The sequence below is a fragment of the Pleuronectes platessa genome, chromosome 18 (assembly GCF_947347685.1).
Source record: "Pleuronectes platessa chromosome 18, fPlePla1.1, whole genome shotgun sequence".
NCBI lineage: Eukaryota > Metazoa > Chordata > Actinopteri > Pleuronectiformes > Pleuronectidae > Pleuronectes > Pleuronectes platessa.
In genome coordinates, this window is record NC_070643.1 from 11,438,992 (window position 1) to 11,583,170 (window position 144,179).

A 144,179-nucleotide genomic window follows, 5' to 3' on the forward strand; every position below is an offset into this window, starting at 1 on the left:
CTTACTCATCAGTTGTGGGTCCGGACCACCAGGAGGTCCACCCTATCTCCCGTCGCATTGAGTGGAAGTGTGCAGACACTTGATTAACTTACTCTGAGTCCATGGCACACGCAGGGCTGAGGTGATTAGTGTTTATCTGACATGAGGACGCTGTGTTGTCCACCCAGTATGTGGTTAGAAAACACAAAGCCCACTTAAAAAAGTCATTAAGACCCAATCAGGAGATGTTCAGAGCCTACATACCTTTACCAGAGCTGAGGGATGTTGGTAATCACAGTCTCCAGAGGACGTTTTCAATTTGTCAGTTAAATGTCATAGTAAAAGGTTGAAAGAGTGTCGAACAGCAAATACGACTTTTCTGAGCAAATCTGAATACATTTCTTTTGAATCAGCTCATTGTTGCTGGTAATGAAGACATTTCTCCACCGAAACAGAAACCGATGAAAATATGATGCTTTTATTGACCTCCTACATCCTGTCGTTCCTCACCTGTCCTCTAGTGGCCTCTAGTTGCTGATTCTTCAACACTATGTTTAAATGGAAACCATTTGAAGATGCCCTAGTAGGAAGAGCACAGGTGTAAATGAAACAGAATTTTAATTTAAATGTCATATTATATAATATTGCACTTTTCATGACTGATGACTGACAATTCACATTCACATTCATATGCTGCACTATCTCCCCCCCCCCCCCCCTCAGTGCACTGCTGGCACATTGGAACGTTGGGGTTCAGTATCTTGAACCAAGGACACTTTGGAATGCGGAGTGGTGGAGCTGGGGATCAAACCACCAGGCCAAAGAGATGGACAAATTCAGAGGATCTACTTCAGTTTCGTGGTCCTCATGTTGTTTATGCTGACTCACTGTCGTGGATTTCACAACGTCTGCTGTGAAACAGGTCTATCGATGTTACTCGAATAAATTTGGTGACATCATTTAATTCCCTGCCCGGCTCCACCCACCCTCAGCCGCACAGGATGTCCAATTGGCCCAAATAACAATGTGCAGAGTCTTAAACGGGGACAATTTTGTTTCTGTGGCCTCAAAACCCAAACAGCGTCTGCAACAATGGAGCAATTGCACACCTTCCATCCACCACAGCCGTGAACTCTGTGTGGAACAATATTGCAATTTCACAAGGAGAAAAATGGTGCAGCTGAACATAATAGATTTCCAAAAAAAAAACTGAACAGAGAGAACAGTTTAGTAATATAAATTTTAGCAGACAGCTCCATATTTGGGCAAAGAACAGAATTGTATTTTAACCAGCTGCTGACTCTCTGTACTCTGTACTTCTAGAACACACAGTTACATCCCTGGGCTCTTAACTTTACCAGCAAACTGTATGACCTGAACAGATAAAGGATGTTTAAAGTACAACCTGTATGCACAAATTATTCAATTAAGATAATTCTGGTAACAACTTTATGGTAGTAGAATTAGAACAATTATCATGCAATCATGCCTTTTCCCGCCCACATACTGGATAAATATGGGTTGTAGCTTCCTGTAATTTATTTCCTGATGCTCCTTTTATAAAATATATTTCTGCTGCCAGTTCCTTGAAATGAACCGTTGACAGCACCTGAATAAAACCGCGGGGCTTCACAATGTGTTGTCACCACACACGCTGCATCCTGCAGAAATGATTGCCTGCCGAGAATTTTCTTTTACATCAGGCAGCTCGGTTACAGCAGCCAACAGTGAGGAATCCCGGCCTTGTCGGACGCCGGGCGCTGACCTGGTTACAACCTGTTAAGTGAAGATAAGGAGCTGGTAAATTACCTTCCAAGTATAGAGCAGTACAAAAGGCTGGAGGAGGCACAGTCACACATAAATATACAGGGAGGAAAATTAAGCTGCTGCGCTCTATTGAAAACACAATTAAACCTTTATTTCCAAGCAATTACCACGCTGCAATTTATAGAAGTGATTTATGTGTATTTAGCTGGAAGAAGAGCATTTTCATATTGATTCACTAGAAAACCTCAGGTCTGCAGAAGCTCACGTGCATGGTGCTTTTGTTTCTGCTTTTGACATCAAAGTGAAGATTTGTGCCCATTTGAATGACAATCCGCTGAGAGCATCTCAGAGACGAGGCCACGAGATTAGATGCCGCAATTTTGGCATCAACATACAGACGAGGCCTCTTACTGAACTGTTCAACTCTCTCTCACGCGGCATCTGTCACTGCCTCGTTTTCCGAATGTCTCAATCCACCTCGCTATGACTCATCTGACCAGGACCTCACCTCGACTTTGCCATCCATCCCATCTATATTTACACACAAAGCTCTCCTGGGCCGTTTGTTGTGTCCCTGAGCCTGCCGATCTATAGCTGGCACGATTCAACGTTTTCGAGGCAGGAGAACGTCGGGGTTGTATTGAAGTCAAGAGCGGAGAACAGACTGAATTCAGAGCCTGTGTTCACAGTTCAGCATCTGAAGAGAGAAGGAAGAAAAAGAAAGGTTCCCTTATGTTTGCTGCGAGTCAGGAAGCCTGGACTGTCTGTGGGGGGGACGAATGGACCTGCATTGACGGTTGATGCTAAGCTCCATTATAACCTTTCAGTCCTTGTCAACATTCTGCGATTGATAATCAGAGAAATGCTTATCCTCTACAAAGTTTCACTCTAGAGAAACTGGACAGAAAATGTGGGACCTATGACTATGATTGGCCATCTATAAAAATCTAGTGTTTGAAGAGATGTTACATGATGAGAGAGTTCTTCTTCCAGAACAACAACTGGTCCACTGGGAAATATGTGTTGTATCTAAGGCTCTTATCAGACCTTACATGAAGTTGGTTGAATTATCGTTAAGCCTAAAAGTCCATTACAGGAAGTAGCGATGCTAGCAGACGTAGTCATGTTAACACATACCCTGCACGCGTGTCTGAGTGGATGTGAATGCGGCTCCGACGAGGATATCAGTGAACTTTTAGGCTAAAAACATGGTGTGAATTAAGCGGTTTCGAGTAGAATTTGAATGTTGGGGCTTACGGACACTTGGATGACACCACACGAGCAGAATGGAGGCATTTTATTTTTTATTTTTACATTGAAGGATGAATCACCAGTTACTTCAATTCTGTTAGATTTGGCTGCAAAGCTGTTTATCCCCTGAAAATCCAAAAGTGTTTTGTGGACTCAAACACTTCACCTTCCCCTCCATCGGCATAGTGAGTAGATAATGAGTAAATTATCATTTTTGGGTGAATTATCTCTTTAAGTTTGGTTCATGGCCCATCCACTCATCTACTTAGCCAGAGGAAACAGGACTTTTGGCCTATACTGCGGCCAGCCACCAGGTGGCGGTCAAGACTCTTTGGCTTCACTTTTAGGGAGCAGTGATGTCGCCCATCTGCCTCAGACACATTATCTGAGTGAATTTATGCTGCTGGAGAAAATCTCAAAATCCTCCATTCAGATCAAGACGGTTTTAATTAGAGGGAGGTCTGTTTGCAACAATCTCATATGGCTACACTTCACTCGATGTGGTCACTTGATGACGAGTGTGCAGCATCAGAAATTCAAAATCTGAACACTATTATCCCTGGTATGCTCACAGGAAGCTTCAACATGCCAACAATACCCCAGATTCTCCATTTGCTGTGATTGTTTGTGATTAAAAAAATAGTCAGGAGACTTTTTATTTAAACAAAAGAAAGTAAGAAAAATGCCATCTGTGAGCTGCCATCTGAAATACTACCATCCAGACAGAAGAAATATGAAGTTTAACCAGGTTGACTGTGATTGCCTTCATCCACAAGGACAACCAAAGTAAAGAGACAGAGACTTTTCTGCAGCAGCAGTGTCAGTTTGTGTCGTTTCCTCCCCTGACGGCAGCGATGACTCAACGTTTGGGGCCGTGCGAGCGACGCTGGGTAGACGTCATTTGCATGGTGTCATCTGAGGAATTAACTACGCTGTGAAGAGCTGACCCTAACACTAATTAGGATGTGTCTGTCGAAATAAAAGGCTTTTCGTGTGTGTGTGTGTGGAAACTCTTTCCACAAATGTATTCATCAGCAGAGGCATGCTCAGGAAGGTCATGTCTAATGTATTCCTGACTGCAGTGTGGTGATGTGATTCTTACAGTGACACAACAATACGTGACAATCACTAATTACATTAATCTCAGTTATTTGCATTGACATTAAAGATAAAAACGCCTGGACGTGGATGTTCACTCATGCAGATACAGATGTTCATGCTGTGCTTTGAACTAGGTGGCACTCAAGATCAAAGACAGTATATAAAGATGGACGACAGTACGGCTCTCCAGAAGTGAAGCCATCTTGATCGCCACCTGCTGGCTGGCCGGAATATAACGTACAAATCATGATTGACAGCTGGTGGGACTGTGATTCTTACAACTGCAACTCCGTGCTCTAATCGCTACAATACAGACGTTTGGCTCCAAATGCACAAGATGGCAGCAGTACCATCCAGGATATTTTGGCAAAGGAGTTTGCCTTCCTGTGTTTTCTTTCCCAAAGCGTCGCGGTCAAGGTGACAAATGCATCAACATCTCATGCACTCTCTCACCTCTCTGTCCGGCCAAATTAGAGCAATAAACCACATGTCACAATTCCATAACAGCTGATCTGAGACAATTAAAATGCCATTTAAAGCCGGGACTGAATGACGATTGACTTCTTTCAAACAGAAAACTAAAGCCAGGTGTTCGTGCTAGTTAGATTTCGACCGGTGGAAAAGGGGCTTTACTCTTGCCCTGCATTAATTTTGTTTGTATTTGTGCATGTCTCCTGAAAACGTATGGATATGTATATGGACGAAACCGCAAAACGGCTCAGTGCCACAGGAAACTCTAATTTAACTTTTTGAGGAAAGACTTTGCGCGTCGGTAAAAAACTACACCGAACAACATGCTGCTGGGCAAACCGCCTCTTGTGGCTCTTTGTTAGGAGGTAATTCATTACAACCTCCTTCACCGTTAAATAATCTGCTGCTGACAGAGATTCTCACCTCTGCGCTGCTCTCTAGTGGATGCATTGCCTAACAACCACGGAAATGTAAAGGACGCATGGAGGAATTTGGGCGGTGATGGAGACACAGATTGAATCGGAAGTTTCTCTTTTTGTTCGTGATCTGTGTCATGAATAGGATTCATGATCAATAATGCTGGATTGGTGACGATATTGACGTGACTGATTTTACAGAGCTGGGATCTTCCCAAGCAAAGTTTCAAAGTGTAATTCAAAGAGAAATTAAACTCTGTGATGGTACAAACAGTTGTGTTGTGATAATGACACAAATTAGAGACGCAAATCCTCCTCTGCTTTTAGGTTTCAAATTTCCATTGAGCTGAGGTATGACAAATTTCAGAAAATCACGGTTGGTATTTTTTCAGATACTGCGGCATTAATAGCTGTGCTGGTTTCTATAATCAGATTACAGAAAGAAAGTGGGTCGTGATGTTACAGAACGATAGAAGCAGCCGAGGATCTGACTGCTCCTCCCACACTTAGTCTTATTTTTTTTATTTTTTTTTAAGATTCCCCATGTCTTTGGAGGCTGAAGTTGAAACTGCGCAACTTTTTGTGTAACTTCAGAAAACAAATGTCACTGCTCTCAATTTATATGAACACCGCTCCTCGGATAATAGGGTACAGCTCAGATATGATATGCTGTGTGAAGCAGAATAGAAAATCAAGGTTTGATTGAGGGCTATAGTTAACAGCAGAGCGCCAGTGTTTAGGGTTTTTTCAGTGTCTAGACTAAGTGAGGCGTGCATGTGTACTGATTAATGCATCTATACACCAGTGAATATGTCAGGCACTCGGTTCCTTGCATACAAAATGAGCTGTCGTCCTTGCTTCTAACCACTCCTTGTGTGCTGCTATGAAGGAATCCACACAACAGCAGCTTTAAAGTTCCCGTGTTTTGTATTTTCCCTTAATGGTAGACGACAGTGTGAGGAGTTCATTATATATGATGTTTATTGCTCGTGATATTTTTTGGCAAAATGATCGCGATCTATATTGTCACCTTGAGGATTACAGTGGACAAACTTCTCATTACCGAGATGAATGCACATCTAGGAGTTCAGTGCGAAACCCACAGATAAGACAGGCCTGAGCACTCGAGCCCTGGAGTGTAGGGATCCCGTTGTTCCGTTATGCTGAGGCGGGCATTTTGCTGGCACTGTGTGGGTCCACTTATCCCCCTAGAAGTACGTGGGGTCATTGAAAATCAATACAAACATATTCTGAGTGATCACATTTGTCCTATGCTGAACCATTTCCATCCTGATGGGAGTGGACTCTTCTAGCTTGACGATGCCTCTATCCACAGGGCGAACGGGTCACTGAATTTATTGATGAGGAAGAAAATGAGGTGCTACATCCTTCACAGTCTCCAGATCTCAACCAAGTCAAACACTTTTTGGGCCAACTTAGACTCGGTGGTCCAAAATATTTCCCTGACTTGGCATTTTGTTACGTCTATAAATGTTTGCTGAAGGCGTTTCCGAAAGTAAAATGTTTGCCTCAATCAAGGAGATAAAAGATCATGTTGACCTGATGGCCGTTATTCACATTAGACCAGGGAGAACAGTAATCTATCACAAACTAACCAAGATAAGATATAGGCTATATCAATACAATAAGATAAGATAAGAAATGATAAGTAACGATGCTAAATTATACAATATGATGTGGTACGATACGATACGGAATGGACGGTACAAAATGATGCGATAATATGATAAGATGCAAACAACTCTATTATATACCATGCAGTGAATATAGATACATATTACTGTCTTCATCCGTCTATGTGAGGTTCTTTTCTTTCACTACCATGGACATAGTGCAGAACCTCACAGTGAGATCTGTGGCTGTGTGTCAACAAGCAGGCCGTTGCTGCGGGCCACAGAGAACTGGTGGAACAACACAATAAACAGGCTGTAGCTCAGCCCATTCAAACAGTCACCGTGCTTTTCACTGTGTCAAATTTGATAACAAGCCTCATTATGTTTCACCATATGGTTCCTTCAATGTCATGCACATCTGCCACTGCAGTGATTCAACAGGAATTCACTGTTCATACATTGCCCTTATCCCCTCCTGCCTGGACCTGAACACACTGAGCGGGGCCATCTTCAGTCACAATAAGTATTCTGCTGGCACAACATTACAGCCCGTATGCCATTACACCAAATCCCCTTGGGTGGGATTACCGGCAGGCAATTCATAGCAGTACTCAGCAAACTATGAATTACTTGTCAAAGCTCGTCATGCAGAGTACCAGGGCCATAAGAGGGGGGGCTGGAAGTGAGCCCTGGTGATACTCAATTATAGCAGGACAAAGGCGTGCGGTGCGGTGACATGCTGAGGAGAGGAGGAGCTCTGGTGACACGAGAGACACAGCAGTGCGTAAAATTGTAATTCTGTTCTTGGTGCGTTGGTAAGCCCTCCAAATGGAATTCACATCAGGGCGAGCTTTGTCTGGATTTCTCATATGCGGAGACCCGAGAAAAAAAAACGAGGTGAAAAAACTTCCTATTTATGACAGTTAATAGAAGCTGCGGCTCGTGGTCACAGCGGAATGGTTTAGCGGCGAATGGGCACGTCTGTGTGGTCACTTCCCTTCCAACTGTCGCCGCCACTTTGCAATTAAAAGTTGGAGGCCTCCCGTGTGAAAATGACGCCAGAGCAAAACCAGCTTGCACATTAATGCTCTTGTCTAACCGCATCAGAATGAAAGAGGCCAACTTGGCTGCAGGAATAAAACCAGATGACGGAAATGTTTTCTCAATGTGATCAAAGTGAACAGGCTCAATCTGCTCCCGGCTGGCTTCCTGACTCACTCTGCTAAACTGTGTCTCCACAAACTTTCCTCCTTCAAGTGGATACAGAGGAAAAGCTAATTAGTGCACACCAGTGTTATTATTCATGAGTTTTTTTTTTATCCTGATTATCTGTGTGGGCGCGAGCAGGCTCCACTTCACCATGACCTTGATGAATGGATGGAGTCTTTCTCCTTTTTTATTAAAAAACAAAACCTTTACACCTACTTCATCCCCAACCCTGTTTTCTTGGATGAATCTCAACAAATGCAACAACCCTATTTTATTAGATTGGCTCGGCAATTAGTTTTTATATTTCAGCTTGATTCTTTTGGTGGGATATGATGATGATGATGATGATGATGATGATGATGATGATGATGATGATGATGATGTGATAGAATGTGTAAATGTGATCTGTAAAGATTTTTGTGTAAAAAAAACATGATCAAAATCAATTTTTGAGCGAGAATAAACACAACATGTGTAGAAAAACACATCTTATTGGGATTAAAGAGCAACTCATCTTGCTGTGGTTGGTCTTATACCAGCTGTGGAGATGAAAATCACCCAGATTGTGTAGTTTGAAATGCAGCATTTTAAGGGTGTGCTCTTTCATTTTCTGTATTCTGTCATTCTGAGACATAAACTCAGACATGCATGATGCTGCGGACAGAGCAGACCTCCTGTCCGATTGTTCATACTGACGTAAACCCCACTGTAGCTGTGAATCACAGTTTAGAGTTTCATACTTTGTGTTGTGGCTCCAACTGAAATAATTGAAGGCTGTAAGAGAAACAAACTTCAACACAGGATAGAGCAAGAGCACAAATAGGACACATCCAGAGTGAAAATAGATACTGAAACGCTCTATTCAGTATATTCAGTCATTAAACCAACAACTGTCTTCTTCCTGAATAATAAATCAAAGAGGTGAGGTGAACGGCTGTAAAACTAGGTTCTCCAATCAAAAATGAAATGTGAAGACAAATGTGCTTTGAGGCTTCAGGAAAAAAGAAGAGCAGCAAATATATACAGAACGTCTGAGACCAGGTGAATACTTTGTTATCTCCACCACTGAAGTTATGTTTATTATTCATGTTTGTCTGTTTCTTTTTAAGAAAGATAACAAAGAAACTACCGGACGGATTTCTAGGAAAGTTGGTGGAAGGATGTGGTCAAAAAAGATCACCTTAGGTTTTGTTGCGGCTCCAGATCTTTAATTACATTTTTAACATTGACATTTTTGGATCCAATCTGGATCCAAAATCCAGAATCTGGTGGTGTCATTGCGGTGTCTGCTTTCTCATCTGATGCATCATCACTAATAGGCCTAAAAACCTGTAAATACCAATGTGTAGCTGAGAAGCATAGAGAAGCCTTGGCTACAAGGCTTGTACTATAAGCTATACTGAGTACTTTACGTTGTCATTCATTCCTGTACATAGATTTTAGTTTTAAAGCAACGATCTTATGATGTATAAACTTATTCGGTCAGTTCCTCTCTCAGCACAAAAATAGTTCCTGTACATGACTCGTGTTATGTCTGAAGGTTCACAGGGACTGATGGTGTTTCCAAAAACAGCTTGAGATATGCAAACATCCTGAGGCAAATGTTTGTTCCGGCCAAGGAAATGACTGCTGAGGGCCATGCTCCACATCAGACCACTGCACTGGCTGCTTAACAAAAGATTAAGATCAGAGCATGTTCACCATTCTAACAATCTAACCAACCTAAATCTGAAACTATAATGTAACATGATGTAACAGAAGGACTTGTAACTGATGTAGCTTTGTAAATTGTTGCATTAAAATATATATAAATAATGGATATTTTAAAATAGATACAACAAGCTCATTTGGAATTAGTATATTGATTTATATATATTTATTTCATACAGTAAATTGGAGTTAAGGTATTTTGTAACTTGGGTCCAGCAAACTCAATGGCCAGAGGCAACTTGTGACCTGTATTTATTCCAAGTAGATTCGCCATGCAGTGACTTTTCAATGGTGAAGTAAATATAGAAAGAAATAGTAAATAATCACATGGCCCTGTGATTGGCTGGTGACCCCTCCAGAATCTAGTCATTAATCTTATGATATTCTTGCTGGTGTAAAACCAAAAACATTTAAACAGTTTTTCTTTTTTCAAAAACTCTTCCAAAGTAGTTTCACTAAGTTCCTTTTCACCTCTTCACCTGGGCAGCCGGCCTCAGACTGACTGATGCAAAGTCCAAGGGGATTTCAGAAGCATTTCCATAATGCAAGATAATAGCCAGCAGTTGCAGACTCAATGACACAGAGTTACATCATGCCTTGAGGTAAACAGCCACACTGGGCTTGATCGAATCTCAATGCATCAGTGCGGCCAATGGAGATAAGGATGTATTCAGCAGAGCGTCTCTCTGTCGGTCACCTGGGGACCACACACACTCTGCCAGATGTCTCCGGCAGCTGAAACTACAGGGGTCAGTTCTGCTAGTTGTCAATAGTGTCAATATTTTGTGAACAAAGATTGTCGATTGATTTAGTGATGATTAGATGTAGAGCTAAGTAGATTATTTCCTCCTCAATTCATTTACTCAGTTGATTAATCAGTTTTCTTGGTTGCAAGTAAAGCTTTCACAGAGTTTCACGTGTGTAACAAATGAATAAAAGCAGACAAGGCAGATCAAATCAAAATAATAAAAGGACTAGAGAAAATTTAAAACCATAAATATAAATACGATTAGACAATAGAATAAAAAGCTGATGTCAACCATTTCCAAAAGCTTCCATGAAGAGAAATGTCTCAAGAGGGAATTAAAAAGCAGCTATTACTAAAAACGGCAGTAAACCTACATCATAAGTTCCCTGAACACAAAGCAAAAACCCAAAGATTCCTGTTCATTATCATTTTAGACAAAAAAGTTCCCATTTGGGAAGCGTAAATAGATATTCTGAAAGAGCTTTAGATTAATTTTCTGGTCATGCAAATGTATTATCTAATGAATCGTTTCCGCCCCGATAAAGACAATGAAGACAATACAAGCCGCAACTTTATGGCTGTTTTCCTTTATGGTTTCTTCCTGTACAGTGAGAAACAGCAGCAGTGTAAGGACACAGCTCACGTAGCTTTCCTGGTTCTCCCGGCCGAAGCTCACACAGCTCACTGATAACATATTGCTGTGCATCAAGTGTAAATACAAAAGAGAGGGTCGGATATAAGAGCTGTGTGTGTGTCTGTGTGTGTGTGAGATTGTATGTATATATCAGAGGGAGACAGAAAATGATAAAAAGCAAAGCCCAGGAGTCAGGTTACCTTCCCTTCAAGGGTCAGATAAGAAAGCAGCAATCTAATTTGCAGTCAGGAGCACTTTGAATGACATCCATTGATTAAAATGTCTTCTGTGAGAGAGGACAAATACAGTCTTGTATACATCATAATCAGACCGAAAACAAAGCCACTCAAGCCTGGGCTCCCTGCGGGGTTGACGCTGCTGTGGTGAATCAATATCTCAATTCAATTGTAAACAGTGCTGGGTTTCCACGGGGAAGTTGTCAGGGGAGTCGGCGGCGTGAGTGTTGACCCGTGAATCAAAGCTCGATTGCAGCAAGGGAAAGAGAGAGAGGACGATCATACCTTCATGATTTTAATGTGGACTCTAGCTGCATTTCAATGGGATTTGAGCCGGGGGGGGGGGGGGGGGGGGGTGATCAGGCTGCAGACCCAGACTCACCCGCAGACAGACAGACACACAGATGAGAGCAGTGGATAATAACACGGATACAGCGGGGGTGACAACTTATTCTAGTGTGAGTAATAGTCTTGTTCATTAGGAGTGACGGGGGGGATCCCCAGACGGAATTCAACTAAATGGAAAAGCTGTGAAGCTGAAATGTGAGCTCTTACACAGATGAGTTTTAGAAAGGTGTATATCTACCTTCTACACGCACGCTGGCACACGCACACACACACACACACACACACACACACACACACACACACACACACACACACACACACACACACACACACACACAGCCACACACACACAGAGTCTCCACGTTGGTTTTCGATTTCAGTTATGTTTCATTTGTTTGAATGAGTATAGCCATTACTCCAAAAGCAATAAGGCAGCACACAACAGAATAATGCAAGTTGACATCATATAAACTATGCCATGATTTTGAATAAAAAAGTCTTTAAAATGAATGAGGGAACTGAAAAATCATACTATATGGGCATACTATAGCTGCTCTTGAAATAATGTACATAGCGGGTGAGGAGTGCCGTCTTCTCCCTGACGTGTTGGCAGATGTCCCTCTGTCTTTCTGAGACAGCTTCTCCTTAAGCCTCTGTTTTCATTTGGAGAGATTATGTAATCCTGTGTTCATGATGCCGCTCTTATTACACAGATCCCTGCAGAAGTATTGGGGTCCTGGTGGTCACGAGCCTTCCAGATTTCAGGAAAAGTCAGGAAATCCCACTCTCATGGCCATATTGATCAAGAGTTAGGGAAGCTTCTCTCAGCTTAGAGCCATGTGGTGCCAGCGCATCCACCCACATGCTCATTTGCTCCAATATTACAGTGCCTTGCATAAGTATTCACCCCCTTTGGACTTTTCTACATTTTGTCATGGTATAACCACAGATTCAAATTTATTTCATCGTGAGTTTATGTAATGGACCAACACAAAATAGTGCATCATTTGGAAGTGGGGGGAAATATTACATGGATTTCACAATTATTTACAAATAAAAATCTGAAAAGTGTTGAGTGCATATGTACTCACCCCCTTTACTGTGAAACCCCTAACAAAGATCTGGTGCGACCAATTGCATTCACAAGTCACATTTGCAAGTCACATAATTAGTAAATAGGGTCCACCTGTCTGCAATTTAATCTCAGTATAAATACACCTGTTCTGTGACGGACTCAGAGTTTGTTGGAGATCATTACTGAACAAACAGCATCATGAAGACCAAGGAGCTCACCAAACAGGTCATGGATAAAGTTGTGGAGAAATATGAAGCAGGGTTAGGTTATAAAAAAATATCCAGAGCTTTGAACATCTCTCTGAGCACCATAAAATCCATCATAAGAAAATGGAAAGAATATGGCACAACCGCAAACCTACCAAGAGGAGGCCATCCACCCAAACTGAAGAGTCGGACAAGGAGAAAATGAATCAGAGAAGCAACCAGGAGGCCCATGGTTACTCTGGAGGAGTTGCAGAGATCCACAGCTGAGGTGGGAGAATCTGTCCACAGGACAACTATTAGTCGTCTACTCCACAAATCTGGCCTTTATGGAAGAGTGGCAAGAAGAAAGCCATTGTTGAAAGGGATCCATAAAAAATCCCGTTTGGAGTTTGCCAGAAGCCATGTGGGAGGCACAGCAAACATGTGGAAGAAGGTGCTCTGGTCAGATGAGACCAAAATTGAACTTTTTGGCCTCAATGCAAAACGCTATGTGTGGCGAAAACCCAACACTGCCCATCACCCTGAGCACACCATCCCAACAGTGAAACATGGTGGTGGTAGCATCATGCTGTGGGGATGCTTCTCTTCAGCAGGTACAGGGAAACTGGTCAGAATAGAGGGAAAGATGGATGGAGCCAAATACAGGGAAATCCTTGAAGAAAATCTGATGCAGTCTGCAAAAGACTTGAGACTGGGGCGGAGGTTCATCTTCCAGCAGGACAATGACCCTAAACATACAGCCAGAGCTACAAAGGAATGGTTTGGATTAAAGAATGTTAATGTCTTAAAATGGCCCAGTCAAAGCCCAGACCTCAATCCAATAGAGAATCTATGGCAAGACTTGAAGATTGCGGTTCACAGACGGTCTCCATCCAATCTGACTGAGCTTCATCTTTTTTGCCAAGAAGAATGGACAAACCTTTCCATCTCTAGATGTGCAAAGCTGGTAGAGACATACCCCAAAAGACTTGCAGCTGTAATTGCAGCGAAAGGGGGTTCTACCAAGTATTGACACAGGGGGGTGAATACTTATGCACCCAACAGATGTCAACTTTTTTGTTCTCATTATTGTTTGTGTCACAATAAAATTTATTTTGCACCTCCAAAGTACTATGCATGTTTTGTTGATCAAACGGGAAAAAGTTTATTTAAGTCTATTTGAATTCCAAGTAGTAACAGTACATAATGGGAAAAAGTCCAAGGGGGGGTGAATACTTATGCAAGGCACTGTATATGGATGGTTGTCTATGGGACGCAAAAGTGGTCAATATTAAATTAGTAAATAAATAATAATCAATTAAACATATCAGACATTTTAATTTATAAGCTTTTCGATTTAAAATATATATTTAAACACTAATAAACTATAAAATAATTGAATATGTTATTTAAAGAAGTAACTCACCATGAAACGTTATGTATTAAGCTTCATTTATTTGGGAGTAGCTTTTTCAAAAGTTTCTTTTTCCGGCTAGCTTGAGATATCTTTTGATCAAAGCCACCTTTAAGTCGTGCTTGATTAAATTAACACTATCAGGAGTTATAGTACATTAATTAATGACCCATTTAATGTAATACATGCTAAATTATACAGCAAATTTTCGAATTTATTGTGCCAAATTTAGCTAAATTGCTAGCATGTGGTGAACCCTTACTCGTTGTTTCTTATACTATTATTTAATTCATATATGTCAGTCATTTATTTAATATTGAGCACTTTTCGGCTCCATATATTTCGGTGCAGCCGTGTAATTCTCTCATCTCGTCTGTTCTCTGTCTTCCACCTCCTCCAAACATCACAGTTCAATTCTCCTCCAAGTCTCATTACAACTCATTTGATGACAAATAAAGGATTTACATCCACTCCGTAAAAGCATCAGCAACATCCATTCAGATTCCAAATCCTGACATAATAATTTACACAGGGAGAATTTGCGAGCATGGCTTAAGGGCCTGCGGAGTTCTCTTAAGTGCGGTTCAAAGCCGAGTTAAGTGTGGGAATCAGAATCCTTTCTCCAGAGACTAATAGTGAGAAACACAATAACATCCTTTTGATCTCTCCTCCAGCATATTTTCCTCTACACTTCTCCCTCTCCTTCATATGACTCATTCATCTCTCCATTCTCTGGAGAAAATATGCTAATCAGAGCAAGCAGGATATTGTTCAGCATCAGCAGTATACAGCGCGAGGTGCAATGCAGGGGTATAGGGCGGCAAATCTTATTGTCACCCTCATTATGGCGATGGTATGAACACTTTCCTGACTGGGGAGTATCTGTTTTATCCTGATCCATAAAAGATGAGTTGTTGGCTGATTTCTTTCAGGACCTCGATGAGCAAAGCCGCCAACAAAGAGGCTTACATTCTCTTTTCCTGCCGTTTCCTTTCACGGTGATAAAAATCAACGATGATGAAGAGTAATCGCTTTTAACCCTAATTTCCATGTGTAAGATACAGTTTTATATTCAACAGTTTAATACCACGCTCATGTCTCTACAATGAGAGGCTGCTGGTTAGCGTTAATCGTTCATGTTTCCTGACTGATGGTGTGGAGTAGCTTTTTAAGTGTTCAATTCATTCTCATTCAGTTTTAATTGCAGAGCGTCAAATCACAACATACATCATCTCAAGGCACTTTACATAGAACGGTGGAGACCTTACATAACACATAATTGTCCTTTCAGAAAATAACTGTATCGCCAGACCTATAGTTTAAAAATATAAGGGGTCTTTAACACACAGTATTGTGAGGGTTATATACATGACTCCTATATGGGCTTACATTCAAATGAGTGTGAGTGCGTGGGTTCATGTGTGTGTGTGTGTGTGTGTGTGCACTGATCAATGCATCAGGGATGTTCTGGACCCACAGAGGTTCAGTTAGGGATTAAGGCCAGTTTCTAACCGCTCCACTCTCAGGACCCATTGGATAAATCCAATCCTCTCAGATCCACAAAGGGCGGCTGAGATGCGCACACAGTTCAATCAATACCCTCTGTTTCTTTGACACTCGTGTCAAGGTCACGCCCGCAGCCAAGCCTTTGGGAAACATGAGCAGATAAATAGATGAGCACTGGGGCCATTGAAATGCATTATGGTAGCCAGGAGCTCAAAGTTGAATTTATTTATAAGATATTGGATGGGAATAAATTAACGTCATGAAAGTCGTTTTAATCTCTTATATCATATTAGATGTCGCTTGCAATATCGGCGCAAGTCTGAGGGAAAGATGATGTATGAGGGGATAAGGGAAGCTAATCACTGCTAAATAGCACCTCCAGTGATTTTGGGGATATTGAGAACCTCCTCTCCGTCCTCTCCGGCACAGATGGATGCGTCGCTGAGCCCCGTTATTAAACCCACAGGAGAGGCCTATTTGTCTCCAGTTTATGGTGCTCACATTTCAAAATGTTCAAAGGAAACAATCCGTCTGTGCCTGAGAGGGACATCATAACAATTTTCTCCTCATAATATGCTTCTTGTATTCAACAAACATATTATACCGAAGGGAGATTAACCCTTGGCTGTTTGTCGCTTTGGGACCTGCTGCAGTTTTAAAGATGTGTTGGAGATACAGGGACGAATCAGTTGTTTACGTCTTAATTACACTAGTTTTGTCTTGGTAGTTATATTTTCTTATATGTAAATTATGCATTGAACCAGTGACCATTTAAAATAAAAAATAATTCTGTGTTTGTTTGTTTTTTTGAGTTGATGCAAGAAACTGCAATGATTGAGGAAGATTTTTGAATTCATAGTTTGGAGTATTGTTTTTGTTGAGAAATCAACAATAATTTGCTTCATAAGTTGAAAATTATAGCTCTGACTCTAATTTGTGTATGCTCTATTTAATAAAAAGGTTTTATTAGTTGTTGAATAATACAAATAACTGTAGGAAGAGAGGATCTTTTCACGAATAAAACTTGTGTGACACATTCATTGCAAAGGGCCGTGCAGTATTTACTGATAATGATGAACTTAAACAGCCTCTTTAAGCCTAAGATAAATGTCAGTGGAGAATATGAGTCACAGTCAATAGAGACGGATGCTGATGGGTTTTCTGAAGAGTATAATTTATCTTTATTAGAGGCTTCGTCACTTCACTGTGTTCATTTCTACTGTGATCTCCAGCAATTACAGTTATACAATCCCCCAAACACACACACACACCTACACACAGGCCCCATACACACCTGGCATTAACATGTGGTTTTTGTGATATTAATCTGATCACGTGTCCACATTCTTTTAGCAGGTTATTTAAAGAACCTCCTACTCCACTGATGTCATCTGAGCCGCCGCAGTTTCACTAAGAATCAAATCTTTTCTTTCTCTACTCTTTGATTTGTTTGAAACCAACCAGCACAATATCATCACTGATCTCAACATGATGATACATTATAGCCTTAAATTGGGAAAAGGTTTACACATTGACTTCCATTCACTGTACACATCTGAACAAAACCTTACCCCTAACTTTAACTATGGCCACTTAATGCCTATGTTATACAATACCCCCCCCCCCCCCCCCCACACAAACACACACACACTGATAAACTGCATAAAAACACACATGCAACATGCCACTCAGATACACTTTCAAATCATGGACTTTTTATTCACTATTTACCAATTAATAACATTTGTACAAATCAAACATCTCCTCCACAATGTGAAGTGGAAATAAAAACAAAAACGTTTAACCAGTGATTCACTCAATTTGCAATTTTTTTTTTCAATCGCGATTTTCTTCCCTCAGATACGGGTTGTCCTCCTCGGCCACCGTATGCTATCGTGGCGTTTCCCTGCTGAGTGAAGTGTCAGTGAACCTGAGACCTGTTATCTGTCAGTTCCACGGAATCGAACCAGGCTCATCACACACACAGAAACACACAGCGGACCGTGTTTCCTGTAGCGGTTCAGGATGAGACGCGCCAATCTGGGTGAGAAACAAACCTTCACGTTCCTGTTTCTTAAGCTAACCCTTAGCTTGTTTGCTAACGCTAGCCGGTGTTGTGATGCGATGTTATTAGCGGGGTGTCGGTGGACTGACGTGGGATCAGTGATGCTGTGTTAACCGTGGTTGTGTCCCGTGCAGGTGAAACAGGCCCCGGGGGGTATGTGGCCAGCGGGTACAGTGTTCACGAGGAGGAGAACGAGCACCTGCAGGAGGGACTAAGAGCCAAAGTCACCGCGTTGAAGAGTGTGAGTTTCACCTGATGACGCGAATCAGCTGCTGGGGACACGAGTGTGTGTGTGTGACATTAATGTTGTGATACTGGTTTCCACAGCTGACTATCGACATCGGAACGGAAGTCAAATACCAGAATAAAATGCTGGAGGAGATGGTGAGTTCCGCTTCAATACTGAAACTAAATATCAACAGTAAATATGCATATGCAGATACTTGTATTAAAAACCAGTCCTACACAGTGCAATAATACTTCCTCAAAAGTACAGATATATGATATTGTGTAATTTATTTCATGTGACATATGTAGTGTCCCAAATGCCCACTATGCAAATATCTCCTTACCAACGCTGTTATTAAATGTAGTCGAGTTCAGAAAGTACATTACTTCTATCTGGAATGAAGTATAGTACATATAGTAAGTAAGTTACGTGACTTAAAAGTAAAATATGTTATGTTTTGTATTTTATAACTATACTCATTTAGAACACATCCTCTCTTGCAAAGAAATGTGCTGCATTTCAAATACTAAGAAAGTGAATCTATTAGAATTTTGTGTAGTTTAATCTATATTTTCACTGGCTGAGTCACGTATTTAGGGTGTAAAAAGTACTAAAATACCAAATAACTACTTAACAAAGCTGCTATTAAATGTAATAATCCAGAAAGTAAATTGCTTCTATCTGAAATGTGGTATAATTAATGAAATTACTCAATGTGTGCTTTTATACAAACTGAATATTTTTTAGGTTTGTATTAGATTTCCTTTTTTATATTTGGGGGGGTGGGTTCTGTGTAAGCCATCGCTGGTTTTGTCTGAACCCCATACATATTTTTAACACTTCCTAATATGTATTTATGTTGTATGAAATAAACTAAACTAAATTAAAGTTAACCAAATATAGTAAATTCAATTGGTTACATTCCGCCGTTGTAAGATATGAATCGAAAGTGGACTGTATTTATTAAGAACTTTTCTAGTCACCTTTACTCACACAGACTGTAGGAGCCAGGTTTTGACCTACTGGTTAGTGGCCGCTCTGTCTCCTGAGCTGCCTGTTACATAACAATTATCATTATCATGATCATTTTCTGGACTTGGGACTTTTACGTATCTCTTTCCCACACTAGGACTCAGACTTTGACTCGACCGGTGGCCTGCTCGGTGCCACCATTGGCAGAGTGAAGCAGCTGTCCAGAGGCAGTCAGACCAAGCTGCTGTGCTACATGCTGCTCTTCTGCTTCTTCGTCTTCTTCGTCCTGTACTGGTTCATCAAGCTGAGGTGATCGGAGGAACCTCCTAGAGTTGGCCCTTTGTAACTTCACATCTCCCTCCTCCCACAGTCGCTGCTGCGTCTCAAAACTAGACCAGCATGATTCTGAGGATGATGATGACAGGCAGGGGTTTCAAAATAAAGTGTTCAGCTTTACAGGGGGCCAGTGTCTGTGAGCATTTCATACCAAGACCCCAAAATAGAGTCAAGAAAGGACAGATGCTATCTGATGTCTTAAACAGTAAAACTAGTTTAGGAAGTTGAAACGGTCTGAGGTGATAACTGATCACATGTGTCACGTACACCCTAAGTGGATGATACCAGTATTTGTATGTCCTAACAGCCCAATATACCTAAAGTGAGAAGATGAGAATACATGAAACCTAATATAACTGGAGAAGATACTGAGTCAGACACCTTACAGCAACAGATCTGTGGATTAGTTTTTCCACCACAGCCTTTGCTTGGTGACTAATAATAACTATTGTTCATGAAAGTGCTAACATTGTAGAATGTTAAAGGAAATAAACTGGTGTATTTTTGATTCAAGAATGAACGGAAACACCAAGATTTGTCAAACAGTAAGCAACCATGTCCTTCATTACTGTTCTAATTGTTGTAAAAATGTTTTTTTTAATGTAAATAAAGACGTTTTATGCAATGTATTGACCATTGTACGCTATTTAAACATATAGAGAAAAATACAATGAAAAGAAGAAACTGAACTTGGACGGATATCTTTGTCACAGACTGCCAGAATCCTTTCTGGTCATTTATCTACACAGCCACTTTATACACACAACTTAGCTCATCTATCTAAAAATAAATTTAGTCGTAGAATTAAATATTAATCAATCTTTACCATAGCACACTACAAATGCCTTAATAAACTTCATTATTCTGTGTTTGAGCACGAGTTTCATTCAGACCAGTTTTGTTAGAACAAAGGCAAACCGAGTTGAAGAGAATCAGAACTGCACTTAGGTGATCTGTAAGTCCGTTTCAACAATTAGCTCATTATGAGCAGAGCTGCGGCATCAGTCTCAGTGTCAGCTGTTGATGACATCACTTCCTGGGAAGCGTGTCCATGTATTTGCATATGATTCCCAGCATGACCTCATCAGCCCCTCCACCAATCGACATTAACCGGGAATCCCTGTGGAAAGGACAAAGTTAATACAGTCGAGGGTTGGTGCAACAGTATGTTTTGCTGCTACATTATTTGCCCCGCCACTAGGTGTCCCACTAGAGTAAAGTACCGGCTCAGACAATCTACATCAAACGCTGTTTCTTGATTAGACATTGAATAAACAAGGTCAGAGGCTTCCTGTAGCGAAGTGTTGGCCTTTGTTTATTCAGAGTGTAATCACGTAAACTTCACTGCACGACTTCGAGAATTTAATTGATTATTTGATCGCATGCTGTGTTTCCGTGGCAACCATCAATTAGTCTGATTTCAGCTTTATTGTGAAGGAATTCAAAGGTCTGTATTTATCTATTTAAAAAGTGCTTTTCAAGTCTTGATGACTGCTCACAGGGCTTCACAGGAACAGGTTATTGCCATTCACCTATACATTCATACAGTCTATGAGCAGCACTTTTGGTATGAGGGGCAATTTGCAGTTAAGTATCTTGCCTAAGGGCACTTTGGCATGCAGATTGGAAAGACCGGGATCGCACCGCAGACCTTCTGGTTAGAGGACGACTGCCCCCTCAGCCACAGCCGCCCCTGAATTAGCCTTTGACATCATTTAAAATACATTGACCGAAAACTTAATTGAGATTTTGCCAGCTGGGGAGACTGCTGTTGCCATAGAAACATCACCATGTTCACAACAAAGAGCACACCGTTGGCAGCCCAATAGAAAACCGGTTGGATCCGAACCTTCATTAGCGGTTTATCATTTGTTTGTTTGGAACGATGTCAACAAAGTGCAAAATAATGAAACTGAACATCGCAGTACAATGTGTTATAAACCTTTGTAAACAAACTTTTACAGATATATTGTTCGTCTCATCGGTCTCACCTGTAAAATCTGCTGACCATCACTTCACTGGTGAAACCCATCCCTCCCCAGAACTGGAGACAGCTGTCCCCCAGTTCTCTGGCCAGACGACCCCCCTTCAATTTGGCCATGGACGCCAACTTGGTGACATCATTACCTTTGATGTACAATGCTGCGAAAAGATGTATACGAAAGGAAAAGAGAAGTAAGAATGTATGGAGGAGCACATCAACGATGAAGAGTCATTGGTGTTTTTCCAACTTCGATATTTTACCCGTACAACTGATCAATGCTTCGATTAAAGAAGAGGAACTTGTGTGAACTTTGTGATTTCTCCTGTTCGGTATGTGAGGAGTTTATTTGTGTGTTTGATATGAAACCTACCTGTTTACAAACACATGCAAAAGCTTTGATTTCTTACTGGCATCAGATGCATGAATTTATATGAAGCTGCTCCACACTGAAGTGATTATAAACCAGTCTAATACAAGGATAACTGTTGACCTTTATTCAGAATTTGAAAAGCTGCGCACAGTCTGTCTGATGTAGCTGTAATGGAAAACTAATGACTTTTACATACAGAGCATTTTCTAACAGAAAGAATGTGACCAATTTTGTTCTAAGGGAATAAAATACACAGCATTTAACTGAAGTAATAAGTAGATAATGACATTTCATGGAAAAACATAAAAGCGATGGTAGGATAGATCTGAAAATATCGCTTGGAATCTCATTTCGATTGAATAGTAGGAAATAGTCGAATAGAAAGTAATCTGAATCACTGACTGAAACTCTTCCTTGTGTTGCTGTGTCAGTCAAGTAGTAACCAGTTGTGATGCTAACACCACCAGTGATTGTGCTTTCTACAGCCAGATAATCACAGACATGTCTCACTACCTAACACTGAGCTGTCCTCCTGCCCGGTGCCCTCTTGTCTTTAAAAACAGACCTGCTGGACATATCAGCCACTCAGGGCTAGTTTGGCAGTCACATCATCGTTGTAGAGTTCAGACGATGTCAGACTTTGCTACAGACGCCTTGGTCTTATCTGTGGTAACGTGTTCCCAGAGGACACGTGTCTGCAATCACTGGCTGGGATTTTCCTAAAATACTACACATGCAAATCAAGCTGGGTTGTTCCCTATTCAGACTTTTATGAGTATTTTAATGATGTGTTATCTCTTTTAAGAAAATCACCTCAATATGGAAAACAGGGGATGTTCCAGATATATATTTGGAAAATAAAGTTTTTTTTAACCCACCGACTGTTCTCATTACGTTACTCAATCGTCTCCATGCTCTGAACCAAACCTGGTAGATGCTCAGAGGGAACAGAGCCGCCCAGATGCAGCAAACACGTACGTTAATCGTTCTTTTGTTGTTATGCCTTCCCTCTTATCAGGTGACCCTACCTGTAGCGCAGTGGAGGAGGGAGCGGAGGAGCTCAACCTCCGTCTGCAGCTCAGCCAACCTGAAGTGAACCACCTGGTTGTGGAGGACGGGCTGCTTGAAGATCTTCCTCTGCTTCGTGTACTTGATGGTGTCCTGAATGACGTTGTCCATCATTGTCAGGACTAGAGATGTAGAGATCGGAGAGACAGAGAGAAAGAGGGGATGGCAGGTTTTACTGGATGCCAACAGCTGTGAATATTTGTTCTTTATGTCTCTTATTTTTACGCCTCCGCACCATCTGTTCGTCCAATTGTTGCGAGCAGGATATCTCATGAACGCTTTTAGGGAATTTCTGGGACTCATGGATCAACAGGTTCGATTTTGGTGGTCAAAGGTCAGTGACCTCTGAAAGCACAGTTTTTGCATGTCCTTGTTTTTGCCTTATCTCTCCAGCGCCGTCAAATAATCCTTTTCACATTTGACACAAACATTCAAATGAACTTGGATTTCATTTTGGATCAAAGGTCAAGGTCACAGTGGCTTCAAAATACTCCTGTGATATCTCAGGACTGCTTGAGATAATTACTTCAACTTTTGATCAGTTGTCACTTGGAGTCAAAGAAAAAGTGATTATGTTTCACTGGTCGGAGGGCCAAAGGTCACAGTGACATAATATGAATTTGGAAAAGTATTTAGAAGTATGTACACAGAAACTGCACTGGCATACGCCTGCAGTGCAGTAATTCTAGTTTTATTATGATGAATAAAACCAGACAGACTAACACATCAGTGTCAGTGATATCACATACTTTCACCTCGGCTTTATTTCGACATTTTCATTATGTCTGCCAAAGAAAATATTGGCTCATCCCCGAATCCGATTATTAAAGGCAAACAGCTTTTTTAAAAGAGACTAATGGCTTAAAATATGTGACTTGAACTTACTGGAAACTAACATCAAAACAGGAGTCAGAGCACAAACTGTTCATTTTCATTTTCAATCCGGAGGAGGCAGATGAGATTCGGCGGAAGACCGATGAGTAAAATGAGTGAAAGATAAAGTGAGAAATTAAAGTAAACTGGGAATGATGACGTCAGATGACAGGATGTGCCTGGGAGATTTGGATCAACAAAGTAAAGCTCACTCACTATTGGCCACTGCCCACAGCCGCTCTTCCTGGAACTGAAGCATCTGGTAAGTGAAGCCCATGCCTTCCTCACCGATGATGTTCTTGCAGGGCACACGGACGTCATCGAAGAAAACCTCTGCTGTGTCCGATGACCACATACCCAGTTTCTCAATCTTGCGGGCAATGTGCACTCCTACGGTGGGAAAAAAAGGAAAAGAAAATAATCATAATAATCATGTGCACTAACTGAAACAAATGCTATTTAAAGAATGGATGTGCAAACATTGTCGAGAGGCCGAACATTCTGAAAGGTTCCGTCCCTGCCAGGCTGCCTGCTTATTGTAAAAAATGACCAAAGCCTTTTTCTGACATGAACGCCAAAGAAATCGGGTCCAGACATTATTTTCACGTGTGAACAACACAGCAGGAGATTGTCAGGGGCCGACACGTTCACAACAACAGGAACACGTCTGGAACATCGAGGCGAGGGGTGGCGTCTGGGTAGAGCTGCAGGACATGACGAATGCATTAAGCTGCAGAAATTACTTGTTTTTGTAGCAGCACATCAACACCAGCGCCAACCTTCATCACCGATAGGTCTCGGATTTTGTTGTCTTTTCATGTTGATATCTTTGTTGGCATATTCTCTGTGTATTGAACCTCTTTTTCATCCTAAGATATTTGTGTTATTTTCGTTGCTTTCACTTTGGCGTGTATGTTGTGTTTGAAACATCATCAACACGTCGTCTCTGGACGTTTTCCTTCTCACGTGGAGTCACTCTGACATTTTACCGACATTTTACTAGGGGACTTGAAGGACAAGTTCTAATAAATATCTGGAGCAACAGACTGGGACGTTGGCTCTCACATGCAGCTCCTCTGGACTCCTACCTGGCAGGTTCATGGGCAAACAGATGAGAGACTTGTTCTTGTGTGGGGGCCCGTCACTAGTGTTGGCAAGGAGGCACATCCAGTCCGCCTGGGTGCCGTTGGTGGTCCACATCTTTCCGCCGTTGATCACATATTCATCCCCTTTCCTCACCGCATTGGTCTTAATACCTGAATCAGTGGGTGTGTGAATGTACGGAGAGAGATAGAGGGGGAAGATGAGTGTGAGGACAGAAGGTGAAATGAAAGGTTTCAATGCATGAATGGATTCAAGAGTGTCAAACATAATTCATACCATTTCAGATAAAAGGAGGAAAGATTTGGTGAAATCTAACAACAGTGAGCTTTCAGCATGTTGTCCTCTACTCAGAGATCATCAGTGACAATCTGAGAACAGAACGATGTAATTTCTGGCTCTTCAATCATTTTGCATCATTACTGAATTTAAATAGGTCCCTCAGGGGCTAAAAAAAGAGGAAATTATAATAATAAATGAAAGGAAGATGATGACGGCGAGACGTACTTGAGACATCAGAGCCAGCTCCAACTTCACTAACTCCGAGGCAGGCCACTATGTCCCCCGTGATGGAGGGAAGGAGGAACTCTTTCTTTAGCTCAGCTGAACCAAACCTGCAGAAACACACATGTACAAAGACGTGAACAAACTCTCTGACACGAAGCAGAACTCAAGAGCATCTCCTCTCTCATACGAAGTGAAGTTGTGTAAAAGTCTTTAAATGTTCAGTGTAACTGTAGCAAACAGAACAGCAGGATTTGTGCTCTAAAACAACACTGCCATGTTTCAGGCATTCACAGCTCCAGTGGGACAGAGGATCCTGAAGCCCCATGGTATCCCCCTTTTTGTTTTTGCTGCTCTCTGTGTTTAAACCTTTTCCGGGCGAGTTTAGATCCTCTAATTAAGCTCCAGAGACCCAAAATGTCTGTTTCACAGAATTGTGCCATGTGCCACTGGCAGCTGCTTCCCAGCATGGGGACATCGCACAACAAGCCAAGGCCCTACCCGGGTCAGACAAACAATTACCAAATATATTAACACGCCTACTCTCTGGGGAGGCACTTTGATAAAGGGCTGTGCAACAGGCTGTATTTTTGAACATATAACTGTTAACATATGTGACACAGTTACAGAGGCGTGAACGATAAAGATTTTCACATTAAATTCTACTCGACACATGAAGCCAATTTTTGGTTCAGAGACTGAATAATCAAATGCATGTAATGGACATTAGAGGTAACGGGACCTCCTTACTGATCCCATAAAACAAATTGACTGTTCTATCGGGGGGAAAATGTTCAGGGCTTATCACAGTTATATCTATGCTGTTTAAATGATGTTAGTCATTCGGGAAAACAACAACTGTAATTGAGTGTGTGAGATTATTCTGCATTTGTGCACCAGTTCCATTCAGGATTCTCTGAGACCACTCAGTGATATCACAGCTGAGCACCTTATTTTTTTGTCGTATTTTTTGAAATTTCAGGAAAGACATTTGTCACATGAAAGCAAATAGAAGCCGAGAAAAATATGGGTGTGAAAACTGGACCCTAGGGTTTCCAAAGTTGCATTTGAGACCATAATCAATGGAATGTATGACCCTAATGTCAAGTATGATAAATATGAACAAATATCAGAACCAAATAATCTCGAAAACAACAGGTAGAGACAGTAGTAACACGATATCCAGGATAAACAGGGTGTCAGTTGTTAACATGGGTGTCAATACAAGCAATGCTTTTTTTCTCATTTCAAAATGAGAAACAGGCATGTAGGAAGAAAGGGTTTGAAAAGCCACAAGCGGCTCCAGAGCTGGTGTGAAAAAGCAGAGACATCGCTGCCTGAATCACTGATGAGGGGTGACTCATGCTAAGGAAAGGCAGCGGTGGAGGGAGACGAGTTACACACACACAACATGTGCAACTACCTGAGGACATAGCAGCCAAGCCAAACTATTAAAGAGTTGACGTGAGAGGGTGAAATAAAAAAACGCTGGAATCCAGTTATGCAACACTACTGTGTGTCTCTGGGACTGTACCTGGCCAACGCAGGAGTAGTCATGTCAGTTTGAACGCCGATGGCCATGGGGATGCCTCCACAGTGGATGTTGCCCAGCTCCTCTGCCACTGCGACACTGTAGCTGAAGTCCAGACCCATGCCTCCATATTCTGCACATGGACAAAAAATACACTGGTACCGCTGACAGTTCACTGTACAATTGCAGGCAGAGATTATTTTCCCATTTGCAATTCAGTTGAAAGAAGAAGAAACGTTGCCTTGAGTTTTCATCGGTTGGCTAATAAAAGCAGCCGATATGCACCAATATAATCTTTTATTTTACAGAATATAAATATTTATATAAGTTTATTTCATTCATCGACCAAACAAAACTGTTCAATTGCAAAGTTTGAATGAAAAGGAGGAGAAAGAAGAAGAATCTTCTATAATCTGCCCGTCTTTCACAAGACATTGATTAACAAAGCAAAAAATAAACAATGCAGAAAAGATGTGCATTTGTGTTTACATTTTATATGAACAAATGATGTTCCTTTTCCTTCTTATTTTCTGGGTATTTAGCCTTTATTTGATAGGACTCAATTAGGTGTGTGAGGAGAGGAGAGAGGGAAGACACGCAGTGAAGCACCTGGTCTGAACTGAACCTGCAGCTGCTAAGGACTCAAGCCTAACCCTAAATACATCCCATAGTCCTACCGCTACCGTCCCTGCATGTCTCCCCTTCATCTGCAGCGATTTAACTACAATACAATCAGTGCCTTCTGCACACATACACACACAGACACAATGCACACTGTTATTCGTACATGACTTTCTGAAGTGATCTGTTGGCACCGTATCATGCACTCTAATTGATGACGGGATGTTATCATTAATTGCTGTAGCTGTAATTATGTGTAAAAAGCCACTGCTGGGAGATGAGCAGTGCGAACAGCGGATGAGGTCCCCCGTCATCTCAGTGTCATCTCACATCTTCTGCTTTGTGTATGAAACCTGATTCTGATCTCTTTAACAAGCCCATTTACTGAATAAGTCAAAAATGGACGTCTATGTCTTTCATTATGACAGTGGAAACATTTGCTCAGACCCCAGGTCGTTAATGGAGTGGAGCAGTGCATTATAAACCATGTTTAAAACAGCGATTTGTGGCACTTATCTTGATAAAGAGCCATCTCTACACCTTTCCTTTGCCTTTGATCATCAAATGCAGCATCCATCGTGAATTAAATAGCCTGGGCTTATACTCATACATTCTTTTCTTTTCTGCCAGACACTCTAACAGCTAATGTTCCCACTTACATACTGCATTTCACTGGTAAACATCCAAGCATCCAAAACCTGTCAAAATAAATCATTATGAAAACGAAGGATCTCTGCGCAGCACAATTAGATTGGACCACAGCATCTCATGCTGGTGACAGCTATTCATGTAGGACAAAATCTTTTGATGGTAAAGTCCCGACAGCCGAAAGTCAAATCTGAGCATCTGTGAAATGCTCTGTGCTCAGTTTTTGGGTGATGGATACAAAATGCTGACTGACAGTGAATAATTATTAGCAAATGGATGACATTGAGGCTTGTTACGCTAAGAAAGTGATTTAATATCACCTGTCAGGCTAGTTATCGCGTAAAGAATAGCAAAGTGAAGCAGACTGTCTACAGAACGGGATTTGTAAAAAGCAAGCGAAAGAAATGGGGACAGAGAAAAAAGGGGCGATACAGTGGGATAAGCAAACAAGGGAGTGGGGAGAGAGAAAATAAGAGGAAACAGGTGTAGCTTTGCGGTGATAAGTCTCTGAGCGGCGGAAACCCCGCTGAGGTTAATGTGGATGAAGGGAAGCGGTGAGGTTTATCCCACTTTAAACATAACAGCAGGCCGCCTGGTTGAACAAGCAAGCAAGGAGAAAAGCTAACTCAATTCTGTCACATATGTTGATCCCCTACACACATCGTGAGTTTGTGCTGAGCAGCAGATGCTCCTCGACACATTTGTGGTCAGGTGGAGGATAGAGAGGGAGAGACGCTGCCTCTTTCATGTGATTTTCTATCTCTTCATAAATAAAAAAATAAAATAATTTCACAGAAATTTTATTATTTTACTTTATTTACTATTATTATTTGCTGTTTTTCTCAATAAATTTGCAATGCAATAACAATTCAGTAAATTGCTTTTATTTAAAAGGTAGATTTGAATTGAAATTACTACAACAGGAAATTATTTATAGTTATAATTTAAGAAGAATCATTCAATACATTTTTGGTATTGAATGTTAAACTTAATTTAGTTCTATGTTAAAATACAAATATTACACATTCTCAAGCTGACTGTGTGTATTTGTATTTGCATCTGTATTTAAAAAAAGATGTAGAGCAACTATATACATATATACATTTTCTTTTTACTGTAGTCTGACAGTCGGTTTTTGCCAACCTTTACTAGCAGATTTTTTTGGGGGGGTTCTTTTTACAGTGTAAAATGGAGATGTTCTCAATTCGCAATAACAAACGATGCTTTTGATCAGATGAAGACTGTTCACGGTGTTGCTCAAGAAGAAGAGAAAACTGTGTTGGCTGTCAGGGTTTTATCTGTCTGGCAGGAGACGAGGTCATTGCCATGGTGTGAACAGCGGATACCTGCGGATGTCAGCACAGAGGAAAACCGGCAGGGAGCCAGGGGTCATCCCTGTCTTCTCCCTCAACATGGCTGCCTGGGGAAAACTTCCTGTTCTCGTGTTTTGAAAGGTTATAATGTCTTTCCTTGTTCATGGGAAAGGGAAGAAAGTAGCTGTCCAGTTTTCGCCTCTCCGGACTAAATGGACACACTGTCCCGCTCCTCGAGTTGTCGACAGAAAGATATTTCCTTTTTCAAATATGTGGCAATAAATTTAGAGCACTGCACTTCATCATCTACTGCCAGAGCTCTGTTGTTTTCCTCCCTCATTTAATGGCATCATTGCCTATAAGGGAGCTCTAATTGGGAATTATGTGTTATGGCCATTTTGAAATGTTAACTGACGGCTATGATAACAGACAGCTTCTATTAGGCAACATCTTTACAACTCATTTTATAATTGAAACAACAGAGTGAGATAACGTTTGTGTAGAATGGAGCATCTAAAGGCAGATAACATTCAAACAGAATATCAAGACAACGCCACTTAATTAGCTAGATGAGTAGATAAATACTTTATTGATCCAGAGAGAAATTGAATTATGGATCAGTTCTAAAACAAGTGGATTTGCATTATCAATAAATTACAACCTCTCACCACAATTGCAGGTGTTTTGTTTTTATTACATACATAAGTGTTTTAAGGGCTCAGTCATTTGCTCAAGGCCTTTACTACGAGTTTTTTCAATTTTTATTGTATTTGACTCGAGTACCTTTCTGATCAAGCGCAGCCACCCACCTGATCCGTCATCTCTCCATTGAACAGGCTCTTTAATCCCTATTCCCTATTCACCCAGGGCCTCTAAATCAATTAATAACACAGTGCTGAGGTCGTCTGAGAGTATACCTCATTAGTCAGCACTGCGGTAATGGGACAAGTCTGAAGTAGCTACACTATTAACTGAAGAATTATGGTGCCCGCTTTGGTCATTCATAATATTGTAGAGAATATTATATCATATTACAGCAAAAATGACCAGAGAGAGCCCAAATCCAGAACATGATAACTGAGCAACTGCTTTTTATCTTATGACCACACAATGTTCACATATTAGCAGATTTTTATGAGAAGATTTTACATTTTATTGCCAGACTTGAATGTGTAATGTAAAACTTTTTTCTTCAATGTCTTAAAACAACCAGACCTTTTACATACTTTGTTGACTTGTGTACTTACATTATCAAACATGTTTCAGACAATGTTCAAACCCAGAGAAATCCCGGATCTTATTAAACGTCTCGTTTTGGTCATCTTTCAATAGAATCAAATCCAGTGACTAGAATCAGGTCAATTTAAACTGATAGTAGTCGAGTATAACTGTCCCTCTGTTGTCATTTTCTAGATATTATTTAATAAATGTAAATCTAAAGCATGTTCCTGGTGCTGTTGATCAAGCACCTGATAGTACAATGTGTTTTCACACGGTCTTCTGCTGGGCTGCTGCTGCTCCTCTCTAATCCTGGCGACTAATGCTTGAGGCTTGTTGAACTCAGCACATTTTAATTCCCTAGCTCTTCGTCTTCTGTGACCTACCACCCCTGTGGTGGAGTCTTCTTCACAGGACTCGCCGTGCAACGTTACTGTGAACAGATTTGTTCATTTCAGTATCAGTTGTCGGATAATCCACAACATCCGTTTTTACTACAGTGATACTATCAACGTGAGACAAAGATAATAGTAAAAGCAGGAGAACTCGCTGAGATTATTAAAGCGATTACTCTGAAATCAAATATGACAAACACTCCCTCATACATCTCTTCACATATTCAAAATAAGTTCAACTTCACAACCACAAATATGTGGTCCTCCTCTACTGTACAGCACTCATCCCACTCCCTCCTCCGGCCCAAACGCATCCCAGCTGGGTAAACATCTGGAAATGGTCTATACTGTAGCAGACAGCTGTTGTGGGGAGATGCTGTGACACCGGCACCCATCATCACAGTGGGAACATTTCAGAAACCAGACCAACTGTAATGTATGGCTGTCAAACGGAGCCAAAATGTGCGGAACATGAATTCAGCTGTGAAAAAAGACCTGCCAAGTGCTCAGTGGAGCGGAGGTGGTCAAGTCTGTGCTCACGCTGACGGATCCCTCCGTTTCTAATCTATTGAAGTGTGTTTGGATTCACCCACTCTGTTTCAGGGAAATTTAAATTGTAACTCTGAGTAACTTCTATGCATGTGTAGTCACTGGTAAAAAATGTTCCATCATTAAAACCATTAAAAAGACCTTTCAGACATATGACTGGTCATGTATTAGTCTTCATTTCTGTGTTAGTTATCTACTCGAATTCCCAGGAAAACAAATAGGCTTAAGTCTGTGCCAGAGATTGCCCTTTTAAACTTACACTGTAAAAGGAAAGTGTTAACCAACTTTAATGTCTTCAGTTGGGAACACACACATGAATTTAGTAAAAAAGTTACATATACACAATTGGTAACTGTACTTTAAAAAACTTGTTTCATTTCCATGTTGCCAAATGAAGCAATTTCTTTTTATATTTGGCAAAAGAAAATACTCAGGTATACTGTCAAAATACTTTCAGGATATATACAACTCATACACCATTGAGACACTAACGTGGGATGGACAAATATTCAGCAAGCACAGGCAAGGAATTGGCGTGTAGCTATTTTTAATGCTCTTTAATAAATTAATCAAATGTTATTTGAATAGCCTGTATTCAAGAATCACAATTTTCCTCAGAAGGCTTGATCTGTACAAGATGCAATATCCTCCGTCCATATCCCTCGACTACAGGGATGAAGACAATAAATAACTATATCACTATATTATTTCAGTATCAATTTGTGAACTCTAAAGCCTTCTGTGAGACACAACAGGCTAAAGAGTTTCTTCAGTTTATTTGGACTGGTCCTTATCATTTGCAGGAAGGTTCATTATCTCCTTAGATCCTTTCAAGCATTTCTCAAAGTACAAAAATGCTTCTGGGTCTTTAAATCAAACAGATTTTTTCTTATCTCTGTGCTTGCGATAAAGCTCCCAATCTCACAAGATTAATTTATGAGTTATCTCCAATAAAAACACAAAAATGTCATCTTAAATTTCACCTCAGAGTCAAAGGGGTACGAGGCTATCCCAGCATGCACTGCCAGTCAATTACAGATCTAACAAAGATACAGGTGGTCAAACAAACCCAGACTTTCACTGCTGTGGGCAATTAGATGGCAAACTCAGTTTCCCATCCACCAGGGAAATTAAACTTTACCTTGGAGGTTATCACTATTGAGCAGCTGCATTACTCTAATGTTTGCCTATGAGAGTGAATGTGCTACATTTGTAAAGACAAACATCTGAAACTCTTACCGACTGGCTTGTTGACTCCCAGGAAGCCGGCACTACCTAAGATCTTGAAGATTTTGTGGGCTGGAAACTTGCCCTCCGCTTCCCACTGATCTACATGGGGGTTGATCTCCTGGTCGATAATCTAAGGCACAAACACAACAGGGGAAACGTATATATTTAAGCATGTTTATGTGTAACAGTGTTTATTCAATTTAACATTTATATTTTAAACCTTAACATGATCCTGACAACAAACACAAGCCCTGTTATTCCATCTCCTGTCGCCCATAGGACCAAAACTATGTAAATGAAGAGTTAAAAAAAAACCACACATGTATACAATGATTGGTTTTCCAGCTACGTTGCATTCATCTTAACTTAAGTCTATGTAATCTATCCGTAGCAGACAGCAAGATATGGTATAACATATCAATGAATAGAAAGCAGGCTGGGAAACCGCATTAAATGGTGAATGTGTAACAATGACAATGATGCATGGATACAGTGATGCAATGCATGGGATGCCATTTCCTGTATGTACATGTTATCAGTCTCCTACTGATAACCACGGCTTGGCTGGTGACACGTAATACGACAACTGCAGGCTCATAAGACAATGAAGAACAGCTTTAATTTCACTCCAGGTCGATTTGGTGCAGTAAAAAAATGCAAGAAAAACTAAATAACAGAATTGTAGGACTGATACTGATGCTTTTGTGCTGGCACAGCTGGCAGCCGATGCTCTGCTGATCGTTGGCGTCCTTGCATTCGACCATTCATACGCCAGTTTTTAAATGACTCAGAGTTGATCCCCACCATTCTCTCCTTGGCAGGGTAGGAAACCCAACAAGTGAAAGTAAAGCTCGGTGCTGAAACCCAAAGTAATGACATTCCTTCTGGGTCAGCAGCCATTGCATCTGTTCCGCCACAAACCCTGAGAAACACAACTGTCTGAAAAATGAGGGAATAATAAGAAAGCAACACATTTGCAGCTTTGGTACAATTTACATCATGAGAGCTGAATGAAGTTAAAGCAAGGGTTGGAAAAGCTCAAAAGAGAAGGCTACAGTTAAAAAATACACAAACGATACATCCCAGCCCCTCTCGTCCAAGCTATGCCCCCAAAAAACACAAACGTACACTGACAACTGATAGAAGCCAACTTCCCTGATTCACTACAGAGTGTATCTCTACGACAGGAGACTCGGGACATACGCAGCTAGGGTATGGGCAAGGGAGGTCTTGAAGTGACAGACAGGTACGCCAGCGAACCAATCATTTCATTTGGACCAAATTTATCACACTTTTGAGAAGTTCACAGCCCCCCCCAGCTTTTTTCAGACCCCTTTCCTTATTGATAGTTATCGGGACGTGAAGAGGATTTCGACAACAAAAAGTTGTTTCCGAAACAATTTACCAGCCTTACGTGACAAAACATTTAACTGGCCGATATTTAACAAAAGCATCATATTCATTTCACAGAATAAAATAATGCATTGAATTTACAAGGAAGGATTCAAGCGATCATGTAACTGAATTTTACATAATCTTCTTCGAAGGTAATAGGTACTTTTATTTTGTCAGCTTCACCGGTGTATACAACTAGGGGCCAGGTTTTACAAGTCGTGACCGAGAAGTCGACAGGAAGAGAAGAGTGGATTACCACCTGTCTTTGAAATGAGTGTGTGAATGAACGGACATTTAGTGCAATGACTCAATCTGAGCACAATGAAGGGGTCCGCAGCTGGAGAAGCACTTATGACTGACCAATCTATTGAGGCTCTCATACTGGGATACTTTTTGCTGGGAACTCAAGCTGCTTCACAAGGAGCAGAGCTGTGAGAGCTGGGGTGACGGCTACAGTTAGTGTGAGATTAGTTTTGACAGTGTTTCTTATCTTTTTACAATTCTACCTGGCACAGCAAGCAACAGGATGTTTTAAAGCCGAGTGCGTCAACAAAAGTTCCCACAAAACAGTTCTAAGTGCCGTCCCTGGCATTTAAACGATTTAAAAATAAAACGTACGTGCTGTGACTTCCCTTGTCTGTTTCTTGCTGAGTGCTTTTCAAATTAAAATGTCCTCAAACAAATGGCTTTGCACTTGTCGGCAAAAATATTAAAACAACTATTACTTGTGCAATATTGAAGTTACTCATTCAAATGTGTCATTCTTAATGGGCTATGGCTTCAACAAACCCATGCTGGTCGGCTCCACAACAGCGTCTCCTTGCTCAGTGCAATGGGCTCTTAATGGAGGGTGAAGCCGATGAAAAGCAACGATTAAAACAGATTAGGCATTTAGTTGAAACATGGAACATCAAATTTAAGCCAATAAAAGGAGTTAAATGAGCCACGTGCAATAAAGTGGATCATGAAAAATTAACCACAATTGATCATTCTCTTCATCCAGTTTAGCTTTACACCTCAGCTAGAGTGAAAGTGCAACCGTCAGCTGGACTAGATTAAAAAAAACAAAGAGCTGAAGAAGATATCTCAATTGTTTTTTCCAGGGTTGCAACACGCTATGCAAACTCATCTATTTCTTCCAAAACACACAAAGCCAGAGCGGCCAGCCATTTGACCAGCCAAGGAAAACATGGTGCCTGAGGAACCATCTGAACACAAGGCAGACAGAAAACATGGACATGCCTTCAACAGACATACAGGCTGCACATCTGGGCCTGAATCTGTGGAAATAAAACTTTAAACACAACAACTTGCACATTACACAGGTCCTTCTCTGTTTCCCTTTATCCCCGAAATAAAGTAGACTTTGTTCAAAGTTCAAATCCGGACGACCGGAAGGGAGGGGAGATGAGCTGCTGCAACGGAAACATAAAAGGTCAATCAGGGAGTAATCCTACATCTCTTCACAAAGGTTACTTTGGACCATCTGTGTTGCATACCAGAACATTTCACATCCCCAGCCTGCCATGTAGTAAGACAGGGTCAAGGACATTGGGTTATCAGGCCTTTCAATGAGAGGAGATTCTGACCTCATCCCCTGGCACCCAGGATTACTCCACATGAAGAAAGACACTGGGCTGCACAAAAAAAACGACTTGCAAAGAGCTGGTCAACAGTAAAGAAAAACAAATGTCTACCGTGCAAGTGGTAAATGAGGTGTCACTTTATTACGACAAAGTGATGTTGGGTGCTTCTCTGACTTATACTTTGGCAGAAACTAAATCTTAGCAGTAGTAGCAACACCAAGATTGAACTCATTCTGAGTACTGTGATGTTTTGGTCTGAACCCGTTCAAGGCCGAGGGAGAACTAACCGAGCCTGACCCGACAGGCACTCTGTTGTTTTGTGTCACTCTGTCCCTAACACGCATGGTTACTGCTTGTTTTCCCCAGTTACAGACATGTGCAGTCTGAACGATTAAATACATAGCCCAGCCAACATGACACACTCCGACCCAAACTTTAATATCGTTTTAGATTTATGTCCACACTCCAATTCCGAAGGACTTCTTAGAAGTAGAATTGTTACTATCTGGAATAAGAACCATTTTAGTATAGTAATTAAATATTACAAGCATTAATTTAGTCTGGTGGCCGAATGGGTTTAATTAAAGTCCAAACAAATTCCATAGGATGGAAACATAAAGGCATATACAAGCCACTTATTTATGTAAGGATGATGTTTAACTTTTAAAACCATAAAATGATATATTAAAAAAAATCAAATGTGTGTGTGTGTGTGTGTGTCTTTTCTTAAAAAAAACCCTTCTAAATAATGGTTGAATATTTCCCAGCAATTGTCAAATAGTATTTTTGCTCGAAATGCCCGTCCCTAACATCCTAGATGTGCCTGGCGACAAAGGTTTTGTTGTATGAAGGGAAATCCCGGTTTGAAACCAAGGGAGGCTGCACATGAATAGACTCTTCCTAGAAACGCTAAGGAAATCACTTTTGGCTCTTTGTCCTTATTAAGGACAGCAGATGACCTTGTACACACACACACACACACCAACTTTGGACAGTTTGATGGGGATGCTCTGGAAGCCTGACTAATTTCTTGGCATGGAAATGCTTTGAATCAGTCTGTAAATGAGCTCATGAATATATATACCCCTCTATGTGAGACACACAACTAGACTGACAAGAGACAACTACAGGATTTCCTATAACCCCCTCTGTATACATCTATAAACACACTACCCTCGAGTGAATTCTTTGAATAAACCCTACTGCCTCAAGTTCCCTTTCCTGCACTACCTACATATTGTTCTGCATTTCCTTTTCACATTTCCATCCCTCCCAATATTCCCAGTGCTGCTTTATTTTCAGCTTTTCTCATATCCTCGGAAGGTTTAGTCACACAACAAGGTTTCCTCCTTTTACCGCAACATTTCCACTAGCTGAGTTAAATTAGTCGCCTGTTGTGTTTTTTGCAGCCTCTGTCTCTGATAACTGTCTGGTAAAATACATCCAATGAGTCAGGCTGATTACGAATACCCCCTTAGATTATTTTTTTTGACCCCCCTAATTTCCATCTACTGATATTTAGTTCCCAAAAAAAAGCTTTTGCTTTGCATTACAGAAATAATTAACGGAATATGTTGATGCAAAGTAAACATATTTTGGTAAAAGGAGTAACACTTACAATGTTGGATTCAGCATTTGGATGAGAAAATACATTTCAATATGAAGCTGAGTATCAACAGGCAAATCCACAGCATCTTCTCACAGTCAACAAATGTTCCCTGAAGCGACATAAAACTGATGAGTCAACATTCACCTCAGAGATACATCCTACTAACAGAGCAACAAATTATGTAGTTTTTTATAGCATCGAGTTCCAACTGAAAATTCCAGTTAAAATGTTTTTTTTGCAGAACTGACATAAACTTAAGTTTGTTGACCCGTCGATGTTTATATTATTTTAGAGTTGTGAGTCCAGAGTGCATCGATTTTCAAAGACAAGCCAAAATGTTGTGTGCATCCAGATCTGTGTCAGCCGCTCCATGATTCCCGGCATGTACCACAAGATGTTAACAATCGGAACTCCAGCTTTCCCAGCAAGAAAGAGCAGCAATGCTGGGTCGACATTAAAGGAGGAATGTTGGAGTGAAGGATGGATAATAAACACATTAAAAGCTTGTACAACAAAGCAGGGTTTGTGGTTAGGTAGTAGCTTCAGGATCTATCGTAATAAAAACTATTATTTCCTATGATCATCATTATAAACTAAAAGACACTCAGAGAGCACCCATGTCCACCAAGTACAAACAGTCTTTTGTAATTTGCATCTGCACCAAATTGCACAAACTCATATATATATATCAGTATATAGTAAAGTATATATAGATGCCTGACTTTTTCCATCCAGATCCATGAGTTATTGTCCTAGAAAACTCGGACATTTTGAAAAACATCCTCTCAAACAATGTTAAAAAAAAATCCTGGACCGTCCTTTAGTTTCAGCATAATCCTGCTGACTAACAAACAAACAAACATAAGATCCTCTGCAGCGGCAATGGGCATTTCAGTCTGATAGACCTGATCACACTATACCTACTTATCTCCTCCTCCTCTCTCTGCTTTGGCAAAACAACTTTAGTTTGTTCATTATCAAACAAGAAAAGCCAATCAAATTCATTGACTGTAAATAACCTGACAATGCAACTACTTCTTAATTACGTCATGTTTCTTTATTTCTTTATATATTATTTTATATTTGTCACACTTAAGTATTGCATGTTACTTATTACTTGCTGACAAAGGATCATCTTAACTCATCTTACTCGTTAGCCTTGAAGCTACAAAGTCCCCCCCTCCAGATCACCTTAAAAACTCCATATATTATAGACTCATTCTAGAATAAACAAACATTATGATGATAAATTAAATGTTGTCTTTAAAACTACAGCCCAGTTAGAGCAGATGTGAAGTAGAAATGGTTTGATAGTTAGAGGTGAACCTCTGTTTGTTATGATGACCTCTCACCCACTTTTCATTCCTGGCCCTCACGGCCCTGTCCCTGTCACTTCCGGTGTAATAAACACAAGTCCTCAGCTAACAAGCACTGACACTGACACATGACAGTCATAAGCGGCTAGCACGTGAGCTAACCCCGCTTTGTTTTGGTTGTAACGCCACTGCGTGCTACACGTTTAGCATCTCGTACCTTCCTGAGGGACTCCCTCAGTGCAAAGTGCTCCTGTGTGTAGAGGACGTGGTCCCCCGCGGTCTCTGCTCCGCTGCCGCTGCCGGGTCTGGACGACGTGTTCTCGGACAAGCGCCTGACTCCAACACGGGAGCTGAACTTGTAGAAGTAGCGGCTGTCAACGCACAGATTCAAGCGCAGGGCTGCTCCGCACAGCGCCATGTCTGTTTACTGTGTGGGCGCATGCGCAGACCGCGGCTCTCACTGGGTAAGAGGGGGAGAGGTGCTGGATTTATCCCGGTTGGTCCCGGGATAAAACCTTAAGGGGATAGATCACCCCAAAAATGAAAATGAACTCATTATCTTCTCACCACCATGCGGATGGAGGGGGGTTGAAGTGTTTGAGTCCACACGACAGTTTTGGAATCTCAGGGGTAAAGAGTGTTGCAGCCAAATCCAAAACAATTGAAGCACCTGGGCCATTTACACCATGTTTATATCCTAATTCATGAGCAGAACATGACAAACACTCGATAAACAGCTAAATATTTTACAAATCTGAAGTTAATACATTTTGTGTAATGTCTCCAAACTGTGCCAACACAACACATTAACACAATATTGCAAAAATAAAATAAGGCTAAGTAAATTGATTAAAAATAAGAAAGAAACATTCCGGCAAGACACAAATATTGTCGTGTGAGATTCTGTATGTTTTTACCCTTCAAATCCTATGAAATATTTAGAAATGAAATTATCCTCTTTAAAAAGTCTTATGATTATGTCTATGAGTAACTGTGTTTTAGAAATGTAATATACACATAAATAAATGGGAAGAGATAGGTGTCTGGACCTACAGGAGGAACATATCAACAAATCTGAAACTTCACCAACAATTATCAAACTTTTTGATATTTACATAAAGGTCTGTGGTTTATAACGATACCACTCTTATAAAGATTAATGCAACGACGTTCCAGATACTTCGAATGTATGCAAACTGAGTCATGTAAATATCCTGTCATGAAAAAACCTTTGTGCAGTGAGTGAAGGAGACGGGTTGAGTTCATAACAAGCACTTTTAATGACAGTTGCTTCTGTCTATGAAACAACACATGGGCCAGTTATAGATATAGACACCACATGAAAGAGAAGCATTACATGTATATTACCAATTATACTTCGTTTACACTGCATGTTTTCAAAGGATAAAATGACAAGGCTACAAATCTGGAATAGTTTCTTTGTTTTTCATCCTCGTCTTGTCAGCCTGCAAATCTTTTTTTGGTTGACGGGAGGGATAATGTCCCCGGGTGCTAATCTGAGCGATGAAAAGCTCCTCAGGTCCGGTCTAGCAGACGACACAGCCGCCTTTCTCCTTGAAGGGGTTCTTGTCCTCTGAAATGCCTTTGACAAGAGTGTCCTCCTCCTCTCCAGCCTGAATGTAGTCCTTCACCTCCTCACAGCATTTTGACGTCTGAGGAAAGAAGACAAAGATGTATTATGCAGAAGTTTCAGTTTTAAATGCTGCCCCCGATAAAACAAATCTGTATAATTACATTCATGCAGGTTGACAGCATAAATTGCTTGTCAAGGATAAATATCTTAAAAAACTATTTAATTTGCTTCTATCCTTAAACGTATGGCCTGTAACTCCAGTGTGTTCAACTTACCAACCACCTCTCAAGTTTCACTTCAAGCTTAAGTTGGGTGACTTCCATTACAGCCTTGTCCTTGTCCGTCAGTTCGTCCATGTTAATGACCGGCATTTTCTGTCAAAGAAGGAAACATTCAGCATTGTGAGGCAAAAAATATTCACTCCCATGTCCGATTTTTACCCCATGATGAATAACAAGAAAAGAATGAAAATGTACTCACGGATGCTTAGAGGGAGCAGTCCTTCACCCCCACAATCCTGCTGAAGAATCACTCCCCTCTCACTCAATCCTGGTTATAAAGTAATCTGCATAAAGTATCCTAATCCGTTTAATCTGATTAAAACTATGCTCCTACAGTATAACCTAGACAGTTTCTCAAGAAGGAGGGGGAGAATTACACCGGTGTCTGTTCGTTGTATTTGAATTAAAACAAAAAAATGAATTCCCTATTTTGCAGGTGAAATATGGATTTCTGCTATTGCAACTCTGTTTTCTTTTTTATATGCAGATAGGGGTTAAAAGGAAGGTACCATGTGATAAGACAGCTAATCTGTATTTAGCCTCCACCTGTCAAAGTGATGACACATGACTGACCTAAAGGTGACTGCAGTTTTCCAACCGCACAAAGACAAGTTTAAATGTACAATAGGAAGGGACTGGGCTCCCCCTTTAGATGCCTGAGGAAAAGATGGAACGGATCAAAAGCATTATATTTAAAAACCAAGGAAGGAGCCATGTTTTTGTTTTACATTAAGTTTAATTTGTTTCGTTTAGCTGTGAAGAAGGGCAAACCTGGGCAACACATCAGTGTTCCCTTGAAAAAATGCTGGAGGCGGCTTCAGTCATTAGGAAACACAGGTTTGGAGGTGACAGTGCTTGGAATAAAAATGTGTGTGTCTGTGTGTGTATTTGTACAGATGTCAATCTGAGGACCATTTTGAACCTTGAACTGACGGAGTGGGGACAGTTTGGGAAAGTGAGGACATTTTGGAAGTTCCTCACTTTCTGGGTCACATTCAATGAGCTGTTGTGGCTAAGACTTGCTTTTAGGGTTAATGACAGAATTCGATTTAGGTGAGTGTTGAGGTAAGTATTAGGTTTAGGCACGGTTGGGATAGGGGATTAGAGAACATATTATCCCAATAAGTGTCCTACAAGGCTCTCTCTGTGTGTGTGTGTGTGTGTGTGTGTGTGTGTGTGTGTGTGTGTGTGTGTGTGTGTGTGTGTGTGTGTATACGTGTGAGTGGGGATCCAGTAAGACTAGTATGTGGTGGGAACTTGGCAGGAAGATGTCGACAAGATCTGGTTTCACAAGAGGATCTGTCACGTGTAGACACATGTTAAACTAACAGGGATGCTGTAGAGTTACTAGGTCACAGAAGCCTTAAAACATCATCATCATCATCATAAGTGACTCTCGGATTCTTGTCATTTCACCTCTGTGAAATAGACTGAGTCACATTTTCACTTTACGCAAATCTTACAATAACTCTCCCTGTGTGATGTCACTCATGGATTCATCACCTCTCTGCTTCTGCTCCTCAGTGGATATGGAAATGACTCATTACATCCCCCGCCCCCTTAAATTCCGCTGGGAACCAGCACCAAACTGATAAAAGTGGACGCGTTCGGCAAAGCGGAAAAAGACGAGCGAGAGTCGCAGCCGGAGCAGAAGTGGCACTATGGAGTTTGGCACATTAGCGCTGTTTACACTTGTTTCCTCCTTCTACAACGTGTTGGCGCTGTCGCCCACAGGTAAGGGATCACTCTCTCGTTTTCTCGCGTTGTTTTAAAGAACCACTAAACTGTTTATCTTCAACTAACCTCGCGTAAAAGACTTGTTTGCACAAGTTTACGCACAATTTGAGAGTTTGACGGAGGCTTTACGCGCAGCTTTACGTGCAGCAGCCCACTTAACCACGTCGTGTTTCTATGGCGGATTTCGTGTTTCATTAACGGTGGTAAATGCTTTCAGACGTGTGTCTCCTTCAGGTGGACGAGGGACCCTGCAGGGCAAATATTGAGAGCTACTTCTACAACACCATCACGCAAAAGTGCGAGATTTTCTACTATGGGGGGTGCCAGGGGAATGCCAACAACTTCAGGAGTTACGAGCAGTGCCAGAAGACATGTTTCAGAATCCCAAGTATGTTCTCTAAGTGAGGAGCACACACTGTATTTGGCTGACGGGGACCTTGACCTCCCCGGAAAGCTTTTGAATGTGTGAACTGGGTGATTTTGTGTTTTAGATCTGATAAAAAATGGGAAAATCTGATCCATCCAATCATATTCATAAATCCAGTCATTCTTCCTCCTCAGAGATTCCACAGATCTGCAGGTTTCCTAAAGAAGAGGGACCCTGCCGTGCCCTCCTCCGCCACTACTTCTTCAACATGACCACCATGCAGTGCGAGACCTTTTATTATGGGGGCTGTCACGGGAACTCGAACCGCTTCAAGGACCATACCAGTTGCATGGAGTACTGCAGCCCACGGAAAAGTTAGTACAACAACAATTGTGCTGCCACTGACATAATATACAGGGGCTCTCTCTAAAAACAAGCATTTCCGGTGTGATTTAATGGTGTGACTGGGAAACAACTATGTATTCCTATGAAAATAATACTTCATCGGGCCTTTTGTGTTAATGTACAACACATAAAGATATTTAAGTCATAATGGAATTAATGAATAATCTGATGAAAGGAGCTAAGAATCAAACACTTTCTGTTGTTGTTTCTGGTTGTTGGTGTCATTGTGTGCTTTGTGTTTTTTTTTTACTCCAGCTGTTCCTGTGCTCTGCCTGGACCCAATGGACAAAGGGAAGTGTTCGGCCTCCATGACCCGGTACTACTACAACGGCGCCACCAAGAAGTGCGAGGAGTTCACCTACTCAGGCTGTGGAGGCACCAGCAATAACTTTGTCTCGAGGCAGAGCTGCAAAGACGTGTGTGTTAAAGGTGCGTCAGCATGAGCATGGGATTGCGTGTGTGTGGCAATAAAAAGTCTGTAACTGAAGATGAGAGTTTGAGGATAATTACCAAACTCCTTAATTCTGTAATTACAATATATGGATCTTAATAACTACTTGCTGGTTTAAATCTGGAGAAGATTCAGAAAGTCAGAGGGGAATTTGGTTAGCGACTAAATAAAACTCAGCTGATTTCATTTGAGGCTTTCAAAGTTGTTTGGCTTGTGAAGAAACCATTAGCATACACTCAGACGTTTATACTCTACAGCCAATCATTAAAGTATGACTGAGAGGAAACCAAAGAAAATCTGTCTGTAGGAAGTTCTGTCTGCTTATTGATGAGGAGTAAAGAAAGCCAACAAGCAGAAGAATCAGAGGCCATCATACTAATCAGCTGTCCAACGCTTTTTTTCATGTTGCAGGAGGGAAGAAGCACAAAGGCCTAAGAATAATCCGACGCAGGAGAAAGAATAGAAATAATCAAATCGTTTACGCAGGCGTAGGCGTCTGACTCTCGACCTCACAGACGCTCACACGGACGAGCCTGTGACGGAAAGAACCAAGTATTAAACTGACTGTTTGTGCCAAAAGAAAAAACGACCAGGTCACATTTGTTGTGACCGGAAGAGTCTTAAATACATCCTGGTTGTATTTGTAGGATTTGTTTCAAATGTGTTTTTACTGTATATTGTTGATGACGTTTATTACTACTGCACTCGTGTTTTTATACTGTATGTATTTAATATATGTTTTCTATAAGTAATACATTATGACTGACATTTTCTGATGTGACAAACTGTGTTGTGAGCACATTTTTTATGAAATATACAGAATTTTATAAACTTATTGAGCCATTTGTTGCTGCTGTTTATCAGTAAATAACTGTGTCGTGTGTTATTTCAGCATTGAACTAACTCAAGATGTGTTGACTGCAACTAATTCAATTGAATGTCTGCAAACTCTTATCATCTTCAACAGAGTCTGCTGACACATTCAATTCCTACTGGAGCCCAAATACATTCTATATCATGATAAAAAAAACTAAAACACTGACTTTAAATTGCTGTACTGGGAAATACTGGAGCCATACTTCCCCTCTGTGTCTGGGTCACGCCATGCAAGTGAATAGTTTAATAATGAGAAACCACACCCATGACAATAAAAAACACACGAGGGACCTAAACAAAAATAAATATAAAACACTAAGCGAGCATTTTGGCTCCTACGATTTATTTTACAGAAGCACAACAGTGCTGCGGCCAAAGAAAACACAAGACACTTTCTCTCTGTGCACTTTCTCTTTATCTCTCGGCCTTTCTTCCTTCACGTACTCACTCTGCTGATCTTCCGTTCTTATCTGCAACTACTTCGCAGCGCACTCGGCCTATCTCGGTTTCTTCTGTATATGCTAGAATCAGGAAGGAAGCAATCTCGGAGCAGGAAAATGTTACCGTGGCAGGTTGATGAGAGCATCGCTGCAGCAGAGCGAGCGGCAGGAACGGTTTTGGCAATTATGCATTCATAGTGTACTCCACACTGTAAATGAGGAAACCTGAATGCATCCATTGACAAACGGATGTGTGTGTGCAGCCACACATCTTCTCCCTCTGCTCGGTTATTGAAGAGGGTTTTATTTTCCTCTGGGTCAATACAAGCTTTTAGTATTCACAGATAATGAACTTTACGTACCACAAGAGAAATTGTCTGTAGCCTCCTCAAAGGCTGTTCATTTCAAAGTACCCTGTGTTTCTAGAAAATCCTGACTGTACTAAATCTGCTTTGTTCAGTTGAAGCACTGTGTGACTTTTCCAGGCAATAAATATTTATAGAAGATATTAAAGGAAGCTGCTCGCCCATCTGGCTCGGCTATAAATAGCAGTAAAAGGTAATATATCTGCACAGGCCCTTTTGCCATTAAGAACCGAAGCTAAATCATCTGTTAGGAAGCAATATGAGAGAGGATGTCATCCTCCCAGTACGTACTCTACCTAATCTCTAAAACCATCACCACTGCTTATGATGGAAATTTAGGCTTATTCATTTAAGCTTATTTCCACTTCCTGCCCTTGGAGGTAAATGTTTCTCTCCTCCCTGCACTTTTTAATCAATAAGAATGAAAGTAATAGCACATTTATAAAGTGGAGGAAAAAAGGCAGAGCAAAAAAGAGGTGTGTGGAATCTCATGCATGACTTGTACAGTTTACATAATAGCTGATTGACACATATACAAACCATGCATCACCTCTGAAAAGCATATTTTATGTGATATAAGCTCCAAGTCCTCTTCTTTTAAAGCTGTTTTTACAGTTTCTACCAATTTATTATGATTGTGTGAACAATTCATTTGTTCAAAGTCTAATTACACTTTGCAGAATCACAACCTTTCGGTCGGATTTAATCCCGAACAACATGACAAATGTTTGAGACGGGCCCAAACACACCCAGTGGTTAACTTTTAATTACGGCAGAGCTCTGTCTCGCACCGTTAATGAGTGGCAATAAAACACGGGCTGTGGGAGATCCTGGTGCAGTTCAGCGGGCTCGGAGATGAACCGATCCTGCTCTGGTGGTTTCATTAGCCGCACCACATTAAGTTCTGCCTCGTTCTCAATGGTGATGGATGGGAGTTTACATTGAAACGTGGCTCTCATTTAGAACGAGATTAATACGGTGAAGGAGGCTTTGACCATTTGTCAAACAGTTATATTACTGCTATGAAATGACTGCACTGATTTTAAAACATCAACACGCACAATGACTGTGAGCTTAATGAGATGATAATTTAATTCACCATTTAATGCAGAATACTGATTAATGCAAATTTAACATTTAACATGACAACAAATGATGATAACATACTGTATCACTGCAGGTCATGGTAAGGAGGCAGGATATTAGATGCCCCCTGGTGGCTGATCCAGGCATCTACACTCTTATTTTCGGGTACAAATAGTATTCTCTTTTCATTTCTAATGAAAAAGTTTATTGTAAACCTAGAGGGCAATGAGCTGTTTTTATAACTATTCTAATTTGACTCATAAATAGAAGAAACAACAGATTTTGCTGCCGAATACTAGAGCAGCTCACTGTGCACTTCAGGGTAATAATTCTACTTCAGTCTGATTCTGTAGATGTTTGCTAAAATGCCTTAAATGCTCTCACAGCTTTACCATATTAATCTATAAACCACCGGGTGGAGATCCAACTACATGCCTTATAAATGTATATCTTGTCTTGGGACATAAACAATGATACATTTCCCCAGAGGAAAACTACATCCTATAGTATTTTTTCAAATCAATCTTGTTCAATGCTTCAGTTTCCCCAAAGGCACAAACAGGGAATAAATAGAATAGATAAAACAATATTTCCCATAGATTGGTGGGATACTTTGTTATTGCTTATGAAAACTCTGGTTAATATAACAGGATGTGAGCACTATGTTTTATAAATGTTGATGCAGAATAGAAGATGAAACAGCATCTGCCTGTTTGAATGTGTTTTACAACTGAGTAAGTATTTTCCTTTTACCTGTTTAGGTGTTTCTGCTTTCATGGACCAAGCCCACCGACAGAAACTGAACCCAGGAAAAGCATACGGCACCAAGTTTGAAGATACACTATTTCTGGGATGTCGGCGTTTAGTCTGTTTAAACTGTAGACCAAACATGTCAGATGGTTTCCCAGCCCTGACATGGCATCAGAGTTTCTCCAACATCGATCATCCCCCTTTGTTGGGTGGAGAGGAGTGTCTCGGGCCGTCCTCGTCTCCCCTCCGTTCACACGCCTCGGATTGATGTGTCTGGTGATGAGTATCTGGTCTGTTCCTCGCCGTCCATCTGGCTGCCAAACACCGGTAGCTGCTGTATAATTAAACAAGTCGGCCAACTCCAAACGTCTGAGATGTTCTGGAAACCTTCTAAGGTTTTCCTATTTGATTCCCTGGAAAATGCCAACAAGAGGAGATGAATCCATCGACACACTGTTTGTGTTTTCAAGTGAACATGCATTTAGAAGCTTACTGATAGTCATCATTTGTCCTCACACACACACCCTGCTCCTAAAGTCCAAATGTAATTTCCCTCTGCCTTGGCTCAGGTAGTGGTGCAGTAATTGATATTTGAGGTGAATACTAATTTCCACAGTTTCTATGGCAGAGAGAAGTTCTGGGAATACCCACAGATAGTGTAACTGCTGTCCACACGCCGTGGCTTTTACAGTAACAATAGTGGTGTGCTTTTGTTGGTGCAGAGCATCTCTAATGTAGCGGATGACTCATAGCTGTGAATAAATCTACAGCTTTCACCCTCCTGCAAATGTGCCAGAACCTCTTTTCATCACGGTGGGGGAAGATCAAAAATGATTTGAGCAGAACAAACAAATACAGATGCCTGACTTCCCCAAAGCCAGATTTTAACTGTTTTCTCTTCCGGAGTGCCGACAGAAAATGGAATAAATATCCACAAAAATGTCAGTCTGAACTAGGTCCTCTTCTTCCTCCTTTTCTCCGACCGTTCGCTTCAATTACCAGCTTCCCGGAGGTCAAGGACTTTATACCGAGCTCCTGTTCCGCAGTTCTCTAAGGACCCGGCAACCAAACACATTGGCACATTTGAATTTGCTGCTTGATAATGGGTTTTTAATATATATTACATTTAAGAAAGCTGAGCCACGATATGCAAACCCATGGGGGGGTTTGAGCAGGAGCGCTGAGTCCTGAAAAAGCAGATTTGCATGCAACTGTTGAGGAGGAACAATATGTGTTTTTATGATACCTGCCGCAAAAATGAAATTGGATATATTTTCTGCAACTAGTCAAGGACATGAGCAGACACTCTCTGCACATATTGGAGTACAGGTTAGTATGTATATGGTTGCAGTGTTTTGTCACTACTTGCACTAGGACATCACTGAAATCTCATAACTGATCCTTTATCCCAGCATTCTGGATTGCTACAACAAAAGCTCAAAACTGTGACAGTAGCCTGATGTTGACAAGTTGGTCTGTAAGACTGGATCTTAAAGTTACATAGATATACCTTAAGTTCGTTAAACTTATTTAAAGGTGGATTTAAAGGAGTCCGCTGTAATGCAATATATATGTAATAGCACAGTTATTGGTTGCTGTCATCATTCCCCCTGTTCAGACTCCCCAATGTGTTAAAGAACATCCACATCCAAATATAACAACTTTGAAATAAACCTTTAAGAAAATGGCAGGCAACAACAACAACACACACCATGCAACACAATATTAGTTAACCTATCCCTGCTTAAGGTTCATCAGCAACTAACTCTGGGTCATTGGAAACACACTCCAACGACAACACTGACATATAAGCACCTTTTAATTGAGCCCCTCTCCTTTGTGGCTAGAGGTTGATGAGAGCCATGACAGTTTGGCCACATGACACATTTAGCAAATTCGCCTGAACCTCAGGGCCTGAACCTCGGCTGCATGGCTAGCTTCTGCTGATAAAATGCCATGATATTAACCCGACTAGTTACTAACTTAGCTATCTCTGATGTTAAGACTACACTAAGCTAAAATATGCAAAGATTTGAAAGAGGTTAAAACAAAAAAAAGTATGCACAGATGAGTGACAATTACCTGTGGTCACTGTGAGCAAGTCTCGCTGATCTGCTGCTTTCGAATCTGCACGACAAAAAATAATTGCATTCCTTCATGGCAGGATATGATGCAGTGACGTCCTATTATACACAAACTGTGCACGGACACCGCCAGCGCTGGCACCAAACTCCAGTGGCATCTTCTCCAGCATCATTATGCTCCAGATGAACCACACAGCATGTCCCCCCAAAAAATAGGCATCGCTCCAGCTCAATTTCCCTCAATCGCCCTCCACCTACCGTCATCACCGCAACTGGCCATAATGAGGAGACTGTAAAAGACAAGTTCCTCCTACCCACAATGCCATGTGCTGCACAGCTTCAAATGTGGCTCGTTACATCGGAATTTTGTATGTTCGGAATGATTTTGTTCAAGGTGTGGATGTGGATAAAATAATAAAAAAGCCCAAATCAGTCGGCAACCAATTGATTTGGTTTGTCAAATATATCCGGTTAATCTACACAATTTATGTGAGCACACATGCACGCCAAATGTAGCTGACAAGAGCAATGGGGTTTCCATCACAGGAAAGGGACTCACATTTCCAGGTAGATTGTGTTTGTCCCTTCCCGTCCCCCTCCTTGGGGGATGCTCCGTCTTCTCCACCGGTTTGAAGGCAGCGCTGCTTGTTTGCAGATCTCCCGGCTTTAGAGATGACAGGCTCATCATGTCTGTCAGCGTTACAATGTGTCATGAATATGCAGCTACATGTCCATTACTGCCTCGCCTGTCTCTGCGTGTGAGACATGAAGAGGAACGAGTGTTCGGTTAGCATCTGACGGGAGATGCGGGCAAACAGCTGGCTGGGTTGTGATTAAGTGTAGAGAGAAAGTTGCGGAACAAAACACTGACAGGACACTCCCGAATGCAGTTCTACAGATCTTAACGCCAAATCGGAAAATAAGAAATCAAATTACCATGTTTCTAATAAGGAAATCATCCGCTACAACCAGGCAGCGCGTTGTGCTCTTGTTAATTTGGATTTTTTTCTTGACTCATCTGAAATTACAATTCACAACCTAAAATCCAAATAGATTCAGCTGTCTAATATCCACAGGGAATTTCGTAAGAGTAGTAACTCAATATCAGCCAAACAGGTTGAATGAATAAAAGAGGCTGTTTCATTTGATTCTCATATTGATAATAATTATCGTTGGTTGTGTTGTATAAGTGGGTGAATATCTGTTTTCCTCTCACAACAAAAATATATTTTTTTAGCATGAAGGTTCCTACTTTCCTCCATCATGCCTGAACTATGGTCACATCATTTAGGAGAGTCTTCCCTTTAAGTGTACTGGATCCCTAAGAGGGGGTAAATCCTTTACACGCTCATTTCACATGAAATGAAACTTAAATGAAATGCAAAGTGATCTGAGTGACTTTTACAAGGGGCGAAATTGGGATTGTGAACAACTAGGTCAGAGCATCTCCAATATGACAGGTCTTGTGGTTAGTGAGCTATATCTAAAAGGGTTCGAGGAAGGACAACCCCTGAACCGGGGACAGGGTCATGGCCCAAGGCTCATTGAGAGCGACGGCTGGCTGGAAGTGGTTCAATCTCACAGGAGAGCTACTGCAGAACACATTTCTGAAAACCTGTTGTATATGATGGAAAGCTGTTAGGGAAGAGTGGCAATTATATGGCTGGCTGATTGCTTCTGCGTTGTTTTTTTTTAGCAGGGATCGTGATTCTAGCATGATGCACTATAAGGCCACAGAAGACAGAAGCTAACAACAGAGTTCTGCTGAGAAACCTTGTGTGGAATTCATGTGGATGTTACTTTAACATGTACCACCCACGGTATATAAAGACGGATGGCGTGTCAGCTCCCCAAAAGTGAAGCCAAATCATCTTAATCGCCCTCTGGTAGCTGGCTGCAGTAAAGGTCAGAAACCCTGCCTGCAGTGCTGATGTGCTCAAGTGCTCATTTTTCAGTAAGATTGGTTTCACATAGTTATTCAATGTTAAGAAAAAAATGGTGTGAAACGTAATGATTGACAGATGAGACTGACTTGCGATTGGTTCACAGGGTGTACTGGTGCAGGGACCTCGATACTTTGGCTCCGAAACATCACAGGCACAAAATGGCAGCACCCAAAATCCATGCAGGCTTTACTTTGGTACAATGGGAAGAGGTGCAGACACGTAGTCCGTCTTTCTATACTGATATCAACTACCTTAAGATTGCAGACCAAGTACACCCCTTCATAGCAGTATTACTCCCTGATGGCAGTAGCCCCGTTCACTTAAAGGCTGAAACAACTGATGACGCTAAGGTACACAACTGAAGATATGTCACTAACATCCGCTGGTGGCCGCTAACATCTGATAACATCCACTGGTGGCAGGCATTCATTATTGCGGTAGAACATAGAAGGGATATTCTCCATCTTGTCCGATGTTCTAAAGTGGGACCAATGGACCAAATTAGGCCAAAGCACTTAATGACGCTAAGGTGCACAACTGAAGTTATGTCCCTCACATCGGCTGGTGGCTGCTAACACCTGCTAACTTCTAATGGCAGTTGGTAAGTGTGCAGGAGACCTTTGAACGTACAAGGGATATTCACCATCTTGTCCTGTCTTCTAAAATAAAACAACCAAGGTTCCACAAAATTAGTTAAAGAATGGTTTGAGGAACATGGCGGTTCAATGTGTTAACTTGGCCTCCATATTTATGTGATGTGAATCCAATTGAGCATCTGTGGGGGTGTGTTGGAAAATCCAATCTGATCCATGAGGGTCCCAGACAACTTAGAGGACACCTTCAGAGGAGTTGACACCGTGTCTCCAGGGTCAGAACTGCTTTGGCACGATGAGCTGCTTTTAATGTAGGAGCTGATCCTCATTTCCACCAAGCTACACAAACATGTCACTTTTAAAGCTGCAAGGAGGAGATACGAAAAAATAAGCTCTCGTGTAATGTCATCAAGGTCATTTTAAAGTCATCGTTGAGTAGCGCAAACAAACACGCGTTGTGTCGTAGTGGCAGAACTTCACTTTACGCCCGGTGTCTAGAGGAGTGTCCACAGCAGAGCGCACGGACGCGCAGTGGAGAGAGAAGCGAGCCTCTCCTCGCGGTGTGTGTCTTTAACGCACAGACACAGAGAGATAAGGCGAGGAGGAGCTCCAGCAACACACGCTCGTACACGGGGAGGCTGTTAGACGCACTTGGATTACCGGGCAGGCGACTGTCACCGCTCAGAACGGCCGCGGACCGGCGCCCTGCCCCGCGCTCCCTTACCGTGCGCACCGCCGGTCATTAATCCATCTCATAAAACAGAAGCCAGACCCCTGGACACACGAGCCACAGTAGCTTTTGATGGATTTTTTTTAATTATTGGTTTTATCTCCGTGGATGCAAAAAAAAGTTTGTGTATCCTCTTTTTTTTCTTAATGTAATGCCACTGCGTTAAATAGGGTTGGAGCGCAGCAGCAGGGAGTCAGTCTCCTCTGAGGGAAGGAGACATCAGGCATCTCCTGCTCGAGCATCTGTTCTCTGCAGTTTCTCTCATCTCTTCAAGTCAGGTAAGACTCAGGTTATTTTCTTTATCTTCCGGCTATTAACTCCTGTAAATTGCTGTTTGGGAAAAAGCGCACAGATTAGTGAGTTGCGGGGAGATTATATTTTCAGTTTGTCTGTCAATTTCAATCTTTTATTTTTTGCACCGATGAATTAAAGAAGAGCTCGCTGGGACTTGCCTGCATGTTCGTGACTGTGGACGCGATGTAAATTGGATTTTCTCTTTTCTTTCGTTCATGCTCCAAATTGATTAATAGCCCATTATGGCGCGTCAAGGGGATCTAAACATCAGTTTAGCTGCAGATTATTTCAAGCGAGAGGGGAAAAGGAGAGAACGCAGAATGTGACTCACACTCGTGTTGTGGTGCGCTATTTTTAGGGTTAAAAAAAACTCGAGGAAAGGCTGAGAAGAGTCTTCATTGTGGCGTTCTAATAATCGCATGTTTTCTACCACTTAATCTGTGCTTTTTTTGTGGACTCCTGAAGACATCCTGTTAAATATTTAATATAGGTTAATGCTCAGGGATGCTACAGTCAACGGACACTCCTCAGATGAATAATGCACATTTACAGAGGGATTTTTAATAGTGGAGAAGAAACTGCAAATTTAAGACAGATCTGTCCGAATTGCAGCCAGACCTCTGAAGAGGATTTGTTCCAGATGAATACTTAGTGACCCACACACACACACAGTTTGCGCACCTAGCCTTAATAGGACTTTGACTTCATTCAATGTGGATAGCCTCAACAAATGTGTCCCTAACCTTGACCATGACCAATTCATGACTCACCTTAACCTAACCACAATTAATTTACATCTTACCCCAAACCTTAACCAGGAGCTCAGAAATGCTGATCTGCCTCATTAGGACCAGGCTTTGGTCCCCATGAGGTCCACAAGTCCTGACATGGTCAGTGTTTATGCTGGAAAGAGGCCTGAAGAGGACACAAAAACATGTACGCACACACAGGGTGTGTTGCATCTACACAGGCTCCTGCTTCTCCTCAGAGCAATTCACAGGATAAAATCGGAGCGGCATCTGTTCTTTTCCCAGTGACAACTACAATTTTACAAGCCAATAAACACACAGGAGAACACAGGCAGACGCACACATCCGTGCAGCACACAATGCACAAAAGTAGTAGACGCAGATGAAAGGTCAACGTGTGCCACCTCTCTGCACTTGCTTTATAAATCCCTATGCCACACTTACAAGACACAGCGTCTGCGTGGAGAGCGCGACTGGAGCTGCTCACTTTTGTATGAGTTCTATATATTCGTGAGCCAAATCCATTCCAGACCTTCTTCTTCTCTCCGTGGGAATTTTGGCCGCTGCTGCATTCATGCATTCGCCCTCATATTGATTATATTAGAAAATTCACAGAGGAGGGGAAAGTAAGCATTCCTACACGGACCGACTGGACCACAAGCCGGAAACGAAATATAAGCCCAAATAGCTGAATGCCGCCTGCATCACTTCAGTGTCCATTTGTGGCAGAAACAGAGCAGAACCAGAAGAGCCCGCCTTGAAGATGTCTGCGGCTAAATTGGGATTCTTCTTGTGGGGATTCCTTTGTGTTTACATAACCGTGTTTAGAGTAATGGCTCGTGTCATCTGGGGTTTTTATTAGAGGCAATGGTGAGTGAAGTGGCTTCGGCGAGCTGATACGACTGAGGAACGAGAGCTTCTCAGCACACGCAGAATGTTGAAGCACTGAGCGGTTCAGAGGAAGACGAGAATAGCAACAGACACTCAGTCAGGCTGTCAAAGAGAGAGAGGCAGGGTGAGGACGACGGCATCGCGAGGATACGTGCAGACGGGCGAGCTGAGATATAAACAGCGGCCCGTAGTGAATTGGGATAGGTTGGAAACGTGTCTGGCTGCTTTCTGAGTCTCCGCGATAAGTTCGTCCTTCATCATCCCACACACTGTGTGTCTGTGTGTCTGTCTGTTGGTCGGTCTTTCTGGCCACAGACAGGTGAACGGTTGAGCAAGCAAGCGACAAATTTGCTCTCCAATTCAAGGGACAGGAGCTGGAGGCCTGGGAGAGGGAGAGAATGGTCTGCATGAAGAGATTAAACAGCAAAGTCGGGCCTTTGGATTGTGTGTGTGCGTGTGTGTGTGCTTGTGTGTCCACTGTGTGTTTAATTTCAGTGTTTTTTGTCCAAGGGAGCTTTCTAAAAGCTTTATGTCCAAATGAAAGAGGGTGATGAATGAGTGGTATACACATTTATGCTGTTTCTTTGTGCTTTTGTGTCATAGTTTGGGTTTTGGACAACAATACTCGTGTAATTCTGTAGTGTTTGGGTGTGTCGCATAGGAAACACTGTTTACACTATGAGTAACACACACGCACGCACGCACGCACACACACACACACACACACACACACACACACACACACACACACACACACACGAAAGTCATGTCCTCTCGACATCGTAGGATATTAGATTGACTTACATTAATTTCCTGGAGACTTAATTAATACTACTTCCTCAAATCTAATTCGACCTCTAACCTAAACATAACCTTGAAACATGTCTTCACGTTAAATTCAACGGTTTACGTTATGAGAACCCAGAGGAACATAGTGATTGACAGGCCACACAAACACACGCGCCTCAGAGGATAATACATTGACTTATAATAAGATTCTGGTTTTCCTGGAGACTTAACTCAACACTTTTTGCCTAAATCTAATCCTACACCCCAGGGGGTTGGTTTAACCTACTAGAAACCTCAAGTATATCTCTTAACCTAATGATTTACATCATGAAAATTGCTTTTGTCCTCACAGGAATAAGGTCCCCATAACATACATCATTACAAACACACACACACACACACAGTCATGTAATTGAGATCCATCACTCGGGGAAGGTCAGGAGAATATCCCCAGCTCCTCTGCTTGTTGTTATTCCTCAATACTAATCAAGCAAATGCTCCATGTTTTATTCATACCAACATGCTTTGACCCTAAATGTCACTTGTTCTTTCCGGCCGAGCACCGTAATCGATGTTTGTTCAGGAACAAGGCAATGCTCCATTTACCAGTGTCGTACTTATCCCTCTGCTTTACACTTCTTTGGGAAAACAAGTTGGAGGGAGTCATGATTCTGGTCCAAAGTTGTCACCATGGTTAATTCTCTTTCCCTGACCCCACGCTGTCTTAAGCCAGGTGGATGATGTGGACAATTTTGCCATCATGCTCTTTACATTTGCTGCTTTGCAAACCCTTGAAAGAGGAGCGAGGCTAAACGTTCAGGAGGAATTGCATAATTCGGACTAAAGCTGCGATGTCACACGTGAAGGTCGGAGTTCTGCAGGCTAGCAGTCCACACATCAGCCGAAGGTGTGGGTTCACCTTCTCCATTATGGGATGAATTGAACCGTGCTTGTCAGAGCCAGAGGTCGGGCTTTTACGTCTTCATTTCACGCTGCCGGAAACGCTGCTTTTAACGCTGCACAGCCGTGTCTGTGTAAAAATGATTACGCCATTTATAGAGTAGCAAGAGATGCTGAAGTTGACTCAGCGTAGACCATTGAGCGAGCTGGATGTAGGATGTGATTAAAGTTAAGTGCTGCAACATGTGCAGCACGGCAGCAGCTGTTCTGTACGGTCTGTCCATCTTTCATGTTACATTGTTCTGACTCCTGACGCAGACGTGAACTTTATTCGGCAAATACTCTCGCCCACGATGTTCCCTGTGAAAACAGATCCGCCGTTGTAAAAATGAATTTCACAGTCACGTGTTGCTCTTATCTCTGCTCCGTTAAGCTGCTCAGTTGGTTGGATGAACATTTGCATGATTTATGACTGAACTCGAGACTCGAGGAAAGAGATGCACATGGTAGAAATGAAACAGGAACGTCTTTATTTCAGCTCAGTTATTATTACTCTGTACTTTCTGCGATGATACATCTTCTGTAAATAATGGAGCCTCAACAGCACTGAACAGCTGCTGTGGTATCAATAGGGGGTGCTACAATAGAGTGAATGGCTGAGAGCTTAGTAAACATGGGTCTATAAAAACAGAGACAGTAATATAATTGTGTGTTGATGAGGACGAGGTAGGGACAGGTGCATTTAAACTTTTTCCTCAAAATGTATTTGTGTCTCCTCTGGCCTCTGATTCTTTCCCGTCCTATATAACCTAAATTCAATTTGCAGCACTGCTGCTCCAGATCCTTCTGCAAATGGCAAAACGTGCTCCCTCCCCACCTTGATCGATCGAACGCTCCCTATCTGAAATTTGTAAGCGAAGCCCAGGAACGTGAGGCTCCACTTTATTGTTGTATCACTTTTAGTGCTCACTGTAATTTACCTTGAGGTCATAAAATGCATATTGTAGGTTTGGAAACTTGAATAAAGCCATTTTATGGAAGAGACAGGGGATTCTTTGCAGGGGCTTTTCAAAACATGGCTCATCAGTGCGGAGTCTGACTTTGAGGATGGTTAAAGCCTCCTTGCAGATGTTAAATTGGGTTTTAATGCAAATTCAGTGCTGCGGCATGGTTTCTACATTTTTACCAGACTTAGAGAGCTGTGTTCAAATGTTCCATATATTCCATCTTAACAAAATGAGACTTCGATCAACAATTACGTTGTAATACTTTTAATAAGGACAGCAAACGAATTTGCTGTGAACACTGCTTTGTAAGCAGAAATGAGGTGTGGAAGCATGGGTGTGACATGACAGCAGCCAGGTGCCAGAGCAAGTCTGTTTAAATGAGATTTGAACCCCTCGTCTGATCAATGTGCTGTACCTTACAAAACGTACAGTTTCTAATAGACCCCTTCAAAGCCAACTTGCTTCTTCTCCTCATTTCTGGATGAGTGTGACAGTGAATGGATCAAACTCGTCTGCATAAAGAATCCAATTATCAGAGTAATATTTTCTGCAGTCAAGAAATGGCACTTATCTCATTTCTTTTTCTAATTATGTTTCGTTCCCTCAGATTCTCTTGTCAGTTCTCTACCTTTGAGATTCTTTACAATATCATCTTTACTCTCATCTATTTATGAGATAGTAATTTTTCTGTGTACACATTTCATATTCATCGTTTACTCACCACATGCTTCCCCGGTCTCTTTTCTTTGTATTTTTTTCCCTTCATCAGAGTCCAGAAGGACCCACCAACCTGTCTCCCTCCATGTGATTTCATTTTCTCTGTCCCTGCCTGTCTCTGCTCATCTCTTGTCCTCAGCTGCTGCTCTGTCCTTTCACTTTTTATCCTTCACAGTTAATTGCATTCTCCGTCTCTCCTGTCTTTTGCTCATCTCCCTTTTCCCCCTGTCCTCCCACATTTCTTCTCTTTAACCTTCTCCCTCCAGGGTTTGGTTGGAAGACACGTCCTGAGGGTTTGTCCCCAACAAAATGTCAACTCCTGAAAGCTTACTGTTGCCTGGATAGAGACGCTGTCACAGAGTGCACATCATTTCGGGTCACAGGGACAGATGGGGGTAACTGATGAATTGTCTTGAAAGGATCCTTTCTACATTTTCTATTCAAAGTTTCTGCGTTTCTTCAAGTCACTTTGTTTTTGGAAAACTGCAGTTCTGAAATTTCAACGTGAAAAAAATGGACTCAACCTCTCACAATGTCAACACAAACAGGCCATTTCTTCTACACCTTTCTGTCATTGTTCAGCACACATATTTCTTGCTTTCCGGACTATGACTTTAGATGTGCTCTTCCTTTTTTTCCACGGAAGCCGACATTTAGAGTGACGCACTGGAATATTTTTGGCTCCAGATCTCCGGATCTGGTGCTCGCACACGGCACTGATGCGTTCGTCAGTTAACGCGCCTGCAGTCTGTCAAGACAGTGGCACAGATAGTGATCTCTTTTTATTAATGAGAACTCGTCTTTTGCACTGAATAGATGTCCCGCGTCAACCGGATTATGAAAAGGTCATTAAAGGGATGTGTTGACAGGTAGGAAGCTCCTTTGCTTTCATGCCGGTGGTTAGATGGGGAGACTCATCCCACACGGTCAGTGTCGGTACAGTAAATAGAGCGGGAGAGGGAGACCCAGCTAAGCGTAAACACTGTAAATATGGGAGAAGAGCTAGTGTTGTTAAAAGGAAACACAACCTGCAACCATCACCTTTAAAGCTCTGCAACAAGGTGTGTATTAACGGGGCTTATTTCATCGCCTGATGCAGTCACATAATAAATTAAAACCAAACACACCATAACTATAAGTACTGAACGTGATTAGAACTACCTTAAAATTTAGTTTGGTCCAATTCTCAATCACTAACATGGAGGAGGCAGGGTTTATGATCTCTGCAGCAGCCAGTCACCAGGTGGTGATCGAGATGCTTTGGCTTCACTTCTCTTTATGTACACTGCACAGACAGGAGTAATATCAATATTATCATTTACCGTACGACAATAAAGGAAATACCAACATTTCCCAAATTTTCAAACTGCTTTAAGACAATATATATATAATAATATATAAACAGAAATAGCTTATTCAGTATGTAATCCAGTGTGTAAGGCAATATTTTCAGCGAAACTATAAAGAGCCGAATTTGGATAAAAAGGTTTTGACAATGAAATTACATTCTGTGTATTCTCGTTATTCTGTGTGAGAGACACCAGAAAAGAAAATCTGAAAAGAGGGTTAGGGTTAGGGTTACAAAAAATCTGTGTAGCATTAGTGACACGTCGGGCAGTTCTAAAAGACCCCTGCTGTATTAAAATTAAAGTTTTGCACTCAAGAGGCCTAATGTAGCATTTCGTTTTTTCCATGGAAGTGCAGCTCTGTGTGTTCTATGAGACTCGGGCAATTCTGACTTATTTCATTATCCCTAGACTTCCAGACCGCTCATTGATTCCTGTTGCTGTTTGACTCCTTCTCATCCTAATCTTGGCTCGGACTTCAACTCCCCCCATGACTCACAGGGCGGCGTGTTATACCAGGTGTAACCCCACCCCCCAATTAAGGTCTGTGTGATTGATTTATGGCACCGAGGTAGAAGCGCTGACGTTGGAGGTTGTGGACAATGATTTTCTTCTTTCTCTCACACATTCGGTTCCTTTTGGCCAGTTTGAGTCTGCTTATTTTATTTTTTTTGTTGTGGAAACTCAAAGGGACTTTTTTTAAGCTGAAATTGACCTTGATTTTGTTGAAAGACTGTTTATTTATCATCCCACAGGTTGCACAAACACACTGCTTTTTATGGCTGTGAAACATCAAAAGCTGCCCTCTTTCAGCCTCTGCCTTGGATCTGTATGATCTTGGTTATGATTACACACTGCTGTCCTTTCCTTCTCCTTGATCTGCTATCGCGAAATTTGCCTAAATGCTGCAATAGGTGTTACAAACCCAATGTTCCCAAAATTCAGAGCGATTTACCAAGATGAAACTCCATAAAGAACCCTCGTTGCAGATGGCAGTCGTGTCCTTCGCTGACAGTTACAGCGAGTCGGAGCAGTAAAAAGCTCTGTGCTGGCTCTTTGTGAGGGTCTGAGAGGCCTTCAGGGGCTTCAGGGTGAGGCTTGAGGGGCTTGTTGAGCAGAGAGAGAGTGATTTGCAACATAACTACTCTTCTTCAAAACCTCGACACACTCACAGTTCTCTTTTCCTCCTTTGACATCCTCTTTCTTTTCCTATTGTCTACGTTCTTAGTTTCCCTACTATTACTGTAAAGAACTGAATTTTCCCTCTCTTTCTGTCATTGCATCCTTTTGGTTATTTCCTCTACTTTTACTTTCTTTTCACCTGTACCCTCAGGTCACAATAGGACAAGACAGCTATCCTGAGGCCTGCTGTGTGTTCATGTGATGACAGCACATATCCTGCTCTCGCTCGGCCCGTCTCTATCAGCTTGTAGCACCCACACACAGGCCAATCCCTGACCCAGCGGAGTGCTACGAACACTGTGCCCACAAGGGAATTGTAGTCAATGGCTGTGGTCCAGCGACAAAATACCTCTTTAATTGCTTTCCCATAGCCCTCAGCTGCAGTGTGCATCCTCTCCAATTGCACATGGATGCGAGTGGGAGTTAGCGATGTGGGACAAAAGGCGTATCCAACTGGGATCTATTTCTCATGCAGCTTTACAAAAACTTCGGTAATTGTAGCTTTCATCAATTTAAGCAAATTTTTTTAGTTGTTATTTGTTTTAATTTGAAGTCTGATCTACTTTGAAAAAACAACATTAAACGTTTGGGGTAAAGTTATCAATACATTCATGGTTCTTCTGAAGAGTCGCGTTGATATGTTACTGGTCGACTTCATCGTTCTTTCTTTCTTTCTTTTTTCAGAAGATTAAAATGCTCGAGAAAAACATTTTTAATGTGGAAAGAAAAGCAAAGGTTGAGAGGGGGATGCCTCCTGGGACAGGGTCCTCCCTCACAGTGATAATTGAGAGCATACTGTCGAAGAATGTGCGCATGCATGATTTCTTTTTTATGTCTTAGGAACTGAAAGAGCAAGGTTATCTTTAAGATGTGAATTACGATCGGCAGATGGAGAAAAGGGAATCGAGAGCCCTGTACAGTAAGTCACCTAGATGACAGCGCAGGCCTGAGCTCAGTCCATCTGTCACTGAACTGGCTCTTAACATCTTGATGGGGGGGGGGGGGGGGTATGCAAGGCGGATCTGTGCCTTTTATTTTTATTTCAAAGCAAAAAAAGAAAGAAACTTTGAAGAAGAAAGAGTTGAGGAATAAGAACTTTGTAAAGTATCTTTTATTAGTTGGAACAATCGAATTCAGAAAAAGCGTGTTGAATATTTAGATATTCACTTTTATGTGATAATTTGAAGAAATATATTTTAAGTCATTTGAAACATAATAAATCTCCCATGAAAGTAAAATATCTTTTCTAAAACTATGAATTTGTTTTTAATGTAAAAAAAACTCCCAGTGCGATCAGGTTCAGTCCCAGCACTGCAGTGGTTTTCAATGTCCCTGCAATAAATGTAGTTTAATTAGTATAATCAATTATATTAGGTGTCATTAAGTGAACTTTTAAATGTAAATTGTAGTCTTAATGAGAATAGCATTTTAAATCAACAACATGAATTGAGAAGGATTTTTATATTGATTGGCTAATTATAACAAAGTTAATAATTGACCAATTACAAGCAATCCAATCTATTATCTAATTCGGTTATTTCACTAAATGTTGTAATTTATGGTTTAATATTTTAAAATAATAATTATAATAATGATTCAAATCATAAAAATCATAACAAATATAATTTTGTGTTGCTAATAATCCATGTGGAAATTTAAAGTCACTTATAAATCACATTGCACGTAGTTTATGACCCACTTAAATCCCATAAAGTGTTATAAAGATTATATTTGTACAGCATTCTGATTCTTCCATGCATGCACATTATTTAAAAAACATTCTTATTCTTAAAGTTATCATCATATAAATTTACCCATTTTATACACGTAAAAACTAGAGTGTTCACAACAAGTGTGTAAAATATTTAGTTAGTGTAATCAAAGGAAGTATGAGTTAAACATTTATCTGTCAAATAAGAGTCAGAATCCTGAGGGAAAAGAGTCTGAACAGAGATTACTGAACTGCTACTTTGTCAGTCAGTCACATTTCAACTGTAACACCACCGTACATTAGGTCTTGTGGTGAAAACACTTTGGAAGAACACGTCTTCATGTTAAAACTTAATTGTGACGGTGCTAATGGATTATTATGAGGCCGACTGTGATAGTAACAGAACATCAGACGAATCAGTGTACATCCATCCACTGATTAGTTAATAGTGGGGCAATTTGTGGTGTACTTTGCTGACCAGACTGTGCCTGGGCTCTAAATGGTTGCCATGAGCATGGCCCAGATAATGGTAATGGTATCAGACAGAGAGGAAATGGGAGACAGAAAGACTCTCTTCACCTCTGTGAAAATCTGTGGGAGATTGTGCGTTAATACACGTTTCTTCTCTAGCCAGCCCACATGTAAAAGAACAAGTTCAGCTGCCGCCGATAAGACCTTGCTTTGTGATAAACCACTTTGAACTCATCGACCAAATGAAAGCACGGCAGATCAAGTATCCAACAAAAGAGAGAGGACTATTTAAACACATCCCCTTCTTTTTCATTTTATTCAGACGGTTTCAAAAAGAGAAAACTCAAAGGCAGGATATTGAAATTGAGCCTGAAATAAAGAGTTATTATCTCATTTGGAGCTATTTTTAGAGAAGTGGTGACATTTTAGCCTGAAACGTTTTCGTTAATTGCCTTTGCATGATACTGCTTATGGGCTCTCTATTGCATGGCAATGGGTTTTGATGAAGTAGCCTATCTATAATTCTGTTTTTCCTAAAAGCTCCTACATCCATCACTTTGACGAAATAATACCCCGATCTCAGGGCATCTTTAAGTCTGCAGTAAGCACCAGACAAAATGTCTTTGAGGCAACATGATTGACCTTTGGGCTGTACACGGTATGCTCGCACGCACCCACACACGTGTGTCTTCACATGGTGCAGTGCGGCGGTAAACAACTGTACGTGCTCCTCCATCTAGCAACATCTGTTCCTTGAGTTAAAGTTCCTACATATATGAAGATTGACGCAAAGCATAATGATGACAACTGGCGAACAATTTGCTCCTGCATACAATTAGCCCCAAAGAAAATGGCTCCTATAATACACAAATATGATTTCCCATTACTTTTGAAAGAAATTTTTGTTAAATGAGAAGTTTGTCGCTAGCCGAATATATGTTGTTACAGCCAGGAGACATTTGGCTGAGGTTAGCACAATTTGGTAGAATAGAAACGTTGAAAACTAGAACTAGATTTTTGTGGTTTCCGCCCTTCAGTTTTTGTACATCTAAATGAAGAAGATTTAACACATTAAATGATTTAGACGTACTCTGCCGTGGTTGGAATGATGAGTGTGGGGAAGATAAGGACGTGGCTATTTGGTCATGAAATAGAGGGGGTTTTGTTATCACTTGAGCTGCAGTCAATAATCCACACTCTGCCAAAGCCAGTTTAATGTGGCCTGACTGTAGGTGCCAGGGCATGACCAATTACAGGGAGTGAAAGAATTACTGCCCTGTTTTACATTGGATTAAGCAGCAGCCACTCATAAATTACAATTACAAATGCTGTAAATATGGCACGGCTGCAGATAGGAGGCATAGGTCAGAGAATGATGACCTTTGAATCACCATTATGCAGTAGATTAACACGAGTAAGGAAGGACACGTATGCCATTGGGTTGAGAGCTGCATCCTTCCCAATCTCAACAATGTAATTAGTTCTGTTATTCAGGGACAATGGAATTGGCCTGTCCATGTCTGTTCATGATTTGGGAGCCTTATCATTTTGGGCTTGGTTTTGTTCCAGGTAATTCTGCACAGGCAGCAGCAGCAGCAGCAACAGCAGCAGCAGCAGCAGCAGCAGCAGCAGCAGCAGCAGCAGCATCATCACTCAAGTCTGTCACTATCTGCTGCCTCCAATCAAGGTGTTTTTTTGTTTTTACCTTCTTCGTAAACGTCTTTGTTTTGGGACTTTTCTGAGTTCACCTGTCTGAGGAAGATATCTATAAAGTAGAAATATATGTTTGTGAGATGAATTTTTTGACTAATTTATTTGGAGTTAAGCGCTTGGCAAGAAGCAGTGCAGTCGATGGAAGGGGTGTAAGTATGTGTCTGTGGCTTAAGTTGCTCTGTCTGTGTTTAACTATACGCAGGAAGAAAAATGCTTTAGACATCTGCTTTGGTCTTTAACAGATTAATATAAAAATAACGGAGTCTATTTCAAGAGAAGATAGTCTCTGTGTGTGTGTGTGTGTGTGTGTGTGTGTGTGTGTGTGTGTGTGTAAAACCGATAGCCCCCCTTCTTCTTAATGTTCTCGAACAGGACACATAATCCCCACTGTCTGATGCTTTCAACAGTTTCCCTCTGTAAGGTCTGTTGTGTGTTGTGTGTTGTTGAAAAATTATCACACCAAACTGTTATAATATGATAATTAATGGGGGACTTTTCTGCTTGACATCACACAATAGAAATGGAAAATATGATGATATTTTGAAACATCATCCTGTAACAGGTATCTTCCCCATAATGACTCTTACATAACGCTGTTGTTTTCGGGGGAATTTCAGTCGTGTGAGATTCTTATACAATGATGCCATGCAGTTGAATATGGTTCAGATACGTTGGATTTGACTTCTTTAGTTTTTCTTATGCAAACAGCAAATGATTAAATCATTGAAAACGTTGACATTTTTTGACATTTATTTTGTTCTGCAACTCAGTGAGCATCTCATCATGCTGTTTCTTATTGACTCCGACAAAAACACGCTTCACAAACAGGCTTTTCTCACAAGCTCTTTGTAGTGGAAAGTAAATTATCATTATAACTCTTAACAATGTGCCATAACTACTGACAGTATTTTCTCTCTCTATTGATTCCACTGTCACGTATACACACACAAAAAAACACACACAAAGACATACCCACGCACACACACACACACACACACACACACAAACACACAAACACTCCTTGGAACCACCAAGTGTTTACGGTTGCAACACCTCGGCATGTAATCACACACAAATGCAGCCAGTAACAAATTTAGCAGTGCATAACTAAATATAGACTGAGAGGGAGTGAGACAGGCTGTAATTCCTCTCACTCACACTCACACACACACACACACACACACACACACACACACACACACACACACACACACACACACACACACACACAGCCTGAAGAAGACAGGCTTGATACCACTCCATCCCCTACCCTCTTTGAGGTTGTGAGAATAAAGTATTTTGGGTTGATTGACTTGAAATTGTGTTTACGTCTCTGTGCAGCTGCTCTGCTGTCAGCCCAGCAGACGTGTGTACCAGGATGTCAATGCTGGTGATATTTACAGTACAACACACGTTTTGTGTGGAGGTGAACTGTGTGTTGGTTTAGAGAAATGCTTTCAGCCTTCATGGAAATGCGTTTCCATAACTGCATAAGATTTTCCCGTGACGAAAACACATTAGCAAAGGTTACAGGCAGACTATTGTGTTCTGTATTAACTGGATGTTTTCAGCTTGTCTGTAGTGTATGTGGGTTTGTTTTTTGCAGTTTTATATTGTGCAGTCTTGACCGATATGATCACTGATTCTCTGCTAAGATGACCCTGATTTGTCTCGTAGTGTGCTTTTGCTGTACCGCTGTAACTGAGCTATTTTTGTCAGCCTCTTAATTTCCTCCCACCTAGCCTGATTCATCATTGTGGATATTTGTTCCATACAACCTGTTCCATTCACATCCCAGAGCTTTTAGTTGTTCCAATCGGTGCCAATCATTTACCAACCCCATAAGCCCTTGCTCTCTGGAGCTTTTTGAACTGTCTTGTTTGAGTTTGAGATTGAGCAGCGGGATTACGTTGGATCTCTGCCCTCTGGGCCTCTGATCCCATCCTCTGGGATCCATTTTCAGTCTGACTGCGATCCTTGATCCAGAGGGGCTTATCTTTTATTTTTGATTTGTAGACCCTCTTCCCTGCGAATGCTTCCACAAGCTGACCTGTGCAGCCACATTGTACCACTTGTCCACTCATCGTCCATGGCTCTTTGCACTTACTGTTTCAGTTTGATCCATCTTATTATTTAGCAACGCCATGATTTGCTGCTTTAAAGTCAAGATATAACCTTTGATCATGTTCAAGTGAAGGACTTCTGGAGGGCTCAGCTTGCAAATCCAAGCACGGGTGTGTAATGTCTGCATAAGAAAGTGAATTGGCTAGGGGGGAAAGAAAAATATAAATCCCATGAAAGCTAGAAGGATGACTTCAGTGATTCAGACCTCAGTTCTCTAAAAAAATATATTTAACATTTATTACATTTAGAGATGTACTTTAAAGTAATACTTTGACATATGGGCAAATAAACCAATACCCAACCTACTCCTCATGCGGACTTTGCTGCTGCACAGTAGTGTATGAATACCTAACTTCCTCCTGTCATATCTCCTATGACCACCAGAGGTCACTTGAGAATAAAATACTTGTTACAGGCGTTAACATGCAGAGCTACACTCACTCAGTATTTTCCCTCACTCTCCACTCGTCAACCTCACAGGGCCAAGCTAACCGTTTCCTGTCGTGGTGCTAAGCTATGCTAAGTAGCCGCGGGCAGGAGCCTCATGTTTAACATGAGGTAGTTGAACCTTAAACTTACTCTCTGTATATTTCCTACCACGCCATTATTTTGTGGTACAGTTTTGCGGAATTTTATTCAATTCATTTTGTGGTAGGCTATGTTTGAGCTGAGTTTTCTCCTCTCTGTTACAAGGAAGTAAAATCTGGCAGAGGTCATAGTGTATTCGCCATCTGTCCTGTGCTCTTTGCTTTTGGGAAATGAGACAAACAAATGTCAATGGTTGGTTGACAGATGAGATATATACGCTCGGTGGAAAGTCTAGAGGAAACGGAGAGGCTGGGGAGAAGACAGGTTGCCAGATGAAAAGGACTTTGATCCCCTGAAAATAACCCCCCTGTTCTGTGGCAGACGTCTGTAAGCAGATGAAATTGTCAACACCACTTCTGAGTGGCTGAAAGTTTAAAGTGACACTTAATCTGTTCAGGAAGTAAACAAAAAACTGAGTGGGAAGGAGGCAGTGTCAGTGGGTGGGAGCAGAACAAAGCGCCCCTTTGTTTATTGGTATTAGAAAGGGGAAGTGTTATTCAGGGGAATATATAACAGGTAGGTTATATTCAATTAACCTGACAACACAGCTCAGTAATCTTTTACTTATTTGAAATCCCATCTTGTTTAGTGACAGTCTGTTGTGCAAGTACATTTTGTCTTCAGTGAGCATCATAAATTATGTAGTGTGAATAGTATATTAATGTGATTTAAATATGCAGATTCATAACGGCGCTCTTGTTAGTATTGGCTCTGCGTTCTGACCATCTCAGATTCCCATATGGCGAGAATCAAGAAAAAAGAAACTCAGTGAATGCAGATTTACATACTAATGAAAGGAGCAGCTGTCCTCAAGATTACTCATTGTCTAATGGTGACACGAAGACAAAACCAGGACCGCTATGATTATAGCCTTTCTTGACCTGCGTTTCTTCCGGCCTCCCAGATGCACTTCACAGCACTGATATGAAACTGGGTGTCTAACCACACGGCATCTCAGCGGCGACCCTTGGGATGCTGTGATATTAGTCTGAATTAATCACTTGTATGTAAATCAGCGGAAGCTTCGAATGCAGCAATCAAACCAGTGTTCTTCTTTTGTTCACCGGGGCTGGTTGCATGGCTGACACTGTTTAACATCTGATTACGATGTGCTGTGGAGGTGTTCTGTGGAATGCCAGACTCGCTGGTTGAAGTAGCGTGTGATTACATTGAAGTTCGCTGGAGCAAAACAAGCTCATAAAGGCTTTTGGTGAGAATTAGTTATTTCTAGAATGTATAATATTGTATTATACATTATTACATATATTCAGTGAAATAATTATGAGACTTATTTAGCCTAAAGGTTATACTTACTAATACTTTATAAAGTGTTTATTTTGTGGTGGATTTCTGTTGGATGGCACCGCATTGAAGGATTTTAAGGGTAAATAAATCTAGGAGAAATCGAAAAACAGATGCCAAGATATCCTTCATCATAGAATGGTCCAAGGATAGCTGTATCCTGCAGTTCCCAAAACTCAAATTCATAGTCTTGGTCATTAGACCCTTTCTATCTTCTTCAACTTTAAATCATACGCCTTCATGTGGTAACCCAAGCTTTCTGAAAAAAAGGAAGTATTAAACTTGAAACAAGAAAACTCTGATGATCTCATCTGGGTAAATCTGTACAGTTCCCCTTTGGGTTTCAATCTCCTTAGCCGATTGAAACTGGGGCTGTATTTGCTATTCAAAACACCATTTATCATACAAAACAGGTGTGGGACTCTACAGAAATGTCTTACTGTTATTTAGATGCATTTATGCTCATGTTTTTCTCATGAGGGGAGCCCCTACCTTATAAATAAACAACAGGAAAGATCTGTTCATATGAGCTGAAGCTGGTCAGACAGTGAGCTGGACCGGACAGTTGGTTGGTTCAGCTGTTAACTGGTCTGAGTGCGATGGGGAGTACTCTGGATCTTTTGAGTCCAGGTGGTCCCTATATTCATTAATGCAAAGACCACCATGACTGTAACCTTGACACCCAGACGGAGGGAGAGAAAGAGACAGACGGAGGAGAAGTGGAAATAAGGAATGGAAGACGTTTGCAAAAACCAGAGCATTATGGGTGCAGGTCCTTGCCAGGATGTACATGGAGCGTGTAATTGAATGATGGAAGAAGTTCACTTTAGGTTGTTTCTCCTGACTTCACTTATTATTGTAAATCAATTTAAAGTGGCTATTATCAATATTTTTTAATTGAAAATGGAGAAAATGGCCCAACTCTAATTCCTAGAAAACAATGAGCTGCTGAGACTGACACGTGATTGGTCGATTTTATGCATTGGTGGGACTTCGATATTTCTTGGCTCCACATCATGATCACTTCTACTCAGACTGTGGCTCAAACTAGTGTTGGAAGTGCCAGATGTTGGCGCCCATATTTGGTATATTGGAATGCAATTGGACTAGCTTAGAGTAAGCACCCTCTACTGGATCACGAGACAAACTACTCTAGTCGATCTGATGCGCTTCTAGATTGTGTATTTTTTATTTGAACAGGTTACAGTTCAAATATGAACATTCCTCCCCATGTTTAAATGATGATCGAAATCGAAACCCTAGTGGTAACACGTCGTCCATGTTAATATATGGTCTTTGCACTAAAAGGAGATAATACTGTATGTCAATGCAGTCTTTACAGCTTGACTCTAAGTGACCACGAAGTCTGTTTTTCCAGGTTTAACACATACTTTTCTTTTCAAATGGCTCATAGCATTTTCCAGCCATGGGAGTCGATCATAACAAGCTGTAAATCCCTCCTAGCCTTAGGGTTGCTGCTCTGCTTCTACCTTTGAGATGTAAATACGTTGTTGTACTTCAAAAGACATGCATATTTATGGCAGGTAAAAGACAGTACACGTCCCGGATAGACTACTATAACTTTAGGGATGTAAGGGGAATGGAAAAAAAAATACATTCACCTTGGGATGTTAACTTACTGAGAATAATAAAAAAAACAAAAAAAAACAGTCATCCTCAAGATGCATGGTCACACATAACCACAGATGAGTTATTAACTGTTGGAATTGAAGGCTGGCTCTCAAGGCTCCAACCTGTTCCATGTAGTTATACATGGAGGGACGGAAAGGGCAAGAAGGCTCCCATCAGTCTGCCTGGCAAACAGCGAATTACTTCAATTTACATATGATGTATGTTTCTTGTACTTGAAGGAGTTAGAAGGAAAAATGAAAAGGAGAGAGATGGTGTACTGTAGAGCACTAACAGAGGCACTGGATTAAGCAATGTATCTGGATAAAGTCTAGACTATGATGTGATGACCCTCACCATGAGCCTTTTTATGCCATTGTCCATGTTTCTCTTAGTAATCCCTCACAATCCCCTTCAATTTCTTTCTCGGCATGGGTCGGACGTGTGTGGGATGTCATTGAGATAGAGATCAGATCTAAATCAACACAGAGTCGGGGAGAGCCCTCTTACTTCTGCAGGCTTCTTTCCAGCAGCTGGAACACTCGAGCACACAATGCTCTCTTGCTTCATTGCCCCTAACCATAATTCCTGCAACGCCACCGGCGCAAAACAGACGAGATTTTGGAAAGGTGCTTGAGTTCAGATGCTGAAAGGCAGTATAACTCCTTCAGGGTAAATTACAGGACGTAAGGTCTCTTAAAGGCCTGACAATGAAGCCTTTATAAAAGGGTGACCTTTGGTGCAACGTGGAATAAAAATCTGTTTTGTGCACCCACCGGATGATTATCATTAGGCAAAAAAAATTTGAGAATGAAATGGCTTAAATATGCATGACATGTAGCTGAGAGGACACTGTCTGCAATTAAATACACTGACCTCCCATGGATGAATCACATTTTACTGGAGGAGATAACTGCCCAATCAATTCAGACCATGAAGCCATTGTGTTTTCAGCTGCATCTTAATTTGTTAACTCAACATGGAGATGGGTTTGCCTGTCATATTCAGTTTGGTCTTTGTCTGCAAAACCAATCAAACAGTTCTTAGACTGTTTGGGATTCAGGACAGAAAACCAGGCCTAGGAAGTTTCTCCCTGCCGCAGGGACCTGATTTTAATACTTGCTGAAGAATCATTATTAATAGAAAACAAACAGCCAGAGGACTTTTGACTAATAAAACACTAACTCTGCATTAGTATATCTAATTACAAATACCCATTCTGATCAAATGATTTACAATTGAGTGACATAGTAAAGTTTCACTAAAGTAAGAGACCTTGAAGTAAGCGCCAGGTACTAAATCTGTTCAATAAGAAAAAGTGTAGGAGATAAGATTAAGTAGTTCACTGAAAGTGCTCGGTAAGTGCTGGTTAGGCATGAGATAGGAGAGGAAGTGTTCATGGAAGAGATGAGTTTTCAGGAGGTTCTTGAAGATCAAGCATCGGCGCTGAGCTGCCTTAATTTTGTTTTGCAAAGAAAATAACAAGTATTAGAGAAATGTCCAATTATTTGAGATAGCTGTAAGTCACTGTGTAGAATCAGGAGCTGGATCCTCTAAAATGTACATCTTCTACTTTGATTAGATCTTAACAGTCAGGTGAGGCTGTCATATTTCGTAGACACTTTCTGAACAAATCAAATTAAAACGTAATTCTTTTGTTGAAGCAGGTGTAAATTTAAAGGCCTTCAGGTCCCAGAGAAGTGGTTCTGGGTCTCCAAGTGCATTTGTTGTCTGACATACCACCAAAGTGCGAGAGAATGAGTTCAAGTTCCCCTTTGGTCACTTCATTCGGTTTACCAGATGTTGTTAAACATTTCTAATCATATAAACCTTTAATATAATATTGTTTACACTTTTATAAAGCATAATGATGGTGGAATTGGCATTTTTAGAGTGATATTGTGCATATGTAATAAACAGTTATTAGCTGTTTCAAAACATGTCAATATACAGTATGATGTTGCTGCATTATTTTTTTACGATTCCATCACTTAATATAAGCTAGAAACATTATAGAACAATATAGTGCATTATTTCCTTGGTTTTGTACTACGCTGCTTTTCCTTATAAGTAATCTTGGTGCTTTACTGGCTTTATGTCTTGTCTTATTGTTCTGTCAGGAAGAACAGGGCAGGGGAGGGGATGTCTCTTTGTGAGTGTATTCTGTGGAGCACAGACAGATTAGTTGGAAATATGATGTGTCACCACATCGGGAACCTGTTCAGTGTTTAAAGGATGCTGAAGCTGATGCATCTGTTGGATCTGCCAGGAGAGTTAGAGGGAGAATATACCTGGAAATGGGTGGAAAGAGTGGGAAGGACAGCCCAACTTCCGAAAGAGGAGTCGAAGTGAAGAGGAGAGGGGGAGTGGGGGTGAGAGGGAGAAAAACAAGGGGAGAGAGGAAATTGATTAAAGCAGCAGAACATATACGGTAGTCAAAAGAGAAAAGAGACCGGAGAGGGAATGAGGATGCAGGGAAATAGTGTGATTTAGGTGAGGAAGCAAACACAAGGTTAGGAAACGACATAAGCTTTTTACTTTAATAGAATTGACTGGCATTTAGTGTATTTTCAGGCAGATGATGAAGCTGAAATATGATGAATTAGTCAAGCTGCAGAGCTTTATCCACTTACCTGTGTCACCTAAATGCGATGGTGACTCAGACACAGAAATGTGCTCACTTTGAGAAGTGCTGAAAAGACACTGAGTGATCAGTCTACATGAGCTTGACTCAGTACTGCCCTGTGGTTTATCACTTCTTTCACTGGTACTTGGTTTAATGAGGCACCAGTATGATTCATTATATTTTGGTGTTAACTATTTAAAAAGCCAGGTTCAAATTGTTGAATCTTAAACACACACACATATTTATATGCACACACACACTATCTGCATGCTTTAAATTGTCAGGTTGATGTCCGACTTTCCAAATCGCCATATTCCCATTTAATTAAATACTGCTTCAAAGTCAACTTGCCTCTTTTTTTCGGTCTTTTTTTCTTATGCAATATGCGATTATACATCACAGGGAAAAATTATTTTTGTTACAGTCACAATAACGTCACAGTTCACATATGCACATTATAAATCTGTGTGAATATAATGTGATTTTATGGGCAACATGTCGTCATGTAACATAAGATGAAAGACTCCACTGTTTATAGCTCTTCTAATAAATGTGGTTGGGTGTAGGCCATTGTGGGCAAGGTTGCATATGAATGAATAAAGATGCTTAAAGGCATAATTGGATCTTTATATGATTTTTGCATCAGTATGATCTTTTATTTGTCAGCCGTGAAATGATTTAATTATGAGTGTGTTCATTGATTAACTAGAAATTGATAAAGTCATAAAATGGCTCATATTTTTTGAGAGCTCAGCCAGCAGGCCATAATAGTTGTGTATAAAATATGACTTAATGGGACATGTTATGATGGATGTGTTCTTGCAGAGCTGTTAAACTACAGAAATTCCTGTAGGCTTGTAGACCGGCACATATTTTCGCTCTTTATACAGGACTTGTGTGACAGCCTCGTGGATAACGTCCACTATCCGTCCATTTGTCAAAATAATCCACTCAAGCTTTTATTGTAATCCAGCTCATTCGTCGCGGTGCCGGGATCGGGACGCCAAATCACGTCCGTATGGCTGCTCTCTTCAGACTGACTGATGGGGTATGAAATGGTGAGACGTCAGGGGGGTGGGAGGCAGATCGAGCGTCTGCATCCTCTGTCAACTGATGTGATGTCAGCAAAAAATCGTTGTTGTCATCATGCCTGTGACTGCTCCCTTCAAAAGGAAACTGATGCTCCGTCTCCTGCTGTTAGAGAGCCGCAATGATTGCAAACAAGGAAAGAAGACGAATGAGAGATGAGGGGTAAATTGAGGAGAAGGGGGAGTCGGGACACTTTAATTCAATTTCTATAGAGACAAAATAAAGCCCAACGCTATAAAACTGCCTAGATCAAAAGGAAAATTCTAAATAAAGATCACAACCTCCAAACTATAAGTCCTCTGCGAGAACAAACTTGTTTTAATGTCAGAATAAATTCATTACTCGGATTGGAAATTCTAGAGAGTATTGATAATGAAGACGGACGATGGATTACATTTATACAAAGACAGATGATAAATTTAAATGTCAGCCACATATCCAGAGAAAACCAAGAAAAAAATAGCTTTTCAAACTAAATCAACGTCTGATCAAGGTCTGACATTTTTTGTAAAACCTTGAGACAGAATTTTTTCTAAACTTTCCTTTTACAGCCATGGACAGTTTATAAAGTTGGACGACAGCTCCCCAAAAGTGGAGAGCCAAATCATCTTGATGGGTGGCTGGCTGCAGAAAAGGTAATAAACCCTTCCTCCTGCTGTCAGTGGCTTGTGATTGGTCAAGCGTGTGAGTGGGCAGGATATTCCTCAATATCCTGCCTTCACGCCACAATCACTACTGTGCAGAGTCTGGCTCCAAATAATGCATCTTCCAGTTGTATATCTTCATATTCAGTTTAGGGCTTATGCTGACAGTCACCACACAGGAAATAATGTTGCTAACGTTTCTATGTTTAGAGCTCAAGTCGTAATTAAAATGAAAGATCATATGCCCCAGAGTAATTGCCCTGTGATGTGATCTACAGCGGCTTTAATGTCGAACAGCTTTCCTGGGGTGCATCTGATATATAAGCCATATAGTTTGTACTCATCCATCCCGTTTGAGTGCTTCTCTTTGTCTTCTCTGCAGGGGGTCTGGTGTCTTTAATGAACTGCACATGCTTCATGGCCTCAGTGTTCATATCACAGAGGACCTAATGGGCCAAGGGTGCTCTGGTGCCTATGTTTAGAGACATGCTCAGAGCTAATGGGTAAGACAGAAAGACATAGTTGAAGAAAGAGCCATCCACCCTGGGCCCGCTGAAACATAAATATATCCGGGAGGCTTGAGATTGAATAAACTGTCAGATGTTCAGCAGAGATATTAATAAATGAAATGGACTGATGGAAAATATTTTATTCATGCACGGAAAGTGTTTTTTAATGTTACCGGAGTTTTGGTAGATCACCTCAGCTGGTTCCTACCTCCAAACACACTTACATAATTCCTGCAGATTTTTTCCAACTACCTGTTCAATGAATCCCCCCCATCCTTAAAAATGGTTTCATCGGTGCCTTCTAAAACGACCTTGTTAGGAGAGCTGTTTCAGACATGAACTCTGCAAAGTGAACAGAAAATTGCGTGAGGAAATTTCCTAGAATTACCTTTTACTTTTGAATAACACAGCAGGAGATCGTCTGAGTCGGAAGTGTTCACAACAAAAACTCATTTGTGGAACATTCAGGGGAGGGGTTGCGTCTGGGTAGAGCTTGTTGGAGGCAGGACATCAGCGGAAATCATGTTATTTTTGTGTTCAGTACATCTACAACGGTGTTGGCCCTTATTAGTAAAAGCTCTCAATGTTGTCCAAGTGGACATCTTCTGACAACTCTTTTTATTCCTGAAATATTTGTATTACTCCAGTTTTGCACCCGTCACATGTCTGAAAATTGTTCCTCCTGATTCTCATAAGGACCTTATTATCTTATCTTAACCATTTTCTGAGTCTAGATCCAGAACAGAATTCATCTGGGACTAATATTAATGAAAATATCCATCCCCATATGTACTTTCAATTACTGTAGTTACAGTTAGTTTCTTGTTTTAAAAACCTTGGAAAACAGATGAGAAATCCGATACAAAATCCAGAGATCTCTTTTCTGTAGTTATTTGTCAAAATAATGCTCAGTAGTCTACCACTGGTTTGCTCCTAAAAGCCAAAACCAATACTATCAATCCTGCTAACCTTTCCCAGTGACTTCAATGACTTCCTTATGCATGTGTGTCTGCTGAACAACCAGCCCCCTGGGCTGCTGTGGGGCGTGGAAAGCACCCAGTAAGTCCTCCTAACTATTCAAACTGTGGAGTGATGGGATTCCAACAGGGACTCAGCACGCCAAAGCAAAGAGACCTGGAGTGAATTCTAATCTCACATGCACTCGGGAAATAAACTGGCAGCTCATCCAAAGCCTCAGCACAAGACGATTGATAACTATCAACTATTTATTTCTGAGTGTGTCTCAGTCTTGTGTTTTTTTGTTTTTTTCCCTCAAACAACATGACGTTACTCTATCATACTGATGTTTCACATATCGGTACGCAAACACTTTCTCTATGACACATGCCCACACACAGAGGGAAATGTCAAGAACTGCATCACTTCTGCTGCAGCGTTCTGCATTTCAGATTAATGATTGCTGTTGCTGTGTTCTCCCGAGAGAGAGTAATCCTGAGTTGATACAGCCGAACTGTTTGTTCAGTCACTTTCACGGCAGACATCTTGTTTTCTGATCATTTTAACTCGTCCTTCTCCGCTTCCTTCCTGCAGATTTGCCCGTGAGAGGAAGACATGAAGTTAGCGGGCCCCCTGTGGACCCTATGGGTTCTCCTGGTGGTAAGCTCTCATCTCTTTATTCGCAGCATGCTGTCAAAAGGTCCTGTTTCTCATTTTGTCCATTATGTGTGCCGTAGTTGTTGGAGCACAGGATTCAATTTTCATTAACTGCTGTAGGCATGTAATGTGTCGTGGTCGAGTGGTTTTCTTTTATCAGCAAAAAATATCATGATTAATATTCACTTGCACTTTCAAAGTAATTATAGTTTATAATTAGTTCAGCTTGTTCATTACAAACTTGGATGGGCAAAATGAGAGGAGGTATGATCAATGACATGATGTGTGTTCGAAGGGTTTACCACTTTCTAGGTGACTTTTAGTACTTTTACTTTTATGCAGATATTATATGCAGGACATCTTCAATTTTACCTCTGTGTGTGGATATAGCCCATGATGTGATTTTAGTTCAACTCTGAAGAATGATCCATATTCACAGTGCACTCTGGTGTTTGTAAAATTATATGATTCATGAATCATTGGTTAAAGGTTTTAAAATAAATGGGAAAATCATTTTTTCTAAAATATGCCCAGTTGACGGATGAAGGTGTTCTAGTTTATCAAATCCTGTTCTGAAATATCCTTTCATGGATTCGCACACTTTTAAAATTACAAAAATCAACTTAATGACGTTCCTTTAACAAATTATATTATAAACACAGCGGCTCGAGATTGTCCAATGCGCAGAGCTAGACCTCATTCATATCATTGTTACCAACTGGTTACATGGATGTCAGCATCAGTCCCCGCAGACATGTTCACTTCAGGATACCTTTAAAGCCCTAACTTCAGAGATCTCTTTCTTGAGTTATTGTCCCTCGTGGAAAAAAAAATTGGTCCACTATTCTTCAATGTTAGAGAGAAATGGAAATTTGCCATTTCGGTTTCCTTTGCTGTTCAGCATCAGCCTAGACAGTGAGGTCCTGGATAGTTCCCTGTGCCAAATGCAGTGTGTCTGATGTCTCTTTGCTGTTCTGCTTCATGTTTCTGTGCTGTTTTTTTCTGGAGTGCTAATGTCAAGTCGATTCAGGAGGATTAACGAACTGCACTGAAGGAGGAGAGACCTTTTTCGTTCTTTTTTTCTCATCCATCTGACGATACTGGTGGTGGCCTGGTGGTCGTATGTATGACGTCATTTACTTCGATGCTTGGAGTGACATCATATGTACGGCTGCTATACTGCTACATGGGACAGCATTCTCAGTTTTTTCCCTTTCAAAGGTTTTGCCTTGTGCATGCTTTTATCCAACAGGTAGGAATGATATTTGGGTATCATGAGTATTCCTTTCTACAAAGAGCCAAAGGTAGGAGGTTTTCATCTCAATTGTGATAAAACACATGAAGACAATCTCCCAGGCACAGCACGAAAAACTCCTCAAATGATTCAGAACATGTGAGTGGATGAGCAGAGTAGATGTGCTCTAAGAGGCTTCATTTTCAGCCAAAAATGTTTTGAGATAAGTCAAAGCAAAATGGGCTCTTTATCAATTCAGTGAGCATTTTCAAAATCGGCATTTCTCACAGCGGGCTTCTTCAATTCTAAAGTACAGACAATAGATAAGATTCAAGTGGAGAAAATCAGATGCTTCGTTCTTTTGTGAGCTGCCGAACACACTTTAACGACTTACATGAATGGAAAGGGACAAGGATTTCAGAGAGGCAGTGAAATCCTCATCGGATCAGCTTTGAAGATGCCTCCGAAACTTTGCAAGCTCACTCTTCTGTTTAGATGCTCATCCTTTGTCAGGTTGCATATCTCAATCAAAGCATCATCAAAACGTCTAAATATCACAAATTTTACTAAAATCATCTCTTGGTATTAATCCTTTATCTTACTTTTTAAGGTCAGGGGAATGTAGATCAGACAAGCAACCACCACAAATATTCTCACCTTCCGATCTACACTATACTCAAGTGCCAATTAGTATATTATGCATGATTTCTTCTGCCATTTGCTCCTTTGCTCACTGCCTCATGTCGTCTCTATAGCACAGGGCTGCAGCAGGGACTGAGTCAATCTCAGACCCATCACTTAGACGTGGACAGAGCATGACAGAGGGACAGAGTCCGGCGGTGAGCCAGGGTCAATACCAATGTCTTCAGCTGTCCAACAAAGACCGCCAAGACAACAGAACCGGTGAGAAGTCATTTCAAGGCTTCTTTAGGCCAAATCAATTGCATCTGGGAGAGCATCACAATCACAGGGTTGTAAGGTGGGAGATTGGGATCAAAATGCTGGTGTTGTTGGTTGAGCTAATGGTGGTGGTGGTGCTGCTGCACTGGTTCAAGGGATTTTAGAGTAGAAACTGTGGGGTAAACATCATTTTCATGGGCTGTAGTGAAACTATGTTACACTGACTTTCACTACAAACAGTTGAAGACATACAAAATGTGTGTTGGGAACTATCCAGATTAGTCATTACCCTTCTTTTTCTTTTTTGGGTCAGTCCTCTCTGGAGGTACATTCTGTGGACGTATATGGGATGGTTTATTTTGCTGGGCTGAGACACCAGCTGGGACATCTGTAACACAAAACTGTCCAGAACATCCTGACCGGGACCCGACTGGTAAGACAGTTACAGTTTTGCACTTCTTACTCTTCATCCACAAAACACAGCTGGCTGAAATGAGATTGCTGGGAATTCACGTTTTCCAGTTTTCCGCACAAGGTTTTAATTGATCACTAGGCAACACAATGAAATGAACCAGTCCTCTCTGTGTATGAGGGGGAAGTCAGGATATAAAGGAAGAGCAGGGGGGTTCTAGTTCATATTTTAGGAAATTATATTTAACTGAGCCACGTATTTACAACACGCATCCCTTTTGGGCCGCAGTCATGTCGTCCATATTTATATACAGTTTATAGTTCACAATAACTCCTCACTTATTTTTATAAGCTATTCGAGCTGCCTGAGACATGACAATAACAGTCTATTAGTTTAGTCCTGAATAAAATATCCCAACAACTATTGGCCAACTGTCATTAAATTTGGTGAAGATGTCCACGATGGCCTAATATCTTTCTTTAACACTACCAACAAATTGAGTGAAATATCTCAATATCCGCCAGTTGGATTTGTTCCAGAAATAACTATAATACCTTCAAGCAATGCCTGGACTTTGCAGCATAATTACATCAGGATTTTTATGTCCTATACTTTGAGTTAACAAAATAATTGCACAAGTAATGACATTTTAATCAGCCCCAGCTGTACATTTTGTCTATTTTTATTTGTCAAATGTTGACATGTTTTAATTAGTCAAATTGACTGTGAAATAGGTTAAGATTGAAATAAGTAACTTACAGAAATATGTGCAGTTTACGTGGTGAGGAATGCCAGGGTCAATAATGGCTAGTTGCAGAGATCTGGAGACATGTAATGTCTGATTTAGGCTTCGCAGCATGAGAGAGAGAAGGGAGGTGAGGGAGAGGACAGAGACGAGTGAACAGGGTATGTAAGAAAAGAGAGAAGCAAAGAAAAGAGGGATTATACGAAGATGGGGATGTCAAAGCCAGAGAGATGGATGAGGAGAGAGAATATGAACGAGAGAACAGAGGAGGTGTTTTTTAAGAGGAAACTCATAAAGGATTTTCCCACAATGCCTCTGACATTAAGAGTCCCGCTATGGCTCCTCTTCTGAAAGCTGATGCTGCTGATTCGAGGCTTTGGGGGAGACGTACAGTTGGAAATGATTGTTGAAAACTAGATGAGCTGTCAGAGAAGACTAGGCAGTCGTGCGATGGTCGGTGTTGTCAGGAACAATATGATCTCATTCTTTGCCCATTTGTGGATCTACAATACATGTGGTTTTAAGCCCCACATTTTTAGAATTTGGCAGAAGAATTCCCCAAAAATGTCCCGTTTGACATAACTTTTGAAGACCTGTGCCAAGTTTAATCTATCACAGTTGTTCTGTAATGTTCTGTAATGATTCAGGGTCAGACTTGTGGGTTTGGATGATGCCCACATAGAGTACTACTGCTTATAAACAAGGACAAAGCCAAAGAATACAGAGATTCCTTACGGGACATGAACCAAAATCAAAAAACAATATAAAAACACAGCTTTCAGGATAATCTTCTAATGGATGTGCTGTTCTCAATTTGCTTTTAAGTCAATACATGTTTATTCTTTTACAGAAAAAGTGACCAAATATTGTGACACATTGGGCAATTGGGTAAAAGAAACTGGTTCCACATGTCAGCCTGATTCAAAGGACAAATTACAGGTATTTGGACCCTGACGTTGGTATTGGGATACTGGTTTCCCTTTGAACAAGACAAATCTAGCCTTCGTTTCTCTGTACGCTATTTTTAATTTGAGCTTTTTCTTCTCTGAAGGAAATCTCCCATTTTTTGAGGGGCGCTGCAGGAGAGTTGACAACCGTTGAGGCCATTGAGGATTACAAAGAAAAAGGCAGCGATGTTCAGAAATTGATCTTTGAGAATGAAAAGAAATGCTTCGAGGAAATGGAGCGAGATCCTCCCTATGACAAGCCAGGTACTAACCCACTACGTCACCAACAAACATATTTTTATTTCTATATCAACGTGGGTTTTTATTATGGACAATTGTATAACAAAGATACCTGTAAATATTTCTTTGTTTGTATTGCTGCAGGTCTGTTCTGCAGTCGTAACTGGGATGGCTGGCTATGCTGGGACGATACTGCAGCGGGAACCTACGCCTCCCAGAGCTGCCCAAATTATTTTACCGACTTAGATCCTGCAGGTGAGCAGGGTTAGCAGGAAGATCATTTTACCCTCTCGTGGCGAATCCCCTTTAATCCTGTGCCGAGAGCATTTAAAGAGGTGGGATTTAATCTCATAATTATACTCTACAGAAACGGTGATTAAGTTCTGCAGAGAGGACGGGCAATGGTTTCATCATCCAGAGACCAATAGGATTTGGACCAACTATACACTGTGTGCTACCACCCATGACAAAAGACAAAGGGTAATGCTTTGTTGATGGAATTAACTAACTCTTTTGTCCTTATTGTAATTTACAAATCTTCCTTAATATTTGGGACATGTTAATTAAAAGAAAAACAACTGTTAACAGTGAAAAAAATAGCAGGTATGGTAGGGTTGTTACTTTTTCAGAAAATCAGCAAATACAAACTTCCAACAAAGAACTGATTCAAATAAACCATTTTAAATAAAAAAATTGACAGCATTTCATTTATTTTACAATTATGGACAATTGGTTTGTTTTTCAACAGGAAGTGAAAATGCTTGAGAATGAATACAAGTGCCTCCTAAAGATAAATCGAGATCCACCTCTGAACAATTCAGGTACTGATGCTGTCTCCACGGAGCCTTTCCTGTGCAACTCTTCTGATGTGATTCCTACAGTTCACTTTTGCACAAGCAAGAGACCTATCAGCATTTGTAATACTTTTTCATGGGTTTGCTGCTGCAGCTGGAGGTCTGTACTGCAGACGTAACTGGGATGGCTGGCTGTGCTGGGATGATACTCCAGCTGGAACCTACGCCTCCCAGAGCTGCCCTGATTATTTTTCTGCCTTGGGCCCCACAGGTAAGCAGTGACAGATAGAATATAGATTTATAGAAATCGTAACTAAATATGTATTTATTACTTTTTATAGCTACGGCAACTAAGTACTGTGGAGAGGACGGCCTGTGGTTTCGCGATCCAGAGAGCAACAGGACGTGGACTAACTATACACTGTGTGCTGTCAACTCTAAGGAGAAGCTAAAGGTTATCTATTGTTTACAAAATATCTAATAATCAACTAATCTTAGCAGTACTGATATCTTTCCCTGCAAGCTAAAGGCATGTTGCCCCCACCACTGTAAGAAAATGAAGACTATACATGCAGCTTCCAATACTAAACCTCAGACTTTAAATAGCGATAATCACAGATTTCACAGGGTCGTACATTTACAGCTTAATATGATTTGCTGAGGAAATTTGTTGAATTATGTGCCATAATTGCCTGTCATGCGTTTGACCCTATTGCTTCACTGCTCATTGTGTTATCCTGGCTGATAATGATAATAGTTTGTATGCGGCTGTGTGTGCGTGTCACGAAAACTGAAGGTAGCTGCCCAGCTCTCCGGAGGCACCGAGGATCAATCCGCCGATGAGGCCACGGTCGGCCCCACAGTTAACCCCCAAGAACAGGAAATCGTGCGGAAGAAGATCCTTGATAGCCAGTACAAATGCTTTGAGAAAATGAATCGAGATGCACCTTATAACAAATCAGGTAGTGGTCAGATCTCAATGAACCAAAGCCTTGACTTTCTGTCATCGTGCTCCTGCTCTTTGGGCATCTTAACTCCCCCTGTGACTTTGTTGTTTTAGGGATGCACTGCAGTCGTAACTGGGATGGCTGGCTTTGCTGGGGCGACACTCCGGTCGGAACGTATACGTCTCAAAGCTGCCCCAATTATTTTCCGGATTTTGACCCGACAGGTGAGCAGGGAGACTCCGGAGTGGCTGTACTCGGGAACTCTCTCGTGATAAAGTCACCTCTGATCCTCTGTTTTTAAAAAGAAGTTGGACCATCAAATATTAATCACTTTGAGGATGAATTATTCACCAAGTCTAATGGAACCAAATTATATGGACGAGGATCTGTATGGATTTGAGGAAATTCTTTGAGAATACATTACAGATATTTATTACGTAATTGTTACTTGCAGAAAAGGCCACAAAGTACTGTGGGGAGGAGGGTCAGTGGTTTCGCCACCCGGACACCAACAGGACCTGGTCCAACTACACTCTCTGCAACGAAAACACCAAGGCAAAACTGAAGGTAATCTATTGAAGATAAAGTAGTTTGCTATCCTAACTGTGAGGCACGCCGGCCACAGTGAGATGGGTCAGCATCTTTTTTGTTTCCTAGAATCTCTGTATTTGCAATATGGGGAAATGTGGAAACTGGAAATATAGCTCTGACGTAGTTGCACATAAATATTATTCCATACACCATTATTATCAGACCTCCACAGAAATAATTACACGTAGAAAGTAGCTGGTGACTGTAGCTACGATTTGGATTTATAATGAACCAACTGAGTTTTAATCCGACAAGTAGCAAAGGCGGGTAAAGCAGTTCAACAGGCTTTGCATATTCTATGGTGCAACAAAAACAAGCCTCCTCTCCCTCGGGTTATACTGTCACTATAAACAAATGAAGACTGGTCCAGACAGTGGAGTGTCTCAACATCAACACATATTAACGCCTTCTCATCACCAAACACACCAGGCTGCTGTGCCAAGCTGCTGACAGTGTTTCCCCATGGAAACCAGACAAACCAAGACACCAGGGAGCTCAATTAGTATTTTGCCAAAGGAGAATTTTCATTTTCTCACGACTTTTAAAATCGTTTTTTAGTTTAATATATTCTAAATGGTTCAATCAATATTATCCAAGCTTCACTACATGGTCCTATGATTATGTTTCTTGCCTGTGAAGATAGGTGCAGAACCACAATCTGTTCACCAGCCTAAATTGTAGAAAATAACTAAATTAGCAACAAATATATTTTAGGGGGATTTCCCTTTGCAACCCTTGCATCTTTATGTTGATGTTATGAAGTCCCTATCCAGCTTGTCTCCTAAAAATCAAGTTTATTTACTAAACAGTAACATATTATTTATATTTTTTAAATATACATATACGTGGTAATAACGCTATTCCACTCCTCCATCTGGAACAAGGACACTGGCCAATTGTAAATACCTGAGACTTGTGAACAAAACTTCTGCAAAGGATTACGAGAACTTTCCCCCAGCTATATCCAGTAGTCGAAGCAGACAGATGGAACAGCTGTCCTGGCAAATCTGTGAGAAGGACAAAAAGTCAGTCAGACTATCAGAACTGAACCAGCGATCAGCTGCTGCATCCGTTTCCACAGAAAGCTGATCTTCGCTGACGCAGCCTCCAGACCTCACCATACTCCAGAGAACAAAGTGTCTCAGCAGCAAGATTCAAAAGAGGAATAAAGCAAAAATTATTTTTGTTGATGTGACGCCAACTCTTGCTCTTATTAATATATTTTACACGTTAGGAACAAAACAAGAACCGAGGTATGAAAACATTTGTGTCATTTTTTTGTATGTGGTTAGGTAATATGACCACTTTCTGCCAGATTTCTTTGTTCATCATTTTGTTTATTATATGGTGGCATCCATTTACGTTACTTAGTATGTGCTAAATAAACATCAGAAGATCTTAGTTTCATTCTTGAAGCTTAAAATTATTGCAATTGTTTTTCATTTATCCATTCTAACATAACATTTTATCTACAATATTTTTAAATAAAACAGGAGTAACACATTTTTATTTAATTGTTCATAATAAAGTGATGCTTATAAAAGCAATTTTTGTATTAACTCCATTTTCACCTACAAATAATCGGTTTAACCACGACAGTTAAATTGGAATATGGGGAATCATTACAAAACTGTCTGATTACTTGTGTGGGTGATGCATTGTTTTCTGTAGTGAAGTCGTTTCTAGCGGTATCATCATGAATTGTGGAAAACATAAACTAGAAGTGATGCCAGAACTACAAATATAAAAGCAGAGGCTGCAAAACACAACAAACGTTTCTTATTCCCTGTTTGTTAAACTGAAAAATGCCTAAATGATTTTTTTGGTCCTTTTTTTCCGCAGTCAGCGTACATTCTATTTTACATGGCGATTGTGGGTCACGCTTTATCCATAGCGTCGCTGCTCATCTCTTTGGCCATCTTCTTCTACTTCAGGTAATGGACTATGGATCTGTCCTCCATGTATATCATAGTGACAATACAATGGATGGTGCACATGGTAGTGAAGTGAATATTCAGGACAGTTTAAATGGCTGATACTGTTCGTTACAGGGAAATTATCATTAAATGATTCATCCAGGGCAGATTTGCCCTTAAAGGCTCATCATCTTCGGGTATGGATAGCATTTATAAATATATCACTGAAGACCGCAGTTGCAAATCACTCTCATATTCACTTTCACAAATTTATGCAAACTACACCTGAAAATAGCTCCTCGGCTTCTCGGGAGTGAAATTTAAACACCATCTTACTTTCACTAATTTCATGCCAACTTGGTTTCGTCGTATAGCACCACTTATTTCATGGATATTTAGGATTCACAACTGGTAAGCTGTGACGTCCGTTGAATGTGTTGGTGCTTTACTCTTATTAGAAAGGCGTGTACCTGATTGCATTGCTCATTAAAAATGATCACACCAATGTACTCCCTAATCCCAGAAGGGAAAAGCCCACAATTTCAGAGTTAATTAATTAATTACAGACTCTGCTGTTGAAATTCAATAAGATAAGAGTTCAAGGTAACGTGGATAGAGGAAACCACAGGTATAATATTGAGGTAATGTCACTGGAACCCGGGAATGAAAAAGATAAGACTTCATTTCACTACAGCCATATATCTTTCTTAATGATACACTAAGGTTAAAAAAATAATGAAATGAAGCCTGAGGGGAAAAAATAACTATGTTCTGAAACAATATTTGGATGAGTTACTTTGTTGGCCTTGCGTTTCTAGAACACAGCAGTTGTAAAAAATGGACGTGGTGACGGGTGCTGACCTCCTAAACGGAGCCGTTATCCAGAACAGATCTTGTACGAGACCCTCGCTGTGCTTCGTACTTTTAAACCCATAAATCCAGGGGCCAAGTTTCGGCCAGGTGTACTATCACAAAAGAAACCCATCACCCACTGAGAGACAAATGCTCAACAAAGCTACACAACAAGTTCAGTGGGACACTCACAATTCATCAATAACAATTAAGATCTCAATAAATAAAGTGAAAAAGGTTATTGGCAAATAAAACCTTTATTTTTTCTTTATTCTTTGAATATTTATAGCCAGGACACTTAAAATATTGGAGGCTTAATGTTTCTTACAAGATCCAGATGTGAGTCTTGCAATGGTATGTGGCGGTGTACAGCTGAACTCTGTTATTTACGACTCTACATCAAAACTGTCCAGATTCCCAGATAAAAATACTCCAGGATGCTGTGGAAAAACAGGAGCCGGTTGAACGGCCCATGCGAAGACGGTCAGAGCGGTGACAGTGTGAAAAATACTGCCAAGGCATTGATTGACCTGTATTTTGACATCTCCTTTTAGATATACCCTTTATATACTTCTACGGCTCCTGTTTTGTCCGGTTGAGGGTACACGAGACGGTGAAAATGAGCAGTTGATCCGTCTTTTTGCTTTAGAAAATAAATGTCTCGAGGGGTTTAGGACTCAACAAAGATCAAATTGGCCACGAGCAGTATAGGATATAATTTCTTCAACTGTACAGGTCATATTTATGAGAGGCTACATTCTGAGAAATATATTTGCTTCAAGTTTCATTCAGACTTGAACACTCACTGTAACTCCGCAGTCTGTTTGATTTCTGCCCTGAAATTAAAACGTGATTAAACACCGCCAACAGTAAAGCTACTGGAAATGAATGACTTCTAATAGTTGTCTTTCGCTTTGCCTGTCAAGCTTTTCATTGTGCTATTAATTCTGAGTGGCCAGCCAAGGTAATGAGGAAGCACCCTTGGGATCCATCATGCATTATTTAACAGCACTTCTTTCATGTACAGTAGAGTACTTAGCAGCAGTCTATCTCATTGATCCCAGGGATTGTTTTTCCCACCAACCACAAATATCAGCGGGGGAGTAAGTGAGATTCTTTGACATCTGGTATTTAATTGTCCGATGATTTTTATTCCCAATGTGATGATGTTGTTTTCTAATAATTATGACTGGCAGTGCTAAAATATTAATGATGGCATCGCTCTCCACGCAGGAGCCTGAGCTGCCAGAGGATCACCCTCCACAAGAACCTCTTCTGCTCCTATGTGCTCAATTCCGCTCTCACCATCATCTACCTTGTAGCGGTGGTCAACAATCCCGAAGTGGTGGGCAGAAACCCGGTGAGTCTGTAGGCACCGCAAGTTCTCTGAGCTAAATGCTAACATCAGTAGGCTACAAAGCTTACAAGGACAGTGCTAGCATGCTGACAATGCAGTCTGGGTCAAAAATCTCCTTACCACCCACTCATTCACTTCTCACTAAAGCCTCAATTGTTCCCAAATTAGTGATCAATGAAAAGAGATTTCAGACACTAACTAACTTATCATGTGTTTATCATATTCCAATTGGCAGCTAATTAGAAACAAAGCTGCTGAGGTCAATCTTTTGCAGGTTTTTGGCCATGAGTCAAAGAAATTAACAAATTCAAATTAACACCCGATTATATTGCAAAAAAGTGATTGTTTCACTTAAGGCCTTACAATTTATTACTGAATGTTATAGTTGGAGCTCGACTGATTTGTCAGTGTGATATGTGCTTTACTGATATGTGTTGATGTAAAGACCTTTATTTGACATGATACAACAGTACAGGAAAATGCTTTGGCTGACAAATTGTGAATTTTTATTGTTGTATTTATATGAATTTGGTAATGAGCAATACAATTTCTAAGAGATGTAAACAATGCAGAAACGATGTGCATACATGTTTACATTTTACATAGAAAATATCTTAATTTTCTTTTTATTTGTGTTGTCTTTTGTTAATACTAAAACAGTCAAATATAATCACGCCTCAAATTACATTACTTCATTATAAGGTAATATTGACGTCTTCGGAATCATTGTAGATTTTTGTAATAATTAATAATTATTTAGAGTCCAATATTTGTTAGTCAGTTTGTTATTATATTTCAGTCTGGACCAGTAATGGACCGACCACTGACCAGCACTGGCATCCCTAGAACCTTGTCTTAGCAAAAAAAGCCATTTAGCAGAACACAGAGTGTGGAAGAGGATTAGTTCCACCGTCTTTAAATGAGATACAAATGCATTCACAATTTATGCAAAACCTAACAAGAATTCGAGCACGAAAAAAAGTTTGGTGAACTTTTTAAAATCCATTTGATTTGTGAAGCCAAGCAATGCAAGGAAACTAAACTTAGATATAGCTGCTCTCTATTTTAAATATGTATATGTCTGCTGATTTTTAAGTGTATGCTAATTAGTATTTCATCTCAGCGTGCTACATCGTGGCAGCGTTGCAGAGTCAACAGACTTTTTCCCTTTGCGCTCTCCCTTCTCTTCTGTTTTGGAGCCACATTGAAAGCCTTATGTGAATTCTTTGAAACCCAGAGGTCTGCTTAGGTAGACATGATAAATCTCTCTCGTAGGAATGCCCGGCTATCAGGACTGAGCATAAATTCATGTGTTGCTCTTCAAGAACCACTCCTTTTTGGAAATCAAAATAATGAAAGCCTGTTAGCTCTGTGCTCTTCGGCTTCTTAAGAGTTGTTATTGCAGAGTTTTTCCAACTCCATAAAAGGTCCATATATTTTCTGCTTTTATGTAGAACCGAATAAAATCGGGCACACTCGGGTTCTTAAAGTCCAAGTTAATACAAGATGTCAGAACATATCCTGTTGAAAAAAGAAAAACTGAAAACATTAGAAAAAAAAGATAATCAAAGTGCGATACGAAAACAAAACAAACACAGTGGATAGGATTGTGGCGTTGGCTCACGTCTCACACAATCCCTTTAGCCTCAGTCTGCTCTGAGCCGGGGCGTCACTACAAACATCCAACAGACAGCTGCGGTTTGGGTTTTGCTTCTGTGTCCTGCTGCGTCTGGCACATCCCGATCGGTCGTCTTTAGTCACATCCCAACTCCCAACGTGTCCAAGAAGCAGATAGGAATGACAGCCTTCATCATCAAAGTGAGGAAATATATATTTCAGGCAGCGCAGCGGTGCAGTTGTTCGCGCTGCCGCTGCACAGCGAGAGAGATCTGGGTTCAACTGCAGGTTCAGACCTTTCTGTGTGGAGTTTGCCTGCTTTCCCTCCGTCTGTCTGCGTGGGTTTTTTCATCTTGATAATCCAGCTTCCTCCCACAGTCCAAAGAGTCTTAATTGCCTGTGTATGTGGGAGAGAGGGCGAATGGTTGTTTGTCTCTATGTGGTTATTGATTTAAATATGTCAGCTCTGATGAGATCAACAAGGCCCTGCATGGGTTTAAAGAGGAGAGCCTAGGAAAAACATCTCAAGCGCCATTGGTTAGGATTCCCTCGTGTCTGTTGGGGGAAGCATGTTGAAATTTCATTGCCAAAGTGAGACTTATAAGCCCGTTTGTCGCGCTGGTGATTTAGGAATGGCGGATAGTGGTGGAGATTTACTCTCTCAGTGAAAACAAGCTTTTTTCATTCTCTCTGGTTTGGTCATACGAACTGAGGGTTTAGCCAGCCAGCACAGTGGAGGAGTGAATCCCCAAAGCTTATGTCAAACCAGGAAGGAGGCTGAAAACATGAGAAACATCTACAATGATCTATAGCAGCTTGATTTGTAAACCAGAACATTGTGAGTAATTTTAGACAACCCTCGACTTGCTGCGAAGCGAAACGGGTCTGAATTGGTGAAAAGTAATTGAAGCCGACTCTGTCCTTGTCTGTTATAGTAGAGATTCTTCAACTGGAAAGAGAAAGGTAAGAAAGTGCGGGAGACACATGGCTAAAAGTTTAGACGTGAATTACTTGGGCTAAGAAGACCCCCGAGAGGAGCAGTTAATGGTGATGCCAGCAGATCGGAATTATACCATCGCCGCATGTATGCTCTTTTAACACAGGATATGAACCTGAAACCACAGTGTGAATATTACAAATATATATTCATGCAGAGGTTTCTAGTGTTTACAGTCTCCAAATATGTATTGAAGGGAAACGTTGAACTTTTAACTAATAGCGTTATTCAAGAGGGCTCATTAAGATGAAAATCAAATTAAATATAAAGATTACAAGACAGTTCAGTCACACAAAACAAAAGATGAGGGTATAATCACCCTGCAAAAGTAGTAGTACTGCATTTAAAATATCAGCAAATAAAAATGTTATGACTCCTAGAACCACCGTTTTGCAAAACCAGTTCAGAAGATATTTAAATGTTAGCCCAGTCATGTGATTTGCTGTCATGGTCATTTCCTTTGAACTTCACTAAGGATTTTAAATAACCTGCAAATATAGATAGTAAATTAAAACACAGGTATGCAAATGTTATTGATGACTATTCAACCACCTGTCGCTGTCATGAGCATTAAATTAAGTGGTACTTTCGTAAACAGCATGGGGATCATGTCTGTTGATAGGATGCTGGATTCTATATTGTCCCCTGTTTTTGAAGGAGCTACATTTTATTATAATGTGTCATCTTAATCGGATTTTCAGGCATGAACGAAACATTATCCATGTGTAGAGTACATTGCAGGGGGTGCTAACATTGATCCTTCTTGGAAATCCTTATCAACGTTTTGGGTATAGTTTTATACCATCAGGGAAAACAGCCAGGAACATGTGAATTACACTGGCTGTGTGCCAAATCATCAAAACCAGTGGGAAGCATTGGAATCCAAGAAGGGGACATATTGGTTTTTATTTAATCATACTATAAAGAACATCAAAATGTGCTTTGCTGTATGAAATTGATTTGTCTGAGAAGTTAGACTGAAAAATAATCCTTACTGGTTTGCAGCAGTTTTCACAATTACGGGGGGGGGGAATAAATTTCTCCATAAGTTGCTGCAAGCTCTCAGAACTGGGACAGGCACACAGTCCTCATCAGAGCTGACAGAACGTGCTGAGATGCCTGTCGGAAAAGTTTCAAAAACACGTCTGCGTAACTAAACTCCAAAGAAATACAACAATGGTCCCTAAATCACCAACAGGGTCCAACATCAAAATATGCCACTGACAAACTGTTACCTTTTATGGCAAAAGATTTTCAGACTTTTTGGATAAGACTCCTGGATAGTCAGGTTTATTGAAGCCATTGTTTGGCAGCTGAGGAATTACAGCTTATGGATCAACCATAAGTGTCCTGGTAATGACAGCATTAGCAGGCATGGGTTAGATAAGATTGACAATATTAGTCATCAGAGTAATCTCATTTTAAGAGATTACAATAACGAGGCAATCGAAGCAACAGAAAACACAATGAGACGTGTTGACATGTTGCCACACTCTCGTGGATAGTATTGTACTAATATGCACTTTCAGAAAGTTGCTTTGTTTTTAACTTCTTTGTGCAAAGTAAGACCAACACAATCGAAAAGCATTTCAAAGACAAAGCTTAATTTCCATCTGAGCTCGCATCCAGAGGGGGTAAATGAGTAAACATCATCTCAGCATTAGGAGCATTACACTGGCTGACGATTTAGTGAAATATCCGCTCGGCTCTGTTCTCGTGTCCTGCTGAGATGATGTCATGGTAACTTAAATCGCATCATCTCAATCGGAATCAATCAGTGTAAAAAAGTCCAAATTAAACAAAATAACCGTTTCTGTTTGGGCTGTCACTGCAGGTTGGCTGTAAGGTGCTACACTTCTTCCACATGTACATGCTGGGCTGCAATTACTTCTGGATGCTGTGCGAAGGCATCTACCTGCACACGCTCATCGTGGTGGCTGTGTTCGCAGAGGAGCAGCATCTGCACTGGTACTACCTCCTGGGCTGGGGTGAGTCGTCTGTACTGCATCAAAAAAAGCAGATTTCTTGTGTTTTCCTTCCCACGTCCATGTTGGACCCAAATCAAAGCTTGAAAAAGCGAGCGTGCGTTTCAACAAGAGGGGACACAATCCAGCTGCCGCCATTTACTCATAACCACGCAGCGCTCATACAGCTCGTCAACCCCGACATGCTGACGGCTTTATTAGCCCTCCTGTCGCTTAGTGCGGCGCGTGTCCTGTTTTTCACCTTGCTCAGAACAGGAATAATGAGTGCAGCCTGTCAAACGACTAGACGATGGAACTAAATGGATGCTCATCATTAAAAATGGGTGAATAACCTTCGGGACTCAGTGTGTGTGTGTGTGTGTGCGTGTGTTTCTGTGATTGTGTGTGTGGATGGGGTGCAGCCAGTTTGTCAGGTCCATCTGTGGCCGATATGCAGCAGGGCCCAGCAGTGTCCGCAACTGAACTGTACATGGATTCATGTGTTAGTGTATAGTGTTTGGTTTGGTTTTCATTACAGGGTGTGGATTTCAAAATCGTCAGGCCTGCTGAAGTAAATCATTCAGTTTGTAGAAATGAGGAGGAGAAAGTTGCTCCGCTTCTGAGAATAATTGCAACGATATTCATCACGTGTCACATGAGGAAGTTTGAGACAGACACTCTGACGGAGCTAACCACACTTTTACTGTTACATAAAATGACAAATGAATTTCACAAAGTTCACTCGAGACCTCATATGGCCGCCGTCTCTTTTCCCCCTGCCCAAGGCTTTCCACTAGTCCCCGCATCCATCCACGCCATGGCAAGGAAAAAGTATTTTGACGACAAGTGAGTAATGTTCCAGGATTCTGCAAATAAACAGGAGACGTTTACACATGTGCTCGGCTGGATGTGGCAGTGAGTGAGAGCGTGCAGCAGAGCCGTTCATGTGCGTGTGTATTTTGGGAGGCCGACAGTACTGACAGACGTGTTTTTCCTTCTGTAGCTGTTGGATGAGTGTGGAAACCCATCTGCTCTACGCGGTCCATGGTCCTATAGTGGCAGCGCTTCTCGTAAGTCTGCTCATCCTCTGTCTCAGCACAATTTCTGTAATTTTTGGTGAAAGATTTACTTCTTAGCCAGTTAAATTTGTTTGTCTTCCAGGTAAACCTCTTCTTCTTACTAAACATCATAAGAGTGTTGGTGACAAAACTGAGAGACACGCACCGGGCAGAGTCCAACATGTACATGAAAGCAGTGAGAGCCACCCTGATCCTGGTGCCCCTGCTGGGAATACAGTTTGTCATTTTCCCCTGGAGGCCAGAGAACCGGCTGGCGGGGGAGGTCTACGAGTACATCATGCACATACTCATGCATTACCAGGTGGGTACTTACCTGCAGGCAGGCACAAAACTAATCAGAGTTTCCGTGAAAGTGTCAGGTATGGGGCACAGCTAAAAAGGTAAACCGGCGACAAATAGAAGAATGCTGCTTCGCTGCTGCCTCTCTGTGGGTTTGAAGCACTTTGCATGTCTGGCCACACCAGATAAATATTGGAGGACCAGAACCCACAGAATGCAGGGGAAAAGAAATACACACAGATTTATTCATACCTTCATTTAGCCGTTTGGCGCAGTTGAAACTTTCAAACCACAAAACCTTGTTCTCTGCCTCGTGATGGTTGTGATTGATTATCGTGACTCACCGCTGAATTACGTTTTAAGGAACCAGTTAGTCACTCCATTGAGTTTATCTAACTACCATGTAAGCACCTTATTAAACAACAAGGCAAGCAGTCCATGAAATTTCACTCAGTTTATTCATTCATTAGAAAGAGATTACTTTGCTCCCTGATACTCTTCTGTTTTTCATGTATTCATTTATAAGCATTTCATTATTTAAGTGGAGAAGTATGTTTTAAAGTTTGTGTTATTTTGCTTTTTTTCAAGGGTTTACTGGTGGCAACAATATTCTGCTTCTTCAATGGAGAGGTAAGTACTGTTCATGGAATTACACATTTCCAATGTGGCTGCCACCACACAATAACACAATTTGCAGTTGTTAAGGAACTAAATCATAATGTCAAACATGCTCCCAGAAATTGAACTTTTCCATGATACAATATTTTTAGCTAACTTTGTCCCAAGGAAATAAAATATATGAATGAACTATTAACCTTTTAGAGTTGCTTTGGACAGAGCTCGGCTGGCTGCTTAGAGATGAAAGTACTAATTCTCTAAATATAGTCACAAACTGAAATGGCATTCAGTGGAGCACACACACCTGAAGAACAGCCACACAACCCAACACGTGCTTGTCTACTTACAGAAGAGATATAAAAATAAAATAAAAAAATTGCTTGAATCCGCCCATTTTTTCACACCTACACCAAAATGTTGTGGGTTCTGTCTAAGCTTAGTGAAATCTATAAAGTCTTTTTTTCCGTAATAATGAAACAAATAAACCAACAAAAAAAGACAATGGGTGAATACAAAGCCTTGACGGTGGAGGTAAAAAGGTAAAAAACAGATACTACAAAATATTCACATTTGAGATGCTGTAAACTTTGGATGTTTTACATTTTCTCCTAAATTAATGAGTAACAAATTATGAGAAATCTGGTTCTCATTTTCTGTTGATAGACTTATCTTTTCCACACTACTGACTGATTAGCTAAAGAACAGTCTATATTCTTAAAAAACCATTGAGTAGAGCTGCTATTTCCTTGCAGTGTAATGCTAATGATTTTATTCTGTGACATAGCGCACTGATCTTATGATATAAATGATGACACTAATTGTTATAATGAGACAAAAGCGCAGCTTCCATGTAGACCATCTTGCTTGATATCACAAATACAGCATGGGAGCTGTTTGTCTCACTGACCTAACACCACAATGGGGCCATTGAACAAACAAGGCAGGTCTGTGCAGTTTGGCCTTGAAATCAAAAACCAGAATTGAACCCAGCACCAGAAGCCCGTGTCCTGATTAAGGGAGCTGAATTGGTCATTATGTGGGCGAAGCAAAGAGACCCGCTCATCCCCTCGTGACGGTTTGTGTGTTTGTTGACCCTGCGTGTCCCAGGAAAACTGGGCTCGCCCTTAAAGAATACAGTGCGCGCTGAGCATTGTTTATTCACCAAATTGTTTACATCGTTTAAGGAGATGCTGGTGTGTTCCTGCTGCCTGTGTATGAGCTAATGCCTGACCTATTTTCCTGGCTGAATGTGACAAACATGACCCCACAGTAGATGGCTAGCTCCTCCGTGCCAGACACCTCATGCTGAGTATTTAAATATGCTCCTCTCGCTCTGTTTATGAATCTCTCGCCTGTTTTCTTCCCATGGAAATGAATACCACAAAACTACATCATTATCCGTATGAATATTTCCGCTGCTTTAATTTTCACTTTTTGTAACTCCAGGAGAATCACAAAAGCATATTAGTTTTAACACAGAGGAATAGCGGTGCAGTAATTGCTCGATCTCTGCTATTCACACTGCCGCGGAGTCTAACAACCGGCTAAAAATCCCTAATTCAGCCGAACAGTGTGTATTGTCGGTGCCCGGCTTTGTGGAGACCTCGAGCTTGAGAGCATCGGTCACACAATGGGTCCGCGGAGCCCAAAGGTCTCGACAACACCATTAACCCCAGACGTGGGGTTTTAATGAAAATATCCTTTATTTGCTTTGAGATGTGTCTGAACCAAGTGAAGGATGCTTGCAGTCAGACAGCGGCAGACAGACTCAGAGAGGCCGACGGGAGGAGAGTCAATTTCCAGCTGGACTTGGAAACGGCACAGCCGTTTATAAACTGTGTCTTACTCCTCACCTGACGTGACCCTTCAGCTTTTACTGCCGCGGCGCTGCCTCAAAGTAACGAGCAGCACGGTGCTTTATAACCTGCAACAACCGCAATAATGACAGATGTACAAGTTGCAACTTTTATTTAATGTCAAAAAACAATTCAAGTCGTGTTTGACATTCAGATACGGTGCAGGTGGAATGTCAGAAGATCTGAGCTGAAAAACTAAATGTGAAAATACTTTTGCCTGACGGAGTTTGAAGTCACGCACTTAATGTCATAAGCAATGAGCAGGTTTATTGCTCCATGAGTGAACTGCACCCACAGTACCATGTAAGTTGACCTTTATATAAAAACCACCAAAAATGTATACAATACTCTTAAAAGAATGAAGTGACATTCTGGGCTCAAACATACGTCCATTACAAATGAATCTGGAGCCTGGAAAAAAAATTCGGGCTGGATACAATAGGAAACTATCTCCATCTGACAATCACATATTCCATCTATGAGGTGTGTGAAGTTCAGAATTCTCTAGAGATCACCCAAGTATTTGAATTCATCGATTTTGAGTCTGAAGTTTACTCGACTCTAGAAAGGAGAACGATATTTCGAGAGGGATTTAAAAGCCAATAAATATTTTTCGTAAACATATATACCACATTTTTCTTTTTGAAGAAAATACAAATAGTCAAGCATTAATCATTTTTGTTGGTATACTTGGTATACATGCCAGTTGAATTTTGTATCTTAGAGTTTAATTAAGAATTTGTAAAAACAACAACAAATCCCTTTAGGGATTAAATACTGGGGGCGGACTGATGAGGATTTTTGGAGGCCAATGCCCATACCAATCTTAGGGATTTCTGGTAATGATATATCAGCTGATATATGAAGTAAAATAGATCAAGATTAAAAATCAAAATTTGTATGTTGGTTTAAACAAACCCTGATACCAACACTATGAAATGCTCATATCAAACGATTCTTATCAACCAACTGACAAGTCAGTCGAGCCCCATCAACCTTTTAAAAACAGAGATAAGGAGATGTCACATTGATGGACCTCTCTTGCACAATCACGGTGCAAACGTTTATGATTTCCACAATCCTGACAGACTGAGGATAGACTAAATATTTCACAGATAATTTAAAAACAGCCTGAGTGCCGTTGGCTATGAGTGACAGATGCGCGTGATTATGTGTCACATATAAATACATGATTTACGGCTCCATAATGATAAGATGTGTGTTCCCTTTAAACAGGTGATGATCTGGCCACATGCACAGCTTGGCCCCACTGCGGGAAATGTGACTTTGGCGTTAACATTTCCCTACTGGCATCTGTTGATGTGATTGAATCCACACATGCTGGAACAATTAAAGCTTGCACTAATATTGTCACAAGATGGTGTTTACGTGGGCCCTGTCCTACTCCCAGTGCAACGCAACTGCATGCAGACCTCCAGTCGCGTCATTTTGTGTTCACAGTAGATTAAAAAAAAAACGAATTAGGAAAACGGGAGGAATGTTTGTGCAACTTTGACGACTAAAAAACACAAAGTGAGTTTAAAGGGTGTGCAAAACCCAAAAGGTAAACAGTTACACGGTTCAACGAGGCTGATGAAACCGCCAGAGTATTTTTATTTAGATGCAGCCAACAAAAAATTGGCTTTTTCGATGACACATTACTGAGCCTGACTCTCACACTAGGGCCACTTTCTTCCAAAAACTCACCACACCAAGTATTCTCAACACAACGCTAAACTCTCCTTTTTCTGTGCATGTCGTGGTCCAGGTGCAAGCAACTCTAAAGAGACAGTGGATGCAGTATAAGACCCAGTGGGGTCAGAGACGAAAGGACCACTGCTCGATGCGCTCCACGTCCTACACGGCCACCTCCATCACCGAGGTCCCTGCCTTCATGTACCACCACGACTGCAACAGCGAACACTTGAACGGCCGCCACACGGAGGACTCCGAGCTGGTGGCGCTGAAATCAGGGGATACATACGCATGAGCCACACCTGAGGATAAAGAGTGTAGCAGTGGGAAAAAGTCAAGGAGGAGCAACAGAGCAACAGAGATGTACAGTAAGGACGGAAAATTCATCCGGTTTTCCCACCATATCTCAGTGATTCAATCTCAGAGGCTAATTCTGGTTTATTCAGCCCAGGGTGAAAATACGGGTCTGGACATAAAGAACTCATTGAGACGGAGATGGACAAGCTATGAAACTGACACTTTGACTTTTTTTGAGAACTTTGATGTTGAGAACTTGTGGCACGAGACAAGAGCCCCTTTTTGACAAGCGCCACTTCCTAAAGCTGCTAACTGTGCGAGCGAGCTCACAGTGACGGAGGCTTGTGCTGGTGTGGAGACGGAAATAACTGTGACTGGGACGACAGCAGGGGGGGGGTTCCCAGTGGGATCTGTTTGAGATGATGGAGCTGAATGTAGCGGTAGCGATCACACCAGTTGTGAGTTATGTGACTAAACGGTGAATGAATTATGATGTGTTGATGATGACGATGATGATGGTGATGATGATGATGATGAAGGTGAAGGAGAATCCTTCACCTTCATTTAAACCTCACCTATACCAAAGGGTAATGTATGTTGGTCAGCTATGAGGAGATGTACTGTCCAGATGAGCACAGATGCTGTACCCTAACGGAAAGGACACACACACACACTTACACACCCACCAGTATTACAAACCTGATCTTATAAAAAAAAAAACTCTGTGCTCTGGAATTGTGTACATAATGTATGTTCACTATGTTTTTATTTGGAAAAGTGTTTCAATGTTTTGAAAAGATTTTATTTTTGTTTTCTATGAACTTTTGATTCTGGCCGGTTCCTCCGTTCGTGCTTCGTGTTTGTCCTGTGATGCTGCACCCCCAACTGCTTTGATGTTTTGCAGTTGCCGTACTTGTGCCGATGCCGAACATCACAGGGCTGAACCCGCTAAATAAGCTAAATGCACACATACACACAAAAATAGAGGGGAAAAAACCGAAACGTTTATCTTTATGTTTAACAGCCACAAGAGTTGTTTCACTGTTATAAGTCTATGATGCTATAGGTTGTGCCAATGACTCTGACAAGGACGCAGTTTCTCTCAAGCATGGAGGCTGCTCTGTTTGAACTTATTATCGATCATCTTTATGTCACGTTCACGATGCCTTTAATCAATCTTCTGCTTGTGAAATTCTTTCCTCTGTGCATATTTATTCATGAAATTTGTAGCATTTTGTATGAATGAGCATCCAGGGCAAAAGAACAGAGGAGAAAAGATAAAAATGGTGAATGCTCTTGTTGTCATAAAAGGCACATTTCACTTTCCAAATACATGAATGTGTCCTATACACATTCACATAACTTTTATGTCATGTCATTGTTGATTTGTTGTCATTTTGGAGGATGAAAGTTAAGAATCCTGCATTTAAATGTGAATATAAACTAAGGACTACAGTGAATTCTCCTAACTCAACATCTTAAATCGTCAGTTTTGTTTAAACTCTATTAAAATATGTATAATGCATTTATCTACAACAGCTACTTTAAAGCCCAGTCAGATTCTAAACACATATTCAATAACAGACGTTTAAAAGCAGCCAGAGAAGAATATTAATTATCCTACAGCACAGAGCCAATAGCGAACAAAGCCTCCAGCTGGCTCACTACTGTGATGTTTTTTTGTAAAAGAAGACACACAAAGGGAACATTTTAAAAAGGAAAGACAGATGATATATATTTGTTACCGTCAATAAATCCCATGACAAACACGCTCTAACCTCATGTTCTGTTCCTGACACAGCAGCAGACCTATTCATACTGACAACCGCAATGATTCGGTATGAAATAAAAAGGGCAGGGCACTTAAGTTGATAGGAAACATGAATCAAACAGGAGTAACTATTGCATTTGTTAGAGACCTTTTCCGCGATAGGAATATTTTATTAGACTTCTTTTATACATTAACATAACATTGTTAAGGCTCATTTAGGTTTGAAACGTATATGGAGACACGATGTTCTTGCTCTGAAAAACATGGGGGGCACTGTAGCCAATAGTTGGAAAGATGACCGGAAGAGACGAGGACGAAATTTCAACAATTCGCTGAATTTTCTGGAGAGAGACTTCAGCCTGCTGTGAATATACAGGCAGCAGTGTGTTACTTTGTCAGTCTCAGGGACAACCTCCTCCACCGTGTCTGTTATTAAACAACACATGGAAGTATGTGAGCACTGACAGCTACATCGTCTGAAAAAGACGTGTCTCTGTTCATACGTAAAGGCAGCATGTATGAGCCTTTATAAGGTTTTTTCATTTTGAACTTCAGTCTTTTTATCGTTGCATTAGGCAACAACAAAAATATAGACCATGACTGCACTTTTCTGTCTCAAATATTTGAGTAGCCCTAATTTGACTCTCTGAATTTTTTTTTTATTTTACTCGAGTGTTGTTAATTACAATCTGTTGAATCCCTTGTCACTGTCCATCTGAAGATTTTAAAGATTTGTATAAGGAGATATTTTGGATTTTAATAATGAAGTAGACTTGACAATTTATATCAATTGGTTCTTTAGAGTGGCCCTAAGAGAAGAGTCCATTTTTAACAGTGTAGAACAGGACTCTGATTTAGATTTACACCGAAAGTAGGATAAACAAGATCACACTTATTGATTTATTAATAAACATGTTTCACTTTGCAGTTCCCCAGAAGCCTCATGAATAAAACAGACATCTGGATCTATTGCAATACTATATTTCAGTTAATTTGCTTTTGCTAGCCACGCGCAAGGAAGAAAAGGAGAGTGACAATCAATATGAGCGAATTATATCATCATCCTATGATGGCAGAGTAGATTTTAGTGCGTTACACAAATTCTCATGTGAAATCTTAAAGTATACTATTTATTTTGCTATAAAATTCATCTTTCTCTTGATTTGCCTTGGATGTGTTGCACACTGTAAGACACATTATCAATCCTTTTGGGTTTCGGAGGGGGGGGGGGGGGGGGGCAGATTCTGTATATTTTGTATGTTCATATCCATGTAAATACGAGCAGATACTGTGTATATAATAGATTTTTTGCACTGTGAAACTCTTTGACAGCTATTTTTGTTACATCTCTGTCGTTCAGTTCGGCTTGTGTTTGCCTCTTCCTCCCTCTCAGCTCAGACTGGCATCATCTCATAACTGATAAAAAAAAAGAAAAAAAGAAACTGCATTTTGTAAAAGCCAAAGTGATTAGTGTATTTTTTTTTTCATAAAACACTTTTAACTCCAGGATATGCACGTAAAAGATTATTTGGTATTGGTCTTTATTTTTCTCAGCAAATAAGCCATTGGGGGAACAAGCTGCATGGGACATACGGTGTGAAGGGGCGAAAGGATCAGAGACAACAGCTTTCAAACTTATGATTTGATATAAAAAGGTGCTTTTACTTTCTGTAGCTTTAAGACCCTTTAATGAGATGGATGGTTTGACTTCCGAGCACACCGGGCGAAAACTTTGCTATTGAGTATTTCTGCACTTTTCTCTGATGATTCAGCAGCATCTTCCTCGCCAACAGTGCTCCTGTCAGTCGTTCAGGGTTGGCAGGTTTTGTATAATGACTGTGCAGTGGAAACAAAGGAGGTCTTACTCTATTTTGGTGTCTTGCTTTGAGATCCCTCGAGTTTGGCACTGCCGTACAGACCCTTTCTATTCTAAAGGTTCAGCTCGAATCACATACCAACTCCTGCCCCACCCTGCATTTGCACAACAAGACAGAATGAACTGACACAATTAATCTGCTCACATCCTCACGCCCTAAGGTTGTTTTCGCCCTAACGAGGCTGACTTCTTCTCATTTATATGAATATTTTCAGCCTTTCTATAGGCAGACACTGTATAATATGTAATTTCAGGCTCGGCTGCATCGTATTGGCAATGTGGAATGAAGGAGAGGTCACTGCACTACTGCATATTCACAGCCTTTCTGAGTCGATACGATATTAGTAATATGAGGATGAAGTTAGATGTGTATGGAGCTGTTATTCTTTTGTTGTTCCCTGCCAACAGCATTACACCTAATTCCTCAAAAGGTTTCTTTCCATGCAAATATTCAATACAAAATCGGAAATTGTATGAAAGACGTATCGCATACCAAGGCAGAGATGGAGGAGATATTTATCCAGATATGAGGGTGAAATCTCCATAATTGTCAAAGATCTTTTTTTTAATGGTCTTTTCTTCAGTAGTTTCAACGGCACAATAAGAAAAAGAAAGTTAGAGGAACCCATACATCTCTTTGAGCGGCCTCCATCTTGCGAGCATGATGGAAACTTCAGGGAAATGCCGGCATCAGCTCAGGAATCGACAGTGGAAGAGGTTCTTGTATGTGGGTTTTACTCCCCATCTCCATCTGTGCGTCAAAGATCGTTTCAAGGTCACTTGACAACGTGACGGCTCGGATCGCTGTTGTCCTGGACGGTCAATTTCCTCTCCACTCCCACGCTGGGCCACGTCCATGTCCACTCGTTCCAGCTCGGGTGTACTGGCTGTGCACTGAACCATTCACCCAAGGCTTGGAGCATTTTCAGCTGCTGTGGCCAGAAATTCATTACAACTGAGCCCGGCTGCAGTAGGCACAAGAACAATGGAGGACAAACATGTTCATCTCTTTACATGTTTTTGTAACTTGGTCCGGTCACACACAACAACACACTTCTGTCCATTTCATTCACTCAGGTGTGATAGCAGCTCATCTGTTCATCTTTTCTTTTTTTACTTGGATCCAGCATCTCTCGCCCCTGCAGCACACATCAACCAAGCTCACAGTCACGGTTCATGAGCAAACCTCCCCGGAGCACTGAGAGACCAAAGATTGTCACGATGTGGACTGAGATCCTCGGGTCTATATTTAGAAACCCCGCTAGTTTCAGAGAGAGGGAAACTGCATTATGAATATATACATTATGAATAAATTGGGGCTCGCAAATGACCAAAACCAGCAGGGATTTTAACACGTTTAAAGGCTATCAAAAATACCAGTGAATCAATCCAAACTGAAAACATAAGTGTATAAAACCCATGTGGCTACTTTTTAGATGAGATGATCTTTTGCCTGAAAACCCTGAAAAACAAAAATTATAAAGTTCATCTGAAGAATGGAAGCAAAAGATCAGTACTGCTAAAAAAAGATCCAATATCACACCTCCACAAATAAATGTTGCCAGAAGGACAATTAACAGATGTTATTTCAACTACATAATACGAAGGAGTGAAGTAAGCATTTGAAATACACTTTAATGCAAAAACACACGTTCCTAACTTGATTCTGAAGTATCGCTTCAGTTTCCATCGCGACTGTAACTAGACACTGACTTTCTGCACAATACAAATAATAGCAGCTTTGCTCAGAAAACTAAAGAGTCTACAGTCTTGTGTTTATTTCCAGGTTAAGATCCAGTCGGTCTGTTGTGTACCGTCTATCGATTTCAAGGTAATGCAGAGTTCGTATAGGCAGTGTTGGATTAACCATCAGGCTGCCCTACATTTTCCATTCTTAGAGAAACACTTCTAGCAACGTGTGTGCTTAGGGCAATTCACACAGAGAATAACAACTGTAAGTACCTCTTTTTCAAATTCATTCTTACTCAAGTGCATAGCAGAATTCATATACAAAAGATAGTGGCAGAGAAAGGCTCACTTCCAGAGCAAGACAAACACTGAAAGCCAATGCAAACACATCCAAATGCACTGGAGGGGGAGCTTTTGAGTAATCCTGCTCTCAGACAGACAGACAAACAAACGGCAGTGAAAACCGTATCTCCTTGGCGGAGGTAAAAAGGCGAAATGTTCAATACGTCACGTTCAACATTGCAAATGACATTGGAAAGAGACTTGGGAATAAAAAACACCACGTTTAGATGAAAACAACACCACAGCATTTATAAAGATGCTAATGTGAAGGAGGACATCTGGGCGACAATAGCATTTGTCATATGTTTGTGTGTGTGTGGTGGGGATGCATGTGCCTGTGCATGCCTGTATAAAGTAAGTGAGCCAGCTATAGTATTCACGGCATACTGTGAGAGAGGAACCCCTACTGTGTTCAATGCCACCGCCTCAAAGACAATAAATCAATCCCCTGAAATCTCTCCTCACTCTGGGACTAATCTGCGCCGTCGTCTCTATCTGCTCGGGAGAGATAGGCCTTTAGAGTTGTAATGGGATTTAACAGTGGTGGCTAAACTCACGAACTCTAAATGTGGGGAAGTGCGTGGGAAGAAATATGAAAGCTGAATGTATGATAATTCTTCAGCCGGAAAGATCAGATTTAGTCTAATTAGTTCATGATTGGCACATCATCCCCAGAAGTATTTACTAATTTCAGAGGCTATCATGTCATATGCGTTCTGTTTTCAACATAATGCGCTCCACAGTTTAGAGGGCCTGGTCAATTTATTCACAAAGCCCGGAACAATCAAGATTTTTTATTGGATCTCTAAATTGTACGTGATGGTGTTTGCCTCTTCAGGAAATTAGCATCCGCCACAAGTGAATATAGAGAGAGTGGAGTGGAAATTACCTAATGAAATAATACCTCCTTCAGATTAACTATGCAACACTCGTAAATTAGGATCTATGAGGAGTTTTGCTTTTTCATACCCTTTGATGCATTATTGGATGACAATGCCGGCTGCATGCTAATTATGTAAACCCTCTTGATATAAAACCCTTTGATATTAGCAGCGTAAGTGCCAAAGCAATGCCCTGAAGCAGACCACTGATCTACTTGTGTAATGATATTTACCGCCACATTCATCATAGTATCTTATTTTGTAGGGGAGCGGGGGAATGAGAGACCCGAGGCATTGCTGGAGCCGTCATTTGTAGGGTCGCAAAAAACGAGAAAGCTGGAGAGGTGGTGGTGGGGGAGCATTTGCAATAAGAGTATTTTCCAACTATCCCGGGATGAAAGAAGATTCATCTGCCATGACACTTATAATGCAGCTTCTGACCTCACTACACAACTCATGTCATGCTGTTAATATAAACACAGAGATGCCTTGATACCAGCATCCAAAATGCCTGCGATACTGCCAGAAACTCGCGCATTAGAGAATATGCTAATCTAAGCACTGCTCCGATACAATAAAACTTCAAGCTTCTTTTCCAAGTAATCGCTTCTTTTTTGTTGCTCCAAATCAGCAGTTGTGCTGTACGGCCACTGGCTAGTGCCTGTTTTTAGAGTGGCAAAGACAAGTGATTACTGGTAGTGTAGCAAACATATCAGCAGTTTGGCAGTGTTTCATTCTGGAAAGTCCCACAAGTGAAACAGTGACATACCAGATGCAAGAGTTCAGTTTCGAGGGATGTTGTGTATTCCTGTATTTCTATATTTGTGTTACACTTTTGTTATGGCTGCCAAACTATAAAAATAAAAGAAGTTCGATGGCATTTATTCTCTGTATGTATGTATTTGTTTGTCAAAGCCAGGTCATTCAACAATGAACACAATCATTACTTCCTACAGGATTAGCAGCATCCAGCTTTGAAAGTATTTAGTGTTTTCTAAAAATCCACTGGTATCGGATCGTTACGCAGTATCTCTTGATGGTATCTGAACATCTCTTAATAAAAAGCCTGATAAGAACCAGCAGATATCTGTTGAATCACAGCCGAGGTCCAACTAAATCTGATAGTGAGAATGTTATATCAGCAGCTCAGACAACAGGGAGGACTCCCTTTGTGTCTTGTTTGTCCTGAAAGCAGAGGTGAACCTGTCACTCTGCCCAGGGCCCATAATACATCTTAGATGATAACAGTCTCACTCATGTCGTTCTAATAGGACTTGTTCCCTCATTATGCACTAATGAGATTTGTGAGGCAAAAAATTAATTATCAGGGCCCTTGATAGACATGCTGTGGCAGGGGAGAGGCTTTTCTATGAAACAATGTATTTCTATCCTTCTCCCATTCAGAGCTTAAACTCAAGTCTCGAATAAAAGCTTTGCTTTGTTCTTTGTCTCCTCGCGAGTTCATTTCTGCCAGATATTTTCACTCGTGACAGCAAAAAAATGCAATCACTCACAGGGAGACGATAATTACACAAACAAAAACAACGCAATTTTTCCAGATCCTAGGAAAGCACAACATAATTCAGCTCAGGTTAACTTGTTTTGTTGCTTTCGTACAAGGAGAGTTTGAAACATTAGCAAACATATTCTCTGCTGACATTGTTCAAAGTTTGATTCGTTTGCATATCCGTCTTTATCCTTAAAATACAGGAAGTAAAAACTCAGGTGATGGGAAATGCTCAAACGCCTCAGAAGCCCCGCAGGAATGCAGCTTTTTTTCCTGTGTTATGAGTCTGGGTTCAAGGCTTGAGAACCATTTGATGTAAAATCAAACTGAAGGAGAGAGTTGAATTTAATCACACCTCCTGCTGAGTTTATCCAAAAAGGTCATCTACCTCTCAGACCAGGCTGTCAACCGAATTCTATCACAGTACGACTGAGTGAAGCGACATTAAACAACAGGGTTACTACAGTTAGCAAAACTGAATATCTGGGCAGGAGGAAATAAATTCACCAGACTCCAAAACTCCTACGTTCCGACGCGGCTAAAATTCAGCATCTATTACCCCTGAGCTCCACATTTCGACATGTACTGTGCAAATATAGGGATGTGCTCCGGTGTTGTCATTCGTTGACATACAGAGCTTACAGTGACATGGCCAAAAGAAACCCAAGTGCTCAAAGTTAAGGGCCCACAGAGCCTTGTTAAACACCGGGTTAACAGCCAACATCTCCCTTTCATCCGTCTGCGGTACGCTCAGATTTTCCACAGCATTCAAAGCATTTTACGAGGGGTCCCAGCACAGCAGGCGAAGCACTAACTTATTTCAGTTTTACTATCCCTGCAGTGTGAATGTAAGTGAGGGTTGAAGACGTACAGTTTTCTGAGGCGTTTCGATAAGGGAGGGGAGATTGATATCCTTCCACAAGTCGTATTTCTTGTTTATACGAGTGCAAGTGAAACAAATCTAAAGACAGAAGGCATTTGTGTTGCACTTTTGAAAAGCTAGGTTACATATTCCTTGCACGGATAAATACAATAATTACAACATATAATATAAAAGGAATTGAATACATATAGATCAAAGCCTTGGTGTTTTTTTTACACCACCCAACTTGTTTGGTGTGGTTCACACCCACTTTGGTGTGCTGACCCTTTTGGCTGGTTTCCTTTATGCTGATGTAAAAGCTGTTATCTTAACTCTTTTTCAAGGGAGAACACTTGAAAAAGAAAGTCTCGCCAACTTCTGAGCTAAACTCGGCGTGAGATTTCTTCCCCTTGGGGAAGTAGTTACTTCTAAGATGAAGATTTCACACAGCATCTTTTTCCCACCTGAGCTGACGTCGTCACCACGACTCACACATGGAGAGTGCAGAAGTTTCAGCCGTGAAAGTTATAAGTTATAAATCTTATCAGCAAACAAAGTATGTCCACATTCTTTGTTTTCATTTCAACGCTGCTAAAACTACTGAAACATGCTAACACTGGCTACTGCAGAATCACTTCATGCTTTGAAATGTTTTTTATTTTTTTAACTTGTGAATTTCATTCCCTATTCAATTTGTATTTACTTTTTCAGAGATTCAATTGAATATAGTCCAAACCCATCTTATAACTTGGATTAAACCTCCCATTCTCAAAAAAGGCATGAAAACATACACCACCCTTATAACTCCGATGTGTAGATATAGCTGCTCTCAGACATGCACTAAACTCTGATTTTACAAAAAATAAAATAAATATCTCCCCGGGGAAAAGGTGGTGACACATGTGGAGGATGTCAAGAGAGTTTGTGGTGATAAGAGCTCACGACTGTGTCTGTATGTTGTCAAGAAAATCAGGTGATCTCCGCAGTGGTGTTAACACGCCACTTCCTGCCTCTGCCTGCTGTAACCAAGCTGCTCCACCTCTCGTCTGAATAATGCGGAGGATTTGAATTTGGATTCTGGGTAACCTCCGTGGCCAATTCTTCAGATTTTACCCACAGGTCATGTCTGAAAAACGTTTTGAGATGCCCATGCTCCAGAGCCAATGAATACATGTGCATTTATACCAAGACACGTCCTTTAATTGATTTAGCATAAAACCAATCCCACACACTAGAAGGCGCTTCATACATCTGAGTAATATACTACAGCAGGTCAGGAGGGGACAGCCAGCCACTTACCACCCACATTGTGGAAATCAAACCCAGTTAGCGATCTGTCTCCCTCCCTGGGCCTATAGATGTCTGCTGAAGTGGAAGATTAACATCAGGCGGAGTCATGCATGTAAGCAACAACACCCGGCCTTTAGAAATGAGAGGGGGCCGTGAACGACCGCAGCATCCTGAAGCATTAGAACGCACACCAGAGGCAGGGTTCTGTTCAGTTGAAGCAAACGGTGCGGAGGCAGGATTCGATATTCTTTGCATTCATGAAATCCATCTCTTAGGTGAAGGCCTAAATGGTGGGATTGGTTGTTTGCCTGCAAACAATACGCTATCAGAGACCCTGACTGAACGCAAGAGGAAGGTGGAGAGAGAACGAGGGACGGAGCTGAGACGCTAAACCAAAGGGTTTTTTCTCTGCCCTTTGTACAAGGAATTAAATTATTTTTCAAATATTATAATGAGGAACTCAAGCACATGCACAGGACAGATGCATAATACATCCGCTTTGGGGACTTCACTTCACAAACCTCACCTTAATTCAGTGGTTCATCTGAATATGCAAATGTCCTGGCTGAGGCCCAGGTGGGACAGGACGGGAGGATTCATGTGGAGCAGCTCTGTCTGCACTTCCTGTCGTCCTGGCTGTATCCAGGAGGAGAGCCTGGAAAACCTGTCAGAGCCCAGTGAGCCGGCGCTGAGCTCCGCCTGCCTGTAAGCCTCACTGGCTGAGATCACTCCTGAAGCCTCCGAACTACCAACATCAAAATCCAAACAATATGAAGGCCTGATAAAAGAGGCTGTTGTTCAAGGCAGGTGTAAGTGTAACACATGGAAATGACTGGAAGGTACAAATCAGAACAGGCTGTTATCTTTATATAGCAGCCTCTACTTGCTTTAGGATTAAAAGACCTGGAATAGGTTTGACCTTGAGTTCACTTTGGTTACAGATTGATCACATAGATGGAAAATAAAGATGGACGAAGCGTCTCCACTTCCTCCTCTCAGTGCCGCCCTCTTTTGGAGTCTGCGATGTAGCGAGATCCCACGAAACACAGACATAGAGTAGTACTGAAGCCATCCACCAGGTGGCGATCAAGATTATTTGGTTTCATTTTTGAGTAGCTATCATGGCGCCTTTATATCTAGTCAGTGATTGAACCCAGTATTTGTTTGCACAGTTTTCAATGCAGTGAGGAGTTATTAGTCATTTTGGTTCACATACTTTCATTTCAACCTTCAGCAGCATCTTTGCGGTTGACTTGTTTAAAACCGGGATGATCATAAACCATGTATGAGGTTTTTGGCCAATCTGACTTCATTGTTGTGATTTGGGCCTTTTCCCATATTTCTGACTCTGAGAGATGAAGGCCAACAGCATGAAAATAAGATTTAAGTTGAGGTTAGCTGCATTTATCCTCCAGTGTGTTTTCTTAAACCCCCCCATGCAGCTGAGAGGGGAAAGGCCTGAGGTGGAACACATTACAATTCACAGTGGTGTGTGCACCATGCACCCTACATTACACGTGTAATATATTGCTCTTATAGAATCATCTGCTAGTCTATAATATGGTTGATGCGTTTCTGTCCCTTTCTAAATCGCCTTAACACGCACACGCACGCGCCGTCAGTGTGGGGGCCGGTGGAAAGACGGTGTGTAATTGCCACTAAAAAAAAGCTGTCATGCTTTGAGGTTAGCCGCGGCCCTGACTGCGACTCCCTCAAACTCCCTGATCTGTAGGCCACAGCTCTCCTCTGAATAATGAGACACAGGGAGAGCCAGGAGGAGCATGTTGGGCCCTGTGATAACCCAGTGATTGAAATGGAAGGTAACGTACACAGATTATCTCACTTATATAACCAGTGTGGAGCAGCCTTTGATAAATTGGTGGGTGTGGTATTGATCTAAATGGTGATGGTGGTAGTGACATGCTTTCTACTGGAGACAGAGAACGTGAGCAGGTCTCTTTACCCCCTACATGCTGCTGGATTTTATAATTTAGCCATTTAATACAGTTTAAATACAGTGATTATGTCCGGGTTACTGCTGGGATGTTGGGTGGCATTGCTGTAGCCTCACAACCCGAAGGATCCTGGTTCTAATTCTGATTCACCCGGGATCTTTTTGTGTGCAGTTTGTATATTCTCCCCGTGTCTGAGTTCGCCAGCTTCCTCCCACAGCCCAAAGACATTCAGACTGGGGTAAGGTCAATTGGAGACTTTAAATTGTCTGTAGGTGTGAATGTGACCTTGTTTCCTCTCTCCTGCTCTCAGACATGCACTGAACTCCAGATAAATTCCTGACACAGACTTTCTTTGGAGTTTCTCCTTCCAGTCTCCCCAGGATAAAGTCCGATTGAGCCCATGTGAGAAACCAGCAGGAGATCCTCAGGAGGATTCACAGGGAGCAGCTGATGACATTTCGAATGTCCCACAGAACCAAGAACTGAATAAAATATTAAATATTACAAATATCTAAGATGGAAAAAGCAATTCCGTACACTTAGAAGAAGAACTCAAGAGAGTTATGGGGTGATAAGGGCCGACGCAAGTGTTGATGTGTCGTGAACAATAAACACCTGATCTCCACAGTGGAATTGATACTGTACATCCTGCCCCTCCCTGCTGCGCCCCCCCCCCCCCCCCCCCCCCTCACCTAAACACTCTGGAGAACTCTGTTGCTTCATACACATCTGAACGCAGACTCTCCTGCTGCCTCGTTCTCATGTGAAAGGTCTATTGGGCCTGACATTCCCCGGAGTTCATGTATAAAAACGGCTTTGCAAGACGGCCCTGTAATTGGCCGACATCCTGTCAGTGGGGAACCTCGCCTCTCGCCTAATGTGGGTTGGAATTGCCTCCAGTTCCTCCCCCGAGCCTCTGATGATAATCTGTGTAGATAATAGATGTTTTGATGCCCTCCGGCTTCACATGCACCAGCGTGTAGGATCCATAGGGAGGATCAGACAGTCAGAATACAGAAGACACCACGTTTATGTCACTTCATATCACGTCACGACTTTCCAGTATTTGGATCAATATTTCTTCTTGTGTCTTTGTCGAGCTCAGGATTGATGGTTGCATGTAGTGCTCGCTTGAGCGTAATTCAAACATGCAGTAATGGCGAGTCCGGCTGTTTCCTCCTTAAGGTCAGACATGTGTTTTTTAATCGCACAGGGCAGATCGTTTGTCTGCATTATGATGAATACACGCAGTCCTGCAGAATGTTAATACTGTTACATATTGACCTGTATTGTGTGTTTAATTCTCCTCATAAAATGACTTTGAGGGGAGATCCGAAGACATCGGTCAACATTTGAATAAAGAGGAGAGCTCTGTGCCTTTATTGTTCTCCAAGCGATCGCAGATCTGAGTTCAAACACACACTCATCAGAGATATTTGCATGTAGCGAGGTCATGAATACTGCAAACACAATTAGATTTGGGAGATACTGTAACTAAATGAAATCCAGGGACTTTCTCATCTGTTATCTGTGGTACTGCTTGAAAGTCATCTCTGTTTGTCGAGTTGGAGGAGACGACTCGAGAGGCTGAGACCCGTGAAATCACGTGGAATTATCTCTCATGATCAATTTGTTTGTTTAGTAATTTAAATAATCTGCCTATGAGAGTAACTCACCCTCTCCTCTACTGTAAGTGGATATGGATCAGTGGATATGAGTTATTTGTTATCAGGATTGGGAAATTATGCCTTTGCAAAATAAATATTAAAATCCAATGAACTGGCTTTTTTTTTTTTTTTTGGGCCTTAGGGCACTGATGCTATTTCGAACCAATATATGAAATACATGAAAACGAGGGAACAACAAGTACACACAATGCCACTGATGCAAAGCAACTGGCACCATTATGAAGCTGCTGGGAGCTGCATCGCTTTCATATGTGCAGCTCAGGGTCTGAAGATCCAGTCTGACCCATCTGAGCCGTCTGTGGCTGCACACTCTTCACGCTTCTCTTTTGTTTGTTTGTTTTTCTAGCAATGAGCGTCGCCGTGGTCAAATAAACCACTGTCTAAATTGCACCACCCCCATAATTTACACCAGAATATAAATCCGCAAGAGAAGAAAAAATCAATACCCACTCCACTGTGATGAGGAAATCGACTTTCTGCTTTTGTTTGAATGTATTTTCGAGACGAGCATGGAAGTGTTGCTGATGAGCTGTACTGGATTATAAATTATATGTCGCGACCTGGAATTAAAGCCTTGATTCATCACATTCGTACGTAATCTGGACATCTTGTGTTTTTTTTTACGTGCATGTCTGAGATATTTGTTGTTGTTTTTTGCTCACTTTCGAATCTGTCCTGTGTAAGAAAGGTCAAGCACACATCAACCACACCCCCTCGCTTGCACTGAGCCCTGCTGAGGATTCCCTGCTGTGTTCTCAAACTGCACGTCACAGCACCTCTGGAGAACGTTCTGAGAATCTCCAGATTTATTCTTTTTCCCTAAAACAAAACACAGTAGAAAAATGAATTCTCCTGTTTGAGCTTTCATTTCTTTTACTTTATTTTTCTCTCGGAGACAGTCCCCCGCCCCCCCTCCCACCTTATTCTGTCTGCTACCAACAGACACCTAATGTTCCTTGAGAGGTTTCCCTGCCTTGCTTGTGTTTACCGCCGCGCGCACGACACTTGTTACCGCCCATTCCAAGTCAAGCAAAAAATTGGCGCTGTCTGGTGGAACAAGATCCTCGGAGGACCGTCGTGAAAGCTTCTGCGGTGGAGTTTGACGTCCAATTAGCCGCTTCAATCCGTAATGCCCGCTGATAAAGAGGAGAAAAATACAGGCATTACATTCATTAAACGCTGAGACATCTTTCAGGGGTGTAATTCAACCCTCTTGCATTCTGCGAAAGGATCTAAAACCATTTTCAATCACACAGAGCATAACTGCAAATGGCCAGATGCTATTTTATTTCGGTGGCTTCACATCTTATTCATTTTCTCGTCTTTTACTCCTTTAGAAACCTTCTTTCCGATCTGCACGTTGCAACAAACGGCAACGATGTCTCTTTGAGCCACATGAACATCTCTGAACCCCTCTTCTCTCAGACCAGTAATAGACATGTCTGCCGTCTCTTTAGGGAAACACCCCCCCATTCCCCCCGCAAGTTTGTTTGGTGATGGGCAAAATCAATACAACTGCTTTAATGAAAAGCTCTGTGAATACACTTGGCCGTCATTATGAGAGGGAATGGGTTTGAATAAACTGTGAGCTGCTTCCCAGGTTACAGTTTTTCAATAGTCTGCTCTTACGGAGGGAGACACTGATATTAAAAGGTATGTGTGTGTGTGTGTGTGTGTGTGTGTGTGTGTGTGTGTGTGTGTGTCAGTTGCCCGGACACCCCAAGGGTTTTCTCCCTCTCTGAATCCCTCTCTGAGTTGTATTTGCTCTCCTGTCTGTCAGATTAGTGACAGATGACCAGATGGTGGAGGACAAGCTCTTCAGCCGTTTTTTCCTCCAAGGATTTCGGCCTGTAGTTTAGCATTCAGAGCACATGGCCTCCATCGTATCGAGGATATGGAAGCATATTTGGCCTGAATCCAATTTTGTGAGTTTAACGGCAGATATAATGGTCCCAGTGCCAAGTGTTTGGTCTAAATGGGTTGCACTTACAGACGAGGCAAGAGAGCTTGGTGAAGTGTTTCTAACCCTGTGCCTGTACGAAGATCTGGAGGAGTCACGTCCTGTTTAACTGGTTTGAGGAGTGGACTGGTTGATGTGGCTCAAGTGTATCGTTGAGTGGCAGGAGAACAGCGACAAACACAGACCAAGACAGAACAAGAGGGGGTGGGACATCAAAATCAATCAAAATAGCTCATGCTTAAAGAACTATATAAGAAAAAACCATTATGGATAGTACGTATTTATTATATCTTCTTGAGGGTTTTAGCCTTGCTGTAAAAGTATGGCGCGTTCCATTATACCTCGGAGCTCGGAATTACCCATCCCGAGTCGGGAATTGAAACTGGAACGGCCCCTCAAGTCAGAAGTCTCACCATCCTCAACTTCAAATCCAAGATGGCTGCTCTGTGTTTCAACAGTAGGGAAAGCTGTAGTTTTTATTGTTTATCAGTAGTTCTGTTGTTAAATTTGTCAAACACATAGTAATGTTAAATTACTGTCTGTGAAAGTGTTACTATGGTTAGTATTCGGGAAATCCAGAGTAATTTTTATTATGAACTGGTTTTGTTCAACAGAAAAGTTGCCTCTCAATGTAATCCAGCCATCATATACCATCATATACCTTGTAAAACCCCTCAGTGGTGTATGGACCTGACTATTTGGAGACGGGGGTGCTTTGGTCGACCGTATACGCACTGTGCATGACCTACCTTATCAGTTGTGTTGAACCCGAAGTGTCAGGACAAGTTGTGAGATTGATGGACCTCTGCAAAGACTCAGCACACCTCCTATAGTCGACCTGATGACGGCTCGAATCAGCCCCAAGAATGTAAACATCCACCGTGCTGAGGGATCAGCGACGGACAGTATCTGAGCTCTCAGAGGAGCAGGCAGAAAAATGAACCTCTCCTTTACTATGGAAAGAAAACAGAACAATCTACTTTGATCATTTAAAGCTGTAGCGGTAAGTTAAAAAAGTAGGTGGGGGAGGTTTCTAATCAGTATCAAAGTTTTGTCCCATTCATGCCTAAGAAAATACACATTTTTCAAAACTTTCACTGAGCGAAAGATATATTCTTTTAATGTATTTCTGTCAAAATGTCCTCTTCTCATTTCTTACTGAAGTTACAGAATCAGCGTGATTGTCACCACCGCCCCCCCCCCATCCCATCCCACTGTCAAATCCGGTCTTATGAATCATCATGCTAGGTATTAATAGTCTCTGCCAGCGATTGTTCTTAGTTAAATATGTATGAACAGACATGAATGAAGGCTGCGTCAAAGCGAATTATCACCATGTAGGTCAGTGATAGGGATTTCTATGGACGTGGCTGAGGAAATTTGGCAGAGGTTCAGACGCACAGGAGCAAAGAGCTCCTGCTCTTTTGTCCGAAAGGGTCACTGGACCACAGCATCACCGGAGGCGGGAGGGGCGCGATCCAACTGGGCACACAAATATCGACGCTGGTGACGGGGGGTCGTGAATCAGAGTGTTTGATGGTGGCATGGTGAGAAAATCCCTGAAAGGAAAAAGGTGAGGACAAGAGCTGAATGGCTGAATAGTGGGTCTGACGGCACAAACTGTAAAAGTGAGCCAGGACTAAGCAATATCAATAAAAAGAATACAGAGTAATTGAATTTTTCTGTCATTGCCTGGTGCTGCTCCCCAGAGGCATCATTCAAAGCCAGCAAAACCCAGGGGGGAGTAAGTCGCGTAAACCTGTCGATGGTGAACCATGAAGGAACCGAGCCGCAGCTGGATGACTGTGGGGAGCTGCATGGGGCCGATAGCTGCTGCAACAGCAGTGAGAATGAAACCTGAGCGTCTGGATCAACAAGCTCCACACCTCGCTACAAGATACATTATCAACTGCTTGAGGGGATTTAACTAAAACAGTAGGTTTCAAAGCAGTTGGAAATTACATTTGAACAAATCTTTGAAATAACAAAAAACACATTTTCCTTTTGAAACAGTTGCGATAAAATCTGTCTGGTCACCATATGTATCAACAACATATAAAGGAGAGGCACCAGGCTGGTTTAACTAGATTTCTTCTGATAGATTCCACTTTATTAATGTCAACAATGACACAAGCGTTAGTCATGGAGTTGCACATCGTTCTGTCCTGGCAACCTAATAACGCATATTGTGATTTGGCTTTTAGAAAATTGAATTGAATTGAAACTTATTCCGAAATCAGGGGCCACCTCCAAACGTTGCTGGAGGGGCTGTCGCCTGGTGGGCATCACGCCCAAAGCTATTAGGATATTAGCAGAATATACCGTAAGAATTTGAAACATGTTTAGAAATGTATCTTTCCTTAGAATCATCAAATTGACATTGGGTTAGTTACCAGATGAGTTAGAAAATAGAAATCAGATATTTTTATTGAGTGCTGAAATAGCAAGAAGATGATCCCAGTCTCCTGAGTCGGCAGCTTCCCACAGTGACACACTGGAGGGAGGAGGAGGATTATTACATAGACAACATAACTGCATGGTTATATTTAAAAACAGATGTATTCTCTATCGATGGTGCCCAATAACTTCCCATTTCTTCTATCTCATTTTTTAATCCATTTACCTTGCTTCTCGTCTAATATAAATATGATTAATAAAGGTTACTTTTCACTTTTCGTTTATTTATCTGTCTCCTCTGGGCCCATAGCTGAAACTCATTATTCACCAAAATCAGACCAGTGGTGTTTTTCCATCTCCAAGAAATGACAGAACAAGATAAAGTACACCTACTGTTAGTTATTTAAAAAAACACAGCAAGCCTTCAAAGTTTTAATGAGTCTCCTTTTCTCTCTCTTGTTAAACAGGAAGCCCGAGAGCCTGTGACCACACAGGAGGTCGCATTAATTAGTCTGACAGCGTCCTGCTGAGCAAGGCATCACAGGGATGGACCGTGGTGCAGCTGAAAGGAAACAACCGTATATTCCCACAGAGATTTTAAAGGTTAAGGTTAAAAGGATATAGTTTAAAGGTTATGCCGTTTAATCCAAGCGAAAGAGCAGACCAGTCAGTTTTCATCGTTAGCGTGTTTATTTATGTTGGAATCATCTTCAACCTATAACCCTAACACTGATTACAGATTTCCACTATAGCGCACGTTGACCCTTAAATGTAATTCTGACAATGTTTAGATATTAGCATTTAAGAGCAAGATAATCAGAGGCGATGAATGACGGCGCTCTTCCAGAGGTGATCATATAAAAACATAAACGAGACACAGGGCAAGAAATAAATACAGACATCGTTCATTCACATTTACAATATTCATCTTGGAATAGGTGCACACAAAATATATATATGAAGCTGTATCAAAAGCTGAAACTTCATTTCTATTCTTCTTCTTTTTTCTTCCTGTTTGACATAAATGGACCTGCCCCCCTTGGCGAGGTCTGGTCAGGTCAGCCTACTGGAGATGGCTGGAGGGGACATTAAAAAGCCTGGAGGGAAGCTCTGGTAGTTGACACAATTTAACCACTAACTCATAATCTAAGTCTGACTGCACCACCCGACAAGAATGAAAAATACGGTTTCACTGTGTAGCAGGAAGGCTGGAGACTCGAGTCGAGGATAAGAACCTCTGCAAAGATTTTCTAAAACTCACCCCAGGACGATAAAATCATGTCCTCCCCAGATTTGACAGATCACAAACAAGTGCAGCTGATTTTAATCTCTTAACTATGTTAACGCTAACAACAGCAATTTATATTATTTTCAGAATCATCATTATATTAGATTTAAACAAATAAAACAAAGAAACACATGGGCTGGAATAACTTAAATGAATGATTTAAGTGAACAAGGAGCCAGATTTACTGGATCTCCAGCAGAGAACACATTCAGACAGTAGAGCGGTGGAACCATTAAAATGTTCTTGCAAAGCATTATCAACGTGACGATAAAATTCAGTGACTCGTAAATATTCACTGGTTGTTTTCTTTAATCTCAACGTCGGAGCCGTGTCAGCAAACTGAGCACACTTGGTGAGAAACAGATGGAGCGCCATAAATGAACGGCCACATGTTCACGGCACACTTCACATTTACAGCGTTGGGTCCATTGTTTGTGGATGTTGGCTGAAAAACAAACTCAGAATCTGTTGCTCGTGGTCACTGAAGCGGAATAAAAGGTGATGTTTACAGACCATAATCGCAGGAACGGTTCAGAAGCAGCATTGTTTGATAAATGAACTGGTGAGAGCATGCGTTGTGGTACGTGAGTAACTGCAGCATGCTTTGAGTGTGTTCAACACTTTTACTATGACTGTCCATTGTGTCTTGAGGTGCGTTGAACAAGTGGCTGGTTGTGTTTTAGACGATATAAAGACTGATCGGTTAGCATCTGGCTAACGTTTGAGCTACGAACTGTAGCTCGGCTACTCATCGAACGCACCTCAACATCATGTTATGTACAAAAACAGGAGACATTCGACACTGTGGGAGTTCCTTTGTTCCATCTCTGCAGGTCGTCGGTTGATAGGTTTTGGGTCGGCTCGGTCTATCTCTTGGGTCGGTCGATGTCGTCGATGGCTGCCAGGAGTTTCTGACGAGCCTTCTTGTTTATATGTGAGCCCAGGCAAACGTTGACCAAGTTGGCGAGCTGCTTCATGGAGTACTCCTGCACAAAAGAAACACGACACGGTTGGTCAGAAAAGCAGAAGCATCGGCGTAACATTTAGTTTTCAGACAGGAACTCCAGGAAATTGGAGTTTGCCCTTCACACATGAAGAACACAGCAGGAGATTGTCTGAGTGGAACATTCAGGTGAGGGAGGGGTGGTGCCAGGGCAGAGCATGCAGGAGGCAGGATGAGACGTTAAAGTTCTGGATCTGAAACCGACAGCCTCCGGCATTATCATCGAAAATTCACATAAGTTTACATATTTGTGAGTGTCTTTTTCCCCTCCAGTTTAGCATCACGTACAGGATCAACATATCCACTGGCTAGCTGTGAATTTAGGATCTATTTCCAAACGTATTCTCACGTGGGTATTTGTGTCCGGTTTTGCGGACATTTCACAAGAGAGGCCGCTAGGAAAAAGTTCCAGAAAATGTCCCGAGCAACTAACCCGGACTGACTATGACATCCGACTATGTTCCCGCTTACAGACCCTCCTGAGAGCAACCTAACAAAGGCTCACCCTGTGATTCTTGATGAACTGCTCCATGTCGTTCTCCGTCAGGTAATAAGCCTTGATGTAGGTCTCCACAAACTCTTTGTCGGGGATGGGTCTCATGTCGGTCAGCTTCTCCAGCTTCATGAGGAACTGCTGGAAGTCCAGTTGCATTAGCGCGCGGCCCTCGTTGCTGCATTTCTTCACGTTAGCGTAGCTGCAGAGGAGGACCAGACAGAAAAGAGGAAAATAGGTGATTAGCATTGACCTCAGCATTCAGGTGGAGATAAGTAATGAGTCCCTTGGAGGGAATTTTCCATTTCACACTGTAAATCCTCCAATAAATACTCTGACTTCATCCCTGCCAACCATTCTTGGCCTCTCTGAAACACATACAGGGATTTAAGTAATAAAAAGGGGTTGGGGGGGCTCGGGACGGGTCAGCAGCTGATTCCATGTAATAACTACAGGGTCAGTAAAAACTTAATGGGTTTTTTGTTTGACTCCCACTGGCCCAGAGTGGGACCTGAGCTTCCTGGGGCCCTGAAGAGAATTCTGCTAAGGGGCCCTCCTACCCGACCATTGAGCCATGTAAACAGATTTATTTTTGATATACTCAAAAATCCGTTTTCAGCCATTTATGCACACATTCATACAGCGTTTCTATTTGCTGAGGGTTATCTGTCACACACTGTTCATAAGCTGTCGATACAGCTGTAAGGGGCATTGGAATGTTGTTCTGCTGATTGGGGGACCCGGAGATCGAACAACACACCTTCAGGTTGGTGGACGACCTTCTCTTCCCCCTGAACCACAGCCGTGTATGGCCACTGTAGCTGATGGCCAGTGCACCACTGTCCTTTAGATTAATGGGAGGCCACGCCCTCTATGTACAGCCTCCTCCCCTTTTCTCCAATGGACGGCCCTTTGCCGTAGCGACAGAGAACTTGTATCCCTTCGTCTCTCTCTGGCCAAACTCCAAACCTGGATCCGTTGTGACCGCAGTGAAGTACCTCATTCCATTCTAAGTGCAATGTGACAATGTACAGTGCACATTTATCATTTAGCTCTCGAGACTTCTTTTACTTAGTGTAATTGAACTGAACGATGATATTTCATCAACAATGTTATCTTTAATTAAAGCAGGAGTTCCTCTCAGGAATTGTCCTAAATTTCCTAATTATCACGAATATGAAGGAGAAGGTCGTGTTTGAAAGGTTTGAATTAATGATCCGAAGGTTCCTGGACAGTGTGTGAATGTGTCAATTAATGAGTGCGTCGATGGGTGAATGAGACAAAACAGCTTGGAGTGGTTGACCAATGCTAGAAGCGCTGGATGAATGCAGTCCATCTATTATTATGTAGTCCACTGTGAATTATTTAACGTCTGCATGATGTTTTTGAGCTCATCGTAAATCAGTGTTTGTTAAAGTTTAATGATGCTAATATTCTTATTCGGCTTATTTATATATACAATATATCTCTATAATGTATAATAATATACAAACTTTTTATTTTATACTCTTACCATAAATTACCATTTGGTATTTCTATTTATTGTTTATCCTTGTCAATATGTTTTGTCCTCACATTTGTATTTATGTTGTATTTCCCTTTGTCGTGAGTTAGTTGTGTGTGTTTGTGTGTGTGAGTGTGAGTGTGTGTTCACTGTCCGTGACATCGGCACTACATTACACAGCATCCAGACAGCTCTGCTCCCTGTAAACTCTCCCTGTCTCACACATCAGCTCTCTCTCTCTTTTGTTATTCCGTTTTCTTCACCTCTCTCTGTCATCCTCTTTCTTGTGCTTGTCACCATGTCAGAGACGTTTTTGCGGCTCTCTGAAGGAACACGAGCGCTGGACAGAGAAACTGAATAACACAAACAAACAAATATGACCACCCCTTCCTGGTGAGCTGGAGAGGTGGCCGACAGCAGCAGCAGCTTAAATTTGCCAAAGGCTGAGTGTCATGAGCCATTATTTCACTGGAAATGGTTCAAAAGTTCTCTTTCGCAGTGGGAAGAAAAGTATTCTGCGAATGTGTTTTGGGGTAAACACTTTCCCCTTTTCCCAGAAGAGGAGGGCGAGCCTTCCACCGAGGCTCAAAGTGCAATGTTCTCTCGTCTTAAAACTCTTAACAAGAACTAAACCACCTTCAAGCGTTTTTTTTTTAACTGAAACCATTTTCTGTGCCGACCTACGACCAAACCAACACTCTGACCCTCACCCTTACAAATCAAGGGATGACTGTGATGTTAATATCAACCAATTTCTACCAAGCTCTTATGTATGAGCAATTATGTGTGACCTGATGAAAACCGTCACAATCCAGCCAAAGAGTCTAGAAAACTTACTTCACACAAATAGGGAGACAGCGGGGGGTGCAGGGACCAAGACAAAACAAAAACCCAGAAACAAAGACTGCATATAGCGATGCATCACGTTTTCAATCTTCTCCTGGAGGAGGCGGGATTACAACAGCAGCTGGCCACTAGAGGGTGAACAAGATGATTTGGCTTCACTTTGGCCGAGGTGTCATGCCGTCCATCTTTACACCCAGCCTGTGTCTGTCGCCCATCACTTTGCTTTCAAGGTAGAAAGTGGTCAAATGCACAACAAGTGATCTGAGGGTAGCTTAGCTCCATGATTTTCCGACATAAATCGAAAGAAACCTGGCAACTGACTCTCCAGGTTTCTGATATAGTTTAGGTGATTTCCTCTGTTCTTCACAGTGCTTGACAACAAGCTTTGGAAAGAATTTTCTTTTTCCTAATTTACGAGGTGCAGATGTTGAAACTGCGAGATAAACAGAGAGAAAAAAATGAAGATGTGAAGAGAAAAATAACACGTTTCCCCTCGGTCACTATCTGGAAGCTTTTTTGTAAAGATGTGATGAATCAAATGTGTTGTTTGGTATCTGTACACAAGTTTGGAAGCACAATTTATGACTGTTACCCGAGAGTAAAGGAACAAGCAGGAAAAGGCTGTCGTAGTGAGATTTCCAGCCCCCTGATGGTTTTCAATGAATAAAACCACAGCTCTACAGGTCTGCTCTGCATTTAGCTCTAGTAAAAGGACAGTTATTCATGATATTTTTAAGCTGTTTAGTGTCTTCCTTCCTTTAAAATTTACATATCAGCTGACTATTCTATACAGTTCAGTATATAAATGAATAAATACATTTATATGAGCTGCATCCGAAAGGCAACATTTCCCTGTATGACCACAGTGAAAAGAAATATAGGCAGGAAATACAGTAAATGTTCTTTCATAGTGAGAATGCTTACGATACATTTCATCCCCGCAGCTGTTATTTATCAACAACAAGCCTCTTTTCAAAGATATAAACCGATTCCATATTGCTTACAAACTAGCGTGACAAAATCAACCAAGGGCGAAGTGCAGCCTGGACTTTTAGGCTTCGAGTGCTCTTATCTGGAATAAACAGAAATCCACAGCGTGTACAGAGAAGCCATCACGCTCAGGTGAAGCTACAAGACTTATCTCAACGGCCGCTGCCTCAAAATCCCACTGAAACCTTTGAAATGTCCAGATGACTTTTTCTTATAAGCTGTGATGTGTTCATAACTGTGTCAATAGACCATTACTTTTCATCAAGTATATCATGGATAATGTGTTTACAGCATAGACTTTATATAAAGATGGATAAGATGTTTCCATTTCCTGCCACTAATATACCCGATACAATCGCTGCCATCTTGGCCATTCGGAGCTAGAGTCTGTGCAGTAGTGATCAGGGATGGAACCCAGAAGCGAGGTCTCATCGATAAACATGCTTGACCAGTCGCGCATCAATCTCAGCTGTCAATCTGGTGTGATAACAACAACCTTGGACAGAAACCGTCTTTGAAAATGTGTTTGACGTGTACTTTTACTTTTTCGTCCTGGTCTGTGTCCCATCAACAAACTTGAGAAGGGCAGAATTTGTGACATATACTGCTGCCAGCCACCAGTTGGCAATAGACCATTTGGCTTCACTTTTGATGAGCTGTCATGTTGTCCATCTTTATGTAACAGTCTATTATTTGCAAACAAAAGCTCATTGTCATTCAATATTTGGGTATAAACTGCAAGAGTTAGTAAGCTGGGCAGCTCCTCTGAGTCACTGTTAACTAAAGAAATGGATGGGGGAAAAATATTGTGCACGAGGAAATAGTGTTTTTCTACTGGAGCTTCATCAGAATGACGTCAGGCTGCGCACATCGCCTTGAGGCTGAGGAGGTGTTTTATGACTCTCTTACCCCTCGACAAGAGTCCTGTTGGCCAGGCGGATGCAGTGCTCCCAAAGGACGTTGGACACAGGCAGCGGGATGCGCACGTGCCTGGAAACATCACCCAGCCGCTTGTTGAACTCCTCAAACTCCTGCAGGGATGGAGGAGTGAACACATGAGAGTATAAACATGAGTAATATGAAAACAAAGCAGGAGAAATAACAGAGGTCAAGAGGTGGGATTGTTTTATATAATAAAGGTCCAGTACTGATACAGATGAATACATTTGTATTACAAAGACATAACCATAATATAAAGGCCATTTAAAAAACAAAGCCTCAAACAGGTCCAAACAGGAAACACGCCCCAGTAGGACTAATACATCTCTGGCTCCCAGATGGAAAACATAACAAGATTAAAGTCTTGATCAACAGCAGCAGTGTGTTTCCCTGAATTCTCTTGAAGCCGCTGTGTGCTCTTGGTCAATCCCGACACCAGCTCTCCCAGTCTTAAACTGCAGAAGGTTCTCAAACTACCTCATGCTGTGAATTGCACAACCCAATCATTCAAACTCTGTGAGGAATAGACTGCATTAAGGGTTTGAATCAATATCCTCTTTATAAATAACAAAGATTGAATCAGATCAATTAAATCAAGTAAAATACAAAACAAATTTGGCCTTGTGGCGTAAGAGAAGCCTGCAGCAGATCTGGGTCTGATTTGACTAAGTGATTTTCATGACTTTGTGGTCTGGACCGATGGAAACGAAACATCCCAAAGTGCTGAAAAGACGAACACTGAAGGTATGAATCCCCAGCGGCACAACACACGCGTTAAAACTCATTATTTGTGCGCTGCTGGAAGCTTAACTCTGGTTTGGGAACATCCCAACTCAACTCATCTGTTAACATTTTGCCAATCACAGTTTGGGCTTTGGGTACATGTGATATACACCAGTCCTGAACTTCATCCGACTGCTTTCACTGAAATGTTAAATTATGGATGGAATTATACAATTATGACATGTGGCTGTGGAACAGGAACAAATTGCAGCACACAGGGGCTCTGCTCATAAATGTGTCCGGCATAAAGCTTCTAGTTTTCCAGCGTGTGTGTGTGTATGAATATGTGTTTATATATATATATATATGCCAGATGACTATAATTCTAAGTACATCATGTTTGATGAAAACCTGAATTTTTAAGGCAGCCGTTCCCATTAATTTTACACCCAGGAATGAAATGTTATTCATTCACAAACAGTCCTGCAGTAGACTCCTACTAAAGCATTTTGTCAATGAAGTCGTTCTGCGGCTGCTGCGTTTGTTTGCCACTTTGTATGCAAATCAATGCCATTGTTGAACGCCAGTGATCAACCTGAAGCCATGAATAAAATATTCTCCTGTGTGCAGTAACACCAAATGTAGCACACCCTTTTGAATCAGCGCAAACAACACAATCCATATGTGTTATGGGTGTCTGACAAGTCGGCGGAGAAAGGCTATTAGCGCTTGATGGGGAAAGGTGCACGCCAGTTGGAATAAGCACGGCCACTGAGACAGAAATCCTCCCTCAGGTAATTCACCTCATAAGCTAAATTAGTTTGGCTTAACTTCGCTGCCACAGCCAGACAAAGATCTACACGCCATTTGTCAGACACAGATAACTTTTGACTATGAACTCAAGCTTTGAATATTCATTCATGTTCACGTACATGTGTTCATTTAGCGGGGATTCAAACAACAGCTGTCATTTAACATGTGTGGTTAAATCAACAGATCTCTCAGACGTGTTGATGCACGGCCGTACGCGGGGATTTGTCTCGGTTTTGGTCTGTTCAGGATTTCACACCACAGTGATCTCTTCAGACCTTTCTGTCTCTGAGCGTCAGAGGCGAGGAAACTATAGCACTGTTCGTCCTTCCACCCCATGCAAAATGTATAAAGGGATAAGTAGCCAGCATGCATAAAGAGACATTTAGTGGGGAACTTCCAAATCCAAAAATACTTGAGGGAGCCGGGAGCTCAGATATCTTTAACAATGCTGAAACTTCGGAGGGAGATCTGCATTCAGCCCTCAACAGCTCCTCCACGTTCTAAATTATTCACCCTGTCCCAAATAATTGATATTAAATCGTCCTTGAACCGTGGGGTACAACACAGAATGTTAGAGTTCTTAAAGTTAAAGTTTATATTTATTATCAATATATAATGCAACAAATTGTGTGTTTATGTGGTGTCAGAACAATCAAAAAAAATTGGTTCCCAACAGGTGAAATTCAAACAGTTACACACAAGGTGCCGTGTAGGTAAGCTTATATAAAAACAATCCAGCAAGAAGCCGCACAGATTGGTCAAATGGATCAGTCGCATCACGTTGATAACTGTCATGGAAACTTAATCAGAGTTTGGATTCTTTGATGCATTAATCAATATTTTTTATATTTTAAAGACAAAGTCAAGACAACACATCGTTAGGACCCTTCGGTTGTTTAAGTACCTTTCAGCTCATTGTTTTGATTTACACTCACCACCATAATAGATTAATGTCATATATATATATATATATATATATATTTATCAATTATATCTTACTGCTGCTTTAAAAATGTTAAGGTTCATCACTTAAGGTACAAAAATCTTGTTTCCATCCTCTGCCTGTTTCCCTTCTCATCTCTACTACCAGCCTGCAGCGCGTCACATTCACATCAGCAGTCGTCTGCATGTTAATGAAACATTACCTTTAAAAGGACGTCAACATAAACGTTGTGCTGTGACATTATCTCCCTGATGTCCCATTTCACTCCAGACATCAGGAGCAGCATTTGTTCGTAGTCGATGGCCTTGGCTGCCACGATCCAGTAGATCGGTTTCCTGAGTTCACTGGCTGTAGAAACCGTCTGCGTTAAAGAAAACACAAAAGAAGCAGAATGCACACATGTGTGTTATATTCAATGTGTATGTGTGGATGTTATGTCAGCAGACAGGAAGTGAAGGTCTCCACAGGCATGAACATGATAGCAAGTGCAGGTAACTTGAAGTCATCAGTTGCACAATATGAAATTGCAATAACATTTCCAAGAGGGAAATCACAGGACGCGACATTCATTTGATGTTTGGGGGGAAAACTGATTTGTTTGTGTACCTGAACATTTCAAAATGTCAAGAGGACCAAAAAAAATAAAAGAACAACAACAGAAAGACTGGAATAGAACTGCATGCAGGGTTATGAGTGACACACCAATTTTCCCCTTTGTTCAGGAAACATGACTGAACACTGGGCTGCGGTTACACGGCCATTTGTCTCTGAGGAGCAATATGTTGTCACACACAACTAAAAAGCAGAACGAGGATCACAAGTAAAACGGGGAGCATATATAGAGAGAGACACTGTACAGTAAGTTGTATTAAGTCGATCGTGGTACCTGGGAATAAAACTGTTGCAGGAAAGGCTTCTTGGCTGCAGGCATCATGGTGTCCAGGTGGGACTGGAGGGACTCGAACTGTTCAGCCAGAAACACGCTGTGAAAAGAAAGAAACACAGTAGCATCTTAATATGGTCAAAAAAACAGTCTGTTTTCTCCACATTTAGTTCAAAGAGCTGATATTACTTTGAAATGATTGCTTGAGATTGTCATTGGGCCACTTTACAAAATATCATAAATCTAACTTTTTGTACACAACAAGCAAACTGAACCTCAATCCTCAACCAGGCCCAACAATCTGATTTCTCCCCTGTGATCGTGACAGTTTGATGTAATTCATAATTAGATGCAATGGACTTGAGAGGAATGATCCTCTGCGCTCCTGGATTTGTTCCTCGAATTTGTTTTATAAACGAAAGCAAAGTATCGCTTATGCCCAACAGCAGTTTTAACAAAGAAAAATCAATGTGGACGGACCTAATACCACCGTTCCTCTGTGAATCCAGCTCTCTGATCTCTTGCCATACACTAAATTAACACTGAGGAAGCAGCTTTGAGTTTCTCAAGTTCACAGTTGAGCTTCACAGGGACGAATGCAGCAGTGCAGAGAGCCTCGTGTAGAGACGTCTTTACAAATCGACCAGAGGATGACATCACTCGAGCAAAACAAGATTTATCTGCGGACGAAAAGTCTCAGCAAAAAGATATTTGATGCGGATTCAACATTTGAGAGGTTAAAGACAATGTATTAATCTTCTTTTGGTCTTTAATCAGCTTTAACAAATATCTTTGATGAGGTTCTCTTAATTGTCTTTCCTTGTGACTCTAGTTTGTCCTGCGTGTAAAGAATTCTACAAAGATAATGTTATATTTTCTTTCCTACATTTACATACACTATAGTACACACAGAAAATATTATATCTCCACTGAACTTACTGTATCTTCTCAATCTGTAGTTTTAGTCTTTTCTGGTTTCCACCTGTCCAGTGCCCACGTTGTTCAAACACAAAAGATGCGGCTTGGTCTTAAAATAATTTGCATCATGCATAGTGTTTATCTGGAGTCAGTGGCTCAGAGACTGGCCTCACATTTTAAGGGCCAATTATTAAGGTTTACTGCAGGTTAGACGGAAAACCCACTTGTGATAAATTAGAGATTAAGATTAGTTTAGAGATGAACCCTTTTCAATCATGCGTCTGCTGCCAGCAAACTTTTCCATTTGGACATTAATGTGTCCAAACGTGAATTTGGAGACGCCTTAATTACGCGTACTCCATATGCTTCACGACATTTGTTGACTTGATTGTTAAAGCCGTGAATCTGAAAGCACTATATCACACAAACACACACATACACACACACACACGCACACACACGCACACACAAACACATCCCAACAAATGAGCCCAATCCACAGTTTTTTGTTGTTTTCATGGAGCAGAGAAAATCACATTAAGATTAGCCGGAACAGCTTGTGTTAACCTCAACGACATGGTGCAGTTCGGAGAGAAAAGAGCAAGCCCTGCAGTTCACACTTATCTGATCACGCTTGTATAAACACAACACCTGAACAACAGCTAGGAGGGCGCACAGCAGAGAGAGGACCACTCCTCTCAGCTCTTATCTTTGATTTCTGCTCCTGGGCTGCAAGACGGTGACAAACTCAGAGCAGCTCTGTGTTTCTTCTGCTGAAGAGTTCAAAGGTTTTCAAATCGAACACAGAGGTGAGCTGCAACTTTTAATTGTACATTTTCTGATAAACTGCTCAGAGGGAAGTTTGTCCTGCTTCTACACAGTGACAAATCTTCACCTCTGCACTTTAGCTCTTTAGTTTTCACAATTCTGGAGCTTGTTGCTGCCTCCTCCCACCGATGAGAAATGTTGTGTTAGAGACACTCTGAGCCTATTCAGCGCTTTTCGCATCAATATCGTCTGGGCCCCTGGTTCACAGACTTTCATTATAGAGCTGTTGAACTCCGCCAACCTCTCGGGATCCAAGAGTTTCCTCTGCAATGATGATAGTTTGACCTAATTATGCATGAGGGCGCTTTTGTGTAGTATGTGTGACGGTAGAATGGCATAAGAGAGAAGATGAGAAAAACGACAGAGGCAAGAAAAATAAAATAAGTCCGTGGGCCAAATTGTGAAGGTTTAACACAAATTGTAAACTATAGAGAGGAACCTAGGAATTCCATTTAAGGGTAATATAAGTCTCTTTGTTGTGTTTTCCCTTTTTTCTTCACAATTCAACAAGCTTTATTGGTGCGAATGATGAAAGCGTCACACACAGCGAGTACCCGCTGCAGGTAAAGTAAATCTTTGATGACAGGGCGCTATAACACGTCTAATGAAATTATGACCACCTTGAGGCGAGGCAGTGAGCGAGAGCCGGCCTCCTAACTGGATCACTGAGAATACTTTGATGAACAGAACTATCAACTCGCTGCACGTCACACGGGTCGTACACAGGAGTGACGGCTTGAGTCTCAAAACAACTAGACCTATGTTATTTGAATAATTTACTAAAATTATCCAAAATGATTCCACCAATGTTACAAACCCAGAGAAATCTGGACTTTTATTCAGGGTAATGGGAAGTTTCCATGGTCCTGTCCATGTCTGTTAACTTCCAGGGTAAACAACATATGACTAAGGAAAAAAACACCAGTTGGCCAGTCGGTAGTTTTTTCCCTCCGGTGCTTGTATTCATCACTTGTATTGAATCACGATTATTCATTGACGTAAACACATTTTGTGTGTTGTATTGTGTACTTACAGAGATTCAGTGGCCACCACCCTCTGTGCGAGCCCATACAGAGTCCCACTGTTGGTGAGGACCACCAGCTGGCTGAGATGAGGGCTGGGCACCTTCTCCTTCCTGTCTTCCGCTGGGCCGTGGACACCTGCACTCTCCCCTAGCGCCTCCTGGAGGACACAGATGCAAAGGGGACAGTTAGCACACTCAGTCATGCATGTAAATATACTGTATATAAGCCCTTTCTGTGGTGTAAAGGTGCTGTCAATTGTCACTATTAGAGACAGTAGAGACGAGCATCGATCGGGGGCCCGGAGGCTGCATTGGATAAAATACTGTTTTCACAGTCGACCCGACAAAACAAACCTTCCCACTGGTGAAATGAAGACAGAATGTAGATACACTCCGATAGCTAAGCATAATCTGAAATTCAATCAGCCTGGTGGCGCTCCGTCACATCCAAAGCACACACACACTCTAAAATTCTGCTGACCGCGCTCCTGCACTGCCAGCTTTTATTTTTCTTTTGATATATTCCACTCCACCTCTCTGTCTCGGAAAGACTCTTATCCCTTCATTTGAAAAACAATCAAAACAGAAAAAGAAAAATTTCAAACTAAATCTCGTCCCATCAATCACAATAATCTGTATCTGCATAAAACGCCCCTGGGATTCCGTACAGTCGGCGGATCTTACGCATGTTTGGACGACATGATGTATCACAGAGCTTTGCACTCAGCTCCTCATGCAGCCTCTGGCAGATCAATAGCAATCACACAGGACATGAATGGGAGCTATTAATGCTGGTCCATATCATCTACTTACGTGCCCCACTCCTGTGCAATCCGGGCCGTATACTGTGTATGAGCACCATTACTCCAGACAACCAGAGGACTGCTTTTTATTAATGCACCGAGGAGCCAAAGACAAAACAAACTGTTTGAGAATAGGGAAGCATTTTAAAATAAATGGCTCCATCAGCCCTAATTCATCCAAAATAAACTGACAGTAAGATTTCATAAATCATCAAAGCTCGTGTCATAACAGGGCAGCGGGTCAGCGGTTCATCATCGCTCAACACCAGAGAGAGAGAGTTAATCCCGACGACGAGGACGAACCAGCGCCGTAAATCAGGAAGTGACGCGTGCAGTTTTGAGAAGATGACATCTTACATTCCTCCAGCAGCCATCTATCCACTCAAGTAAGATGTATTATGAGTCAGGCGTGCAGAGCAAAAATGCACAGTATGCAGCAGCTTGGACAATTTACGGTTCAGGCCTGCAGGAATGAAGAGGTCTCCTGCTCCAGCCTCTCTCGAACCTCAAACTTCTCTTTCTACGCTCGATCAAACCTTCAGTGTTGAAAACCATTATCAGTCTGAAATAAACCTGGAGAGATTAGCACTGGAATGACATTACTTCTGCAGTGGTAATGGTTTCCCTATGGATGGTGCAACATATCTCTCCCAGGAGCAACTCTGTGCTAATATCAACACTGTGACTATATACAGAAGGAACATGAATAAAATAAGACAATAAATAACACACGGTGAAATTAAACATCCGAGATTCATAAATAACATTAATAATTAATAAGTTACTCATAACAGCACATGAATGTTTCTTATCTTTTACCAGGTTTGACACCTTGCTCTACATTTTAAAATATGATTTACACTTTGCACTGGCAGAGTCGTGCAAGCAAGGTGTTTTTCTCACCCACAAGTGTGTGTGTGTGCATGGGTGTAGGTGTGTGTATGTGTGCAAAATAACTCAAGAATTCATGGATGGATTTTCACTAAACGTGGTAGGAATATTAACTGGGAGGATATCTCCAGAGGATTCACTTTAAGAGCTGATAGGTCAAGGGTCAGAGTTAAAGGTCAAAAAAATGATGGTCCGAAAAAAACAACTTTTCAAGATAGATCTGCATATAATAGAGAAGCAATCCAAAGCTTATTTGACGTTATGAAGAAGTCACACTGAGGTCAGAATATAAAGTAATGCACAGTTAAACCAATGCATTTTTAAGATATTTCCTAGGATTATAGACAAGACCTAAAGCTTGATAATCAATCGGCTTTATGATAATTCAGAAAATAATGATCATGTAACAGGAATTAAAACATCACGACTATGAATTCAGAAGATGACATCCTATAATATAGGAAATGCATACTTTAGCAACCAATAGAGACAGAATCATATGGAATAAAGGACATCATTATTAATTAAAATAAACGTATTACAATAACAAAAAATTACCATTGTTTGTGGTTAATATAGCACAAGCAGGGTGTGGTGTTTTTCATTTCTGTCTAATTCCTTTTCCTGACTCAAACACAGGGTAAAAGGAGAGAACAGAAATCTAAATTTTTATCCACAGTAGATTTTCTCTCCCTTGACATGAGGCTACAGAACATTCACAGCAGAATCTCCCCTTTGAACCAAAGCTCCTTGGACTGTTACAGACAAACCTGCTGAAGGTGCACTTGTTTTGAAGTCAAGGCAAAGGCAGAACAAGTTTGGCTGCACGTTATTGTTTTTTATCCCTTTGTGCATTTAGGCAAAGAACAGTACTGCGTTTGATTTGTTGCTTTTAAGCATTCACACATTATGATCTTGACAGTTTTTTTATATATATTCTGGTAAAACTCGTAATTTCTATTAATCATAAATCATCTTTTATACTATTTGATTAACTCCATTTTACAGTTTGAAGGTTACAGCCACTTAAACAGGGACAGTCCTCAGCATTTGAAACAGCTCATAAATATGACAAACACGTGGCTATGGAGTTAATCCAGAGAGGCCATTAGTACCCACGTCCCACAGATGATTTAAGATGTGGAACAGAATAACATAAACTGCAGCACAACAGCAGCTGATGGTCATTTGTATGGATGACGTGATGTTTGAGGGTGAACAACAACAGATAATGGACGAGTAAATGGAAAATAGAGTTGTTTTCTTCTTCTCGTAGCAGTTCTTTCAAATACTGGGAATAGGAAACACAAAGCTGCTTTCAGACGTGAACTGAAGTCAGTGCTTTTTCTCGTGAACATTTTCCAGACTCGCTGTTTGTGAAAAAGCAAATGTTCGAGTCGGTTGCTCTGGATATGTTCTTTGACTTTTCCTGCCAGCTGCTTTGTAAAGGTTTGTTAAATGTCTCCTGGTTCCTGTGTGAGAATACACCATGATCAGGTCCTGATGATCCACACTGAGCGAGCGGGCACGTGGATGACATTTCTAACACACAACTGACGCAAATGAAGAATACAAATATCTCAGGATGAAGTACAGGTGCCATGCAGATAGGAGGTGCAGATGATGATGTCAACAATGAGATCCAAGAGCTTTTGGCGATACGGGGTCGTGTGGAAATGGTAAAACAAGTTGCAGCGATTCGCAGAATTTATACATGATGTCCTGCCTCCTGCATGCTCTATCCAGGCATCACCCGTCTTCTAAGTGATCTGGAAGTTTCCCCATTTGACCCAGACTATCTCCTGCTGCAAGGAGAGGAAAGTTCATGTCTGAATAGGGCTCCAGAGAGACATAAGAAAACTTTTCCCCCTCACTCCTGTGTGGCCCCTGCTGATTTCTCCTCAGTCCCTCCTCTTTCCGACACTACATCGTGTTCACTCATACTCTGCTGCATTACACTACCTTCTGTCATTGCACAATGAAAGTCACCCTGGCAGATCCCCTCTAAATGAACCAAATCCATTCAGCTCCGGCTGCATTAGTTTGATGCTACAGCAAAGTCTGGTTGGCTCTATTTTTAGAGGCTCCACGGGAGGCTTGACCTTTCATTGACTGTGCCCCTGCAGCATAAACACATTGTGCAGAAACAGGGGAAAAGAGATTCTGGCAGACTGCGGGGAGAAAAGTCGTGTTTCCTTTTTGACTACATGCCACTGCAGGAATCTTCAGGTAAAAGCTAAACTAAAGGTGAAAAGCTAAACAAAAGAAGGAGACGCCAAATAACATCCGTGACATTTAGGATTTTACACGCCTGCTTAACAATTCTGAAGCGAGCAGCAACACACAGTTCTAAATGTGCTGCGAGCTTTGGCAGCTTGACGCCACCTCAGTGTTTTATCTCTGCGTCTGGTCGTGCACGCTCCATGTGATCCCGCCACGACCCCGGGTGCCAACTTCATGTTTATTTGTTTATTAGCTGCTTGATCTTCTGTCATTTTATGCTCACAACAGCAAACAGGATTTGATGAAAAGAAATTAACATAATTTCCTGCTGCTGTTGCCCTTTGGTGGTCCTGAATATTTAAACGATTTTCGCAAATAAACATGCAAATCATATCTTATGTCTAGCATATTAATATAAATGATACAAAATGGTCACGTACAAATTGTATTCATCTGCCTCTTCCAATCTGCAAATGAGACCGAGATTAGACAGATAATTTCTTACCATAATATAATCAGAGATTAAACTCTTTTGCTTGATTGTCTTCGTAATCCTGTGGCAGTTATGAGTCACACTGTGTAAAATCTTTGGTGAAATGCATGCAACTAAATGCAGCTGCACTGAAAGAGGTAAAGATTTGACTTTGCGGTTCGAGTTTCTAAAAAATAGCTTTACATAAAAACCCAAATTCATCAGTCATCATCAGGGACCTGAGGCTATCTACTGTATTGGAAAGAGTTATTTTTCCCTCCTCAAATATTTGACTGCAGAAACACTTGGAGTCACTTGTGCAAAGACGCTCGATCAAACTGACAAACAACTGCAGCGAGATAAAAGCAAAACCAGCTCCATGTGTCGGATGCGTTTGCCAAGTGTGTGCGAAAAGAATGGCGTACCGGACAAACTGGGCTTCTGAGGTAGATCTTTCAAAGTCGCATACGAGGGGATGAAACGCGGGGGATGGAGCAGACCTTTCCATATAGCATGACTTACAGCCAGTGGGTCAGACTTCACTTGATTTACATCCTGCAGCTGCTGAAGATATTCAGGAGGAGTTTAGAATCGAGCTGAAGTTTCTCTTCTGCCTCACTGGGATAAATAGAAAAACTGCTGTTCCATAATGGAGGATATTAGTTATGAAGACAATAGATACTGAAAATCATTGGTCAGCTGTGATTTTCAATGTTTGCTCTAAGATGATGAATGTCAGAAATTACCACTGAACCATTCGGATAACATGTTTGGTATGCTAAGGATTTACAAACGTCTCTGTCTGTACGGTATCTATCTGCAGCTATAGATGGAGTGAGGGGGTGTATATAGATGTTCTCATTTTCACTCCTCACTAAACATTCATTGAAATTATAGGTAAAACAAAAGATTGATTAATCAATCAATGGACAGTATATATGAAAGTATTACAGGTAACTAATTTGATAATTTATCTTTTCATCATTTTTTTCAAGCAAAAAAGATGACTCTTTTCTCGTTTTTAATTCACAGTTAACTCATTATCTTTGGATTATGGACTTTTGATTGGAGAATTGATTTAGTTATGTCACACATTATAATAAAAAAGTATTTTTATTGACTCCTTTCTCGACTCCATTTCATGAAAATCACAAATTTGTTTGGGAAATTCCGAACAGGCTGGTTACGAGAACAGCAGCCACTTCAGGCCACAAATGCATTTCTAGCCCTTCAGATAATAAATGAGGTTGCTGTCCCCCCCCTGAGAGGATGCACTGCAGGGCACATTTTGTTCAACACACAGGAGCAGAAAGGAGTCAAGGGATAAAAGATCCTGAATCAGGCTTTGGTGAAATAAACAAGACAAGAAGTCCACTTGAGTCTTTTATATGGTAGTGATGCATTAAAACATGTCCGCTGTGACCTACGTTACAAAACAAGAACATATACCCCAAAAAATGCTGCTGAAATTCTATGTAAATTTCTTTTCAAAGACCTTTAAAACAGGATCTCTTTAAATGAGCTCGATTCAATGAATCTATTGTTCACCCCTCATCCCACCTGTGTATTTTCGATCAATTCCTGGATGGCTATGAGGCCAGGAATATTTGTATTGATCCTAAACAGAATCAATACAAATTGCCATGAAACTGCGTAAATTCAGACTATATCAGACACATAAACAGATCTGTTTTAAGATATTTATGAGTTTGTGACTCTTTTAGGCTTTTCTTCACGATGTACCTTTTGATAACTAATGCAATAACTGATGTGATCATTTTGTTCTCTTCCAATCACTGTGCTTCCCCCCCTGAGGCTGTATGGAGGCCCCTTGGGAAGACCCATCCCCCACGTTGAAACCCTCTGATCCGACACATTCGTGGTAACCTACTCAATTATGAAAATTGTTTAATCAGGGCAGAGGTTGTCGCTGATAACACAGAAATTAAGATTTCCTTTGCAACTTTACCTGCAGCAGCAATGCCCTCATTTAAACAGTTTGTGTCAGAGAAAGACAGAAAATATTAATGAGCTGGTGGAGATAAGGAGGATAAGAGAACATAGAGTCTGCAGCGGTGCCTCAGTGACGTCCGGAAAATTCTAGCTATAGAAAAACAAATGGTGCAATAACAAAAGACTTTAAATATTAACATCTTGTAAAAACACTGTGGTACTGTGTTACGTAAACAGATATAATTCACTGTATATGACACTAATATGCAGCGGCGTCTTTCCTACATTAACAAATCGACATTTAATAATCTCTTGAAACATCTGTGACAGCTTCACATCACAGTATGTCAGTCACATTTATCAGATTTATTACATATGCCAGACTTATGTAGTAAATCTGATATTTACTGCACGATTATGATTATATGAACAATTCTGTCACATTTACTTTGAGAGTAAAGTAAAGAAAGTTTTGTAAGATTTGATTTATGAATATGTAGATTTAGTTCACTAAGGAGGTCTGCTACATTGCTTTTAATTGATCCTGTTTGATGTGATATTGTAAGACTTTTATATGTCGTGTTGTAAATTCCGGGGGTAAAAGTCTCTGTTTTAATGGAGAAAACAATTTAATCAGTTCATTTGTTGCCACTGTAATATCATCAGAGTATTTCTACCACATCACCATTTAAAAAAAACAGCACAACACACCAGCATTGGACTGGAAAAATACCACAAAGCTGTTAAAAAGTAAATGAGGACATAAGGAACTATCAGAGGAAATATGCTGGGCCTTTCAGATATCTCCAAATATTTACCATTGTCCTTGTAGAGGAGCAACATTTACTCAATATTGAGCAGTTCGTCGTAGCAGCATCAATCAGCCAATGTCTTCCATTTCAACACACTTCATATAAATTCATCTGAATACTTCAAATATGTTAAGCAGTGAAGTGAGGCATGACAAATAAAGATTACTTCTTGTGTGAGTCAAATCCGAGGAGGAGGCTGAAGCCCTGGTCCAATCTGAATGAGAGTAACAGAGCTGGGGCCAAGAAGAAGGGCCTTGAGGGAGGGAACACTTGTTCTATTTGTGAGCTCACTGTGTTTTAATTATGTGTCGGGCGCTCAGAGAGAAGTGGCCCTGGAGTTAATGAACCGTTCTGCGAAACGATGACTAAGAGTGGGCCCAAAACTTCTCTGTGACGAACAGATAGTTTGTCTTTTTAAATAGACTCTGACATTTGACTTATGTTAATATAAATGTGTCACATATAGAAGTACAGGCAATGACTGAAGCTACAGTTTGGTGTAATTGACACCTATTTAAAGCTCTATCTATACTGTACACATGGCATTTGGATATTGACAATCATAAGCTGTTTGCTCCTGGGTAGAGCATGTAGGAGGCAGAACACGACTTTTGATTATTATAAAGTTTGCTGTGAAAATTGTTGGGTTTTGTGTTCAGCCTTTATCTCCAAAGGCTCTTAAATCTCATTGTCTTTCCAAGTTGACATCTCGTCTATGTTTTCTTTGGAAGCTCTTTTTCATCCTGAGTTATTTGTATTCTTCCAGTTTAGTGTCCGTCACGTGTAAGAAACGTCAATTTCCCTCCTGTATTCTGAATGGGCCGCCACAGGCATTCTCAAACATTTTACTCTGAGGTTGGCCGGACACATTCTGGAAAATGTCTGGAGCAAATCACTAAGACATTTGCATTCTCACATAGGGCCCTTGAGGTAATTGGCAGGAAAAATGTACGAAGATCTATCGGTTGACTCTAACTATTGTTAATGAAGCATTTTGGTGCAAATGGGCAGAAATAATTCACACCGAGTTTCAAGGGGGATATTTTAGGCAACCATATAGTATAACATCCATTATCCATTTTCTGGACTTCATTTTAAGCTCATATATTAAAGCGCAAGCAAATGCTTCTATCTTAATACCTAATCCTACCTGACAGGTTTACTCTTACTTATTGTCTCCGTTTGATTTATGATGAAAAAATTATTCTTCTCTGTTTATATCAACAGAAGTTACAGTCCAGTTAAGGTTGAGCTATTTACTTGATTTGTTCATTTGTGATTTATGAAACCTTCTAGTGTTGGTGCTGCAGTCTGTCAACCTGTGGAAGTAACGGTACTTTGTAGCAATAGTTTATACCAGTATATAAAGATGTTTTGGGCGTTTATAGAACATAAACACATCATACACTATACGCCAAGACAAAAAGCAAAGGTCGTGTTTCAAGAGGCTTTTCACTGCGACTGCAGTTATATGAAGACAGATGTTGGAGAGTAGCATCACCACCAAAGCCTTCCTTTTTTTTTTACTTGATTCTGTCTGTCTTACTAACATCCAGCACTTGAGCAACATGTTGCTAAATATCAACTTCAAGCTCTCTATGGACCTTTGTACTAGCTGGATGGGCGAACGGGAAAACACATTTCATTTCAGTCTGCAAGGTAATAATGCCAAAATAATGATAATACTTATTATTATTTTTATTATTATTATTGTTATAACTTTATATGTATTCCACTTATCTAAACAGGGTTACTATGTGCTTCACAAAAATCCATGGCAAAAAGATGAATGGCCTAAAATGCCATCCCCATGTGAACCAACATCACTCTTAGATATGAACACATCAAGCATTAAAGCCAGGCAGCTTATCTGCCAATGTGAAATGATTAGAAATTAAATCGTGGAATTCCCCATGTAACCTGTTTAAAAAACCAAAATTTCCAGGGAGGGATTTGAAAACAGAACAGAGCAAAGCTTTGAATACGAATGATGAAAATAAACAAGAAACAGAAGGCTGTTGACTATTATGAAACCCTGCCTGTTTTCATCAAACACACCAAAGAAAAGATGGTTAAAACAGCAGATATATGTGTGTGCGTTAGGATTGATATAAAGCGAGTTTCTTCTGAACCTTATGGTATTCACATGTAATCTCCTTCCCATAATGACTTGGGGAGAAGTGACACTAGAGCTTTGTATCCATCAAGAAGAACAGTTCTAAGAACAGGACTACAGGTCAACAGAGAGAAAAATCCAAACAGCTTTCCCTCCCCGTGTCATCTCTCTGGAGCACATTTCAGATTTGGTCGAGGTCACACTCGCTCATCCAACTCCCACACAACTTTCTTGTTATTTAGTCAATAATAAAACGCCCATGAGCTCGGTTCCAGCAGTTTCCTACTTCAATTACACTGTGTGTCCTATCGCCTGGGAAACAACAACAGCTATTGGCTTTCCTCATTATGACTAAAATAACCACAGTGTGCACTGCGGACCGAAGGCTTCACTTGGCTCTGATCAATTCTCTGTTTTTCTAATGTGCTGAGTGACGGCTCACCTCTGCTGGGGCTTTTATATTTGGGATTTCGTTGGTGTGAACGGCTCAATTTTGAGGAACAGCTGGAGGTAGCTTTAAAGGTGAGTGCGGAAGGTCCAATCTATCTTTCTATCTACCAGCAGCCACAGCAGACACCCGAGGAGAGACCGACCCCTCACTGTCAAAGCTATTGGATCAAACCCCACTCCCACAGTCCTAATGAGACACATTAGTTCGGTTTTAAAGTGTAAAGCTCTCAATTAACGTTTGATTCTGAAAATAATGCGACTCAGTTTGTAGCATTCCTCTAGAGCTGAAATAATGATTATCTAATTAGTCAATTAACAGCACATTGATCAACAGCAAAGATTTTAAGACAAAAAAAAACAATGGAGGCAATTCCTCAAATTCATCCTCATTTCCTTAGCGGCCTTTTAAGCCTGCTTTGTTTGGTCTGGACCTTCAGGCTGTTCAATTGTTTCCTGAATCAAAATAAAGGGGACCCAGACCAAAGTCCAGACCGACAGACCGAAACTCCATCCATCCAAAAGAGGTGTGTTCTTGGTCCGGATCAACTGAAGGTGTGAAATTTAGTCTTGATACACAGTGAGTTGAATGACTTCATATTTTGGAATCAGGTTAAGAAAGTTAAGGAATGTAGAGTGACCAGTCACCTCACAGGGTAAATCTGTCTCAATTCAAGTTCAATAAAAGAGTTTGCCGGCAAAATATAAAAAGTTAAATAACTTTTAAACAAACAAAGAACTAATGGACAACTTGATAGTTCTGGAATCCCTCTCGTCATTAAAGGAAGCTTCCATCTGGGAGTTGAGAGGTGATCGCACCATCGAAGTGTCTCAATCTGATGTGATTGACTGCTTACTCCTCTCCAAGCCATTCCATAGAGATTTATGGACAAGTGGAGTGGATTGGCTGCCAGGCAATTACTGTCAAGTGGATGCTATTGCACCTCTTTGTCACTCTAATACTAGAAATTTGGTTCTCATTAGATGAATGTCAAATGGAATTAGGACCTTCATTTATTTTGTGCGACACCACGCAGCCCCTCTAGGCCGTATCTCTGACACCTTCCTTTCCCCGATGCTGCTGCTCCGCTCTCAACTGCTTTCGGGATGGTAAAATATAAACAGCCGAGATAGAAGAAGAAAATGTCTCCGTTGAAGTCCTTGAATTAGAAGAGCTGCATAAGAATGAACCAAACTTTGCACCGGGCTGGGAGGATAAAAATATAAAAATGGGTGTAAGCACAAAATTCTGCTCATCGCCGTGTCCGTGAAGCTGGGAGAGGTGATGAGTCACCGGCAGGAGCAGACAGTAAGCAGAGTCTGTGTCCAGGGGGAGCCACTGTCTCCACATCAGAGCGGAGGAACATGCCCTGCAGCTGGACCTATCAATGAAGCGTGTGCACGTGTTCCACTGAACCCCCCACGCCCCCTCCCTCCCACACAAAACGTCAATACATGTGATATCCAGACAACTGCGCTTTAAAGAGTCACACCACGGATCTTAATTATGATCCATAATCCCTGTCAAACAGCATTCCCTGCTGGCATGTTGCCCCGTTCACAGAGCGAGACAGGCCGACCGGAACAAAGACTCCAGCCCCGGACAGTGATGTGCCCTCATGAGAGACGAGGGACTAATGACTGCATTCAGTGAGCAGTGTGTGTGTGTGTGTGAGTCGATGTAGCCTGTGTTGGTGTGTGTGTGACATTAGCCAGTGCCACTCATGAGGGGCAGTGCGCCAGTGTGTGTCAATGTGCCAAGCTGAGTGTAGCCAACCGCATCCAGCTCGGGGATTATCACCCCGTTACTGGAGCGAGCATGAGAAGTGTGTTGGACAGACTGTTGAATGTAGACATTATGTACAGCACTGATACAACCCTGTGTGTGTGCGTGTGTGTGTGTGTGTGTGTGTGTGTCTGTTTATCAATGAAAAGTGTTGGTGCATGTGTGTTTTCTCGTATATCAGTGTGTGTTTTTGTGAGCAGCCTCGCTGCCAGAACACTGGAGCCAACACAGAAATTACCCGACTCCTCATTGCAGCCTCAGTGCCAAGCCTGAAAACGCCTGAGTCCCACTCTACACTAAAGCTGAGTGGCCATAAACAAGCATATGCACACACACACACACCGAATCAACAATGACATGAGCAGTTTTAAGATTCGGGGGAAAAAAAACAGTATTTCCAGACATTTGATTGTTTCTTCAATGCCTGGGTCCGTAGCCAACGCTCAAACAAACACACAGAAAACAAAACATGCCATTGTATATTCAGTCAGAATCACTAATAAACTACGTGGAACGATACAAGCGGCTGAGAGGCGTGCAATCGCTGGCACACAGCTGCTGAAGAGGAGGAGGCAGCGATGGGACAAACAGATAAGATGGAGGGGGGGGGGGGACAAAGGAATGAGAGAGAAAAGTGAGAAAGATGGAGCGACTGAAAGAAAGAGTAAATACTGCGGCTTAATGTCGCGAGAGGAGTAAAACGACTGTCAACCAGAGGTGGCCCTTGGTGGAAATGCTCGCCGGTGTCAGCTGCCGTCACCGCGCTGCCTGAAGCGACGACTCAACAGCTGTCACAGCTGAACTTTCTGGCAGCGACAATATGGTCACAGATGGGGTTCATGGCATGAACCTGATGTGGCACTGACACCCAACCTGCGCCAGGCTGTATCACGGAAAGGATCGCAAGCACATCATCACTCCCCATGACAGCCACCTCCTCTTCAGCAGGACAATTCGGAGCGTCACGATCAGGTGAGGATGACATATTCGAAACTCGGAGCTGGAGTAGATGACACCAAGTCGCATGTGATTACACATAATGTGGAAAGTCTTCTGTGGCAAAACGCTGAGTTTCTGTAAAAGCAATTACATCTCTGACAATCTCACGCATTTCTCCCCAGCCTCACAGCCTCCAAACACCCGGCAAGAAACAGAGTGAGTCAAGAGTGAGCGAACTCCGAAGGAAAAGCGTCATTACCCCACACAGCCCGAACGGTTTCACAGAGGTAATCAAGGATAATGTAATGGATACGCGAGGCAGAGAGACGGAACATAAACTCAGGGATGATCTTTTTCTTCCCCCCCCCCCGCGGAGCTCCTAATTTAAACCAAAGCCGCTCTATACCTAAGTTGAGGTGAGATGGATTCTCGCCGGCGTTCATGTGGGACCCGGAGTCATTACCGGCACATTGGTTTTTAGAATCAACAAGTTGCGGCGGCAAACCAGGGGAACAAAACCGCAAGGACTCGGCTGCTCAATTGAAATGCAGTGTGCAATTAACTTTATAATCTGTTTACAAATGAGGTCTACCCTGCTGCAATCTCTGGAGTGTGTGGGTGTGTATTAGTATGCAGGTGGAGTGTATGTGGGCACTCTATGTGAATATATTCACATTTTAACTACGGAGGAAGTCACTTATATAAAAAAAGAGGGATTTATAATCCATATGTGTAACTAACCATGGACACTGGTAGAAATACTAATATGGCTGGACAGTGGAAGAGCAACGTGAGAAATGAAGGAGTGAAAACAAACACTTTCAATGGAAATGAGTTGCCATCTGTAGATTTTGTAATACTCGAATTAGCATATCCACGACGTCATAGCATTGTGTTTGCATTCAGGATTGTATCAGCAAGTTTCAGGCCTTTATCAGTTTGCTTCTCTCCAACTCTCTGTGCTCACACATGGAGTATTTTAATCGTTTATAAGTTTAAGTTGCAACTTCTGATATACGTTCACTTGTGATAATGGTCACATTGTTAGAAGCTTATTCACTCGAAAGGCATGTCAGACCAGGAATTGAAAACTGGGTCCAGACATTTTCCGGACTTTGACTTTCACATATGAAACAACACCATGTCATCCAACAGGTCTGAAAGCAGCTCTAGAGGGGAGGAGAAGCCTTGAGCTCACAGGGCAACACTGGAGACACACCCAGGTGTGGGGCTGCTATAAATGCTCCATCTGATGGTATAACAGAAACTGGTAGTGCTTATTAATTGAGTAGTGGCTGATGGGAAACTCCAACCCAGAGATGGTCAACCAGTGATGTCTCTTCTTGAGTCAGTCACTCACTCATGGACATTCAAGTTTATACATCCGTTGAGGTGCTGGCAATAAATACAATCTACATTCGCTCTGGAAATGAGAGTGATATACAGATGTCATCTACTTGTTTTTTATGATGCACAGTCAACGTGTGTGTGAACATTGCAAAAAGAAGAGATGTGAGATTTATGTGCGAGGGTCATGATGTGAAACACAGAAGAGCAGGAGACAGAGATGAAAAAAGGAAAATCAAATCTAGGGAGTGCTGTGTTAGTTTGGAAAATGGGGACTTTTTCCAACAAAGAATGATTTATTAAGATGAGCTGAAATAGTTTTGCATGTGAGAAAAGACAGACTCAGAAGCATTCGCCAGTTCTTTACAGAGAGGACGGTTGTAGATGCCGAGCCCGAAGCTGTGCTCGCCCTCTGAGGTGGTCCTAAATAGCTTTTAATCAGGCAGCCTGAGGTGGACACAAAGTGATACTATTATGCTCATTTGAAATGTGCGTGTGTGTGTGTGTGTGTGTGTGTGTGTGTGTGTGTGTGTGTGTGTGTGAATGTTCTTTAGGTTTAGCACCATTTTATCTCCTCAGAAAACTCACATTTTCTCACAGATAGAAACAAGCATCACAGTCTTTCACTCGCACTTATCTGTGCACATGTCTGTCCACGTCCATGTGATCATATTTGGGGTCGACCCATCCACAGTTTTTTCATATTATTGGAATTGTAATTCTTTTTTATAGTTGAGTTTGCTGACAAAATACATAAATTAGATTGATGCAGCCATCTCTCCTTAATCCTACTCGCTATTCCGTGGTCTCGAATAATGTTCCTTCTCCTCCTTCTGAGAAGGCAGCTGAGCACCAAGCTCATCAGCCGTCGTCTGTCTGACATTTGAAAGTGTCTCACAATTTAGCCAGAAATATATGAGGTGTAAATAGCTGCTATGATGCACCCTGAGGGAAGGAAACATGTTGCTGCATCGCTTTGCTTAACGCAATATAAAGTTTTGATAATTTACTCTTCTTTTATGTGTTTTCTGACTTTTATGTGTTTTCTTTCCTCCGCTTTATTTTTCCTCTGTTTTTTTCCAGGTCCCCAGACCACCCCCGATCTGATAAGATGAGAATTACTTTCACGCCCCAGTAGGGAGATGTTGTTCTGGACTCCTCCATCCACGGTATATAAACTCATACATATTGTTTCAGATACCACACTTATCAAACTGCTAAGCTATGAATATTAGCCATCCTGGCTACTGCTGTGTTTTAAATATGTGCTTTGTATGGTGTGTGCGCTCCTACTGTGAAGAGCTGCTGATAACAGCTTTATATTCTAATGTGATTGAAATGAACAATGAGCCAGTAACAGTTGACAACTCATGATATACAAATTCATAGCCCAGAAAACAGCCACTTATTGCCCAGACTTTTCTTCAAGTTGCACAATTGATC

At 41.3% G+C, this 144,179-nt stretch overlaps 6 protein-coding genes across 6 annotated transcripts in view; 3 read left to right on the forward strand and 3 right to left on the reverse strand.

Annotated features, from left to right (window-relative positions):
• Positions 1-17,553: 17,553 nt before the first annotated feature.
• On the forward strand, positions 17,554-19,915 carry bet1 (Bet1 golgi vesicular membrane trafficking protein). The gene is made up of 4 exons (XM_053446766.1): positions 17,554-17,728; positions 17,884-17,990; positions 18,077-18,133; positions 19,108-19,915. The coding sequence occupies exons 1-4, from the start codon at positions 17,710-17,712 to the stop codon at positions 19,261-19,263; spliced, it is 339 nt and encodes a 112-aa protein (XP_053302741.1). The 5' UTR covers positions 17,554-17,709; the 3' UTR covers positions 19,264-19,915.
• zgc:85777 (uncharacterized protein LOC405871 homolog) lies at positions 19,858-39,044 on the reverse strand. The gene is made up of 9 exons (XM_053446765.1): positions 38,815-39,044; positions 32,701-32,821; positions 26,721-26,850; positions 25,190-25,296; positions 24,670-24,837; positions 23,798-23,971; positions 22,669-22,830; positions 21,278-21,428; positions 19,858-20,406 (listed from the first exon to the last, which is right to left on the reverse strand). Exons 1-9 carry the CDS (start codon positions 39,013-39,015, stop codon positions 20,316-20,318), a joined length of 1,305 nt encoding a protein of 434 aa, XP_053302740.1. The 5' UTR covers positions 39,016-39,044; the 3' UTR covers positions 19,858-20,315.
• Positions 39,045-39,853: 809 nt separating this feature from the next.
• On the reverse strand, positions 39,854-40,838 carry gngt1 (guanine nucleotide binding protein (G protein), gamma transducing activity polypeptide 1). The gene is made up of 3 exons (XM_053447096.1): positions 40,672-40,838; positions 40,467-40,565; positions 39,854-40,270 (listed from the first exon to the last, which is right to left on the reverse strand). Exons 2-3 carry the CDS (start codon positions 40,560-40,562, stop codon positions 40,145-40,147), a joined length of 222 nt encoding a protein of 73 aa, XP_053303071.1. The 5' UTR covers positions 40,563-40,565; positions 40,672-40,838; the 3' UTR covers positions 39,854-40,144.
• A 1,207-nt stretch (positions 40,839-42,045) lies between these two features.
• tfpi2 (tissue factor pathway inhibitor 2) lies at positions 42,046-44,277 on the forward strand. The gene is made up of 5 exons (XM_053446583.1): positions 42,046-42,206; positions 42,427-42,597; positions 42,771-42,950; positions 43,237-43,410; positions 43,844-44,277. The coding sequence occupies exons 1-5, from the start codon at positions 42,134-42,136 to the stop codon at positions 43,930-43,932; spliced, it is 687 nt and encodes a 228-aa protein (XP_053302558.1). The 5' UTR covers positions 42,046-42,133; the 3' UTR covers positions 43,933-44,277.
• Positions 44,278-52,462: 8,185 nt separating this feature from the next.
• calcr (calcitonin receptor) lies at positions 52,463-100,789 on the forward strand. The gene is made up of 22 exons (XM_053447509.1): positions 52,463-52,580; positions 76,135-76,200; positions 78,187-78,334; positions 78,645-78,764; positions 80,339-80,427; positions 80,540-80,699; positions 80,820-80,930; positions 81,043-81,155; positions 81,424-81,496; positions 81,624-81,740; positions 81,811-81,923; positions 82,266-82,431; positions 82,530-82,640; positions 82,871-82,983; positions 84,850-84,941; positions 87,009-87,135; positions 91,581-91,734; positions 92,496-92,556; positions 92,714-92,780; positions 92,872-93,090; positions 93,657-93,698; positions 97,311-100,789. The coding sequence occupies exons 2-22, from the start codon at positions 76,156-76,158 to the stop codon at positions 97,530-97,532; spliced, it is 2,463 nt and encodes an 820-aa protein (XP_053303484.1). The 5' UTR covers positions 52,463-52,580; positions 76,135-76,155; the 3' UTR covers positions 97,533-100,789.
• Positions 100,790-116,423: 15,634 nt separating this feature from the next.
• vps50 (VPS50 EARP/GARPII complex subunit) overlaps positions 116,424-144,179 on the reverse strand; it is a 98,193-nt gene continuing 70,437 nt past the window's right edge. Inside the window, exons 23-28 of the mRNA XM_053446939.1 lie at positions 128,957-129,105; positions 126,181-126,277; positions 125,497-125,655; positions 122,786-122,907; positions 118,549-118,738; positions 116,424-118,026 (exon numbers count right to left, since the gene is read on the reverse strand). Of these exons, the coding sequence (XP_053302914.1) occupies positions 117,907-118,026; positions 118,549-118,738; positions 122,786-122,907; positions 125,497-125,655; positions 126,181-126,277; positions 128,957-129,105 (837 nt within the window). The 3' untranslated portion in view covers positions 116,424-117,906. The remainder of the gene's footprint in view (positions 118,027-118,548; positions 118,739-122,785; positions 122,908-125,496; positions 125,656-126,180; positions 126,278-128,956; positions 129,106-144,179) is intronic.

Excerpts from the sequence above, each read along its gene's own strand:
- gngt1 (XM_053447096.1), bottom strand. The coding sequence starts at position 40,562 with ATGCCGGTCATTAACATGGACGAACTGACGGACAAGGACAAGGCTGTA. Across the intron at positions 40,271-40,466 it reads TGAAACTTGAGAGGTGGTTG|ACGTCAAAATGCTGTGAGGA; the intron begins GTAAGTTGAACA and ends TTCTTTCCTCAG.
- zgc:85777 (XM_053446765.1), bottom strand. The coding sequence starts at position 39,015 with ATGGCGCTGTGCGGAGCAGCCCTGCGCTTGAATCTGTGCGTTGACAGC. Across the intron at positions 23,972-24,669 it reads TTTGCCCATGAACCTGCCAG|GAGTGCACATTGCCCGCAAG; the intron begins GTAGGAGTCCAG and ends TTCCCACCGTAG. Across the intron at positions 22,831-23,797 it reads GCTGTGGGCAGTGGCCAATA|TCCTGACAATGATGGACAAC; the intron begins GTGAGTGAGCTT and ends CTACATCTCTAG.
- bet1 (XM_053446766.1), top strand. Across the intron at positions 17,991-18,076 it reads AAGTCACCGCGTTGAAGAGT|CTGACTATCGACATCGGAAC; the intron begins GTGAGTTTCACC and ends TGGTTTCCACAG. Across the intron at positions 18,134-19,107 it reads ATAAAATGCTGGAGGAGATG|GACTCAGACTTTGACTCGAC; the intron begins GTGAGTTCCGCT and ends TTCCCACACTAG.
- calcr (XM_053447509.1), top strand. The coding sequence starts at position 76,156 with ATGAAGTTAGCGGGCCCCCTGTGGACCCTATGGGTTCTCCTGGTG. Across the intron at positions 76,201-78,186 it reads CCCTATGGGTTCTCCTGGTG|CACAGGGCTGCAGCAGGGAC; the intron begins GTAAGCTCTCAT and ends TCGTCTCTATAG. Across the intron at positions 80,931-81,042 it reads TACCGACTTAGATCCTGCAG|AAACGGTGATTAAGTTCTGC; the intron begins GTGAGCAGGGTT and ends TATACTCTACAG.
- tfpi2 (XM_053446583.1), top strand. The coding sequence starts at position 42,134 with ATGGAGTTTGGCACATTAGCGCTGTTTACACTTGTTTCCTCCTTCTAC. Across the intron at positions 42,207-42,426 it reads GTTGGCGCTGTCGCCCACAG|ACGTGTGTCTCCTTCAGGTG; the intron begins GTAAGGGATCAC and ends AAATGCTTTCAG. Across the intron at positions 43,411-43,843 it reads CAAAGACGTGTGTGTTAAAG|GAGGGAAGAAGCACAAAGGC; the intron begins GTGCGTCAGCAT and ends TTCATGTTGCAG.